Source organism: Botryllus schlosseri, chromosome 3 (genome assembly GCF_051294905.1).
Source record: "Botryllus schlosseri isolate E-star chromosome 3, Bs_hap1, whole genome shotgun sequence".
In the NCBI taxonomy this organism is placed as follows: domain Eukaryota; kingdom Metazoa; phylum Chordata; class Ascidiacea; order Stolidobranchia; family Styelidae; genus Botryllus; species Botryllus schlosseri.
In genome coordinates, this window is record NC_137238.1 from 16,947,541 (window position 1) to 17,091,719 (window position 144,179).

The following is a 144,179-nucleotide window of genomic DNA, read 5'->3' on the forward strand; positions in this document are numbered from 1 at the left end:
CTTCTAATACAAATACAACAAAAAAGACCATGGTCATCACTTTCACTTTATAAGCGCCCGATACGTGACAACACTTTGCATCGACTACGGAAGCGATATTGGGCTTAAGTATAGACACGGTACTTGCTGGAAAACTATCTCTTCGTAAAGCTTGATCATGTGGGGGAGCACCAAGTCGTTTTTTCCAAGCGTCTAGGTCAGTGGTTCCCAAACTTTTTCGACTCATCGCCCCCTTTTCAAACTCCAAACGGATCATCGCCCCCCAAATATTGGGAACCAAAAAATGGGAATACATACTGAAATCACCGGCGAGTTGACTAAGAAAAAACGTCAACTTTTCGACCGGACCTCGAAATTACACTTTTCCAGCTAAATGTTGGTGAGTTCTCTAAATAAAAAAAAGTGTTTTCTCCGACTTGATTCCAAAATAACCGTAACAGAGCTTCGTCACCCCCCCCCCAATACGTTGGTCTTGACCCCCTCCATAGGGTGATAAAGCAAACTTCTGCACCCCTCAGACCCAACTCCACCGATACCTCTTTACCGCTACTTCTTAGCACAAATTGTTGGACTCTTTAGTTAGTCGGCTTATTTCGCGAAAAATTTCAATCATTCATGATTGGATCGGTGACTAAATGACCGGGAATTACATGGATATTGCTTTCAATTTTTTATCTCTCTCTGCTCATGTATTCAGATATACCGGTAAAGCTGAGTGAAGTGTCTTGGAAAATGTAGGGCCCGTAAATAATAATTGAACATATTCGGGCGGACCCGTGGGTATAATGACTTCGTTACGTAATGCTGTTTCGTGGCCTGACTGCTATGTTAAAAGATATTCAAATCGCCCATGCGTACTAAACTAAAAGATGCACACGATTTCAAATTGATATTTCTGTACTGGCAATTGATTTTTCACTGCAAGATGACATTTTTTGTGGGATTCTGATTGCCAGGACCGGAATTATAAATATATGTATATCGTATATATATCGAAGTCGATCAGCCTAAAGACAATCCTTTTCCGCCCAGGTTTTCTCGTTCTGGCACTCTTCTCGGAGTCGCATGTTACATGGCCTGAAACTTCATATGTCTTGGTGCGTCATGGTGTGATAATGGTTGACGCCGAGATGCCCATTTCTATAACTCATGCGTATTATTTCTTGAAGGAAGGGTATCCAATAAGCAAGAAATAAGTGACCAGGAAATGGCGCGCAGCGCGAAAATTTTTTGGAAAATTTGCCTGAATTTCCAAAATATTACTCTATAATTAATGTTAATTCACGAAAAATTTATGAGCTCCCTTCGAGCTCGGGCCCCCCATCCCAATTGGGGGTTTGGGTGTGTCAGTTCCGGTCATGAACGCCAATATAGCCATTTCAATGCGCCATCGCCCCCCTATCGCCCCCTTCGTCCATTTTCGCCCCCCTATCGCCCCCTTGGCTATTTTCGCCCCCCTGGACCGACAAATCGCCCCATGGGGGGCGATATCGCCCACGTTGGGAACCACTGGTCTAGGTCTTGGCAGTGTCCGGGCCGTTGCAGGACAACGCAGTAGCCTCATTCCAGTGTTGGGATGACTCGAGTCATGACTTGACTCGAGTCAGACTCGAGTCACCTTTTCCGCATGACTTGACTTGACTCGAGTCACTTTGCCAAAATGACTTGACTTGACTTGACTCGGCGAATCAGAAATGTGGATTGACTCGTGACTCGGAGCAAAATTCACGAGTCAATTTCAAGTCATAAAGTAATCGGTGTCGATAAAAATCACTGTATCTTGGATATGCTCGGATTGTTCGCGAAACGCTTGCGTAACCCGTGAGACTGAGAGCGACCAATCATTCATTCAATAAGCGTGCATTTCACCGAGCCTCGGTTGTTCTCTCACAAATAGATTGACTGCAAACGAAGTGATTGAAGCTTAAAGCTTACGTTGTCGTAACTCTAGTGGTAAAGTAATAGAATAGCAAAATGTCTATTTCTGTTCTCATCTTACCTTAACCAAACCGATTGTTTTATTGAAATTGAAGTCGAATATAGTTTATATAGTCCTCAACCATTGGCGCAGGCTCGAATGGTATCATATCTATTTGTAAATGGGTAACGTATTGCCTTATCAATTCGTTTCCCTATTCTCTATTTTGGCTGGTAACTATAAACTGAGGCTATGCAATTACGTAGTGTAACAGTTCTACGTATATGTGAGCGATAAAGCGCCTTCTTGCGTGTATATTTAACTCTATATTCGTTCATCGGTTCGGAATCAATGACCAATGACCACTCAAACTGTATTTCAGACAGCTAGCAAATTGCAATGACGTAATCATGCCTCATACATACATCGAAAAGGCAACTTGACTTGAAATTTGACTTGACTCGTGACTTGACTTGACTTGACTCGACTTGACTCGAGTCACCTCCAAAAATCGAGTGACTTGACTTGACTCGAGTCACCTCCAAAAATCGATTGACTTGACTTGACTCGAGTCAAAATGTGCAATGACTCGAAATGACTCGTGACTCGAAGGTAGTGACTTGATCCCAACACTGCCTCATTCATATCACAACATTGTTTTCCCCGTTTACTAAGCAGCGACAATTACATTTTAGTGTGTATTACATTTCTACGACTTATTGCTGTTAAATTAAAGGGGCACTGCACGCCAAAAATGATGTGGTCTCAAATTGAAGGACAAAACAAAAAATAAATTTTGGCCGCAGCAGTTTTCTTCAGAACGCCACCGCAATGGAGCTGCAATTTATTGCGATTCCCACAAGAACTTCACGCTCCAGCAGTCACGCAGAGATCAAACTGTATATAGTTGCCAGCCGATGTTAGTGTCCGATATGATGTCGACACACGCAAATCTCACGGCTCATGGAAATTGGTGTACGTCACATTTTCCATTTGACTGAAGGCAATTTGACGGTAATTTTGACCGGCTTCGGGAGCATCAAATTTGATAACACGGGTATCAATCGAAGGCTGCCGCTGTACTGATTACGAAAATATAAATTTTATTTCGGTCCTGGAACCCCCGTAATCAGCCTCGAATTTTTCATTGTTATGGAGAGTGAGATTGTGACGCAACAACGCTGTCTGGCGAAACGAGAGCGTAGGTCAGGAGTAAATGATGGCTGCGCGGCGAGAGTGAGAGTTAAGCTGGCGTCGCGGCAATGACACCTCTGTATTACTTCTGACGTAAAAGGCTCCGGCATTCAGAGAATCCTGAAAGGTGATTGAAAAATAATAAACCAAATTCCAACGTCCCCGTTTAGTTAAATCTCCTATATTCCCGACAAGGACCATATAGGCCTAAGCTTGGTAATAGAGCATTCCGATGGAAAACAAAGGCAAGTATTTGGTGGTAACATTTTGGAATCATTTGACTGGTCCGGCCCGCAAGCTATCTAATAAATGATTGGATCTGGACCGCGACCCCAGTTTAGTTCGACATTCCTGCTGCAAACCTTTATTCAACATTTCACCTGTTGCATTCGCGGACCAAGTCCTACCCTTACATGTCAAGGAAAGGCTACATGGTAATGTGTGCTCACACTTAACCAAAGCGACTATAGAAAGTATCGTCACCCTCCATCAACAGCGTAACTTGTCTCTGGAGCCCTATACAACAAGCGGGCTAAGTCAATCGACATCATAATCATCCGACCTATCAATGTATAGGCCTTCAGCTACCGCGACCAGGGGTGTCAAACATACGACCCTCCAGGTATAATTTCATCTGACCCGCGAAGGAATTCTGAGTAGATTCAAAAATACTATTCAGAATATTTCTAAGATTATTAGTTCGAAACACTCCCATTAAATAATCTTGCAAGACAGCAAATGTCGAGTATGATCATTGTTGTTCAATGTTCATGTTCAGAGGCCACATTATAAACATCCGGCAGCGGACTTGTTCTTTCACTCTAGTCGCTATTAGGAATTATAGTCGGCGACATTGAAACCACATTCCTAGAAGGCACAAAAGTTATATGCAGGATACATAGATAATATAATATAATAGTTACACAAAAGTATAAATCAAATATATGTGGTTGCCGTGCTGTATCACTTCTGACTCAAAAGATCGCCGGCCCCCAGAGAAACCCGAATCGCGATTTAATAATATATGACGGAATTCAAATGTCCAATCACCGTATTTCTTATGGCAATTCGGCTGTTTGAGATACAGGTGTTGCTGTAATTGAACCGTGTTCGTAATATTAAGTAATATTCTAATACATGCTTGATTGTAAAGTATTCAATGAGAATCAAGGGTATGAATTTTGAGGTAACATTTTGGTCCGGCCCGTGAGTGATCTGTAGGTTTGAATCCGTCCCACGACGCATGTTGAGTTTGACATCCCTGAGGGAAAGATATCCAAGTTGAATGACAATGCGCGAAAATACGTATGGCCCTAATGCATTCTATGGACCCAGTTCTACCCTTAAAAGTCAAGGAAAGGCTGGTCTGCTCGCTACTACCGAAGCACCTATAGAAAGTATTAACAGCGCCACGTTTCTCTGTGACGCGATTGCACTTCGAAACAAAAGATCATTGCCCAATGCCCATTGCCGCGACGCCAGCTGAGCACTCACTGTCGCCGCGCAGCAATCATTTGCTCCTGACCGACTATAGAAGTATAGATAACTAACCTCCGTAGGTTAGTTATCTATAGACCGACGCTCTCGTTTCGCCAGACAGCATTGTTGCGTCACTATGCCACTCTCCATAACAATGAAAATTTCGAGGCTGATTATGGGGGTTCCAGGACCGAACTGAAATCTATATTTTCGGAATCAGTACAGCGGCAGCCTTCGATTAGGGCTGGGCATAATGATTCGAGTACTCGAATCTGAATCGAGTATTAATGGTAATGATTCGAGTCGAGTAGTAAAAGAAGATTTTTTCGAGTACTAGAATTATACGCTCCTCGCCACTGGAAGTTAATTTATCAATGAGAAGTATAGTTTCGACAGTAATTTTCACTGTTGAAGCCTTGAACCTTGATTGACCGTATCGTAGCATACGAAACATATAGTACAAAGCTGCGAAGTTGCTGGAACTAGCAGATTTCCAACGTCAGCATCGTCCCGCAACATTATCACCAAGTGCAATAAAATCGGTTTGATCGAAAAAATACCAAAATATCTTTTATGTGATGGAAAACAAACATTATATTCTTCGTGGTGGCATAAAAGATACATATTTAAACCTTCACACATCACGTTCTGTTATGACGTCATAATGAGTGATACTCGATTACTCGACTCGACTCGAAGCATATTACGTGATTCAGAATCGAATCACTCAGATACTCGATTTTGCCCAGCCCTACCTTCGATTGATACCGCCGTGTTATCAAATTTGATGCTCGGCAAGTCGGTCTAAAATCACCGTTAAATTGCTTTCAGCCAAATGGAAAATGTGACGTAGACCAATTTATTGAGCCGTGAGATTTGCTTTTGTCGACACCATGTATGACACTATGATGTTATGAAGGAAATATGTCGTACACGACACAAATAAAGGTCCGATTTTGACATAAATCTCCTGCATTCTCGAATTTCTTACCCCTTCACAGTCACGTTTTGTACGGATGTCATTATTTATATATCATCATAATATACCGACCAACCTCCTTCATTCAACTTGACCAATTCCAGGAGACGTTTGTCCTTCACCTTTTCTAAACAAAATAACGTCAATGCAGAGATGAGTTTGAGTATGCACTGAATTAATGGGATTGATCTAAAAACCAAATTTGAATAAATCGCGAGGGAAAGGGACTCAACGTGCCTTGTTGATCGGATTGTATTGAAGAAGCACTGCACTGAAATACGCTCTTATATAAAATTTAGGGGGAAGGTGTGAAAAACATATTGACAGCAATCATCTTCTTCAGAAATCTAATGTCTTCAAACTTTGGCTAAAATATGTTTACGAAAGGTGTCATTGTACTTCATCGTTGTAGTATGGAGTATGGAGGTCGAGCACCATCGCTTGAGAATTTTCTGGCCTGCATTTCATCGTTGCGGCGCTTCATCGACGCAATCAAGGCGAGTATGCAATATGATGTATTAAGTAATATCAGGGGTTACCATATTTTGGAATTCCAAAAAGAGGACACTTTTCAGAATTTTCAGGACTTGCAAAACCGGAGTAGAATTCTCAAAAAAATGGTAAATTTGTCCCATTTCGTGGTCTGTTGACTAAAAAAAGGTCAACTTTCCCGCTCGGTGCCCAAAATACAGTTTATTTCTTCACATTGTCGGGTGGTTGACTAAAAAAAGGTCATCTTTCCACTCGGCTCCCGAAATACCCGCCGGAGCGTCACTTCGGTGCTCATTTACGGCATCTCAGTCGAACTTTGCTATAAATATGACCAAAATTCTCAAAAAAGAGGACAAAAAGGCGTCCTCCGAGGACACTTTCAAAAAAGTCAAAAAAGAGGACAAATCATCTTAAAAGTGGCCGTATGGTAACCCTAAGTAATATTTCAATAAGACAGAATAGTCGTGTGAACTCACTTGCGAGGAACACAGATCCTACAGTCGCTGCGGTCAACGCAAGAGTCGAAGCACTACCTATCAATATCCCGGTAACTAACGGCATGCTGATAATACATAGTTTGTTATTTGTAGTTAGTGTATGGTAATTGATTAGATTATAAACAAAAACAGTATAGTCATTATCATTACGAGATGAAAAGTTGACGCCACTATATTTTCAATATGAGCTTGGTTCACATCACTTGACTATGGATATACGTACAATGTTGTTCAAAAATCACTATATTCTACAATATTGTTAGGCTTTTTAAAAAAAACACTGCGCAGCAAATTTGCTTCAATTTCAACCTGTAAAAGCAAATCTCATGGTGTTGGAAAACTTCAAATTTATTGAAAAATCGCAATTTTTACTCAAATATTACTGTGAATCCCATGAAATTGTTGGGTTGTCTAAAAACGATACATAATAAATTTGCCCTAATTCCAATCGGTGGAAGCTGATTTATTGGAGTGCGAAATTTTGGACTCGAAAGCAATGGTATTTACGGTGAGAAATCCAGTAATTATTGATTGTAGAACTAACCACCGTGAATACTATTATTGTAAATTGATAGCTACCTGGAGGTAAAGAGCTTCGATATATGATCCAATATTATATTCATATTGAACCAAACCCGGGGGAAGCGAGTGTCGCAGTGTGTAAATAAGCGACACCATCACGACATCAATGGTCGTTGATTTGAATCTGTGCCCGAATTTTATCTGGGCTCCTCATCGCCGATCCTGCTTTGCGAATGTTCTTTCCAATTCTCTACTAGTTGATGACGATTACCCTGGCGAGTGTCAGCCGAAACTATTCGGGCTCAATTCAGCATGAATATACTATTCAATTATTTTTAATAAAAAATTGTGAAAAACAATAACCTTGCTTTTACCGGTTGGAACTAAGCCAATAGTGTTATGTATCGTTTTTTAGGAAACTCAACAATTCCCAAAGAGAATTTTTTTAAGTAATTGAAAATCTTCTAATTGTAACACCTTCGCTTCTGGTATTGAGCAAAGTCTGGTGTGCAGTGTTATTTCAGGCTACCTAACAATATTATGGAATAACCAGCCTAATCGCCCGAAGTGGGCGATTTTCAGAGGCAGGGGCGAAAAATATGCGAATAGAAGGCGAAAACGTACGTTGAGGGCGAAGATACGTGGGCATGATGCGATGAGACAAAAATCTTAGGAAACACTACTATACTGTTATTGCCAAACTGGTTACAATAAAGTAGAGCCAAGCTTCACAATAAGATTTCGACGTCTGGTATAAGTCTATTGATTAATATTTACTCCTGTTATATTTTGCTCATATTTTACAAGAGAATAATAGTCTTTCCTTCTATCTTTCTTTCTTACTTTCGAATTTTGGTCGAAGGGTTCAAATTCGAAATTCTAGGAGAGAAATATGGCTAATAAAGGTTTGGCACCCCTGATATGAAACCTCTAATCATAAACCTGCTATAGATGCATAAGTCAACGCCGATTTCATTGGAATTTCCATAGCGATATCGATATAGGCCCTTGGAACTTTTTCTGCAATGTTTATCGGCAATGTTTGTCCTACACCCTTGAAATAAGTTGTATTTCTCAGTGCTCAATCGACAGCCGTAAGACTGACTGTGAACACTCACACGATAATACAAATAAAATGTAGAGCAGAGTGTACATGATGCGTATCACCATTATTGTTTTGTTGTACCTGGCTCAATAAATGGAGTGACACAGCGACATTAAGTAAACAATATGAGCTCTTCAGAGTAAATTTCAAAGTAACACATTGCATCATGGGGCAAAGTCTACAGCCGGCGAGAAAGACCCAAATGTTTCAAGTGGATTTTAGATCTCCAAGACAACATACGTTACCATATTGGAATATTCAATTGCTTATCTTATTGAAGCTACATTGACATCAGGTGACACCATTTTTTCAAGCTTCTCAAGCCGGGCCCACTAAGAAGACACGATTTATCTAAATCAGTGGTTCCGAAAGTGGGCTCCAGCGCTAAGGGGTGCCACTCATGAAATGCACGATTGAGAGGCGCTTGCTTTAAAATTGGGCGGTGAGGGGGCGCTGAGAGCAAATGGGGCGGTGCAGGCTTAGTGGGCAACATGCTGTCAACTATTAAAACGATTGATGAATAAAGCAACTTAGTACGCAGAAAAGTGCAAAATCGATTCATTCACTGCAATTTAGGGTAGGGATGTCACAAGTCCGGAATTTCAACGTTGAAACTGCGCCCGGGAGGAAATTTTAAAATATACCCAAATGTCCGGAATTTTGATGCCTTGAAAGAGAATCAATTTTAGTCGAAAATTAACATAAACGATATTATTTTAGAAAGATTTATGCCCCTTGAAATTTTTCTTCGCGCTGCGTGCGATTTAGTGTCACATTCATACTTTTTGATCTGTGTACCACCCAGAGTTGGATCAATTGTAATTTGTAATTGAGCTGAATGTAATTATTTACATTTTTTCATATAATTGTAATTGTAATTGTAATTAAAGCATTTCTATCAAAATTTTGCTCTAATACAATCTCAATTACATTTTCATGGAAACCTGACAATCGCAACATTAAATGATCATTTACTCAATCATTTATTCGTCGCACCATTGAAAATCCGTTACGAACCAGGATGACGACGAGGGGCCTTAAAACCTTAGTAAACAGTCACCACATGTAATAATTAGCCAATTTACATCGGTGTTCTATGCGTGCTGCACTATAACTAGATAATTCAGTCACGCTAAACTGTTTCACATACTTCAGTAGCAACAGTAAACTTTGTGAATTACAATATAGGCTAAACCAGTGGTTCTCAAACTGGGGGCGTGCTCCATTGGGCGGCATGAAAGCATCTGAACGGGGCGCCACGCTCCAGTGAACTGAAATCTTTTCCGCGCTTGGCCCGATTCACCTCCGTTTTATGGTTATTGCTCGGTGTATAGTCTGAATTTCGTATTGGAGAATTCTCTCATCAACAGTCATAACCTTCCATACCATCAAGCTATATGTAAGGATTGCTAACTTGCTAGTTTCATTGTGTGCTATGACGATAAGGGGGGCACGAAATATTCACTGTCATAAAGGGGGGCGTGTCTAAAAAAGTTAGAGAACCAATGGACTAAACTAAATCTTAATATTTCAAAAAATGGATGAACAGCAAATAAACTCTTCTGAAACCTGTGCTGAACCATTTCCTACACCACGGTCAAAGTTTTTTTTAACCTCTGACCAGTTCCGAGGCTTGTTGCAACAATGGCGAAAAAAAAGTTTCCAAGCAAGGCCCCATCAAACTTGATCACGCAATTGTAGAGATGTTATCCCAATCTTACCTCCAATCTTGGCCAAATTTACTGGGGCCAGAAACTTTTCGCACTCTAATGTTCATCAAATGCAATCTAACAGTTTCCGAGCAAGTGAAAATGTAAATGCGAACCAAAATATTGTAATTCTAAGTTATCAGGAGGTTATTTTCTTTTGCATTTATTTTAATTTTACGGACCTTATCGGTATCATCCTCGTCGCTGACGCCTTACCAATTACATTCCATTATCCTCACGCAGCTCTGAGTAGCCTAATCGTTTGATTACATTTCATTGACTGTCCTGTAGCCCAGTGCTATTCAACCGGGGTTTTCGTACACCCCATAGGGTGTACCAGAATTTTCAAAGGGTGTACCACTTGGATGGGGTGTACAGGGGTGTACCAGATCCGAATTACAATGAGCCGATGGCTAGCTATCACAAATACAGGTTTATGCGTCAGTACAGGTTGACGCACAGCTTAATGAATAATATGGCAGTGCGCTTCAACCAGGTTTTTCGTACACCCCAGCGTATATCATAATTTTTAAAGGGTGTAACACTCGGATTGTGTGTACAGTGTACCGGGGTGTACCAGATCCACATTATGATGAACCGATGATACGATGACTATAGCTATCACAATAAATACGCCAGTTTATGCTTCAAACAGTTTGACTGGATGTGTAATATCGTACAATGTGATATCATAAGCAAATGTTTCTCATCATCTAACCTTTGGTAATGGACTTATTACTTCCTTTTCGAGTAAAGCAGGGTGGAGTTAGCATGTATTCAGCATGCGATATCTGTCTGATGATTCTCGAGGAAACCTCCGCTACAGCTCGGACATTTTGAATTGGTGCTTACTGCGGCAAGCTTATGAATAGCGCAGAATGCATGCTTGCGAAGCCAGGGGGTCGAGTTTGCGAACCACAGCGTTATATGGTGGTCCAGTAACCTCGAGCCCTGATTCGTATTTAGCATTTACTATACGTTGCATCCTTGCTCGAATGTTCATCCTTATTTCGGCTAGGCAAGGGGTGCTCAGTGCTCAACTTGCGGACGTACGGCCTCATGCAGCCGCAAACCCATAATTTGCGACATTTCACACATATTTAAATTCGCGTGTGTTGGCGGCCGTCATTATGCAACCAATTGTTGCTGGTTCGAGTTTCGGATCTGCCATGTTTCTATGTGTCGGAGGTTTATCTAGCCTCCTCGTCGCCGACCCCCTGTTATCGTAGCGTCTTGAAAAGCCTAGAAGAAGAGTGAGCCGAGCTCCAAAGTCAGCAGCAGAGTCCTGAAAGTGGACGCACGTTAGCGAGAGGGAATGAAGAATGGGAGTGCGCGAGCAAGCGAAAGTCGTCCTCATTACCCAAAGTAAAGACACTAAACTTTAAGGAATGCACTGTCGTGGCGCACAAACTCTAAAGAGAAGATTATCACCACTGTCATTGATGTGCAATAAAAATATTATTAATAGCAATACAAACAATCCCGGTGGGAGGCCAAGAAATAACAACATGCAACTAAGTGATTAATAAGAACCGAAAGATGTACCCAATATTTTCGAAGTCACCCTCCATCAGCTCTACGGGTTAATCTGACCACGTGAGCTGAAAATGAATAAATTTTTGACAATAATATGCGAAACTATCAACATTTTCGATGAAATCGATCCAAGGGGCTAAATTTTCGCGCACCGCGCGACTACACACATAATTCTAGTGTCTTTCCCTTGACATTTATACTCGCGATTTTGGTACATAAATTATATATTGTAAGCCTGCTGGGATGTTTTGCTTCTACAATAAAAGAAATTTGCGCATTGCATATCTCAAGATATAAGTGAAGGCACAAAGCACCACAAGGGGTCTCCGCGGTGTTGAGTTCCCAGTATCAAATTTCATATGAGTATTTGTCGTTCATGCGCCATGGCGACTCCCCGCTGGAATTCGGACGTAATGTATATGTAATCAAAATGATGACATTCCGCATTATCGGTGTATTATACGGTCAGGGGTGTACGAGTTTTGAGAAAATGTTAAAAGGGTGTACCACGACGAAAAAGGTTGAAGAGCACTGCTGTAGCCTATTCGCTGTTAGTCGCTCAAACCTCTGGTTCTTAACAGTCGCTTGAAACAATTTTCTGTGCTTGTAGTTTTCAGTAGTACTCATGATTAGGAATACTTCGAATACGTTCGAGTTTTTTTTAACTAAAGGGTATTCTACATATCAGGAATGAAACATGAATAGCTTGAGATTGTTGCTAATTGCGTCGCTACGGTTGTCAAAGAACACCTCTTTACTGAATCAATTACCTGCTTAAAATTAATTGTAATTGTAATTATAATTGTAATTAATTACATATTTAACAGTAATTGTCATTGTAATTTGATATTTTTAGCATTGGGTAATTGTAATTGTAATGTAATTGAAACATGCTGGAAAGTAATTGTAATTGTAATTGAATTAAAATATTGTAATTGATCCAACTCTGGTACCACCACCCTCGCAAAACATGCGATCAAAAATAAATAAAAATACCCATCATTTACTAATATAAGTCTAATTGTAATAGCAATTATAGGAGAACGGTATATTCCATTTATAGATGCTTTAATCAAAGATAGTGGCTCTAAATCTGGGGGTCGTTTGCCTTTATTCTGGGGTTCGCGTAGATGTTGAAAGTAATCAACTTTCGAAATAGGCCGTCTGGTCTGGGAAAAGTACTGACCCTTTTTTCAGTAGACAGCTTGTCATATCTTGAGCTGGGCAACAGAACATTTTCAAATTAGAAATGGAGTCGCGACCATGAAAGATTGAAAACCAGTCGACGTGCAGCCTGATGATGTGGAACGGCATTTGGGCCCATAAATAGTCATATCCGTGGGACATGACATGACTTCACGATGCTTAATTACGTTCCCTGCATTTTTGAAGTCATCTTCCTCACCGGATCTACCGCTAACTATGATCATTTGACGGAGAGAGGATCAAAATTTTAGAGCAATTAATAAATGGAAGAATCGATATTATGGACGGAATTCATTCACAAAATTTATCGATCAAATGCATATAGAAACCAGATGTATATAGTAACCCCCATGAAGCTACATCAATTACCCTATGGTGGGCTCGAGACCAGTGTTAATTTGGAGGGGAATGGGCTGAAAAATATTGGTTCGGCCCTGGTTACAATACACTACCACATAAATACACTGACCTAACATTGTAGCGGCTCTTGATCTGGATCGTGACCACCTCTGGTCGATAGGCAAGCATTTGCTAGTGTGACGTCATATTGACAAACAATGTGTCATAGCTAATTTTAAAATCCGCTAGTGGGCGCTGAGGAGTGTCCAGATTTTGCTCCACAAAAATATGGTAACCCGGAAAACATAAATCTCGGAAAACTGCGCCAGGTTGTGATGATTCGAATCCAGGATGTCTTCTTAGTAGATATTCCTTGCTTGATAAAAGTTTACGAACATGAAATTATTGAGTAGATTACTACATCGTTGAACTATTTTGAGTTCCAACCAAAATTCAAAATCTCCGATCAATCGTTATGGCTACACAATTAAATCAAATAGAATTACTTTTACTGAAGTCGGGTTGACTTTCTCGTCTAGCTCATATTGGATAAAACGTGTTTTCAGTGCTGTGACACATTTTCTGACTCACAACAGAAACCGGCTTGGCAGTATATGAGACGTGCAAACGGGATAATTTAAAAAGATATTTTGTTCTTATGACAACTCAAGCCCGATAGGACGAGGATGATGTTAATAATACAACAGGACCGTCTGTCTCATTTTTAGCTGTAATAAATGCAGCACAACTTTAGTTTTATCTTTTAGGCGTAGTGAGGGAGTGTCGGGGGGGGGGGGGGGGCTGGCACACTGTTCCTTGTCCAGGGGGCGCTCACTCAAAAAAGTTTGGTAAACACAGATCCAAATGTTTGGTAATATTGCTAGCGTGCTACATGTAGATTGTAGCAACCTGGCATCTTGCAATGTTGAAAAACATAGTGAAATGTCGAATTAAAGAAACACCACCTTGCCCGGGACCTGGCGTTGGTTTGTTGTGATCGAATGCTCTCGACAAATTTCATAGTGTTGAACATATCTATTACAAAGGATTCACCAGTGCGACTGGGAAATTAAGATATAAATGAAGTACGTGAGTGCGCCATGCAAGCTTGGAGCTTTCGAAAAGCCACTGACAATGAGTGAAACACAAATTTTCAACCCGCAGTCATCTCAGTATCATTTGCTATTAAGGTTAGGGCTAGGCATAAGGATTCGAGTACTTGAATCTGAATCGATTAGTAATTTTAATGATTCGAGTCGAGTTGGTTGAAATTTATTGCATTTCGACTGCGGGCAACTCTATGCGTGGTGTGTAACTTTTGTGTAACTTTTGTAGTAGCGACGCAATTGTAACTTGTTTAACCTACCACACACCACTAATCGTATATAGCTCTCACAATCCGTAGTGAATTAATATTTTCGCCCTATAATTTTTACGTAACCAGAAGCCTGGTTTGGAAGCTGCAGATACACACATCATGGTCTAGTGGTAGACATACAGTATATCAGCCCGTCTGAGCCTGTGAAAGGCTGAAAAATTGCGTCAAATTGACTTTCTTCTTTCTTTCGCTAAACAATCATCATATTTTCGTAACACCTGTTCGATTAGTGGGAAGCTCGAGGACAGCAGTAAATACCATCATGACAGACTCATATTTTCAAGTTACTGTAACGCAAATTTGTACCACTTCCAGAGTTAATAAAGTATGGACCACAAAGGGTATATAAGTTTGGGTCGACACGGTGCCAGAGATATATGTTAATATGTATATGTAATATTTGTTGAATTTGTTGCAAAAAATCCAGTAGCCAGTAAGCGAGACACGCAGAAATATGACTTGATCATTATAAACTGACGACCTTTAGTTCGAATTCATGATAAGATTTTTCCGAATGTGTTTTTGGAAAACATGGATGAAGACCGTTGGGATGAACTAGTGTTGGGGTTTGCAACGAGCGAGTTTAGGCCTGTGAAACTCATTCATTTCGAGGCCAACCCCTTATATGCGTCGGGGCACATGACATGGCCATAATGCCGCTCATAAAATGCGGTGCCAAAAGCATAAGCGGTGTCAAAACCTTGGCGAAAAAAATTTCCAATGCTGGACACAGCTGAACCTTTCAATACGGATATGATCCGTTTTTGGCACATAATAGCCCCGTTCTTGCAATCTGAGGAGACAGAAGTACATCGCGAAACGCAGAGAAATTTAATCACCATAATTTGAAATCGCGTGCGTCAGACATGTTTTGAGAGCTATGTTGGGTAGAATTTTGGTGTGAGCGTTCTGTATGTCATACATGTCCGCAAAGACGTAGCATACTACTGTAATATTAAACATTAATTCCTTTATGGGTGAGGCTCGGGTCGCGAGATGCCATAAAAACTCAGATTTTGGTGGTAGTCTAAAAGCTGATTTAACGTCATTAAACTGTTATGAATTCTCAAGTTAGATTGAGCTAAAGAGCTGAACACACACTATCGTGAGTTTATTTGCTCTTCTCATATACTCGCGAAACAGAAAATGGAAAATCGAAAGAAAAAAAAAGAAAAGAAAAAAACACAAGTTAGAGCAACGTATCATAAGGTAGCGAGCTCTATGTGCTTACTCTATTTGAAATATTTGACCTTATTTTCCAAGACATAATGCAAAAGCCTCTACACCAGTGGTTCTCAACCTTTTTGTCTTCGCGGACCCCTTTTGGACCGTCACGGAACCTCGTGGACCCCTCGAAGCTTTAATTCAAATTTAGGTCAATTATCGTGCAATCGTGATCTGTCTTGTACAAATGATATCTGTATGCTAGTGATAAACAGCAACAAAATGACTTTTATTGAAAATAACATCATACTATAGTTATGTAGAAATTGGGCTGACTTTTACTATTTGAAAGTGAATTTTGTAACGGCATTTCTTGAAACACTTGGTCGCATCTTGAAAATCTGCGCCTTCGATTTGATACTAACTAAAATTCATTGGCGGAGAATGTAATATTAACGCGTAACGCTGCCGAAGACACATTTAGGTATGATCGCAACAAATATGGCATTAAAATTCACAAACATTTTTTTTAATGAACAAGGAACATAGGGCCTATTACGTCAAGCCTCGTCATTTCTATCCAGCAGCTCATCTTGAAGTTATTACAGAAAGTGGTTATCTCATCCGCGTCAGCGGTGTCTTACAAAAGCCTAAAGGTGGGCCGTGCTATAAGTCGGCAGTTACGGAAAATAAGAAGAATATCGGCCTGGTGTAGATGACCATAGTAGTCGACAAACACAATGAATACCCCAAAACAAACAAACCAACAGAAAGTGGTTATGAATATCACAGGAGAAAATGGATCTTTGTAAACATTTCAAAGTCTAGTAATATATGAAAAAGGTGCACAGTGCAGAACTTATCAAGGTTCGTTTGTGAACGTGAACCTATAAATTCCGGCGGTTCACACACAGAATGCGAACGTGAACCTCCCGTTCACACCTAGGGTTATGATTAAAATCAGGCTGATTTAAATCCGGGTGATTTACATCCGGTTTTTCGGTTGATTTTTTATTTTAATTTCACAATTTTGATTTTAGCGAATATTTTGGTTTTTTCAAATTTTCCGACGATATGCGTGAATGTGGCTTATTACCGGACGATCATGTGCATTTTATATAAACCGGAGGTAGCATTATGTCACCGGCATCGGTATAGTTCAGCTGTTTGACATACAGACGGGAAAAGACCAAAAAGCGATAGTCAATCAATATGTTAGTGATTTTGCTGTGATAGTTAGTTATCTGCGACTTGCTGCTGCTATTTCCAAGCTACTGGTGGGATAACGGAAACGAAGCAAACAATCCGGAGTCTCTATCGAACGATTTCCTCATCTCCGATGACTAAGCGTTGCAAAACTATTACGGATGATCCCAATGTGACTGGAAACGTTTACTCGCTACTATAAAACAGATTCTAATGATCCATCATTAGCACATAGGTTAAACCTTTTAAGCTATTACACTGGTCAACAAAATGAAAAAAACTATTTTTAGGCAGAACATCTGAGAGTCGTTTCTGGGGTTTTTGAGGCTGCTGATTACGAATATCACATTAGTTTTGTCAGATTGGCTCTTTGTCAGAAGATGTTAATACCCCTAAAAAGGCCCAAAATTACTGTATTTACCCTTAAATATTTCGCTTGGTAGGAAGAAAAACGAAGTTTTTTTCTAATTCCATACTGCGCATAAATAGCTAATTCACTATTAACAACCCTCATGTCATTCTCGGTCATTCTATCAATATTAACATGACAGGATGCGAAATATTTGTTTGTGAAAAAAGCAGTGTGTCAAGCCTAAAAATTGTACTTTTGCACAACGGAAATACATATTCTCCTGTATCAATTGCTCATTCTACCAAGATTGAAGAGGAGTATAAAACTATAAAATTTGTCGTTGAAAGGCCTGACTACAATACTCATATGCGTCTCATTTCTTTTGACTGGTAAATGGATAATTTTCCGCTGAGGCAACAAAGTAGGTATACCTAGTAACCCTCTGAAACGAAAAGCTTAAATCTGATATCTGGTATATTCGAATACCGATGAAAGATTCCAATTTCACATTAGGAAGGAGTTCACTGCATGTAATTTTCCCTAAAATGTAGGAAATAAAACTTTTTAGATGATCACAAAGCACCCAACTACAAACAGTAGGTCCGAAAATTCGTATCTGCATATCGATAACTTGAGCACAAACATGACCACGAAAGGTGACTTCCTGTTCAGTCATCTTGATATAGTTACTGATTATCTTGTTGATTAGCGAGGGGAGAGGTTCTATCAAGACATCAGAACAACAAAATAAAGATATCAGCGGAGATGAGAAGAACAACTGAACATATTGCGCCAGACCATTGCCGGAACTTTTCGAGAAACTGCACTAAATAGCTTACAGGCGAAAATCGAACAAAAAACAATTATGATTCAAAACATATCAATAATATTATATTCCATCTGATTATTTCAAATTTACAATAGGTGGTTGACGTAAAACTGATTGAATTAATGCCACGGTATTTGAGTATATAGCTAAATACTTATAAGCATGACTGGAGTTTATGTATGTGCATGATATCCGCGAAAGTCTGTTACTATGATAAATCAATTACCCTAAATATAGTGTTGTTGCAGTATTTTGATTTAAAAGAGTCTTCTGTGTGTAAAAATAACAAGCAGATTGAATTTATAAACTTTATAGTACGACTGAGCCGATTTTATGTATAGTCATTACCGCGAAAATGGGAGATTTTGGTCAAAATAGCCCCATGGGTTATCTCCGCAACAAAGGCCAATTCGAAAAAAACTAAGGTCATATTCGGAATCCGTGCCCTTCAGAACCCCCAAAACCAATCTTACTTTGTCTGCCTAAAAATATGTGTTGACCAGTGTTATTGCCACGAAGGTTAAACGATTTCCGCTATGTGTTAAAGCCTTATCCTCCATCACATTGATTGACATGGTCTTCACTCATCCCATTTTCTTTTGTTCGTGCTGTTGTTGTTTATGAGTAAGAAAAAAAACTGAAAAAAATAATGATTTGAATTACACTGGTCTGCACATATTTCTAGGCAGACAAAGTAAGAGTGGTTTTGGGGGTTCTGAAAGGCACTGATTCCGAATTATTACCTTATTTTTTTCAAATTGGCTCTATTTTCGGAGATAATCCATGGGGCTATTTTCACTAAAATCTCATATTTTCGCTGTACGGGCTGGATAAATAAACGGCTCAGTCGTACTATAAAGTTCAGATATTCAATCTACTTGTTCATTTAACACACTGAAGACTGTTTTAGATCAAAATACATCAACAGAATCATATTTCGGGGTATTATATTTATCATAATTGGAGACTGTCACGGATATTATGTACATAAATAAACTTCAATCATGTATATAAGTATTTACCTAAATACTCAAATATTGTTGCATCAATTAAATCAGTTTTATGTCAACCACCTATTTTAAATTCAAAATAATCAATTGGAATATAATATTAATAACTTATCTTTAAACAAAATTGGTTCTTGTACTATTTTCGGTTGTAAGCAATTTAGTGCAGTTTTTTGAAAGGTTCCAGCAATAGTCTGCCATAATAGGTTCGTCTCATCTGCGCTGATATCTTTCTTTTGTTGTTTTGATGTATTGCTGGAACCTTTCCCGCCCTTTCTATTCCCTCTAAACAACAATATTATTAGAAAATATATCAAGATGACTAAACAGGAAGTGAGATTTAATGCTCATGTTTGCTCCAAGGTTTCCATATGCAGATGCCAATTCTCGGACCAACTGTTTGTATAGCTGTATGTTTTGTGATCTTCCAAATAGTTTTCTTTACTACATCCTAGAAGGGATTCCATACAGTGAGCACCTTTCTTAATAAGAAATTGTAATCCTTAGTTAGTATTCGAATCTGAGATCCATCAAAGACTCCAGATTTAAGCTTCTGGTTTGTATAGGGATACTAGGTGTACCCACTTTGTTCCTCTTTCATCTTCGTATGAATGAATTGAACAGGAGAAACTATATTTATATTGTGCAAAAGTACAATTTTTAGGCTTGATGAACTGCTTTTGTAAGAAACAAAGTTCTCGCATCAGGTCATGTTAATATCGATTGAATAACTGCGAACGACATTAGTGTTCATCATAGTCAATTATCTATTTATGAGCAGTATAAAAGTTAAAAAAAATCTAAGATTTACTCCCAACCAAGTGAAATATTCAAGGGTCAATACAGTGATTTTGAGCTTTTTGGGGTATAAATATATTCTTTTCTAGAGCCAATCTGGCAATACTTACGTGATATTCGTAATCAGCAACCTCGAAAACCCCGGACACGGCTCTCAGATGTTCTGCCAAAAACATTTTGTTCATATTGTTGACCAGCGGTATTTATTACATTAAAATAAATTTTAATCGGGGCAGAATGATTTTAACCGGAACCCTATTCACACCATCCCTAACGGTATCTCTGCGTCGTACCACCTGAATTGCTTATTTAAACCCCTAGAGGCGGTATAAGTACTCAAAATATTGAGACCCGAGTTCGACACCACTCGAGTCACCACTACCCTGCAGCCAACCGCCGTTCAAACTTTCTCGCATCCACTCATCCAACGAAGTCAAATTCATTTCCTACTTCTATTGTATAAGACTTCCCCTTAATGAAGTATGTTTATTGATACAGGAAGCTATTGTCATCGCAATTTGTAAAAGATAGAATACTGTTATACGCGTACAAGTTTCGAATTAGAAATTGAATTTTAAGGTCATATGGGAAATTGAATTCCGATTTAATATCGTGGATCTCTCATCATGAGCTCGTTCAATCCCATTTTGCGTGGCTTTGACGGTCAGCAGAGCACTCGTCGTGTTCACGACTGTAATGAGCATCAGCCGCGCTCCACGGGTTTATGTAGAGACGAATGGACTCCCCTGTATCGTCTAAAAGTAAATCAGTATTCATGAGTAATAAAAAACCTTCATAAGATGGCTCATAGATTAGAATGATTTTGAAATGTTCATGATTGCCGTCAATTATACCCACGAGCGAGACCGTGTCCCATCGTGAAAAGCAACATTGACCAGCATTTTATGCAGAAAATACTCTACTATACACCTTTAACATGATTGTTTCAATTATGCTAATCTTATTGATGGTGCAAGTTTGATGATATGTTGATATGTATATGTATATATGATATGTGATCGTCATTGTTGACGATACCATTTGCTGAAGAACTCATCGAATGTTAATTTTAAATAAAATGTTATTGACGCCAAAATGGAATCGCCTGGATGAAAGTTCCACCTACAGGGAAAGTCACCGAAAAGTCTCGTTACAATTATAAACTTAGTGGTGAAGTTGTTATGATCAATGGTCACTCTAACTTTTCACGAGTCTGCCCGCACTGACCAACTCACTGCGTGGTCACTTGGACAACACTGCGTAACTACTAAAAGAATAAAGATAATCTGTTCTGATGTTTTTTGCTCAGCTTAGATTTTCTGTGCGCAGAGACCTTGTCAGCAATGCGCAATTGCTCACGTGCTCTGCTTAAAGGGAACATTGATTACGATATTTCGTCATGGCTATGAGGGTTACCTATATTTACGTAACTATTAGATATAGGGTTGCATTTAAAACAAAAATCAATTGAAGAAAAACATGTTTAGAATAAAGCTCTTGTTAAAAACATGTTTTTAATATGTTTTTAAAGCCATGGCGTCAAGAATGTTCAATTGTGGCGTCATACTTGATTGGCATTTACAATTGAAAATGTAGGGTAAATATAGCTCCTTTGGCGAAATCTCTGTACTATCGCAGTTGAACCGAATATTTTGAGGGTTCCAACCATCCCAAATCGATTATACGTTGGCAATATCGGGTGGTAATTGTCCGTATAGGCTCTTACAACATTTGTTCGGAAAGTATTTACACAATTATGGCCTGATTTTTTGACTTGATAAAAACACAATTTTTTCAAAAGGCACCTGTTTAAAACACTGTTTAAAACATGTTTGAAATAAACTGTTTAAAAACACCATTTGTTTCAAATGCCACCCTAATCAGGTCATAATATAAGGGAGTTATTTCGTCATGATATACAATGCTATCGGTTTCATCACAGATAATCAGATTTCGTTGTTACCTTGCGCACCGCACCACGCTTAACACGCTGGAATTCATGATATATTTTAAGGCTATCTTTCGTCATTTGGTCTCCCCATTTATCCACTGAGTTGTATTACAGGAGTTATGTGTAACATTGTAGGATAGATGAAATCATCGCGTAATACATATTACTACACGCATTACTTACCAGGAGTTGGAATAAATAACTCTTGTTTTCGAACATAGGCAACAGATGGTCGATTGTCAGGATTCCATGAGAGCATCGTGGTAAGTTGTGAGATCAGAATATCTCTTTCTGGAGTCGGAAAATCGACGTGCGAAAAATCGAGGTTCTTGTCTTTTCTGATAAGATAACCCCAGTCGTCGGGATCGGCTCCAAATGGATGCTCACCTCGGCTAATAAGCTGTGCCAGGACGATACCCAAGGAAAAGATATCTGCCTCTGTTGTCCACTGGACTGGTCGTTTATACGACTCTTGTGGGCGATAGCCATCTGATCCAGTGTTGCGATTCGTTTGTGTAGCATGAGGGAACTCCTTGGCAATTCCAAAATCGGAAAACTTGAATTCTCTGTCCTTCCTTACAAGAATATTACTTGGTTTAATATCTCTGTGAATGATCCCCTTTTCGTGAATGTAACTCAGCCCTGATAGCAGCTGTGATGATATAGAGCGGAAGATTGGAGTTGGCATGGCCACGTGTTTCCGATCGTCCATGTACGTACTGAGATTATAATCACAGAACTCCATAATGATATACGAATTCGGACCTACTGTACCCGAAATCTCGTCGCAATCAATATATTTCACAATATTTTCATGATTCAAAGCTTTCAGAATAGCGAGCTCTTTATCAGCATTCTCCGATTTCACAATGATTTTCACAGCTACTTTCCGTGATTCCTTTTTGGGGAGAAGCTCTCTTCCTTCTCTTACTGTTTTTCTATCATTTAGTTCTTCATCCTTGTGCAAAGACATCATAAACTTATTATCCTTCAGCCACGCGACATCTGTAAATTAAAATTAACGAGTGCATTATTTTTGACCAAATAATAATGGTGGAGTCGTATTTGCAGCCATATAGGCGAAGAAGCGTCAACCTTCGTTTTGAAACAATGATAAATCTATCCAAGTCAATCATTAGCTATTAACCTAACAAAGATTTGCTCAATAGCAGCGGTTCCCAAACTGGAGTCCGCCTGCCAACTGGGGTCCGTACAATTGTGAGACATGTTAAGGTGAGAAGAGAATCTGTTTTCTAATGTTGTCATGTGGTAATAAAGCTTGGGTAGGGTAGCCCTTGCTTCGTTAATAGTGTAATACATTGCTTCCCAGCCCCTTTCAGCTCCCGACCCTCTTTCCATCCACAGTTTATTGTGCGAATCCATAATAAGATCCAGACAAACTAATGAGAACGTAAGTCAACACACAATTCGTAAGTAACGAGTAACGAGTTAAACTAGATGCCAATAAGGGACTTTGCGCGATGATTCGGGGACACGAGTGTATCAAGCATAGAAGAGTTCGTACAAGTAACAGACAATTACAAACGAGATATCAGTAATTCGTCTTTTAGGTCGAACACAAAGACGTTCAGAGTAGTTTGCGTCGTGGCAACTGTTGTCGATTAAAACCTAAAACCACGCTGGATTGCTGCAATTCAACGTTCTCAAAGCCTTGAAAGGGTGAAGAGTGAATTCAAATGGCCATGCAGACACAATAACATAATGCTAAATTTCGCGCTCAAATCAAAATGACTGTCCCGTAAATCTGGCTCACGAGTTATTGTCGACAGGAGGAAAGCCTCTCCGATGTTGCAATATTTCACTAATGTTCTCCGATGTGATGGAAGTCAAACCCACTTCATAAGGTATACTAGTCTTCAGGAGTAAGGAATGTGTGTAATGATTAGTGAAAGTTTTGCAAATTTTTTAACAACTTCCGGCAGCTTTCTAAATACTCAGAATTATGTAGTAGCTCAGTCGTTCTCAACTTTTTTGTTTTCGCAGACCCCTTTGGGACCGTCACGGTCCCTGCGGACCCCCACGAAATTTTGGTTCAAATTTAGCTCAATTATCGTGCAGTCGTCATCTGTCTCGTGCAAATGATAACTGCAGGCTTAGTTATATACAGCAACAAAATGACTTTTCTTGAAAATAAGATCATACTATTCATTAGGGATGGCATGATCTTGGGGTTCACGTTCTCGTTTTGTGTGTGAACCTCTTAAATTTAGAAGTTCACGTTCGTGAACGAACCTTGGTAGGTTCTGAGCTCCGAACTTTTTTGATATATTACATTTTTCACATCTTTATAACATCTTTGGTCAAAATTCTTCGTATTTCACCTTCGGACCACCCTATGCATGGCGCTGGCAGCATTAAAAAAAATCAACACTGAGCGAGCATGCACCTTGCCAATCTCAAAAACTTTACTTGCTTTGTTACAAAAGTTTCCTCGAAGTAACCAGCTTTCCGTTTGGGAATATTTTGTGACTCTCTACTGTGAGCTTTACCCGCAATCACACACCATCAAGAACGAAATACAGTACATGTAGCTGTAGGTATAAGTCAGCGAATGATGCTCATTACACCAATCAATAAAATTCATACATCGTCTTCTAATGTAAAAATCGAGCAGGAGTACGGGATCCCTCTTGATTTGAGGTTTATTGAATCATAAAAAAAATCCGTGCGATTGGGGTGTTGGCTACTGTGTAACTTGGTGATGTATAGTGATATCGGTAGAAAGTATAGAAACCTTTTTCACACTCTGCTCAATATCAATGTAGCAATAGTCAGACGCTGAATACATTGTCCGGTCTTGCCTAGACCGTTAAGGTGTAAGCAGGCCCGTAACAGAACTTCGTCTGCCCCCCCCAAAAAACGATGGTCTTGGGCTCCGCATGGGGGTGATAAACGGTACTTCTGGGGGCGTCATAGGTTAACGTTCGCGTTAACACAGAATCTTTCAAAAAGGTTCGCGTTCACACGAACCTGAACCTTTCAGGGTTCGCAATCCCTTTATTCATGTAGAAATTTTGTTGACTCCTTTTACTTTAAAGTGAATCCTGCAACTGCATTTCTCGAAACACGTGGTCGTTTCCTAAAAATCCGCTCATTCGATTTGATATTGACGAGTGCCGAAAATACATCTCCACAGATATAGGTGGTGGCGAATGTAATAATAACGCGTAACGCTTCAGACGACACAGTTGGGTATGATCGCTACAAATGTGGAACTAAAATTGACAAATAAATTTATTTAATGAACATATAACGTCAAGCTTGGACATTTCTATCTAGCAGCTTATCTTGAAGTTATTAGGGAAAAAATGGTTATTTATATCACAGGAGAAAATGGATTTTTGTAAACATTAAGACCTTACTCATACAACCTTTTTTCCACAATCGCCAACAAACATCTCGAAACAGCAAAATGTTTTATCAGTAGGCTATTGACAATTTGGCAATTAAAATGACTCTGCGCAGTAGGATATTTCAACTCAGATGGTTATACTGTCGATGTGAGCTCTGGAGTTTTACTGGTAATGAAGCAAAACTTCCTCGTGATTTCCCGAATTAAAAAAAAATACAAATTAGGTTATCAACTATTATGAGGCTTTGCGGGGTCCGCAGACCCCCGGTTAAGAACTACTGTAGTAGCTGTTTGGAAGAATTATATATTGCAACTTTTTCATATTTTCCATGCAACTTGTTACTTCAACTTTTTTGAGGTATTGCGCACAATGTAATGACTGATTGGACAAACATGCTATAAACTATTTTCAATGGTTCTATTCTCTGTGATTTGCACAAGAAAGAGCAATGTGACGGATTAGCTATACATCTGGATATTCTCTATGACACAACAATTGCCTTGAATACCTGGCGTTCAGCAACCCCTGCCAATCACGACAGTGGCCGAACTGAATTAGAAGATTGAACTTTTGGTCACAGGTTGTGTCTAGGCGCAGTGGCGTAGCAGCATGTGTTGCCCCCCGTGGCTTTCGTTGAAAATGCCACCGCCCCTCCCATAAGTGGAACACAGAAAATTTCGACATAGTTTCATGTTCAACCAATCTTTTGAATAAAAATAATTACAAATAATATGCCGCGTCTCAGAAGTTCTATATTGCTTGAGAAAGAATCCTCCAGTGGTGAACCAGTGGTTCTCTCTCTCCCCTGGGGGTCCGCAAAGCAATTTTAGGGGGTCCGCGAGACCTCTAAATTTGCAAAATGATTATAAACCTAACTTGTAATATTTTAAGTTAGTGAAAGCATGAGGCAGTTTTCTTCCAAAACTGGTAAAAACTCACATCATCAGAATAATCGTCCGACATGAAATATCCCAATGTGCAAATTCGTTTTCTTTGTCAAATTGCCAATAACCTACTGATACAATCACATTGCTCTTTCGGGACGTTTTGTTGGGGTTTGTGTAAAAAATAAAAATATAGAGATAGTAAGATCAATCATGGTGACTTCGTAGTCAGTGTCATCAAATTAGTTAAGTCGTTTGAAATGAAAACTCCTGAAACATTTTTTCTAATTTTTCCCAATGAAGGGAATGATTCCACGCCACGAAATTCATTTCATCCTGTGATATACACAACCACTATTCCGGAATAACTTCCAAAATGAGATGCTAGAAAAAATGACGAGGCTGGACGTGATATGTTCATTAAACATATGTTTTTTCATTATGGGGCCATAAATGTTGTGATCACTTCGAAAGTGTCGTCGGAAGCGTTACGAATTAATGTTACATATGCTTTCATCTATCTTTGTGGAATTGGATTTTCGGCACTCTTTCATATCAAATCGAAGACGAAGATTTTTAAGACCACGTACTCCAAGAAATACAGCTGGAAAGTTAGCTTTGGAATAATAAAAGTCTACCTAATGTCTACATGAATAATAGGGTGTTATTATCAAGTGAAGTCATTTTGTTGCTGTTTATTACTAGCCTGCAGTTCATATTTGCACAGGACAGATGACGGTCGCACTATAATTGAGCTAAATTTGAACTAAAACTTGAGTGGGTCCGCGAGGGTTCGTGACGGTCAAAAAGGGGTCCGTGAAGCCAAAAAGGTTGAGAATCACGGGTCTAAACGTTTATGAGGTCAAACATAATGAAGACAAGAAAGAAATCGTGAGCGAAGGTTTTAAGCAAAAAAATCAATAACCGTCCCCAAACTGAACTTTTCGGGATTTTGCCGAAGCGATATCAGCGACAATATCCTCAAAATCAAGTTTTCAAACGTATAGTCTCTTTCCACAGAAAGAATGGATGGAGCTGATTGCCGATCATCATTCATGGTAGAATGTATATATAACACCTTATCAGTTTGAGCTTAGAGAAGCTCCTCTCACAGCTCGCAATTGAAACACCAATCGTCAGACAAAGTTTCAGACACGACCATAGATATAAGTATAGGTTTGATTTAACTATAACCAATGTAAAACATCAAACGCTGTTGCATTACGAGCAAACGTGGTTTCACTGCTCCGCACCAGCCTTTTATCAATATCAATAATCGTCAGATTATATTTTCATCTGAACAAGACACACACAATGTGCAATGCGATAAGACACAATGCGAGGTAATGAACAGATAGGATGATGCCAAATGATCAGTTGCGTTTGCAGCAGCGGTCTCTTGAACTTGCATCCACCTCGACATCACGGCTCTAGCCCGATTTCACAGTTCCTTTTGCGATGTTAGTCTCTATTCCGCGGTCTTTTGGTATTTCTCCAGTCCTTGTGAGTGCGCTCTTTCATCGGGTCTTTTTCTGGTCTTTTTTGTCGCCGTAAGCACGGCGACGCGGGGGAAGAGGAGCCCAGAGTAACCTCAGACCCAGAATTACCCAGGACCACCTGGGCGGTAGGCGCTTATCGTCACCACTACGTTATCTCCCCCGCTAACTCCAATTTAACAATACTGATCTTAATCGAAAGCTATTGTTGCCCTGATTCCGGAAATAGCTTTTTGAAAGCTGGTCAGGTCAACGGAACCAACCCGAAATAGCCATCAAAGTCTAAAAATCGGCATTGTTCCGAATAATCACACGATACAATTTCCATTACCATTGGTCATTAGTGTCGCGGCGCTCTGATTGTTCGGAACAATCGGCCTTGACGGCTATTTTAGAGTGGTTCCATTGCCCTACTCTCATTTTAATTTGTGTTTTCGGAATCGGTGCGACACTAACTCTCGATAAAGACTAGTTTGAATAATTTTAATCTCTCTGATCGCCAGCTACAGGACTACCCATCACATTGCTTTATGCCGGCTGTGTATAGTCATCTGTACACTAGGGTTCTTCTAAAAACAACTTTTTCCCCAAAATTTCACTCGCTTCGTGATAAAATTGTCAGGTTGCCCAAAAATAAAAAAACGCTTCACACCAAATTTGGGTCAATTCCGACCAGTAAAGTCCGTGCTCTCTTAAATTGAAATTTCGACCATTTATGAATTTATGGCAGCCTATTTACGGTGAAAAATTTCGACACTTCGATATGACGAAATATCGTGTTCCAGGCATGCCTGAAGAGAAAGTGATGCTTTTTACACGCGTTTACATCTTTATACTGTGCTGTGATAAATTTGAGATGATGAAATTGCTAATTAATGAAAAATTAATTTGATACTGATTTGCTGGAAATGAGTCAACGAAATTGAAGGAGTCTCGTTGAAACGATGGTGATATATATTAGCAAATAAAGTACTTTAAAGGCTGGAATCAGGCACCATAAATAGAAAATGAATTGACGCACAGGCAAAATACAGCAAAATATATTTCCCTGTATAATATCGATACCCGAAAGTATCTTTTGACGTACCGATGTAGATTTGACGACATTTTGGCTGATTCTTCGCGATGCGTTATGCTATTTGCTTTGCTTTTCGCGACTCCTATATACCTCCATAAGGCGAGTTACGAATGTTGAGGCATTATTTTCGGATTTTAGCAGATCTGCATCATCATAGGCCAGGGGTCGGCAACCTTTTGCTAGTCGCGGGCCAAATTTCAGGTGCACAACATTTTGGCGGGCCGGACCGGAATTTTTCTTAACACTATAGTTAACAGTCACGTCGGTATATTACCCTACAATGCTGCAATCTCAATCATACAAATCACAAAACACATGTATTTACACTTCAACAACGCAGGATAAATGTGACACTTGGCGCAGCTTGCTTTGTGATAGATTTTCAACTTCTGGCAACAAGTCAGATGAAGCTAGAATCAGGCCATATTCAGAATGTGCGTTGTGATCTTAGCTTGCTCTGCGTGAATTTCATTGTTGAAAACTATTGTTCACATGCGCACGTGCTACCAAAAAATCGATGCTATTTCTTTTGCATTGTTGGTCAAGCTGGGCTGAAGACCCATTTCAAGAACGTACTCTTTGTCAAAGTCAATCAGCGATATGCTCTTTGTATGAAATTTGTCATTCAATTCAACTGCATGGCATTTCAAATGGGCCCATTTGAAATTTTCTGGCAATGGTATTGGTGCCCACATTAACCGGAGTACTGGGTAGTCAGAATTTATTTTGTACAGAACGAATGTCGGAAAAGTGGATGGAAATTCATTAATTAAATTTGGTATATCACAGTTACAAATGTATAGTGCTGGTAGGTTTACTCTCCTCCAGTATAGGAAAGTTGTTTCCCCCTGAAGTTGGAAATTCAATTTGTTTAGATGTGACGTTAAATGTTCTACGAAAGCAAGATTAGATACCCATTTTCGATGACAAGATTATGAGTCGGCGCTGTTTGTATTTTCAAGGAAAGTTGCTATTTCATTTCTCAGTTCATACACTCGTGCAAGCATCTCGACGTAACAAAGCATGTACCCGTTTTGCCAGTGACACTTGCAACCGACGGGTTTGCCCAAGACACAGAAAACTTTTGAAGAACGTATATTGCTTGGAATGCCGAACAGCTTCTTGTAGTTGAAGTGCTATATGTTTCGTTGTTCTTGTGTTTGAAATATACGTGACAAAGCAATGCTTATTGGGGTAGGCCTATCTTTACTATTGCTTTTGGGTCTGCATTTATTACAGTGGAACATATTGACTCAAAGGCTTTTCGCGTGCGCCTTGTCAGGAGTTAGCGACACAAGAGGAGCTTACTGAAATATAGACATACGAAAACCAAATTGGCAAAATATGACGTAACAATGCAATAATAAAAAAGGATCGCTAACAGCTGTACCGGTACTCCGGTAGTCATAACAAATTGACAAGAGAAAATCAAATCATACAAAACACAGACAATTAGCGGTATTTTATTTAATATTTTAGGATTGCATATATAGGCCTACTCTTTGTGCTTGTTATTGTGCCGTTAACTCATTGATGGGGGCACACGGGGGATCTTTGAGGTGATGGATTCTGCTGTGGTGAATGTGGTTCTGAGAGCAATATTCAAGTTCAGTACCGCCAGTAACATTTGAGGTATCTCTGCGTTTCTCTGAGAGCTATTAAGGTGATTAACATTTAAAAAGTGGCATTCTGCGACTCACGCAGCAGCCTGATTCTAAAATCGGAATATGACGAACAGTGGTGGCTTTTGGGGTGGGCGAGGTGGGCGGTCGCCCAGGGCCCCCCCTGTTTGAGGAGGGCCCCCCTCCTCGGTTAACGCGCTTTTTTCCAACTATTTCTCCGGTTTACGCGCTTTTTACCAACTATTTCTCCGGTTTACGCGCTTTTTACCAACTATTTCTCCGGTTTACGCGCTTTTTACCAACATTTCTCCGGTTTATGCGCTTTTTTCCAACTATTACCATTTTCTAAATAACCGTGGAAATCCTTGTATCCATGTAGAATACGGTAGGAGTACCGTAAAAAGGCGTGAATCATAATTCTCATTTTTTAAGTTATCATTTTTTGAATAACCATGAAAATCCATGCACCCATGTAGAATATGGTCTCGTGAACAGTTGTCGATCATCAAATTTCTGCGCGCGTTAAAAGAACTTACTTTGATTTTATGAGGGAAGGCCCCCCTACATTTATGCGATTTTTGGTTATCATTTTGCGAATAACCGTGAAAATACATGCAGGCCTACCCATGTAGAATATGGTAGGTCAACCGTAAACAGTGGTCGATCATTAAATTTCTGCACCGGTTAAAAGAGCTTACTTTTTTTATGGGAGACCCCTCATTTACTCAATTTATAGTTATCGTTTTACGAATAACCGTGGCAACACATGTAGGCCTACCCATGTAGTACCGTAAACAGTTTTCGATCATCAAATTTCTGTGCGCGATAGAAGAGCTTGCTTTGATTTTATAAGGGGGGCTTCTACATTTACGCGATTTCTGGTTATCATTTTGAAAATAACTGAAAATACGCGCAGGCCAACTCATGTGGAATACGGTACTGTAAACAGTTGTCGATCATTAAAATTCGGCACGCGTTCAGCGTGCGAGCTCACTTCGATTTATGAGGGGCCCCTCCTACATTTACGCAATTTCTGGTTATCATTTTGCGAATGACCGTGAAATATATGTACACATGTAGAATATGGTACCGTAAACAGTTGTTGATCATTAAATCCTGCACGCGTTGTAGGAGATTACTTCGATTTATGAGGGGGGCCCCTACATTTACGCAATTTTTGGTTATCATTTTGTGAATAACTGAAAATACATGCAGGCCTACCCATGTAGAATATGGTACTGTAAACAGTTGTCGATAATTAAATTTCTGCACGCGTTATAAGAGCTTACATATATTTTAGGAGGGGGCCCCTGCTACATTTATGAAATTTATAGTTATCGTTTTGCGAATAACCATGAAAATATATGTACCCATGTAAAATATGGTACCGTAAACGGTTGTCGATCATCAAATTGGTGATTTGTGTGAGAGACGCGATCGCATCCGCTAACATAAAATTTTGTCGTGAATGATTATCACTTCCAGTATATTTTTGAATAATATTCAACACCTTTTTCTCATTGCTACAAAATTACAATAACATTCACAAGAAACTACTACAGTGTATACAGGAAGTATACATTTTCAGTGACTGGTGCATCTCATTCATTTTCAGTAATAGGCTAACTCCATGTCAGTAGCCCTAAAACAATTAAATGGTTTATTTCAATTTTTAGATTTGACAGAAATTTGGATTAGGTGATTTTGAAATATATCCGAGTAGCCTACATCACAATTTCAAGTTTTTAAATTCACTATCCAGCTTTTCAAGCCAGCGCATGATAAAAAACAAGCTTTTCCGGCTCATTCAATCGTAAAATTTATAGAATTTTTGGTAGGTCTGTACATGAGCTATCTTGTATATAAGTTGATCTAATATATCATTCAAGTTACAATTTAGCTTTTTTGTGTACTGCACTCAAGTTTAAAGTCATTTCTAATGAAAATCATTGCAGTATCCATCTCATTTAACTGTCAACTTGAAAATTTTCATGACTAGTCATCATATGGAGGCTATTATAAGAATGCTGAAAAATGAGTTTTTATTGACCATATAATTTTTAAGTTGTGACAGCAATGTATGTTGTAGGCAGAAGTAGGCGATTTGGATAATGTTTAGTTCCTCTTAAAACTAGCCTTCGAAGTTTTCGTGTGGACAATGTTGCGCCAACAATATTTGAATTTGACGCTGTGTATGACTTGATTTTGAAAATTATTATGAGCCTAGTTTTGACCCCTTACCTCATTTTATTGTCAGGTTCAAGAGCTTCTTCTATTCTATCTTTAGGCGTTTAGACGAGGTTGTCTGGTTAAGCTGTTTTATGACCGGCACCATTGCAAGGATTCATTGTAAAATTTACCATAAACATGCAGCTGTCTTCGTTGGGTAACTTCTGGGACAAGTGGTGATTTGTAATATACCGGTATTTGTTCTTTTCTGCAGGTACTTTTGCTGTGTTAGCTGTTAGGAATAAATCATTTTTCTTTCACTGTACAAATATAGTCCTTGTTGAATGATCCAGTAATAATTCTTGATGACCATAAACTCCTCTTGGTTGAGTCATCTTGTCAAAGAAGGGAAGTCATTGTTGTTTGTTGTTGTTTTGAGTATTCATGAATCATGATGTCTCGACTGCTTCGGTAAGTTTACACCAAGCCAATATCATTTTGTACCCGTATGATAGTTTCCATTTAGTTGTTCTTTTTTACTTTTGGTGTCATATTTGCTATCATCATTTTGATTTCTACTTTTTTGAAGAACTAAATGCATCAATTCAATTGTCCGGTCATAGTAGTTCATTCATTGGAAGTTTCAATTCTATGGATGTGTTCTATAAACTTCATTGTTTGGTCACCTTCGTAATCGATTAGCTCTTGGTCCGCATTCTTCTTATATATTTTGAGCTGAGTCAAGTCAAGTCACCAAAATATCACGATTCGAGTCATTGGAATCCTGCCATCGTTTCCTTGAAAAAGTATGAACTTTTTCTTTTTTAGTTTCTATTGCCACTGTATTTGTGATTACTTTCACGCATGAAAATCTCATCTTGAACTTGAATGACACAGTTGCCTTTTATAGTAAATAGTTACACACAGCATCGACATTCCGTATAGTATCACAGAAACTGTAGACATGCAATATATAATTATTGTATGGAGAGGCGAGGGGGGTCTGGGGGGCGGAGCCCCCCAGAAGCTGCGTTTATGGATATATGGGGCCCCCCCTGGAAGTTTCGCCCAGGGCCCCCCCAATCCTAGGGCCACCACTGATGACGAACCCGGGGCTCGTTCACTTTCGGACCAAAAACCCTTTTTCTCCGTAACGCTGTACCGAGTTTGTTCCGAAAGTGAACGAGCCCCGTAGGTGCGTGAATTGCATGTTCCGGAATCATCATCAGTAAGTGGAAGAAAACATTATAAATTTTGACATTTTTCGAAGCAGTGCTGCATTGCAGATTGGAACTCATTACGAAACGGCGGGCCGTATTCTTGTGGTAACTAATCATTTCGTCGCGGGCCGGACGATTTCGCTTGGCGGGCCGGATCCGGCCCGCGGGCCGTAGGTTGCCGACCCTTGTCATAGGCCATTGATATTTACCGTAGTGAACTCGCACCAACTAGCAATGGGATGCTTGAGGTATGTCATGTTACCAGTTGGTTGATAATAATGATGACATATCTTCCTCATATCAATAATTCTCCTGAACCACTTCATATCATCGTAGGGATTTGGTGGTGAAAAAAGACCCGATGAAAGAAAGCATTGGCGAGGCATAGGAAGAGCTAAAACAGGGGTTCTCAGCCCTTTCTTGGCCGTGGCTGAGGCCCACCTCTTATCTTGGATTCAAAATCCTGTTCAAGGCGTGGTAATCGACTGCACAGATATGCCTATTTCTCTGAAATATATGCGCATTTTTCTCTTAATTTACTGCTGATATTTAAATGTAGACCTTTCGGCCCATTCAATCGCGCTAAGCGCGACGAAAATTTTCAAATATCGAATAAATATCGAATCGAATAAATATCGAAATTCGAATAAATATCCTCCAACAAACGACCAACGAAATAATCTTGGACCCTCCAAGGCCCCGCAATCGGGGGTATGGGTGCAGCAGTTACGGCCTTGGTAGATCATAGGCTGAAACTCCTGTGTATATTATGATCGACCACTGCTCCATTCGCATCGCGAAACACAATGATCAAATCCACGCATCCATTGTGTGATTGGGATTTTAGCTCCACTATTATGGGGAATAATAAAATCATTCTGGCAACCATTCATTGGTGAACGGGGTACTACAGAGAAGTGGAGAAAGATTTTTTTAATATGCATGCAATAACACATCTTGTACCAAACCAACTGAAGTTGCGATGTCAGAATATTCAATCCAATGATACAATCAATTCATGTGACTCTCACATTATGTACATTGTACAATGATATCAGGGCGGCATTTTAAACCGACTCCAAATATTAATGAGCTCCGCTAAATCCTCAATTCATTACGATTCGTTGCGGTGGTGCGGTATACCTTCACCATAAGTTGCTAATAATTTGCAATCATGGCTATTTTTATCATACAATAATACGACTTGCCTCAGTAGCCTACAGTAAATCTATATATCAAGTATACTTCATTCCGAGTTTATTGCACACCCCTTTCAACTGCATACGAATTACGACATATGCCCCAGCCCCTGCCGGATTACTTGATTACTTTAGCATTACGTTCCAGTTATTATAAACTCGAAATTATTTTAGTTGCTGTTAGCAGTAAGTTGTCATAGCCAATGGAAAAAGCCGCTGTTTCTCCCTCCCGTCTTAGACTTGCACATGCAGACTCCATACGTGCCACTACGTCTCATCAGAGTCGGGTGAAAAGCTATACGCAGCCTATGTATCATTCGATAATATGAATAATTTTTAGCGATTAACGTAACAAATATAACTAAACTTTCATGAATTCTAAAATTTTCTAAATAGCTTTGTGGCCCACCTCAAATGCTCCTGTGACCCACCAGTGGGCCATGGCCCACCCTTTGAGAACCTCTGAGCTATAGAACGAGCCCCGGCATAAAGATCAACTTTGAAAATGAACTGTGACATTGGACACTAGGCCGAGGTGGATGTCAGTTTAAGAGACCGTCACTGCGCGTCGTTCGGCACCCCCCTGCGTGACCATTACATAGAATGGTGTCTCATCGCATTGTGTGTGTCTTAATTGGATGAAAATGCAATCTCCAGATGATTACTCATTCATTGCCTTTCCATACAATTGTCTTCACTTAGCCTAGTAATGCGACAATGCGCTTTATGGCGGAGTGCTGTTATCCACAACCTCATTTGCTCTGATAACGTGAAATTCACACTGGTGTGACAGAAGATATCGCCTCTATAGTCTGGGAAATATGTATTACTCTATTTTATCTGCTTGGCAATTCATTTTCAGTGCTGGAAGTATTCATATGCGATGTATATCACTGTCGTTTTCACTGGGCTCTTTCAATGCGGTTCCAGTTTATCAGTGCCATATTCATTTTTCATATATACGTCACTGTCTAGGTGTTGCGAGGTCAAGTTTTGTTGAGATAGCTTAGTTAGTTAAACTGTGTGTTTACAAAAGGGCATTTGCTATCTTGCAAGTAAAAACCTTAACCTTGATATCTAACTCAGAGGTCTCAAACACGCGGCCCGCGATAGCGTTTTGTGCGGCCCGCGACGGCATTTTGGAATTTCAAGTATTTAACAACATATTCAAGTGTCATATATCTCTTTTAGATATAAGAACTTGGAGTTATCATAAAGCTAATATAAAATCACTGACATCTCAACAAACTTCACCATCACATCACTTTAAAAGCTACCATGTGGTAGAAGATCAGCTATTACGTCACATGTCTAGTTCATGACGATAAAACATGACCCGTTGATGAATCTTGACTGAAAATTGTGATTTGGTTTGGTGCGACCTTTTCGTAAAATGACTCGATTACGTATTGGCTGGGTGATTAAATAAAAATGACTCGAGTTGAGTCGGGTGAAACGTTAAAATCAGAGAAGGATTTCGATTCGGAACGGTGACTTAGTAATCCTACGGACGCAACAATCTATGAAACTGTCATGGGAAATAGTAATATAATAAAAGGTTGTAGCTTGCGCTGCGTAGGGTATATAGCAATTCAATCAGGTCAGTATGGCAATCACTGGCATTCTATGACCCCCGTGACGTATATAGTTGGTTACATGCTGGGTGTTGTTTGTTCTCTTAATCGATGTTATTATCGGTGGCGAGGAGGATAGTAGTATGCTCATTGCTCTACAGCTGTAACACCAATGAAATATTCGCCGAGTGGACATTTCTATTCCAGGAGTTCTTAACCAGGGTCCGTAGACCCATCATGGTACGAAGCACCACATCAGAGTGTGCGAGATGCATTGTGGAATTAGGCCTATATGCTGTGGAATATTTTATTGGCCAATTTATTAAACTGGAAAATAGTCTTCGCGCTACATGCAATTTTATGTGAATGGGCTTTCTGATTTTAATATAGGTACTAGGTTAGGGTTGCCATACGTCCGGAATTTCCTGGACATGTCCGGAATTTCATTGAAAAATCTTCGTCCGGGAGGAATTTCTAAAATATGCTTAAATGTCCGGAATTTCGAGGGCTTGAAGCAGGCTCAAAAATATTTCGTAATTCGACATAAACAATGTTATTTTTGTAGCGTACCGCTCCATGAATGACCTATAATTACCCTCGCTGATTACTGATTATGTTACTGCTACGTCTCTAGTGTTGTACTCTTTTAACCCTAGAATGCATACCCGAGAAAACCTACGCTAATGCATAACAGGGGTCATTTTGACCCGTACTGATATTACTTGCAATTCTATTATGGAGACATTGAATATTTACTTCTTGGCCTTTCCACGGATCTTCCATTGGCGTGAAGATGACATATCTACAGTTTTGATTCATTATAATGAAACAACCGACGAAAAATAGTATAAAGAAGCCAATGGTGAAATGAAAGGAAAGTCCAGAACAGCTCACAGTACGAAGAATAGCCTGATTCATTCACTGCATTTGTTTCCTGTAGTCATGGTCACGCTGTATTCCGAGCACACGAATCTGCAACATCTAGAGCCACAGTTTGCAACTTTCTTATCCTTTGGGTCTGGTTAGGAACACCGCTTCCTCTTCAGCAACGTGTTTGCTGTTTGCAGGGATCAACTGCGAAAAGCTAAGCCACATCTCACCATAGCCTCTCTAGTGGTTCTGCGGCATTGTCTCGTCTGTCTTGTCATCATGTGCCAAGGCTCAGTATTTGGACCAGTCCTCTTCAACTTATATGTCAACGACATTTTTAAAACCTCCTCATTGAACACCGCACTGTCCGCTGATGATACTAACCTCCTCTCTTCCGCATCTTCGACGGCAGAGCTGGATGCTTTGACTAGTGACCAAATGCCTGAAGTGCATGAGTGGACGGCCCAAAATAACCTTTGCATAAACGCCTCGGAATCCTAATTGCTGACAGTAAATTAAAAAAATAACCTAACCGTTGACATCGCTGGTCAGCCCGTCTTCAAAACAGAAAATTCCAAATATATCAGAGTTTACTGGATTCGGAAATGTCCTGGAAAAGTCATATTCAGTCCCTAGACATTAAATTATCACCGAAGTGCGGCCGTTCTATAGCCTTAGACGCTTCGTGCCAGCCTGGGTTCTTCTGATACTCTTTAAATCCTTAATCCAATCGAAGCTACAATATGTCATCCTCTGTTGAGGGGCTGCCAGTAAAACTGCACTCGAGCCACTGCAAAAACTACAACATAACGTACTCCATATCGTAGCTAGGGCCCCAAAGGGGCCTGGTTGTCCATCCAACAATTCGCTGCTGTGTCCTAAACATAGAAGATATGAGGAAACTAGAAATCGCCAAGTTTATGTTTCAGTTCCACTGCGGCCATTGCCCCGAATATTTCAATGACTTCTTTACCTCGGAATCAAAAGCGCACACGCGCGTCAAATATCACATGATCGACCGAAAAGTTCATCACACTATCAAATATGCCGAACCTGTTGTGTGGAACAGTATCCCGCCGGCCATCCGACAGACGACGAGCATGTCCACATGGAAGTTGAAATACAAGCAATTACTACTAAATTAATACTAGACCATCCTCAAGATTACCGGACCACGACCTGAGCCATCAGTCTCGCCATCCATGACATGTCGCCCTATTTCTAGAGGCCATCTGCAGGTTTGTTGTTTGCAAGTATATGTCTGAATCATTTGGTCAATCAAGACAACACAATCCTTGTCTGGTTATAAAATCTGATGATCTCAGGCCCCATTTGTCGTCTATTTTTCTATTTCAATATGCTGCGGGTCAAAATGACCCCTATTATGCATTCTTGGGGTACTTGATGAAAAGTGCATTTTTCTTGTCACATGTAAAATTTTACAGAAAAATTCTTTCCCCATCATGTACAAGTATAAAAGACTAACAAAGTCAAGAAATTGCAGGACTTAATTCCCAATATGTGTTGAGCAGTTATGATGAATAGCACCGTCTGGGTCATTTTGACCCCTGTTATGCATTCTAGGGTTAAGCAGTCGCTTTTAGTCACCGTCCGAGCCAGTCGTCTTTTAGTCTACGTCGGATGAGCATCGTCATGTTTTGGTTGTTTTATTAAAAGAGCAATGCTGACTTGTCTACTTTGATTTATCGAGCCGCGGACCAAGAAGAACGCGCGCCCACGACAGAGCATGCCATATTTTGGTGACCCCGACGTGATTTCGCTAGCCTTCCTAGCCGACGTGATATCGCCAGCCATCCTAGCCGACGTGATTTTGCTAGCCTTCCTAGCCGACGTGATTTCGCTAGCCATCCTAGCTGACGTGATTCGCCAGCCGACTCGAACCCAACGTGCACTCGCCGACTCGAATCCCTTGCTCACTCTCTGCTGTATTTGAAATGTCTTCTCGACGACAACGACGACAACAATCGATGGAAGATATTGCCAGCTCGGACAATTTCACTGGTGTCCCGAGGATGCCGCCACCGGTAGTCAATTTCTGGTCCCATTCGCCAGAATCGTGGTTTGTTTCGGTGGAAGCCGGATTTGTCAGTTATGGGGTTACGGACTCTGCGTCGAAGTATTTCCATGTCCTGAGATGTTTAGACGGCAACCAGCTCGAATCGATTCGTTTGAAGTTACCGGCCCCAGAAGACGACGACTGCTACGAAGTATTGCGAGATCTTCTGATGCGTGAGTACGCTATTCCCTTACGAGACCGTGTTAAGGAGCTTCATAGTGATCGCTGTAGAGATTTAAAACCCTCTGACCTTCTGAAAAAATTGCGAAATGCAATGGGGGCTCTATCAAACACACCAAGTTCTGACTGTTATTTGAAAGAAACGTTCCTTCATCATTTGCCAGATCATATTGCTGGGATATTGTCGTCACATGTAGACGATACCGTGGAACAGCTTGCCCGACGAGCTGATAGTATATACACTCGCGCTTCTCCTCGTGTAGTTTCAAATCATTACAGTTATCCTCCCGCAAATCAATTAGATGAATTGCAACGAACTGTTCAATCGATAGCTCGAAAGGTCAGTGAATGGAAGGCGATACCTTCGACACGACATTTACCTGCATCGGGCGGACAAAGCTTGCACAATTTCAATCGTAGTTCCGTTCCTCGCCATGAACCCTTTAGAGGTGATCGACCAGCTTTTCGGACACAGTCAAACCGTTCAGAGACACGTGGTGAGGTAACTCGATTTGCTCATCTGCGTGGTACGAATCAGTTGTGCTTTTATCATGATAAATTCGGTGATCGAGCTCGAAATTGCCGTCCACCCTGTTCCTACTCCTCAAATCGCCCTTTTTTAGACGGAGGCCTCGTGAGGGATCGCAACAATTTTCAACAGTGAATGCTAACTCTGAATGTCAAAACCCTTTATTGCATGTACGAGATTCGACTTCAGCGCAGATTTTCCTCGTCGATACAGGAGCATCCGTTTCTGTTCCACCGACTTCAAGTAACGTTTTCAAGAATAAACCAGGACCAAATCTGTACGCTACAAATGGATCGAAAATTGCGACGTTTGGAACGAGATATTTGCGGATCGAGTTCTCTGATAGACACAAGTATGGATTTCGATTCTATATTGCCGATACACACATTGCCATGTTGGGGGGTGATTGTATTGAGCGATTTTCTCTCGTCGTTGATTTGAGGAGAAATTGTCTGATTGATACTGTTTCAGGAGGTTCCATTCCTGGCTGGAAGTGTAATCCAGTAGTTCGCGGGTTGAACTTTATAGCGCATGATCACAATAGGCCATATGCAGATCTTTTGTCGAGCTTCAACGACATTACCATTCCACGGAATGCAGCAGTACGAGCTAATCACGGTACTGTACATCGTATTATTACTACTGGATGTCCCACTCGTTCTCGCTGTCGCCCATTGCCGCTCCATTTGACACAGAAGGTGAAGAATCGATTGCAAGAGATGTTGAAGTCCGGTGTAATCATTCGCTCAAAATCGCCTTTCGCCTCTCCCATCACTGTCGTACCGAAGGGGTTAGACGATATTAGAATATGTGTCGACTATAGGAAATTAAACAATCAAACGGTCAAGGATCGCTGGTCTGTCCCATTTCTGCGTGATTTTACCAATGCACTGTCGAAGTGTAATGTTTTTAGCAAAGTTGACTTAGCGAAGGCGTACCATCAAATCCCTCTTCATCCGGACGATCAAGAGAAGGCTGCTTTTATTTGTCCCGAAGGACTATTCCAACCAACGACAATGATGTTCGGCTTGACCAACGCTTGTAGTACTTTTAGCCGTTTTATATCCGAAGTAACCGAAGGACTCGAGAATATTTTCGTGTTTTTAGACGACATTTTAATTGCGACTCGGACTGAAGAAGAGCACATGGCAACATTGTCGAAATTGTTTTCAAGGTTTCGTAAGTTCGGACTGGTCATAAATGTTGATAAGTGCAGTTTCGGTAAGGAAGAAATCGAATTTTTAGGTCACCTTGTTAATGCAAGAGGAATTAGTCCCTTACCATCAAAAGTTGAAGCAATCTCTAACTATCCTCGTCCCGAAAATGTGAAACAACTACGTTCATTCCTTGGACTAGTCTGCTATTACCACCGTTTTGTCAAAAACTGTGCCGAGATTTTGAAGCCACTTTATGACGTGGCCAATGCAGCATCGAATAAACGTGATAGTGTCAAATGGACAGATAGTGCTAACACAGCTTTCGAACGCATTAAGACCGAACTGTCCGATAATGTCATATTGTCCCACCCGATTCACGATGCCGAACTGTCACTTGTGGTAGACGCTAGTCAAGTCGGAATTGGAGCTGTTTTGCAACAGAAATGTGATGATTCGTGGTCCCCCTTAGCATTTTACTCGAAAAACCTTGAATCCGACACAGCGCAAGTACTCCGCATTTGATCGCGAGCTTTTAGCGGCTTATTCAGCAATCAAGCATTTTCATGTCCAACTAAAGGGTAGGAAATTTCAACTGATTACCGATAATGACGGGCTTGTAAAATCGTTAAGGAATCCAACTGACAGACTTCTGGATCGTCAAGCAAGACATTTGGAATTCATCTCGGAATATACCGACGACGTTAGACACATCAAAGGGACTCTGAACACGGCTGCGGATACTCTCTCTAGACTCGAGGTGAACGCAATTTTTCCGAGCACTGTTCTGTTCCCATCACAGCGGAAGCATTACTACAAGCCCAGAAAGACGATGATGAGCTCAAAGAACTCCTCGCTAACACCGGTGACCATTCGCTGCATCTCGCGGAAGTACATTTCGAAGAGTTGAACGATCCTATCATCTTCGACAAATCGTTACCTGGTAGAGAACGTCCCTATACGTTCCTGCGGCGTTTCGAGATACTGTAATGCACAGTGTGCATGATATTTCGGACCCCGGTATACGCGCGACCACTAAATTAATCGCTGAACGTTATGTATGGCCTGGTATGAAACGTCATGTGAACGATTTCGACCGTCATTGTCAGCAGTGTCAACGATCGAAGATTCATACATTCCGAACGCTTTCATACGGTTAACGTCGACATATGGTCACTCCCGAATAGTTGCGGTTACTCGTATATTTTGATGTGTGTTGATCGCTATACTCGCTGGCCTGTATGTGTTCCCATGATGGACATTCGTGCCCAAACTGTTATTGATGCGTTTAGTTTTGGCTGGGTGTCGAATTTCGGCTCACCCCGTAAAGTAATAACCGACAGAGGAAGTCAGTTTACCTCGCTTGAATGGACTCGGTATATGCAATTCTTGGGTATTTTCCATATCACAACCTTGGCGTTATAAGCCGGAACAAAATTCTATTGTCGAACGCTATAACAGAACTTTGAAAGCCTCCCTCCGCGCATTAGAAAGTCCTCATAATTGGTATCATCATTTAGGCTCAATTGTTTTAGGGCTGCGATGTTCTGTCAAGGAAGATCTCGGTTATTCACCAGCAGAGCTTGTGTATGGCACTTCCCTTCGATTACCCGGTCAATTAGTCGATCCCTCTCCCAGTGGCAATAACGCTAATGATTTCAACTACGTTGGTGAATTGAAACGCTTTTTCTCAGCCGTGGGTGAGATGCCGACTAAGTTTCATTCGAATCAAAAATCTTATGTCATGAACGATTTGAATAATTGCACGCACGTTTTCTTGCGGATAGATGGTCATCGTAGATCACTCGATCCGGTTTATTCTGGTCCACACCAAGTTTTAAAACGCACTCATAAATGTTTCACAATTCAAACGAATAAGGGTCCGTATGACGCCTCAACCGACAGGCTTATACCTGGCAGACTTCCCATCGAGCGTCTCGACGAACTGACGCCACCGCAAGTTGATATTTCGCGAACAAATACTGTGTCGGCCAGCGGCCGTAATATTCGTACTCCACATCACTTGAATGATTTCGTTTTGTCACCAGTATTTAAAATGGATATTTAGTGTGTTACTCATTTACTTTTCCGCCATCACTTGTATTTTTTCTCAACAGGCTCCTTCATCTCATGTATGTTCTATAAATCGTATCTTGAGCCTTTCACATTGTAAAGTGCATCGATATCGCTAAACGAATAATTGTGTCGTTTATAGCTTTACCACCACGGCCATCTCACTTTCATTAGTCGTTAGAACATTTAGAAGTGAACTCGTATTTGAAACCTAGTCTATAATCATTGCCGTGTCATGCTGGTAGCGTCCTTCATTCGTAGTTATATCGTTGACTGATGTAGTGTCTATTGTACCCTAAAGCTTTTACCAACCAGGGGGCCCTTGTAGCGTACCGCTCCATGAATGACCTATAATTACCCTCGCTGATTACTGATTATGTTACTGCTACGTCTCTTGTGTTGTACTCTTTTATGCAGTCGCTTTTAGTCACCGTCCGAGCAAGTCGTCTTTTAGTCTACGTCGGATGAGCATCGTCATGTTTTGGTTGTTTTATTAAAAGAGCAATGCTGACTTGTCTACTTTGATTTATCGAGCCGCGGACCAAGAAGAACGCGCGCCCACGACAGAGCACGCCATATTTTCAAGCAGATTTATGCTTTACAAAATTGTTATTCGCGCCGTGCGCGAGTTAATGCAACGTATAATGATATTAGTATGGGCATCAGGCACCACCCTCTCCAAAAATGCAATCAAAAGTAATATAAATAACCATCATTTGCTGACATAAGTCCCATTGTAATTGCAATTATAAGCTAACGGTATATTCCTAGAGTTGGTTAGGGCCGATTGGATGCTTTAATCACAGACAGTGGTTCCAAATCTTGGGGTCGTTCGCCTTTTATCTGGGGATCGCGATGGAGTTGAACGTAATCAGCTTCCTAGGCCGTAAGTAAGTTTGTGCAAGCTGAAGTTTTGAACTTTACCACGGAACATTTTCAAGTGGGAAATGAGGTCGCGACCATGAATGGTTGGAAATCACCCGATGTGCAACCAGCTGGTGCAGTTTATAGTAGCCTAATATATGGAAGAATCAATATTATTGACAGAATTCACACATAAAATTTAACAGTCAAATGCATATAGTAAGTGCCCAACAAGTTACAGCGACTACCCTATGGTGGACCCAAGATCTGTGCTTTTTTGGGCGGAAGAGGGGGATATGTTTTTTCGGACCTGAATAAAACACATATACAAATAGTCCACCGACCTAACAGTATAGCAGGGCTGCCAAACACAATCCTGACAGACCAGACACGGCCCGCTCGATGATTTCATCCGGCCCGTGGAGGAATCTATTGCAGACCCTAGCAAGTAGCAATCATCAGAGCTCACCTTCCAGATGGCCCAATTCATGACCTATATGTTCCACTCCATTCCTGTATAGTGTATAGAGTCGATGGGCAATGCTTTGCTAGTGTGACGTCATATTGACAGTCAATGAGTTACACCTCATTTTAAAATCCGCTAGTGGGCGCTAAAGAGTGTCCGTATTTTGCATCACAGAAATATGGTAACCCTACGCTAGGTACCAGGGCTTTGGAGCAGCCGTAAATTTTAACTGCTCCAGCTCCGGCTCCGGAGCTTTCTTCTATCAGACATTAGCTCTGGCTTCAGCTCCGGAGCCGCATTGTTACCACTGGTCCGGCTCCAGCTCCGGCTCTGAAAATTATCGAATGGGTCTGTTTATATCAGGGGTGGCCAACCCGCGGGTCAAATGTGGCCCGCGAGAGGGTTTTGAGTGACCCGCGAGGTAATTTCCTACTATATTATCGAAATCCTGTTATATTATCGAAAATGAATTGCTCAGATTGTAAACTTGCAAGGCCAATCAAAAATTACAAGTCTGGCGATGCGACACTTGGGATGTTGATGACTAAAATATCAGTTCCGACGCATTGGCAGATCTAGGGTCGAGTCACATTTTTAGTAAATCGTCGTACATTACAATAAACTAAAATAGTAGTGAAATTTTTCTTCACGCTTCGCGTAATTAATCGACGCACGATTTCTTGCTTGGTAGCCTACCCCCTCATGAAAATGAAAAAAACGCCTAATTTACCCGTTTGAGTCCAACTGTATTCGCAATTACGGAAGAACGTCTTTCCGCGCTTGCGCTCGCAGAAAGATCGTCGACGATGAAACATAGGCACAAAATGATTGTCGCATATTACGGAAACCTTCGATATCGATGTGTCCAGACGCCGAATAGTCGTGTCCTTGCAAACTGAGCCCAGCGGGCGGTAAACAGTGGACCCAAAATATACTAAAGTAATAATGTTATTGACCTAGTTCATTTATAAACTTTGAAAATTTTACCCGCTTGGCGCGGCTGGTGGAATGCGCACTCGTTCGTCAATTGCATGTGCCCCTTTAGCCGAAAAAAGTTGGCCATCCCTGGTCTATATAGATTACTAATCTACCCATAGGTTAGTTATCTATAGTAATCTAGAGTCTGTTAGCCGTCAGTAACATCGGATGCAGCAACGAAGACATAGGTGCTACCGTGCCGGCCTGTGACGTCATAATGAATACTTGTCAATTGTCGATAACATCATAGTTGCTCTTGAACGCACTTTACTCCATGCCATTGCTGTGCAGAGCATTAGAGTTCAGGCCTGCTGTTAAATTATGTGAAAATAGCAGATATGGTTGTTGCATATATAATAGCATCTTATGAAATACGTCGGAGCCGGAGCTACTCCTCAAATAACGGCTCCAGCTCCGGCTCCTGCTGAATTTTATGTTGAGCTCCGGCTCGGGCTCCAGCTCCGGTGAAAATGCACGGCTCTGGGGCTCCGGCTCTGGGGCTCCGGCTCCTTGCTCCGCCTCCGGCTCCAAAGCCCTGCTAGCTACCATCAGAAATTGTGTTGAAAATGGACAGGGGCTACTAGAAATCTCATTTGAAGCACAAGGGGAACGATCGCTAAAAAGATTAAGAAGCAATGCTATTACTATGGCTCAATTATGATTATATTTATGTTTTTATTAATATGTTCCAATAACAATCGAAGGCAAAATCTTACGCTGATTTTATTTGACGTTGGCAATGACAATAACAATAGCCCATACTTATCACTTTCTCAAAACCAGGATTAGGCTACATCGCTCAAATGCTCTGATATCAGATCAATCTTCAGTAGATTTTAAACTATTCTACATAAAATGGTGGCACGTCAAAAGTCCATTAGCTACAATAATATAACCCGACAGTTTTACGATGTCATAATGTATCCTCTCGTATGATGTCCACAACTCATTAATAAGAAAAATCATGCCCGCCACTACAATTTTATTCAAATGTTTGAAAATGTGATTTTTTCCGTGTCAAGCGTGAATAATGGAATCGTAAATTACATTTCCACGATGGTTGTGGAATGCCTGTCTGCAAGGTCCCGTAAAATAAGGCCTAGTTGGAAATTATACATTGAATATCCCTATTATTGATGCTGCGGCCCGCGGCGTTATCAGAAACTAGGAAATGGCCTGCGAGCACAACTGAGTTTGAGACCTCTGCCCTAACTAATACTTAAACAAGCAAATGCACAAATGCAACTTTTGTAAAAATTATATGCTATTTTTTACGCTTTTAGTGCAACAAAAACTTGCCCTTTAATTAGAATATATGATTCTAAAAATTCCTCTTGCTCGATAAGTTCCCATTGGATTGCCAATTTGTTGATGGTTATTGTAAAAGTAAACGAACCCACCTTTTCCTGTTAAACCCACTCTCTTTAGAAGCCTTTCATCGTTTACTTTCTCTGAAAAAATGAATACAATGTCAAAAACATTACACTGTTCACGATTAATAGAATTTCGAAGTAGTCGCACCGAAATGCCGTACGAATTTACTCTATGTCACCATTGCTTTCAAGTCACATTGCTTCAGTCGAAGAATAAGGCAAATCTGGTCCAAGATTTGAACAATGAGCATGTATGTGCCTCGCTGTAAAAGTTCCACTTTAGGAAAAAATAGCATAAAGAAAACAAACTCTGTCCTAGTATATCGGCTTAAAAATGATATTTTGCAATTCACTAACGAATGCGAACAACGAATTTTATAGATTGACCCATTAGATTTGTGTATACCAGACCTGGGCGAAGTGCGGCCCGCGGGCCAAATGCGGCCCGCGAAGCTATTCTGTGCGGCCCGCGAAAGGTTGCTTGGAATTCAAAACATAAAACTTGCTTTTTGAATGATAAAAACCATAGGCTGTATCATCTGAACAGGACATTCCTTTGCTTTGAAGCCTATTCATTAATATGCCGCGATTACGCTGTCTACGTACCTGGAATGCGTAATCCAGATACAAAATAAAGGCAATGTGGCTAAGTGTGAGTAGCAATTAAAGTCACAAGAAATCACTCTTTCCATATAGTTTATTTCGAATCTTCTTTGTTACCATTGTAACATTACGCATTATACGGTATGCATTTTAAATTGTTACGTGATACGTTTACAAATCCCTAATTTCTTAAACAAGTCAATGAGTGTTCACGATCACCATGTGTCTCATCATATCTATCACCCATATGGATGAAAGGGCATGTCTAAAAATGAAGCCGAAACTGAAATTTAAACGTTTCGAGCACTAAGTATTTGTATACTGGAGTCAGGGGTAATCCCGTCATTTCAGTTTTTGCCGAGCATGTTGCCGAGATTTAGGATATTAATTAAAGTCGGTGTTATGACCAAAACACGAAACAGTCGTTTGGGGAGGCGAATTCCAGAAAAACTACAATATAGATAGATAGTCTTTTATTCGTCACATCAATAAATAAAGAAGTGTTCAAAACAAATTGCGTTATAAGTAGTAAGGGTTGAATCGTTATACGCCGGCCCTCAGGCTATTTAGAATGTAAACTCTCTCATAATATAATTTGCGTCGGACTATGCCCGGTTTATGATGTCATCACAGAGGAATTAGGCGACTGCAGTAGGTTATAGGTTCGACTCCGACTTATTCTATTATGTGTATTTTCCTGGATATTCTACTATGTATATTTGTATTAGTGAAATGCGTCTTGATAATATTAGTGCGTTAACTTTCGAGAAATAATTTTTGTATATTTCGGACTATGTATGTTCGCAAAGACTGTAATTAATTAATATAAAATGGGATTTCGCCTATTCCTACTTCCAAACTTTTATTTTACACTCGCGGTTTTATTGTTAGATATTAAAATTATACGTACATTTCGCACGATCAACTACGCATGATTTTATGTGAATTTCATCGATAGTGTCCGAGTTCTATGTGACATAAGTACAATTCCAACATCGGTATTTGCAATAAAGCCGAAAAATTAGAGTCGCACCTTTTCGCAATTTATGCACTTATTCGCGCAGACTTTGCCGCATTTGCTGTATCTGAAGTAGAGTTTCAGCGTCGTTATTCGCTATAAGCCGAGAAATGCACCTTCGCGCAATTTATATAGCCAAACGCATTAACTTTACTGCATCTGAAGTAGAATTTCAGCGTCGTTATTTGTTATAAGCCGAGAAATTTACCTTCGCGCAATTTTTACAGGCGGTCTCACACACTTTGCTGCGTCTGAAGTAAAATTTCAGCGTCGTTGTTTGCTATAAGCCGGGAAATTAGAGTCGCTGCTTCGCACCATTTTACAGGCAGTCTCACACACTTTGCTGCATCTGAGATTCATACTAATACATGCATAATTTTTGCATGACGAGAATACGGGTAATACGGTCAATAAACGCCGGAGGCGACTCATTTAAACCTTGTTGCTAGATAATACCGCTTTCAGCTTCAACAAAGTTGCCCTGCAACAAAAAATAGAAGCCCTAATGATCATGCAGAGGAAAGTTCAATTATACATCGAATTATTCGAATAGACTATCTACATTGTGTAGGTATGAAGTGAATTAGAACGGAGTTTACGCAAAAGTCGCTATTGATCATAGACCAAGCTTGCTTTCAGAGCCGGAAACTAAATGCATATGAAAATTTACCTAGGTTTTCCCCACACGCATCAAATGTAGGCCTACTCAAGTGTTTATGAGGTGGCGAATAGTTCGAAGGCTGTTGTCATGCAAGGACGTCACATAGAATTGTGGAGTTTTCTGTAAACTATAATCCAGTGATCTATTTTCAATCACTATATTTTTCATTAATCTGAACTAAGTACTGTTAGTAGGCAAACCCTAGGAAAGTATCCTCTGATAAAAGCAGGAGTAATTTGTTATCCGTGAAATAAATAGATGGTGCGCAATATGAGCGGTGCTGCGATGACTGACAAATACTTTGAATTAATGTATAGAAGTAGCGATTTCGAACTATGTAAAAAGTTAGTCCAGCTCACGCATTTTCCAGCTCTGCGATAATTTTGATCACTATGTTTTGATAATGACTTGCTTCCGAGAAAGAAATAACATTCATTATACGTTAGATGATACTTTTCCTTGATATTCTATCATGTATATTTAGGACTAATGCGACATCACTATGTGTACGACAGGTCTGATTCGAACACACTAATTTGGCGTATCACACCACAAACTGCGCAAGCCTTCAAAGTTGATAAGTAAACAAGTATTTGCATTCCATCAGAATACTAAAGTAGCTTTTCGCGTATATGTACCTAATACTAAAGTGTTTATGATTTCAGATTGCTTCAACTTCATGACATTTTCAGTATTAACAGAAATATAGACCTAGAATACTAACTTTTATTCGTAAATAGCTACTTCTACCTCAATTTAATGGATTTATCTGAGATCACTGCTTTACTTAATCTCTCCAAAATGTGCATTATACAGGTACGTCACCCTCGAAACCCTCTGGCTATAACTATCTGGCAGTATAATTGCAGCAAATACTCGGGTATTAATTTTGAAGTAACTTAGGTATCTAAATGAGCTCTGAGTCGCTGTTATCTCGCATCTGACCACGGATTTAACACCAGTATTACCTTCGCTCACTGATGAAAAAGATGACAGTTATTAAAGAAAGCAGATTTGTATGAAAACTCGTTAAATAGAAGTAAAAGTAGCCTAGAAACATAACTACTTACTGAAAAATCGTTACGTAGAAGTGGGGTTAGTCTACGAACATAACCACTTACTTACTTTGAAATCTCAACTTGTACTTGTAGTCGTACTTTACCTTTACACGGCGTTTTTGTATAATGGATACTAATTTTATTAAAAATAAACAAAAAGCGCGAAAAATTACATTTTATCCCGGAACGCATCAAGAAAAATCGAAGTAGATAGAAAACTACACTATTCCGATGCCCTGAAGACTCTTACACTCTGGATTTTGTGCAGTATATACTAATTTTACATTGCGGAGTATTCCATAAACGTTAATCCAGTGATCCTCCATCTATTTGCAATCACGATCCTCTTATTTGTCTAGGCTTCGAACCCCACATCCAGTACGTTTTCTGGGGATTAATATTTTCAGAGTCAAGTATAGCGTATCGAGACTTCATGAAACTTACTTGGAAATAGCTACTTCTACCCTAATTTAAAAAGTTTCTCAGATGTCGTTACAATGGAACTGGGTTGAGCGAGCGGTTAAGGCGTTGGACTTAAGTTTCAATGAACAGGTTTTCACGTGGGTTCGAACCCCACACCCAGTACGTTTTAAGGGGATTAATATTTTTAGATTCAAATATAGCGTATCGAGTACTTTTTCTCAACTGTAATAAAAACTTTTAGACTCCGGATTTTGTGTTATATATACTAATTTACAATACCGCATTTGTAATTCGTGCAAGTACAGGAATATCATAGTTCTTGTAACAAAGTTGTCTGCGCACAATAATTATATGTTATTCATAAGTCCTACACATTCATGATTTCGTCCTAGTTTGAGTTTTAGAAAATATTATACCGACATCGCGACATCTTTCAAAAACAAAACCATGATCAATGCTTGAGAGATCATTTTTGCTATTTGTCATTGACATAAGTCATTCTGGAGTGCGAAAACGCATTGTACGATATAGATGAAACTTGAGCAAATCCTAGGATCCTCATTTTCAAAGTAGCTTAGATCTCGAAATAAGCTCTGACTCGCTATTCTCCTCAAACCATGGAATTATCACGAGTATCAGCACCTTCGATCACTGAAGAAAAGGATGAAATTATATCCGAAGCATATTCCTTGACCAGGAATTTTATCATGTACGAACTCGATGGCTCATGCGTTAAGGTAAATACGAAAGCAGAGAAAACCTTAGGTCGAGTTAGGGATGAAATGTTCGAGCGACATCGAGCAGTCCTAAACGCAGTCTCCAAACGTCTCCGCTATAGTGATGTTGAAGTCAATAAAAAATATAAAGAATATTTACCCGATGAGCGAATGTTCCTGATGATAGCTGAGGAAATTTTCAAAGATACCAAAGAAAATTGAGAGAGGATTGTCTCCCTTTTTGTGCTCGGTAGCATTCTTGCTCGCAAGAACGAGAATAAACATCACGGGGAGCATATAGAAGCTATCATACAGACAGTTGGGAATTACATTGCTAGCAAAAGACGAAAGTGGATAGTGCGAGATGGAGGATGGGTGGGTGATTTACATGCCTAGCTTAGGATTTACAAATCATCTTTAGCATGAGATATATAGTGTATCTGCTCTCCAGAGCCCACATCACCTCTCGATGATGAAATTCAGCTTTACCTTCTAATTCGGTTCCCAATTTATATTCTACGACACGATAACTTTCCTCCGTATGATCGTTAAGGCTTCTATTTTTATTGCAGGACGGCTTTGTAGAATTCTTTGATAATACCGCTTTCGACTACAATAAAGTTTGGAAGGGACTCGTGTTTGTCGGAATCGGACTGACATCTATTGCAATAGCATTATCAAGATAATGGATGTTCGCATGTTTTATCTCATGTAATATTTTAAGAATATAAATCTTCATCGTTTCATCGCGGTCATTTTTCTGTAGGATGTATACAGTTTTTCTGAGAATACTCGAAAGATTGCCCCATAAGAAAACCTTCTTTATACTTTTAATTTTTCAAATTTCTACAGCTACGTAAGGGAATTGTTAGGGTTACCCAGAATACGCTGCAGGTCAAATTTGATTCGAATACGAGCAGTATTGTGACAGAGATTTACGATAATGTAAAATAACCTACCTTATACGACATCAAATTTCGTCTTCTCTCCAAGTGGAAATATCAAGTTCTATAATATTGTTTATACCGAACAAATATAAAATTGCCTATGCTGTTGCTTTGCAAGAATACTTCGATCAGTAACCAATTTCTGGTGGATTCCAAATCGATATAGATAGAAATGCGGCATACTTTACGCTCCAATTCGCTTCCCACACATTCCATATAATTACTAACAGAACCATTGAGTACCAGCTTTGAAATTTTCCGTAGTACTAGATGGCATGTATACAATTTCATGACATCCGACAGTACGACGGAGACTATCAAAATATCGAAAGGACCTAGAGTACTAACGTTTTACTTACTCGGAAATGACTACTTCTACCTTATTTTAAAGGATTCCTCGCTCGGAGCGAAATTTTATGTGGTTTTGGATACTATCCAAGATGTAGGCTCACTTTGATGGGTACTTCGTAAAACTCGAATATTGCGCAGTGAGAGTTCTCAAATTCTCGAAGTATTTTTGTTATTTTTATTGCGAAAAGTCATTCTGCAGCGCGAAAATGCGTCGTAGGATATAGATGAAACTAGCCCCACTCATCAAGACCACTAAAAAATTGTACATTTCAACATTTAGTTGCAGTAAATTACTAGTAAAGTACAAGAAGGTATGATTTCCGAGTGAGTTAAAAAGTAAGTATTGAAGGGATAGTTTACCTGAAAACCGAAAACTCTGAAATAGAAGTAGATGCAGTGTTAATAGTTAATCACTTGATTAAGTATAGTGCAAGCAGATAAAACCTATACTTGAGTATTACAAAATGCACGAGTAATTCGCTATCAACTCCCTCCACGTAAAAAGTGACTACGGTTTAAGACTACTTTTACCGATACTCGACAGTTTCAGTTTTAGATAAAATTCGGAAACCAAGTAATTTCATAAACATAAGCTAATTAAATGAATTTAACCGAATGTACTATGCCGCGCTGATAAGATTAATTATAATCTACTTATCATGTTACAGTGATTTTTCTAGCGGAGAAAATCTTTAAAATGTAGTAAGCAGGCCAATATGAAGATATTCGTTGAGCTGAATAAACATAAAAAAATACTTTAGACTACTTTATGGGTACTTGACAGTTTCAGTTTTAGATAAAAAAAATTCTCTTTCGCCTGTAATTACAACTCCTCGCTATCTAAACATGTTTAGAATATATTATTTGCGATGATACGAGCTCGTAAAATACTCATGTAGCTTTTCGTAGGATATATATGAAACTGACACCACTCACCAAGACCACATGGCCCACTGAAAAAAGTATCATTTCAACATTTTAGTAGCAGTAAAGTCCTGCTAAAGTACAAGAAGTGATGATTTCCGAGTGAGTTAAAAAGTAAGTATTGAAGGTATAGTTTGCTCGAAAACCGAAAAACTCTGAAATAGAAGTAGATGCAGTGTAAATAGTTAATCACTTCATTAACTATAGCGCAAGCAGGCCAGACCTATACTTGAGTACTCCAAAATGTACAAGTAATTCGCTATGTACTCCCTCCACGTAAAAAGTGACTAGGTTTTAGAGTACTTTATCGGTACTTGACAGTTTCAGTTTTAGATAAAATTTGGTAAGACTTTAAATTTTAAAGTAGTTTGAGCTTACGTTTGTATCACCTTAACAAGTAACATTATCGGACATGAAAATGATATTATCACCTAATACATAAGTTAACACGCGTCAATGTGCTTCGGAATTCACGAGAAATTGCTTATTAAGAGAAGTATATTCTTGTATACACAATAGTGGAGAGAATCTTTAAAATGTAGTAAGCAGGCCGATGGGTATTCGTTGAGTTGTATAAGCATAAAAAACATTCCCGCGCGCTCCTAAACCTAACTTTTCTTAACCCTACCACCTAATACTAAGACGCGCGCAGGAATGTTTTTTATGCTTATACAACTCAAAGAATACCCATCGGCCTGCTTACTACATTTTAAAGATTCTCTCCACTATTGTGTATACAAGAATATACTTCTCTTAATAAGCAATTTCTCGTGAATTCCGAAGCACATTGACGCGTGTTAACTTATGTATTAGGTGATAATATCATTTTCATGTCTGATAATGTTACTTGTTAAGGTGATACAAACGTAAGCTCAAACTACTTTAAAATTTAAAGTCTTACCAAATTTTATCTAAAACTGAAACTGTCAAGTACCGATAAAGTACTCTAAAACCTAGTCACTTTTTACGTTGAGGGAGTACATAGCGAAGTACTTGTACATTTTGGAGTACTCAAGTATAGGTCTGGCCTGCTTGCGCTATAGTGAATGAAGTGATTAACTATTTACACTGCATCTACTTCTATTTCAGAGTTTTTCGGTTTTCGAACAAACTATACCTTCAATACTTACTTTTTAACTCACTCGGAAATCATCACTTCTTGTACTTTAGCAGAACTTTACTGCTACTAAAATGTTGAAATGTTACTTTTTTCAGTGGGCCAGTGGTCTTGGTGAGTGGTGTCAGTTTCATATATATCCTACGAAAAGCTACATGAGTACTTTACGGGCTCGTATCATCGAAAATAATATATTCTAAACATGTTTAGATAGCGAGGAGTTGTAATTACAGGCGAAGGAGAAATTTTTTTATCTAAAACTGAAACTGTCAAGTACCCATAAAGTAGTCTACAGTATTTTTTATGTTTATTCAGCTCAACGAATATCTTCATATTGGCCTGCTTACTACATTTTAAAGATTTTCTCCGCTAGAAAAATCACTGTAACATGATAAGTAGATTATAATTAATCTTATCAGCGCGGCATAGTACATTCGGGTAAATTCATTTAATTAGTTTATGTTTATGAAATTACTTGGTTTCCGAATTTTATCTAAAACTGAAACTGTCGAGTATCGGTAAAAGTAGTCTTAAACCGTAGTTACTTTTTACGTGGAGGGAGTTGATAGCGAATTACTCGTGCATTTTGTAATACTCAAGTATAGGTTTTATCTGCTTGCACTATACTTAATCAAGTGATTAACTATTAACACTGCATCTACTTCTATTTCAGAGTTTTCGGTTTTCAGGTAAACTATCCCTTCAATACTTACTTTTTAACTCACTCGGAAATCATACCTTCTTGTACTTTACTAGTAATTTACTGCTACTAAATGTTGAAATGTACTGTTTTTAGTGGTCTTGATGAGTGGGGCTAGTTTCATCTATATCCTACGACGCATTTTCGCGCTGCAGAATGACTTTTCGCAATAAAAATAACAAAAATACTTCGAGAATTTGAGAACTCTCACTGCGCAATATTCGAGTTTTACAAAGTACCCATCAAAGTGAGCCTACATCTTGGATAGTATCCAAAACCACATAAAATTTCGCTCCGAGCGAGGAATCCTTTAAAATAAGGTAGAAGTAGTCATTTCCGAGTAAGTAAAACGTTAGTACTCTAGGTCCTTTCGATATTTTGATAGTCTCCGTCGTACTGTCGGATGTCATGAAATTGTATACATGCCATCTAGTACTACGGAAAATTTCAAGGCTGGTACTCAATGGTTCTGTTAGTAATTATATGGAATGTGTGGGAAGCGAATTGGAGCGTAAAGTATGCCGCATTTCTATCTATATCGATTTGGAATCCACCAGAAATTGGTTACTGATCGAAGTATTCTTGCAAAGCAACAGCATAGGCAATTTTATATTTGTTCGGTATAAACAATATTATAGAACTTGATATTTCCACTTGGAGAGAAGACGAAATTTGATGTCGTATAAGGTAGGTTATTTTACATTATCGTAAATCTCTGTCACAATACTGCTCGTATTCGAATCAAATTTGACCTGCAGCGTATTCTGGGTAACCCTATCAATTCCCTTACGTAGCTGTAGAAATTTGAAAAATTAAAAGTATAAAGAAGGTTTTCTTATGGGGCAATCTTTCGAGTATTCTCAGAAAAACTGTATACATCCTACAGAAAAATGACCGCGATGAAACGATGAAGATTTATATTCTTAAAATATTACATGAGATAAAACATGCGAACATCCATTATCTTGATAATGCTATTGCAATAGATGTCAGTCCGATTCCGACAAACACGAGTCCCTTCCAAACTTTATTGTAGTCGAAAGCGGTATTATCAAAGAATTCTACAAAGCCGTCCTGCAATAAAAATAGAAGCCTTAACGATCATACGGAGGAAAGTTATCGTGTCGTAGAATATAAATTGGGAACCGAATTAGAAGGTAAAGCTGAATTTCATCATCGAGAGGTGATGTGGGCTCTGGAGAGCAGATACACTATATATCTCATGCTAAAGATGATTTGTAAATCCTAAGCTAGGCATGTAAATCACCCACCCATCCTCCATCTCGCACTATCCACTTTCGTCTTTTGCTAGCAATGTAATTCCCAACTGTCTGTATGATAGCTTCTATATGCTCCCCGTGATGTTTATTCTCGTTCTTGCGAGCAAGAATGCTACTGAGCACAAAAAGGGAGACAATCCTCCCTCAATTTTCTTTGGTATCTTTGAAAATTTCCTCAGCTATCATCAGGAACATTCGCTCATCGGGTAAATATTCTTTATATTTTTCATTGACTTCAACATCACTATAGCGGAGACGTTTGGAGACTGCGTTTAGGACTGCTCGATGTCGCTCGAACATTTCATCCCTAACTCGACGTAAGGTTTTCTCTGCTTTCGTATTTACCTTAACGCATGAGCCATCGAGTTCGTACATGATAAAATTCCTGGTCAAGGAATATGCTTCGGATATAATTTCATCCTTTTCTTCAGTGATCGAAGGTGCTGATACTCGTGATAATTCCATGGTTTGAGGAGAATAGCGAGTCAGAGCTTATTTCGAGATCTAAGCTACTTTGAAAATGAGGATCCTAGGATTTGCTCAAGTTTCATCTATATCGTACAATGCGTTTTCGCACTCCTGAATGACTTATGTCAATGACAAATAGCAAAAATGATCTCTCAAGCATTGATCATGGTTTTGTTTTTGAAAGATGTCGCGATGTCGGTATAATATTTTCTAAAACTCAAACTAGGACGAAATCATGAATGTGTAGGACTTATGAATAACATATAATTATTGTGCGCAGACAACTTTGTTACAAGAACTATGATATTCCTGTACTTGCACGAATTACAAATGCGGTATTGTAAATTAGTATATATAACACAAAATCCGGAGTCTAAAAGTTTTTATTACAGTTGAGAAAAAGTACTCGATACGCTATATTTGAATCTAAAAATATTAATCCCCTTAAAACGTACTGGGTGTGGGGTTCGAACCCACGTGAAAACCTGTTCATTGAAACTTAAGTCCAACGCCTTAACCGCTCGCTCAACCCAGTTCCATTGTAACGATATCTGAGAAACTTTTTAAATTAGGGTAGAAGTAGCTATTTCCAAGTAAGTTTCATGAAGTCTCGATACGCTATACTTGACTCTGAAAATATTAATCCCCAGAAAACGTACTGGATGTGGGGTTCGAAGCCTAGACAAATAAGAGGATCGTGATTGAAAATAGATGGAGGATCACTGGATTAACGTTTATGGAATACTCCGCAATGTAAAATTAGTATATACTGCACAAAATCCAGAGTGTAAGAGTCTTCAGGGCATCGGAATAGTGTAGTTTTCTATCTACTTCGATTTTTCTTGATGCGTTCCGGGATAAAATGTAATTTTTCGCGCTTTTTGTTTATTTTTAATAAAATTAGTATCCATTATACAAAAACGCCGTGTAAAGGTAAAGTACGACTACAATTACAAGTTGAGATTTCAAAGTAAGTAAGTGGTTATGTTCGTAGACTAACCCCACTTCTACGTAACGATTTTTCAGTAAGTAGTTATGTTTCTAGGCTACTTTTACTTCTATTTAACGAGTTTTCATACAAATCTGCTTTCTTTAATAACTGTCATCTTTTTCATCAGTGAGCGAAGGTAATACTGGTGTTAAATCCGTGGTCAGATGCGAGATAACAGCGACTCAGAGCTCATTTAGATACCTAAGTTACTTCAAAATTAATACCCGAGTATTTGCTGCAATTATACTGCCAGATAGTTATAGCCAGAGGGTTTCGAGGGTGACGTACCTGTATAATGCACATTTTGGAGAGATTAAGTAAAGCAATGATCTCAGATAAATCCATTAAATTGAGGTAGAAGTAGCTATTTACGAATAAAAGTTAGTATTCTAGGTCTATATTTCTGTTAATACTGAAAATGTCATGAAGTTGAAGCAATCTGAAATCATAAACACTTTAGTATTAGGTACATATACGCGAAAAGCTACTTTAGTATTCTGATGGAGTGCAAATACTTGTTTACTTATCAACTTTGAAGGCTTGCGCAGTTTGTGGTGTGATACGCAAAATTAGTGTGTTCGAATCAGACCTGTCGTACACATAGTGATGTCGCATTAGTCCTAAATATACATGATAGAATATCAAGGAAAAGTATCATCTAACGTATAATGAATGTTATTTCTTTCTCGGAAGCAAGTCATTATCAAAACATAGTGATCAAAATTATCGCAGAGCTGGAAAATGCGTGAGCTGGACTAACTTTTTACATAGTTCGAAATCGCTACTTCTATACATTAATTCAAAGTATTTGTCAGTCATCGCAGCACCGCTCATATTGCGCACCATCTATTTATTTCACGGATAACAAATTACTCCTGCTTTTATCAGAGGATACTTTCCTAGGGTTTGCCTACTAACAGTACTTAGTTCAGATTAATGAAAAATATAGTGATTGAAAATAGATCACTGGATTATAGTTTACAGAAAACTCCACAATTCTATGTGACGTCCTTGCATGACAACAGCCTTCGAACTATTCGCCACCTCATAAACACTTGAGTAGGCCTACATTTGATGCGTGTGGGGAAAACCTAGGTAAATTTTCATATGCATTTAGTTTCCGGCTCTGAAAGCAAGCTTGGTCTATGATCAATAGCGACTTTTGCGTAAACTCCGTTCTAATTCACTTCATACCTACACAATGTAGATAGTCTATTCGAATAATTCGATGTATAATTGAACTTTCCTCTGCATGATCATTAGGGCTTCTATTTTTTGTTGCAGGGCAACTTTGTTGAAGCTGAAAGCGGTATTATCTAGCAACAAGGTTTAAATGAGTCGCCTCCGGCGTTTATTGACCGTATTACCCGTATTCTCGTCATGCAAAAATTATGCATGTATTAGTATGAATCTCAGATGCAGCAAAGTGTGTGAGACTGCCTGTAAAATGGTGCGAAGCAGCGACTCTAATTTCCCGGCTTATAGCAAACAACGACGCTGAAATTTTACTTCAGACGCAGCAAAGTGTGTGAGACCGCCTGTAAAAATTGCGCGAAGGTAAATGTCTCGGCTTATAACAAATAACGACGCTGAAATTCTACTTCAGATGCAGTAAAGTTAATGCGTTTGGCTATATAAATTGCGCGAAGGTGCATTTCTCGGCTTATAGCGAATAACGACGCTGAAACTCTACTTCAGATACAGCAAATGCGGCAAAGTCTGCGCGAATAAGTGCATAAATTGCGAAAAGGTGCGACTCTAATTTTTCGGCTTTATTGCAAATACCGATGTTGGAATTGTACTTATGTCACATAGAACTCGGACACTATCGATGAAATTCACATAAAATCATGCGTAGTTGATCGTGCGAAATGTACGTATAATTTTAATATCTAACAATAAAACCGCGAGTGTAAAATAAAAGTTTGGAAGTAGGAATAGGCGAAATCCCATTTTATATTAATTAATTACAGTCTTTGCGAACATACATAGTCCGAAATATACAAAAATTATTTCTCGAAAGTTAACGCACTAATATTATCAAGACGCATTTCACTAATACAAATATACATAGTAGAATATCCAGGAAAATACACATAATAGAATAAGTCGGAGTCGAACCTATAACCTACTGCAGTCGCCTAATTCCTCTGTGATGACATCATAAACCGGGCATAGTCCGACGCAAATTATATTATGAGAGAGTTTACATTCTAAATAGCCTGAGGGCCAGCGTATAACGATTCAACCCTTACTACTGTTACAGACTGGGAGACGACGAGGGGCCGTTAGGCCTTCAGAGCTTCGCTTAACATCAAAGCTATGTAAGCTGCACACTGCTCGGAATGCGGCGACCAAGACAATAAGCTTTGTACTATAGCATATGTATTTCAGCGCAGTGGTTCTCGAACAGGGGGGCATGAAGGCATCTGATGAAATAATTTTTCGCGCTCCGCGCGATTTACCCCCAGCTCATAGTTGTTGCTCTGTGCATTGTCCGACTTTGATATTTCAGAATTATCCAATCAACAGCCTTCCATGCCACCAAACTAGCCGTTGGGATTGCTAGCATTCTGGTTGCACTTTGTAATATTTTGTGATGACATGATAAGGGAGGGGGGGGCGTGAAATATTTCACTATCATAAAAGGAGGCATGCTTAAAAAAGTTTGAGAACCACTGTTTAAGAGTCTTAATAGAAGAACGCGGATAGGGGTTTAAGGAGATTTAAAAGATATATCATTTTAACATTGTTTCGAATCATGACGGTAAATAGATATTTTTTAATTTACCGTCAGTTTTTCATTACCTAACATCAACAACGTCATTGAGCAGCATTTATTAACAAGATTAAAATACGCTGATAATATCGTTAAAATTTTTCATTCGGCCCGCCAACGTATTTTCAACTTCTCATTTGGCCCGCGGACAAAAACAATTGCCCACCCCTGGTGTATACCGACAGAATTCATCAATTTTATGGATCAAACTATTATTTTTATAGTTAAATCCCCTGTCAAGAATTAAAAGAAACTCGTTTGATCTATAACGGGACGTCACTATAGTTATGGGCATCTTCTACTTTCCAGTCTACTCACTTAATTTAATAACTCCGATGATTGTGCCGCCCGCCAACGATACAATCCCACCGACAATTCCAACGATAACGAGGACCGACGTCACAGCAGGCATACTGACATTTATAGTTAAGTATACGGTAACTTCTGTAAAACAAATCCTTTAACGAAATTATAGCCGGCTCCTCACTTCGTAGAAGACAATAGGTGCATTATTGTCATGGATTAACTCTTGTGGCGCTCACCATCTATCATGGTCATGTACCCCACGACAATGACTGGCGTAATAATCCATCTGATTACCATTTGGAATCGGGAAAAGAGGACACTTTGTCAAAATAAGGTCAACTTTCCGGCTCACCTCCAGAAATACCACACTTTACGTTGGTTGACTAAAAAGAAAGAAGGTCGTCACTTTCGTTTGAACCACGAATTTCCTATTTTGCGTCATTCATGCCCATTTTCTCCCAAATCTACCAACTATCTTAGCTCTAAAAGCTGTAAAGGAGGACGAATTGCCAAAAAGCAGGACATTTATGCGTCCTCGGTAGACATTTTCAAAAACCTGAAAAAGGAGGACAAATCCTCCTAAATGAGGACGTATGGTAACCCTAGTATACAGTATACAGCTAGGTTACAAAGATTTAAGGAATTCAATGAGAATTCGCTAGTTGAAAAAGAGAGAGCAATTACTGAGAAAAATGGTCTCCATAAGTAGTGTTATGAAGCAATTTTGGTACCGTCCAATCAGAGATCGCCACGTCATCCTAATTGCCACGCCTACAAGACGCCCATTGTCACGTCACAATAATTGCCACGCCTATATCAGGTCAATTGCCACGCCGAGATATTCTAATGTTTTGTGAATTTCAATATTGATTTTCCATGTGTATTTAGCAATCTGTATTGAATAACTTGCTTCCATGAAAAAAATAACATTCATTATACGTTAGATGATTAAATTCCGAGTCTATATAATAACTTGCTTTCGAAAAATAAATATAATTCAGATTATACATAAGTTTCGAAAATATAAATAAATTCGAAAACTGTGATAATTATGCAAGGCTATATTCTCCGGATAATATTATTATGTGTATTTGGGACTTTGTATTTTCACGGATAATATGAGCAACACTGAACTAGGTGTGATTTTATGATGATATATCAAAAGTCTTCACATCATCACTAATTAATTAATATAAATTGCGATTTTGAGCGCTGCGAGTTGGTAATATTAATCCCTACGCTTCTGATGCATGATTTTTTGTGATAAGGACCTTGGTAACATTCAGAGTCTGCAACGATTGTTTGGATATACATTATAGCAATACCCCACTGAACTGTAGGCATTTATATTACTCTATTGGTCAGAGATAGCTCATTCGTCCATATATTTAAACTTAATTTTATGTATACTAGTTACGGTCTCTGCAGGCTCCACATTTTACGACTTATTTTCATTAGACGCAGGCAAGCGATTCTCAAGTTCGGAGCTACGGAAACAATTCACTCGCATGTGCGATCCGAGGTCTCTGCATCTCAGGTTCGAAGCTATGGAAACAAATCACTCGCATGTGCGCGTTCCGAAGTCGTAACAGCTTCAGTAGCATATACGCAAATCCCAAGCTGACAATAATCGAACGAAGTATAGCCGCAGGCACGAGATTCGCAGGGCTCTAATTATACAAACACTCTCTCTGTCTGTACGCGAACCCTAGCGGTATAACGACAGAGTCTAATTAGCGCATTCTGAAGCCATAAATTTATTCAACTTCATTGAGATAGTCATGATTTAAAGATGGTAATCGAGTTTGACAACAGCACTCGTCAAGGTTATACAAACATAACCTTAAACTAATCATTACTTCACAAAATATAAAGTTATAAAAATAAGCAGATTTGTATGAAAACCCGCTTCATAACTACTTACTGAAAAATCGTTACTTAGAAGTGGGGTTAGTCCACGAACATAACCACTTACTTACTTTGAAATCTCTACTTGTACTTGTATTGGAGAAGAATTGTGACCGATGCATTAATGACTTTAATACGCTGTATTTTAAATTACCAACACCTATGAGTCGAAATGTTCTTAAGTAACTCATGTTTTCAATATCACCTAAACGAAAAGTTTCAAAATTTCCATGTTGATCAAATACCACAAACTTTGCTTGCTTTCAGAGTTAGTAACAAAGCGCATAACAGAATTCACCCAAAAACGTCGGTACTCCGAAAATTTTGTAAAATAGAGCTTTTTGGTGATGGACTTAAGTTCCAATGAACATGTGTTCACGTAGGTTCGAATCCCAAACCCAGTACGTTTTACGAGAATTAACATTTTTAGATTTAAATATAGCGTATTGAGTACTTTTTCAGCGCATTAGAAACGTTTACACTATGGAGTTCGTAAGCTTTACTTGAGTTTTTAAATTAAGGTAGAAGTAGCCATTTCCGAGTAAGTAAAACGTTAGTATTTTAGGTCCATTTCTGCTTAATACTATAATTATCATGGTGTTGAAGCAGTCCAATATCATGAACACTTGAAAGAATTTGTTGCATGCAGCTAAAAATCTAATTGAGTACTCTGAAGAAGTACAAGTAGCACAGTTTATGGTGTTTGTATGACATCAAAATTTACGTACTTTACGCTTACCTTATGTTAATAGTTTCCCTCGTCTATCTACTTTACAAGATTCAGTGTAGAAATTCAGTAGAAATGTAAACATGCTTGAATATGACTAAAACTCACATAAGCATTACACTATGATTGATTATTTCAATTAGCAAGCATAACAGATGATCACCTAATGAGTGCAAGCGCGAGTTCGCAAGTGGAAAATAAGTCAGATCGCTCGAAATAATAGTCTCAAGCTGCGTAAAGCTAATGTTCTCCCCGTAGCTGATATCAAGGTTTGCAATTTCGCTTATGGGAATGAGGTATTAGAAAATACCAATTCGAGAGGTTCGTTACTAGATAGTGCTTAGCTTTCTCCATCGCCAATACCTGATGCTGTCGGATAAGTTTATGAAACTGACACCTCTCATCCAGAGCAATGAAAAAAGTACATTACAACATTTTATTATCACTAAATTTCTACTAAAGTACAGGAAGTGCAGATCTCCAACAAGTGAAAAAGTACGTATCCAAGGTATAGTTTGCCAAATAACTGAAAATAATGAATAAAATTAAAAATTTAAAAAGCGCGAAATATTACATTTTATCCCGGAACGCAACAAGAAAAATCGTATGACTTTTGTAAAGTAGAAAGAAAATTACACTTTTCCGATGCACTAAAGACTTTTACACTCCGGATTTTGTATAGTATATAATAATTTACATTGCGGGGTATTCAGTAAACTTTAATCCAGTGATCCTCCGTCTATTTTCAATCACGCTCCTCTTATTAGTCTAGGCTTCGAACCATGCATCCAGTACGTTTTATGGGGATTAATATTTTTGGACTCAAATACTTTTCCAATGTAGTAAAGTCTTACAGTACGGATTTTGTAGAGTAGTTAGAAAACTACCTTTTGAGTCGATAGCGAAGTACTTGTTCATTTTTGAGTACTCAAGTATTGGTTTTGCCTTGGTAGCAATATACTCAATCAAGTGATTACTTATTTACAGCGCATCTACTTCTATTTCAGAGTTTTCGGTTTTCAGACAAACTACACCTTCAATACTTACTGATTTACTCGTTCAGAAATCATCACTTCTTGCACTTTACTAAAATTTACTGATACTAAAATGTTAAAATGTACTTTTTTCAATGCCCTCAATGAGCAGTGCCAGTTTCAACTATATCGTATCATGCATTTTCGCGCTGCAGAATGACTTATCGCAACGAAAAATAACACAAATACATCGAGAATTTGCGAATTCTCACTATACGATAATTGAGTTTTACAAATTACCCTTCAAAGTGAACCTACATGTTGGGTATTATCCAAAACCTCGTAGAATTTTGCTCCGAGCGACAAATCCTTTGAATTAAGGTGGAAGTACCTATTTCCGACTAAGTAAAACGCCAGTATTCTTGGTCTTTTTCTGCTTAATTCTGAAACTATAACGGATTTGAAGCAGTACAATATCATAAACACTTGAGAGTATTTGGTGCATGTAGGCAAAAAACGTACTTGAGTACTCGGAAGAAGTCAATACTTACTTGTTTAGCCGCTCGGACATCGACACTTCTTGCACTTTAATAGAAATTTACTGCTGGTAAATGAGTAATCGACTTTACCCGATATTCGCGTACTATGAAACTGAAGAATGAATAGACGCGTTTTCAAACTATAGAATGATATAGTCTCTACAAAATGTTTTTTGATATCAAGATAACTTTTTTACATGAATGGTCACGTATCCTAATATTCAAATAACCCAACACATAGGTAGTAGTTTAAGGTAAGTCGTACATATTCATGATTTCGTCCAACTTTGTATTTTAGAAAATATTATACAACAATTTACTTTACTAACGAGAAGTGTCGAGTTATCGAATGATTTTCCCTTCCGTCAAAACAAATAGAATGTGAAACTATATTTCTAACGTTTCTAACCCTTTGCACACCAGTGTAAATCACACAAGCAACAAGATTCGAGAATCGAGTTATTGAATAACGTGAAAGCGTTTTTCCAGTGTCAAGTCGTTATGTTGATTAAAGCGTATATTTTAATACCCCGAAGTGAGACTTCGAAACTATCGTCAGTTCTCGAAGAGCAAATATCGTGTTCTACAAGTGTTAAGTTGTTGTATTATGTAGCTGGTAATTGGTGCACGTAAGCCAAGGATCGAACCAACTTGTGTTAACTTGCGGTATTATGTACCTAGTAATTCATGCGAGTAATCCCGCAACTGCTGCTGTTCAGTGGCTTTACCGTGTTCTTACCAAGCACCTTAATAAGGATAGACAGCCCCAAGCAGATAATGCAAGCATGTATGAATGAATGATGGGTCTTATGGTGCTTGATGATAGAAGCTTGTCTTCTATTCTATATTCCGAAATAATCAGGCAGGTGGTTTTACCAGTACCGCGCCCCATAGAAACTTTAGTAGAATCACTTATTATAACTCCTCACGTTCACTCATGTAAATCTAATTTGATACTCGAGTACTGAACCTTAATTTTCCAGCAGTGTGATAAACGCCCTCAGATGGTACTCAACATCGCGCAATTCCGCTCGAATACAAGTAAAAGTACAGATTTCAAAGTAAGTAAGTAAGTGAGTAACTGGTTATGTTCGTAGACTATATCCCCACTTCTATCGTTCAGAGATGTTGAGCAGAGAAGTACATGTATTTCTTCAAAGTACTCAAGTGTTTTTTTTTTGCCTACATGCACCAACTACTCAAGTGTTTATGATATAGGCCTGTTTCAAATTCAAGACAGTTTCAGTATTAAACAAAAATGGACCTTGAATACTAACTTTTACGATGTGAAATTTTATATGCATAAACTAAGAAACGTCACTTTTACAATGGTTCGGTATGATTTCTATATTATTCCACTCTCGTTATTAGACCGCGGTGTGACGCCGAGCTATATATCTCGATGCCTAGGCTTCTGCATTTATTTTTTTCGATTTATTCTGCCCTATGTAGATTTAACATAAGGAAGGTTATTTCACTCATAAAATTCGGAATACGTATTTGCTCGAGTTAAGCCATAACGCTTGGAGTGAAATTTTACGTGGTTTTCGTTGATATCCAACTGGGCTAATTTCGAAATGTAAATTGAAAAACTCAAATATCGCATACTAGGATTTCCCAAATTTTCGGTATATTTTTGCTATTTTTTCACGGTGATGATAAGTCATTCAGGACAGCGAAATGCATTGTAGGAAATGGATGAAACTGGTACAATTCATCAAGACCCGTGAAAAAGGGTACATTACATTTCAACATTTTATTAGCAGGTAATCGAAATAGCCTACCACAAACTGTGCTAACCTTTGGAGTTATTATGTAAAGAAGTACTCGTACTTTTTCAGAGTGTACCTAGTAGGTTTTTTTGCCTACATGCACCAAATACTCTCAAGTCCTTATGATATCGGAGTGCTTCAACTCACGATAGTTATAGTATTAGGCAGAAATATATCTGGAGTACTAACGTTTTACTTACTCGGAAATGACTACTTCCATCTTATTTTAAAGGATTCCTCGCTCGACGCGTAATTTTATGAGGTTTTGAATAATATCCAACATATAGGCCCACTTTGAAGGGTACTTCGTAAAACTCAAATATTGCACAGTGAGAGTTCGCAAATTCTCGATGTATTTTTGGTATTTTTATTGCGGTAAGTCATTCTGCGGCGCGATAATGCATCGTAGGATATAGATGAAACTGACACCGCTCACCAAGGCCACTGAAAAGAAGTACATTTCAACATTTTAGTAGCAGTAAATTCCTAGTAAAGGACAAGAAGTGATGATTTCCGAGTGAGTTAAAAAGTAAGTATTGAAGGTATAGTTTGCTCGAAAAACCGACAACTCTGAAATAGAAGTAGATGCAGTGTAAATAGTTGATCACTTGATTAAGTATAGCGCAAGCAGGCCAAACCTATACTTGAGTACTCCAAAATGTGCAAGAACTTCGCTATCGACTCACTCCACGTAAAAAGTGACTAGGTTTTAGAGTACTTTATCAGTTCTTGACAATTTCAGTTTTAGACAAAATTTGGAATAAAAACTAGCTCATTCACCCATTCGGAAATTTTTTATTTAACCTGTACTTGAGTGCAGCAAGTAAATCTCATTTATTATTAATTCTACATGTACTTGTACACTTGATCATGTGTTGGGACTTACATAATTACTTTTCGCTATATTTGAAGTCTGTCAAATAGCAGTATACGTTGCGGTGAGCTTCTATTCGTTCTGTTTGATAATCTTGACTAACGATATTCATTCGACGAACTCTTCAGTGATAGTCCTGGGACTTGGAACAGTGTTATATGATATCATAGCGATACGAAGTTACGACAGTTTAAAATTATCTACCTTACGACACCAAATTTCGTTAGTTCATCTCCACCTTCAAATATCGTGTTATACAAATATTGTGTATACGGGATAAATACATATATGGCTATGCTGTTGCAATCTTCAAAAAAGTACCTCCCTCAGTAAGCAATTTCTCGTAGGCTATGCATACAAATGAGGACAGTTACATCAACGAGTGGTAACTTGTTGCATTATGTAGGTATAGTAATTAGTGCAAGTAAGTCCGCAACTACTGTTCAAGGCCTTTTCCTCGTTTTTACCAAGCATCCTCGTAAGGATAGACAGCCCCAATCAACTAATGTACGTGTGTACTGTGTGTGTATGTATGTATGAGGGGTCTTATGCCGCTTGACGAATGAAGTTGATCGTCTATTCCATTCCGAAATCATCAAGTTAGTGGTTTTAACAGGACCTCAACCCGTAGAAACTTCAGTAAAATAACTTATAACTCCTCACGTTTACTCAAGTAAATCTAATTCAACTTCATTCGTCAAGCGGCATAAGACCCCTCATACATACATACACACACAGTACACACGTACATTAGTTGATTGGGGCTGTCTATCCTTACGAGGATGCTTGGTAAAAACGAGGAAAAGGCCTTGAACAGTAGTTGCGGACTTACTTGCACTAATTACTATACCTACATAATGCAACAAGTTACCACTCGTTGATGTAATTGTCCTCATTTGTATGCATAGCCTACGAGAAATTGCTTACTGAGGGAGGTACTTTTTTGAAGATTGCAACAGGATAGCAGTAGTGAGGGTACCTGAAATTGGCGCCGTCCAATCAAATTTCGCCACGTCATCCTAATTGCCACGCTCATTTTCATACCCTAAGGCTATCATCTGCTACGTCATCTGTGCCACATCATCAAGCGCCACGCCTATCATCCATCGTCCATCCATTGCTATATCATCGCTGCATTGATTGCCGCATCTTGATACTTTTCTCAGATATTCTATTATGTGTATTTAGGACTAATGTCACCGTCCATATTTTTTAGAGTTGATTTTATGTGTACAAGTTACGGTTTCTGCAGTCTCCACATTTTACGACTTAGGATTTCCACATCAAAACTTTCCTTGGTTAGAATCGACAGATATTCTATTATGTGTATTTAGGACTATGTATTTAAATTCCGATTCAGATTATACATAACTGCGAAAACTATGATATCTATGCAAGGCTATATTCTCCGGATGATATTAATGTGCGTATTTTGGACTTTATATTTTCGCGGATAATATGAGCTCCCAGATAACACATTTCTGTGAATGTGAATTTGAATTCAATTGATTTATGTGCGTATTTATATCTGCAATAACACTTCGATAACGGAAACCAGTTATTGTCATGATAACCAAAAAGTATGATGTATATGCAAGGCTATATTCACCAGATATTATTATTATGTGTATTTAGGACTTTGTATTTTCACGGATAATATGAGCAACGCTGATCTAGGTGTGGTTTTATATGATGATATATCAAAATTATACACATCATCACTAATTACTTAATATAAAATGCGGCAGTTATATTACTCTATTGGTCAGAGATAACTCATCCGTCCATATTTTTAAACTTGAATTTATGTATACAAGTTACGGTCTCTGCAGCCTCCACATTTTGCGACTTATTTTCATTAGACGCGGGCAAGCGATTCTCAAGTTCGGAGCTACGGAAACAAATCACTAGCATGTGCGCGTTCCGAATAGCCTTGTATAATTTTCTAAAGTCGTAACAGCTCAGTAGCATATACGCGAATCCCAAGCGAAAATAATCGAACGAACTATAGCCGCAGGCGTGCGATTCGCGGGACTTTAATTATACAAACACTTCCGATGCCTGTACACCAGGGCCGGCCAACCCGTGGCCCGCGGGCCACATGTGGCCCGCGAGAAGGTTTTGAGTGGCCCGCGAGGTAATTTCCGAAATTTCTAATATCATCAAAAATGGATTGCACAGATTTTGAGCTTGCAAGGCCAATCAAAAATTTGATTAGTCTGGCCGCAATACTTGAGATGTGATGACTAAAACATCAGTTCCAACGCATTGACAGATCCATCAGCCATTCACATCTTGGTATATCTTCGTACACTACAATAGAGCAGAATAATTTGCGATAGATTTATCAAAGGTAAAAATTTTCTACAAGCTTAGCGCAATATGCTGTCACTCGATTTCTTGTTTTTAATATTGTTGCCCTTTTGTGAAAATGGAAGAACACCTAATGTATCAGATTGAGTCTAATTATACTAGCGATTATACGAGACAAAGTGTCGTTCAACATATGCGACTTTGCGTTTGCGCTCGCAGTAAGACCGTCGACCATGAAACCTAGGCACGAAATGATTGACGCATGTTGGTCGCAGCTTTCGATATCGATCTGTCCATGCGCCGATTAGCCCAGTCCTCGCAAACTCAGCCCAGCGATATACAGCAGGTCCGCAATATAGTCAAGTGACAATATTATTGACCTATGAACTTCAAAAAATTTTCGCGCCTCGCGCGGATAGTGGCCCGCGCAAATGTTCGTCAATCGAATGTGGCCCTTTGGCCGAAAAGGTTGGCCAGCCCTGCTGTACACGAACCCCAGCGTTATAACGATTAGATCTAATTAGCGCGTTCTGAAGCCGTAAATTTAGTCAACATCATTGAGATAACCCTGATTTAAAGATGATGATCGAGTGTGAGAATAGCACTCGTCGAGATTATACTAACATACCCTTAAACTACTCTCTACTTCACAAAATATAAAGTTAACGATTCCTAACTCGCAGTTACGAAGCAAAAGTCGATATTGCTTTGTGATGATTTTGATGTTGCTCCATACCGATTGGGAAGATAGCACACCTAATTTCGTAACTAACTACATAATCCCTAGTAACGTAGTAAGACGCATAACGGAATTTACGCAAAATCGGTTTTGCTCTGCGATAATTTTGATCACTATGTTTTGATAATGACTTGCTTCCGAGAAATAAATCACATTCATTATACGTTAGATCAGGGGTGGGCAAACTACGGCCCGCGGGCCGCATGCGGCCCGCAACACCGTTCTGTGCGGCCCGCGAGAGTCTAAAGAAACGTTTTAAAAATATTGCTAAAATGGGTACTCAAAATCGAAATAATGCACGGACTTGATTAAACCATTTCTTAGTATATTTCACCATGATAATTCTAAGACCGTGGTTCTCAAACTGACGGGCGTGAAAGCAGCAGAAGTGGGGCGCGAAGCTGAGCTCGACTGATAAAATTTTTCGCGCCCCGCGCGATTTACCAACGATTTCATAATTGTTTCTCTGTATTTAGTTTGAATTTCACATTTCAAAATCTCTCATCCATAGTCGCAACCTTCCATGCCATCAAACTATTAAGAACCACTGTTTAAAGGTAAATACTTCCTATATTATTTTTTATGTTTAATTTCTGGCGCGACAGCCCGATCTCAAGGCCCACACAGTTTAAAATGTTTCAACTGCTAAACATCACAGAAATCCTATACAAGATTGACATAATTCGGATCACGAGTGGGATTTCAGATTGGCCACTCCAGTTTCACCTATTTCAGTAAAGTGCTTATAAAAACCGATTCGCGCGTGTCTTAGGTAGATTCGTTCTATATATGCGTAGAATTGGGGCATTTATATTTTATCCACACATAGTAGAAGCGTGTTTGAAGCTAACATGGTTATGATTCTGTGAGAATTATTTGTCCTGGAACTGAACCAAAAGTGAAATTAGTAAATCTATGAGCAGATTGCTGCTCACAGATTTAAATTTCAATCCTGTTCTAAGAATCGGGACAACCGACTTTCATCTCTATAGATTTGAAAAATTGGTTATTGATGTCGACCAGCCTATGAAATCTCGCCACTATCTTTCTGACGCGTGTACGATATCATCAAAGCAATGTCTGGTTTGTTTTAAATATTATCTCCATGTCCTCACTATATAATCAGATACCAATATTGCGTTTTGGTTTATAATCCCATTTTATATAGTGCGGCCCCCGAATGGATTCAGATGTTGAATGCGGCCCGCGAGCTCAAAAGTTTGCCCACCCCTGCGTTAGATGATACTTTTCCTTGATATTCTATCATGTGTATTTAGGACTAATGCGACATCACTATGTTTACGGCAGGTCTGATTTGAACACACTAATTTTGCGTATCACACCACAAACTGCGCAAGCCTTCAAAGTTGATAAGTAAACAAGTATTTGCACTCCATCAGAATACTAAAGTAGCTTTTCGCGTATATGTACCTAATACTAAAGTGTTTATGATTTCAAATTGCTTCAACTTCATGACATTTTCAGTATTAAACAGAAATATAGACCTAGAATACTAACTTTTATTCGTAAATAGCTACTTCCTATACCTTAATTTAATGGATTTATCTGAGATCATTCCTTTACTTAATCTCTCCAAAATGTGCATTATACAAGTACTTCACCATCGAAACCCTCTCGCTATAACTATCTGGCAGTATAATTGCATTTAAGACATTATGGCAATGTACCATGTCAAATTTTGTTACGCATTTCATGATTAAACAACTTTAAAACCAACGTAGTTCTATACCGACATTTGCGTGAATCTGTTTTGCGGGAGCGTAGCACATACCTATGCGTAGTCAACTTTAATGACGGAATTACAGATGCAATTAAGTTTCAACACTTTTACAACGATTCTTGCTTCCTATAACTTCCCACTCGAGGCCCTCGTTATTAGGCTATGATCTCAGCCTGAGCTATGTCTTGAAGCCTACGGGACTCTGCTAATTGTTTCGATTTATTCTGCCCGTTTTAATTTAAGATTAGCGACAGGCCTGATTTGAACACACTAACTTTGTAAATTAAACTTATCACCCACCACGAACACTCAATGAAGAGCACCCTGGAGCACCCCCATAAATGCTCCACAATTCGTGACGTATAATATACTGAGCATATAATAAGCTAACAAAACTGATACTTGAGTACTCCGAAATGTACAAGTACTTTACCTTTACACGGCGTTTTTTGTAAAATGAATACTAATGGTACGCGAATGATCATAGACTAAGCTTGCTTTCAGAGTTGGAAACTAAATGCATACGAAAATTTAACTATGTTTTCCCCTCACGCATCAAATGTATTGCAGCAATTTTAGTAGTACTTAAATGAAATTCGGAATATAAACTAATCGAAAAATTCGGTAACCAATTTCGCATAGGCTATGCATACAAATGAGGAAAGTTACATCAACGCGTGTTAACTAATTGAATTATGTAGCTTGTAATTCATGCAAGTTTCGAAACTTCTACACTGAATCCTTTAAAGTAGATAGAATCGAAAAAACTAATCGAAAATATTCACGAAGTTTGGATGCGACATATTTGGGTTTTTTAAAATCATTCATACCCATGATTCGAAATACTTTAACTAACTTATGTTTTCGACATAAGATAAGCGTGAAATGTACAAATTTCTATGTTGCGCAAATACCACAAACTTTGCTTGCTTTCAGAGCCGGCAACTAAATGCAAGACAGAATTTACGCAAAAGTTGCTATTCTGAAAATGTTGTCAAGGTAATAGTTTAAAAACTTACACTTGAGCACTACGAAATGTTCAAGTACTTTATCTTTACACGACGTTTTTGTAAAATGAATACTAATATTATTGAAAAAATTAAAAATAAAAAGAGCGAAAAATTACATTTTATCCCGGAACGCAACAATAAAAATCGTATGAATTTGTAAACTACTTATTCATGACATAATAATAATTCTACTTGTACACAGTGTTGGGATCAAGTCACTACCTTCGAGTCACGAGTCATTTCGAGTCATTGCACATTTTGACTCGAGTCAAGTCAAGTCAATCGATTTTTGGAGGTGACTCGAGTCAAGTCAAGTCACTCGATTTTTGGAGGTGACTCGAGTCAAGTCGAGTCAAGTCAAGTCAAGTCACGAGTCAAGTCAAATTTCAAGTCAAGTTGCCTTTTCGATGTATGTATGAGGCATGATTACGTCATTGCAATTTGCTAGCTGTCTGAAATACAGTTTGAGTGGTCATTGGTCATTGATTCCGAACCGATGAACGAATATAGAGTTAAATATACACGCAAGAAGGCGCTTTATCGCTCACATATACGTAGAACTGTTACACTACGTAATTGCATAGCCTCAGTTTATAGTTACCAGCCAAAATAGAGAATAGGGAAACGAATTGATAAGGCAATACGTTACCCATTTACAAATAGATATGATACCATTCGAGCCTGCGCCAATGGTTGAGGACTATATAAACTATATTCGACTTCAATTTCAATAAAACAATCGGTTTGGTTAAGGTAAGATGAGAACAGAAATAGACATTTTGCTATTCTATTACTTTACCACTAGAGTTACGACAACGTAAGCTTTAAGCTTCAATCACTTCGTTTGCAGTCAATCTATTTGTGAGAGAACAACCGAGGCTCGGTGAAATGCACGCTTATTGAATGAATGATTGGTCGCTCTCAGTCTCACGGGTTACGCAAGCGTTTCGCGAACAATCCGAGCATATCCAAGATACAGTGATTTTTATCGACACCGATTACTTTATGACTTGAAATTGACTCGTGAATTTTGCTCCGAGTCACGAGTCAATCCACATTTCTGATTCGCCGAGTCAAGTCAAGTCAAGTCATTTTGGCAAAGTGACTCGAGTCAAGTCAAGTCATGCGGAAAAGGTGACTCGAGTCTGACTCGAGTCAAGTCATGACTCGAGTCATCCCAACACTGCTTGTACACTTTATCACACTTTATAACACTTTAAGTAGTACTTAACAGTTTCAATTTTAAATAAAATACGGAATATAAACTAATCGAAAAATTCGGTTACCAATTTCGCGTAGGCTATGCATACAAATGAGGAAAGTTACATCAACGCGTGTTAACTAGTTGTATCGAGTTATCGAATGATTTTTTTCTTTACATCAAAATAACTAGAGTGTGTAACTACATTAAAAACGTATCTAAATGAGCTCCAGGTCATTGTGATTATGCAGCATACCAAATTTCATCACACATTTCATGATGGAACAACTTTAAAACTAACGCAGTTCTATAGCAACTTTTGCCTAAATCTGTTTTCGGTATTATGTACATATCCATAGTCAGCTTTAATAACAGAATTACCATGCTAATATGTGACTCCTCACCTTGAAACTTGGTACGTAGTTGTAGGACATTGTGATTATGCAGCATACCAAATTTCTTCACGCATTTCATAATGGAACAACTTTAAAACTAACGCGGCTCTACATCGACTTTTTTGCGTACATCTGTTTTGCGGGAGCGTATAGCACGTACCTATATATAGTCAACTTTAATAACGGAATTACCATGCTTAACATTGAATCCCAACTCTAAACTTGATTCGTAGTTGTAGGACATTGTGGCAATGCACCATGCTAAATTTCATCGCACATCTAATGATGGATCACCTTTAAAACTAACGCAGTCGAATACCGACTTTTAAGCATATCTGTTTTGCGTGAACATAGCATATACCTATGCATAGTCAATTTTAATAGCAGAATTACCGTGTTAAACATTGAATTCCCACCCTGAAAGTTGGTACGCGATTATAGGACACTATAACAATGCACCATACCAAATCCAATCACGCATTTCATGATGGAACAACTTTAAAACTAACGCGGCTCTACATCGACTTTTTGCGTATATCTGTTTTGCGGGGGCGTATAGCACGTACTCATACATAGCTAACTTTAATAACGGAATTACCATGCTTAACATTGAATCCCAACTCTAAACTTGATACGTAGTTGTAGGACATTATGGCAATGAACCATGCTAAATTTCATCACACATCTAATGATGGAACACCTTTGAAACTATCGCAGTCGAATACCGACTTTTACACATATCTGTTTTTCGTGAACATAGCATATACCCATACATAGTCAATTTTAATAACAGAATTAGCATGCTAAACCTTAAATTCTCACCTTGAACGTTGGTACCCAGTTGTAGGACATAATAACAATGCACCATACCAAATTTCGTCAGGCATTTCATGATGTAACACTTTCAAAACCAACGCAGTTCTATACAGGCTTTTGGCTAAATCTGTTTTTCCGTAGCGTAGCACGTACCTATACATAGTCAACTTTAATATCAATACATGTTTATCGTAAGTCCTACACAGTCATGATATCCGGCCGAGTTTGACTTTTAGAAAACATTATACCGACAACGCGACATCTTACAAAATTGAAACCGCGGTGACTGCTTGAGAGACCTACCAGTGATATTGCGGTAATCTAGTTACTTCCACAAAATAGTATGTATTCAACTTACTTTCCACAAATCTAACGCGCAAAACAATTTACTTTGCTAACGAAAAGTGCTGAGTCATCATATCATTATCCACGCAACAATACACCTAAAACATACTATCGTACAAAATGGTCGCTAACCTCTTTGTGCACCAGCTGTAAATCTCACAAGCAACAAGTTTCAAGATTCCAGTTATTGAAAAAATGTTAAAGTGTTTCTCCTGCGCCAAGTCGTTATGTTGACGAAAGCGTATATTGTAATATCATGATCGATTTGCATTCGTTGCTCACAAACTGTCACTACTCTAAATAATTATTTTTCACTCAAACACAACAGCATACTTGTCGCCATTCGTTTTCATCAAGCACGAGTTCAATAAACTTACTTACTACGACATGAATTGGTATTTTTATGTTGTGTAAATAGGTAATAATTAATTTTAGTAACACTATACCAACATCATCGAGTTGTGCGAATAGATTTACATGTGGTGTTATGGTTTTAATCGAAGTACACTGCACGATCTAATGTAGAGTCATCTCTATTGTATAGCAACTCGGTAATCGAAATGCATGCATTAACATTTAAACAGCGATCGTGTTTCGTCACGCGAAAAATATGTTCACTACTGCGATACTCTGCACAGGGCATGCAAATCCTTTTCACACTCGTAATAGTATACCAACGGCTACCGGCGACAACGTTTAACAATACCAACGACACTAAACATACGATACCTACCCAATCTGCAAATTGTTTCGATTTATTCTGTCTGTTTCAATTTAAGATAAGGAAGCCCATTTCACTCAATGTATCGATGCCTACGGTACTCTACAAAATTTTCTGATTAATTCTCCCTATGCTTATTTATCACAAGAAAGATGATTTGATACCTAAAGTACGAAATACTTTTTCGCTTGAGCTAAGCCGCAGCGCCTGGAGTGGAATTTTACGGGGTATGTGGGCTCATTTCGTAGGGCTCTATGCCATAGGAGCATACTTTACGCTCCAATTCGATTCCCACACATTCCATATAATTACTAACAGAACCATTGAGTACCAGCCTTGACATTTTCCGTAGTACTAGATGGCATGTATACAATTTCACGACATCCGACATTACGACGAAGACTATCAAAATATCGAAAGAAGCCCTCTATTCTTTTCTGAAATAATCAAGGTTTTATCAGGACTTCCCTTCATATAAACTCCAGCAGAATCACTAATAACCTCTCAAGTGTACTCAATTTACTCTAATTTGATACTCGTGTACCAAATCCCTATTTTCCGCAAGTATGATAGAGGCTATCGCTCGATACTCAACGATTCGTAATTTTGCTGGAATACAAGTACAATTAGTTTAAAGTAGTTTGAGGTTACGTTTGTATCACTTCGACAAGTGCTATTATCAAAAAATGCTTTTGCTAAACTCTTACACTTTCACTAAACTTCTACACTGAATCTTGTAAAGTAGATAGAAAAGGAAAACTATTAACATAAGGTAAGTGAGAAGCACGCAAATTTCGATTGCATACAAATGCCACAAACTGCGCTAACTTCCAGAGTTGTTAAGTATAGAAGTACTCGTACGTCTTGAGAATACCCAAGTAGGTTTTTTGCCTACATGTACCAAATACTCTCAAGTCCTTATGATATTGGAGTACATCAACTTCATGATAGCTACAGTATTAAACAGGAATATACCTAGAGTACTAACGTTTTTGTGCAGTGAGAGTTCGCAAATTATCGAAGTATTTTTGTTATTTTTATTGCGATAAGTCATTCTGCAGCGCAAAAATGCGTCGTAGGATATAGATGAAACTAGCACCACTCATCAAGACCGCTGATAACAGTACATTTCAACATTTAGTTGCAGTAAATTTCGAGTAAAGTACAAGAAGTGATGATTTCCGAGTGAGTTAAAAAGTAAGTATTGCAGGTATAGTTTACCTGAAAACCGAATACTCTGAAATAGAAGTAGATGCAGTGTAAATAGTTAATCACTTGATTAAGTATAGCGCAAGCAGATAAAACCTATACTTAAGTACTACAAAATACACGAGTACTTCGCTATCGACTCCCTCCACGTAATAAGTGACTACGGTTTAAGACTGCTTTTACCGATACTCGTCAGTTTCCGTTTAGATAGAATTCGGAAACCAAATAATTTCATAAACATAAGCTAATTAAATGAATTTACTCGAATGTACTATGCCGCGCTGATAAGATTAATTATAATATACTTGTCATGTTAGAGCGATTTTTCTAGCGTAGAAAATCTTTAAAATGTAGTAAGCAGGCCAATATGAAGATATTCGTTGAGCTGAATAAACATAAAAAATACTCTAGACTACTTTATCGGTACTTTACAGTTTCAGTTTTAGATAAAATTTGTCCCTTTCACTCCTCGCTATCTAAACATGTTTAGAATATATTATTTGCGATGATACGAACCCGTAAAGTACTCAAGTAGCTTTTCGTTGGATATAGATGAAACTGACACCACTCACCAAGACCACTGGCCCACTGACAAAAAGTACATTTCAACATTTTAGTAACAGTAAAGTCCTACTAAAGTACAAGAAGTCATGATTTCCGAGTGAGTTAAAAAGTAAGTATTGAAGGTATAGTTTGCTCAAATACCGAAAAAACTCTGAAATAGAAGTAGATGCAGTGTAAATAGTCAATCACTTCATTTAGTATAGCGCAAGCAGGCCAAACCTATACTTGAGTACTCCAAAATATACAAGTAATCCCTCCACGTAAAAAGCGACTAGGGTTTAGACTACTTTATCGGTACTTGACAGTTTTAGATAAAATTTGGTGAGACTTTAAATTTTAAAGTAGTTTGAGCTTACGTTTGTATCACCTTGACAAGTATCATTATCAGACATGAAAATGATACTATCACCTAATACAGAAGTTAACACACGTCAATGTGCTTCGGAATTCACGAGAAATTGCTTACTAAGAGAAGTATATTCTTGTATACACAATAGTGGAGAGAATCTTTAAAATGTAGTAAGCAGGCCGATGGGTATTCATTGAGTTGTATAAACATAAAAAACATTCCCGCGCGCTCCTAAACCTAACACTTCCTACCCTACCACCTAATACTAAGACGCGCGCGGGAATGTTTTTTATGTTTATACAACTCAATGAATACCCATCGGCCTGCTTACTACATTTTAAAGATTCTCTCCACTATTGTGTATACAAGAATATACTTCTCTTAGTAAGCAATTTCTCGTGAATTCCGAAGCACATTGACGTGTGTTAACTTCTGTATTAGGTGATAGTATCATTTTCATGTCTGATAATGATACTTGTCAAGGTGATACAAACGTAAGCTCAAACTACTTTAAAATTTAAAGTCTCACCAAATTTTATCTAAAACTGTCAAGTACCGATAAAGTAGTCTAAACCCTAGTCGCTTTTTACGTGGAGGGATTACTTGTATATTTTGGAGTACTCAAGTATAGGTTTGGCCTGCTTGCGCTATACTAAATGAAGTGATTGACTATTTACACTGCATCTACTTCTATTTCAGAGTTTTTTCGGTATTTGAGCAAACTATACCTTCAATACTTACTTTTTAACTCACTCGGAAATCATGACTTCTTGTACTTTAGTAGGACTTTACTGTTACTAAAATGTTGAAATGTACTTTTTGTCAGTGGGCCAGTGGTCTTGGTGAGTGGTGTCAGTTTCATCTATATCCAACGAAAAGCTACTTGAGTACTTTACGGGTTCGTATCATCGCAAATAATATATTCTAAACATGTTTAGATAGCGAGGAGTGAAAGGGACAAATTTTATCTAAAACTGAAACTGTAAAGTACCGATAAAGTAGTCTAGAGTATTTTTTATGTTTATTCAGCTCAACGAATATCTTCATATTGGCCTGCTTACTACATTTTAAAGATTTTCTACGCTAGAAAAATCGCTCTAACATGACAAGTATATTATAATTAATCTTATCAGCGCGGCATAGTACATTCGAGTAAATTCATTTAATTAGCTTATGTTTATGAAATTATTTGGTTTCCGAATTCTATCTAAACGGAAACTGACGAGTATCGGTAAAAGCAGTCTTAAACCGTAGTCACTTATTACGTGGAGGGAGTCGATAGCGAAGTACTCGTGTATTTTGTAGTACTTAAGTATAGGTTTTATCTGCTTGCGCTATACTTAATCAAGTGATTAACTATTTACACTGCATCTACTTCTATTTCAGAGTATTCGGTTTTCAGGTAAACTATACCTGCAATACTTACTTTTTAACTCACTCGGAAATCATCACTTCTTGTACTTTACTCGAAATTTACTGCAACTAAATGTTGAAATGTACTGTTATCAGCGGTCTTGATGAGTGGTGCTAGTTTCATCTATATCCTACGACGCATTTTTGCGCTGCAGAATGACTTATCGCAATAAAAATAACAAAAATACTTCGATAATTTGTGAACTCTCACTGCACAAAAACGTTAGTACTCTAGGTATATTCCTGTTTAATACTGTAGCTATCATGAAGTTGATGTACTCCAATATCATAAGGACTTGAGAGTATTTGGTACATGTAGGCAAAAAACCTACTTGGGTATTCTCAAGACGTACGAGTACTTCTATACTTAACAACTCTGGAAGTTAGCGCAGTTTGTGGCATTTGTATGCAATCGAAATTTGCGTGCTTCTCACTTACCTTATGTTAATAGTTTTCCTTTTCTATCTACTTTACAAGATTCAGTGTAGAAGTTTAGTGAAAGTGTAAGAGTTTAGCAAAAGCATTTTTTGATAATAGCACTTGTCGAAGTGATACAAACGTAACCTCAAACTACTTTAAACTAATTGTACTTGTATTCCAGCAAAATTACGAATCGTTGAGTATCGAGCGATAGCCTCTATCATACTTGCGGAAAATAGGGATTTGGTACACGAGTATCAAATTAGAGTAAATTGAGTACACTTGAGAGGTTATTAGTGATTCTGCTGGAGTTTATATGAAGGGAAGTCCTGATAAAACCTTGATTATTTCAGAAAAGAATAGAGGGCTTCTTTCGATATTTTGATAGTCTTCGTCGTAATGTCGGATGTCGTGAAATTGTATACATGCCATCTAGTACTACGGAAAATGTCAAGGCTGGTACTCAATGGTTCTGTTAGTAATTATATGGAATGTGTGGGAATCGAATTGGAGCGTAAAGTATGCTCCTATGGCATAGAGCCCTACGAAATGAGCCCACATACCCCGTAAAATTCCACTCCAGGCGCTGCGGCTTAGCTCAAGCGAAAAAGTATTTCGTACTTTAGGTATCAAATCATCTTTCTTGTGATAAATAAGCATAGGGAGAATTAATCAGAAAATTTTGTAGAGTACCGTAGGCATCGATACATTGAGTGAAATGGGCTTCCTTATCTTAAATTGAAACAGACAGAATAAATCGAAACAATTTGCAGATTGGGTAGGTATCGTATGTTTAGTGTCGTTGGTATTGTTAAACGTTGTCGCCGGTAGCCGTTGGTATACTATTACGAGTGTGAAAAGGATTTGCATGCCCTGTGCAGAGTATCGCAGTAGTGAACATATTTTTCGCGTGACGAAACACGATCGCTGTTTAAATGTTAATGCATGCATTTCGATTACCGAGTTGCTATACAATAGAGATGACTCTACATTAGATCGTGCAGTGTACTTCGATTAAAACCATAACACCACATGTAAATCTATTCGCACAACTCGATGATGTTGGTATAGTGTTACTAAAATTAATTATTACCTATTTACACAACATAAAAATACCAATTCATGTCGTAGTAAGTAAGTTTATTGAACTCGTGCTTGATGAAAACGAATGGCGACAAGTATGCTGTTGTGTTTGAGTGAAAAATAATTATTTAGAGTAGTGACAGTTTGTGAGCAACGTATGCAAATCGATCATGATATTACAATATACGCTTTCGTCAACATAACGACTTGGCGCAGGAGAAACACTTTAACATTTTTTCAATAACTGGAATCTTGAAACTTGTTGCTTGTGAGATTTACAGCTGGTGCACAAAGAGGTTAGCGACCATTTTGTACGATAGTATGTTTTAGGTGTATTGTTGCGTGGATAATGATATGATGACTCAGCACTTTTCGTTAGCAAAGTAAATTGTTTTGCGCGTTAGATTTGTGGAAAGTAAGTTGAATACATACTATTTTGTGGAAGTAACTAGATTACCGCAATATCACTGGTAGGTCTCTCAAGCAGTCACCGCGGTTTCAATTTTGTAAGATGTCGCGTTGTCGGTATAATGTTTTCTAAAAGTCAAACTCGGCCGGATATCATGACTGTGTAGGACTTACGATAAACATGTATTGATATTAAAGTTGACTATGTATAGGTACGTGCTACGCTACGGAAAAACAGATTTAGCCAAAAGCCTGTATAGAACTGCGTTGGTTTTGAAAGTGTTACATCATGAAATGCCTGACGAAATTTGGTATGGTGCATTGTTATTATGTCCTACAACTGGGTACCAACGTTCAAGGTGAGAATTTAAGGTTTAGCATGCTAATTCTGTTATTAAAATTGACTATGTATGGGTATATGCTATGTTCACGAAAAACAGATATGTGTAAAAGTCGGTATTCGACTGCGATAGTTTCAAAGGTGTTCCATCATTAGATGTGTGATGAAATTTAGCATGGTTCATTGCCATAATGTCCTACAACTACGTATCAAGTTTAGAGTTGGGATTCAATGTTAAGCATGGTAATTCCGTTATTAAAGTTAGCTATGTATGAGTACGTGCTATACGCCCCCGCAAAACAGATATACGCAAAAAGTCGATGTAGAGCCGCGTTAGTTTTAAAGTTGTTCCATCATGAAATGCGTGATTGGATTTGGTATGGTGCATTGTTATAGTGTCCTATAATCGCGTACCAACTTTCAGGGTGGGAATTCAATGTTTAACACGGTAATTCTGCTATTAAAATTGACTATGCATAGGTATATGCTATGTTCACGCAAAACAGATATGCTTAAAAGTCGGTATTCGACTGCGTTAGTTTTAAAGGTGATCCATCATTAGATGTGCGATGAAATTTAGCATGGTGCATTGCCACAATGTCCTACAACTACGAATCAAGTTTAGAGTTGGGATTCAATGTTAAGCATGGTAATTCCGTTATTAAAGTTGACTATATATAGGTACGTGCTATACGCTCCCGCAAAACAGATGTACGCAAAAAAGTCGATGTAGAGCCGCGTTAGTTTTAAAGTTGTTCCATTATGAAATGCGTGAAGAAATTTGGTATGCTGCATAATCACAATGTCCTACAACTACGTACCAAGTTTCAAGGTGAGGAGTCACATATTAGCATGGTAATTCTGTTATTAAAGCTGACTATGGATATGTACATAATACCGAAAACAGATTTAGGCAAAAGTTGCTATAGAACTGCGTTAGTTTTAAAGTTGTTCCATCATGAAATGTGTGATGAAATTTGGTATGCTGCATAATCACAATGACCTGGAGCTCATTTAGATACGTTTTTAATGTAGTTACACACTCTAGTTATTTTGATGTAAAGAAAAAAATCATTCGATAACTCGATACAACTAGTTAACACGCGTTGATGTAACTTTCCTCATTTGTATGCATAGCCTACGCGAAATTGGTAACCGAATTTTTCGATTAGTTTATATTCCGTATTTTATTTAAAATTGAAACTGTTAAGTACTACTTAAAGTGTTATAAAGTGTGATAAAGTGTACAAGCAGTGTTGGGATGACTCGAGTCATGACTTGACTCGAGTCAGACTCGAGTCACCTTTTCCGCATGACTTGACTTGACTCGAGTCACTTTGCCAAAATGACTTGACTTGACTTGACTCGGCGAATCAGAAATGTGGATTGACTCGTGACTCGGAGCAAAATTCACGAGTCAATTTCAAGTCATAAAGTAATCGGTGTCGATAAAAATCACTGTATCTTGGATATGCTCGGATTGTTCGCGAAACGCTTGCGTAACCCGTGAGACTGAGAGCGACCAATCATTCATTCAATAAGCGTGCATTTCACCGAGCCTCGGTTGTTCTCTCACAAATAGATTGACTGCAAACGAAGTGATTGAAGCTTAAAGCTTACGTTGTCGTAACTCTAGTGGTAAAGTAATAGAATAGCAAAATGTCTATTTCTGTTCTCATCTTACCTTAACCAAACCGATTGTTTTATTGAAATTGAAGTCGAATATAGTTTATATAGTCCTCAACCATTGGCGCAGGCTCGAATGGTATCATATCTATTTGTAAATGGGTAACGTATTGCCTTATCAATTCGTTTCCCTATTCTCTATTTTGGCTGGTAACTATAAACTGAGGCTATGCAATTACGTAGTGTAACAGTTCTACGTATATGTGAGCGATAAAGCGCCTTCTTGCGTGTATATTTAACTCTATATTCGTTCATCGGTTCGGAATCAATGACCAATGACCACTCAAACTGTATTTCAGACAGCTAGCAAATTGCAATGACGTAATCATGCCTCATACATACATCGAAAAGGCAACTTGACTTGAAATTTGACTTGACTCGTGACTTGACTTGACTTGACTCGACTTGACTCGAGTCACCTCCAAAAATCGAGTGACTTGACTTGACTCGAGTCACCTCCAAAAATCGATTGACTTGACTTGACTCGAGTCAAAATGTGCAATGACTCGAAATGACTCGTGACTCGAAGGTAGTGACTTGATCCCAACACTGTGTACAAGTAGAATTATTATTATGTCATGAATAAGTAGTTTACAAATTCATACGATTTTTATTGTTGCGTTCCGGGATAAAATGTAATTTTTCGCTCTTTTTATTTTTTATTTTTTCAATAATATTAGTATTCATTTTACAAAAACGTCGTGTAAAGATAAAGTACTTGAACATTTCGTAGTGCTCAAGTGTAAGTTTTTAAACTATTACCTTGACAACATTTTCAGAATAGCAACTTTTGCGTAAATTCTGTCTTGCATTTAGTTGCCGGCTCTGAAAGCAAGCAAAGTTTGTGGTATTTGCGCAACATAGAAATTTGTACATTTCACGCTTATCTTATGTCGAAAACATAAGTTAGTTAAAGTATTTCGAATCATGGGTATGAATGATTTTAAAAAACCCAAATATGTCGCATCCAAACTTCGTGAATATTTTCGATTAGTTTTTTCGATTCTATCTACTTTAAAGGATTCAGTGTAGAAGTTTCGAAACTTGCATGAATTACAAGCTACATAATTCAATTAGTTAACACGCGTTGATGTAACTTTCCTCATTTGTATGCATAGCCTATGCGAAATTGGTTACCGAATTTTTCGATTAGTTTATATTCCGAATTTTATTTAAGTACTACTAAAATTGCTGCAATACATTTGATGCGTGAGGGGAAAACATAGTTAAATTTTCGTATGCATTTAGTTTCCAACTCTGAAAGCAAGCTTAGTCTATGATCATTCGCGTACCATTAGTATTCATTTTACAAAAAACGCCGTGTAAAGGTAAAGTACTTGTACATTTCGGAGTACTCAAGTATCAGTTTTGTTAGCTTATTATATGCTCAGTATATTATACGTCACGAATTGTGGAGCATTTATGGGGGTGCTCCAGGGTGCTCTTCATTGAGTGTTCGTGGTGGGTGATAAGTTTAATTTACAAAGTTAGTGTGTTCAAATCAGGCCTGTCGCTAATCTTAAATTAAAACGGGCAGAATAAATCGAAACAATTAGCAGAGTCCCGTAGGCTTCAAGACATAGCTCAGGCTGAGATCATAGCCTAATAACGAGGGCCTCGAGTGGGAAGTTATAGGAAGCAAGAATCGTTGTAAAAGTGTTGAAACTTAATTGCATCTGTAATTCCGTCATTAAAGTTGACTACGCATAGGTATGTGCTACGCTCCCGCAAAACAGATTCACGCAAATGTCGGTATAGAACTACGTTGGTTTTAAAGTTGTTTAATCATGAAATGCGTAACAAAATTTGACATGGTACATTGCCATAATGTCTTAAATGCAATTATACTGCCAGATAGTTATAGCGAGAGGGTTTCGATGGTGAAGTACTTGTATAATGCACATTTTGGAGAGATTAAGTAAAGGAATGATCTCAGATAAATCCATTAAATTAAGGTATAGGAAGTAGCTATTTACGAATAAAAGTTAGTATTCTAGGTCTATATTTCTGTTTAATACTGAAAATGTCATGAAGTTGAAGCAATTTGAAATCATAAACACTTTAGTATTAGGTACATATACGCGAAAAGCTACTTTAGTATTCTGATGGAGTGCAAATACTTGTTTACTTATCAACTTTGAAGGCTTGCGCAGTTTGTGGTGTGATACGCAAAATTAGTGTGTTCAAATCAGACCTGCCGTAAACATAGTGATGTCGCATTAGTCCTAAATACACATGATAGAATATCAAGGAAAAGTATCATCTAACGCAGGGGTGGGCAAACTTTTGAGCTCGCGGGCCGCATTCAACATCTGAATCCATTCGGGGGCCGCACTATATAAAATGGGATTATAAACCAAAACGCAATATTGGTATCTGATTATATAGTGAGGACATGGAGATAATATTTAAAACAAACCAGACATTGCTTTGATGATATCGTACACGCGTCAGAAAGATAGTGGCGAGATTTCATAGGCTGGTCGACATCAATAACCAATTTTTCAAATCTATAGAGATGAAAGTCGGTTGTCCCGATTCTTAGAACAGGATTGAAATTTAAATCTGTGAGCAGCAATCTGCTCATAGATTTACTAATTTCACTTTTGGTTCAGTTCCAGGACAAATAATTCTCACAGAATCATAACCATGTTAGCTTCAAACACGCTTCTACTATGTGTGGATAAAATATAAATGCCCCAATTCTACGCATATATAGAACGAATCTACCTAAGACACGCGCGAATCGGTTTTTATAAGCACTTTACTGAAATAGGTGAAACTGGAGTGGCCAATCTGAAATCCCACTCGTGATCCGAATTATGTCAATCTTGTATAGGATTTCTGTGATGTTTAGCAGTTGAAACATTTTAAACTGTGTGGGCCTTGAGATCGGGCTGTCGCGCCAGAAATTAAACATAAAAAATAATATAGGAAGTATTTACCTTTAAACAGTGGTTCTTAATAGTTTGATGGCATGGAAGGTTGCGACTATGGATGAGAGATTTTGAAATGTGAAATTCAAACTAAATACAGAGAAACAATTATGAAATCGTTGGTAAATCGCGCGGGGCGCGAAAAATTTTATCAGTCGAGCTCAGCTTCGCGCCCCACTTCTGCTGCTTTCACGCCCGTCAGTTTGAGAACCACGGTCTTAGAATTATCATGGTGAAATATACTAAGAAATGGTTTAATCAAGTCCGTGCATTATTTCGATTTTGAGTACCCATTTTAGCAATATTTTTAAAACGTTTCTTTAGACTCTCGCGGGCCGCACAGAACGGTGTTGCGGGCCGCATGCGGCCCGCGGGCCGTAGTTTGCCCACCCCTGATCTAACGTATAATGAATGTGATTTATTTCTCGGAAGCAAGTCATTATCAAAACATAGTGATCAAAATTATCGCAGAGCAAAACCGATTTTGCGTAAATTCCGTTATGCGTCTTACTACGTTACTAGGGATTATGTAGTTAGTTACGAAATTAGGTGTGCTATCTTCCCAATCGGTATGGAGCAACATCAAAATCATCACAAAGCAATATCGACTTTTGCTTCGTAACTGCGAGTTAGGAATCGTTAACTTTATATTTTGTGAAGTAGAGAGTAGTTTAAGGGTATGTTAGTATAATCTCGACGAGTGCTATTCTCACACTCGATCATCATCTTTAAATCAGGGTTATCTCAATGATGTTGACTAAATTTACGGCTTCAGAACGCGCTAATTAGATCTAATCGTTATAACGCTGGGGTTCGTGTACAGGCATCGGAAGTGTTTGTATAATTAAAGTCCCGCGAATCGCACGCCTGCGGCTATAGTTCGTTCGATTATTTTCGCTTGGGATTCGCGTATATGCTACTGAGCTGTTACGACTTTAGAAAATTATACAAGGCTATTCGGAACGCGCACATGCTAGTGATTTGTTTCCGTAGCTCCGAACTTGAGAATCGCTTGCCCGCGTCTAATGAAAATAAGTCGCAAAATGTGGAGGCTGCAGAGACCGTAACTTGTATACATAAATTCAAGTTTAAAAATATGGACGGATGAGTTATCTCTGACCAATAGAGTAATATAACTGCCGCATTTTATATTAAGTAATTAGTGATGATGTGTATAATTTTGATATATCATCATATAAAACCACACCTAGATCAGCGTTGCTCATATTATCCGTGAAAATACAAAGTCCTAAATACACATAATAATAATATCTGGTGAATATAGCCTTGCATATACATCATACTTTTTGGTTATCATGACAATAACTGGTTTCCGTTATCGAAGTGTTATTGCAGATATAAATACGCACATAAATCAATTGAATTCAAATTCACATTCACAGAAATGTGTTATCTGGGAGCTCATATTATCCGCGAAAATATAAAGTCCAAAATACGCATATTAATATCATCCGGAGAATATAGCCTTGCATAGATATCATAGTTTTCGCAGTTATGTATAATCTGAATCGGAATTTAAATACATAGTCCTAAATACACATAATAGAATATCTGTCGATTCTAACCAAGGAAAGTTTTGATGTGGAAATCCTAAGTCGTAAAATGTGGAGACTGCAGAAACCGTAACTTGTACACATAAAATCAACTCTAAAAAATATGGACGGTGACATTAGTCCTAAATACACATAATAGAATATCTGAGAAAAGTATCAAGATGCGGCAATCAATGCAGCGATGATATAGCAATGGATGGACGATGGATGATAGGCGTGGCGCTTGATGATGTGGCACAGATGACGTAGCAGATGATAGCCTTAGGGTATGAAAATGAGCGTGGCAATTAGGATGACGTGGCGAAATTTGATTGGACGGCGCCAATTTCAGGTACCCTCACTACTGCTATGCTGTTGCAATCTTCAAAAAAGTACCTCCCTCAGTAAGCAATTTCTCGTAGGCTATGCATACAAATGAGGACAATTACATCAACGAGTGGTAACTTGTTGCATTATGTAGGTATAGTAATTAGTGCAAGTAAGTCCGCAACTACTGTTCAAGGCCTTTTCCTCGTTTTTACCAAGCATCCTCGTAAGGATAGACAGCCCCAATCAACTAATGTACGTGTGTACTGTGTGTGTATGTATGTATGAGGGGTCTTATGCCGCTTGACGAATGAAGTTGATCGTCTATGCCATTCCGAAATCATCAAGTTAGTGGTTTTAACAGGACCTCACCCCGTAGAAACTTCAGTAGAATAACTTATAACTCCTCACGTTTACTCAAGTAAATTAGATTCGCCATTCGTCAAGCGGCATAAGACCCCTCATACATACCCAGCAAACACTAGATGTCTTTTGAACCTGTCAGGATATCTTTTTCTTGTCCAGCCAGGTTCAAATGATATCTTGTGCATGCTTTGTGCTGAAGCACGACTTAAATATATCTTTTTCATCTCCAGTCATGTTCAAATCATATCTTTGTGCAAACCTTGTGCTGAAGCACGACTTAAATATATCTTGTTCTTGTCCAGTCAAGTCCAAATCGTATCTTGTCCATACCTTGTGCTGAAGCACGAATTAACTATATCTTTTCCTGGTCCAGTCAAGTCCAAATCATATCTTGTCCATACCTTGTGTGCTGAAGCACGACATCAATATATCTTGTTCTTGTCCAGTCAAGTCCAAATTATATCTTGTCCATACCTTGTGCTGAAGCACGGCTTAAATATATCTTGTTCTTGTCCAGTCAAGTCCAAATCATATCTTGTCCATACCTTGTGCTGAAGCACGACTTAAATATATCTTGTTCTTGTCCAGTCAAGTCCAAATCATATCCTGTGCATACCATAGCAATTTGTAACGTAGCTACGTTGTAAATTGCTATGTGCATACCTTGTGCTGAACCACAACTTTTCTTGGCCAAATTTTGTCGAATGCTGAAAATATATTTGTTAGGAATATCAAATTCGATTAGTGCTTCCTACTATGGTAGAGTGGTGTTTATAAATGTACAGTAGATTATATTGAACTTTTACTCTCATGGGGCGATTAATCACCTGTGTCACTACCGTATGTTCCACCTAGTGTCACGCTCTTTCTTGCAATTTTGCAGACTAAAATTAAATATCATATTAGCCCGCATCCTCGCGCTCCGCCACCTCCGCTGCTTTCGGTGGTTGGGTTGTATTTGATTGGAATTGGTCGGTTCCCAAATTTTGGAAGGAAATTTGAAAGTCCGCAGAATCCGACTGGAGAATTTCCGGTTCTGCGTCCAAAAAAATTCTGCCAAAATCATGATGTCGTATTTAAGATTATAATTAAGAATGTTGCCAAAATCCGACCGTCGAAATAAATTCAGAATCCGCATCCAGTCCGGCTGAAATCCTGCTACGACTCCGGCTTCTGATCCGGAGTGTAAACGAGAGGCCATTTCTCCCTTGCGAGTTCACATAAGTTTCGGCGCGAAATACTGTCAGACAAAGCGCTCTCGTAATGGAGGCTTACAGCTACGCAGTCGTATGTTAGGTTTTGTTGCGTTCTGGAATTAATCGTGGTAAATTAAGGCTCAACCAACCATATTCCTTCAGAGGATTACTGAAAACTGAACTGTAGATGGTAATTTATATATGCTTGATACGAAACATAGGTATATAGTGAATGTATAATGAAACAAAGTATAGAACCTGGTTTGCACTTTTGCGAATATCGTATAAGTTATTGTGACAGTGCTGGATTATATAATATCATCAGATGGTGGTCGCTAAAATCATTCATTGTGATCGAATGTTCTTGTACTTTTGTCTATAATAGTGTAGTGGGAGCTCAGCTACAACGTGGTAATGCCCATTAGATATAAAATAAGACGGGGGAAGCACAGACGTAGGCAATACCAGAAAGAGTGGCTACGGTTCAAGCGAGCTAGAACCGCCGATTTGACGGGACGGATCGTTTCATCATCGTCAAGTGAAATATGACACGGGCAATTGGACTCTGTACAAAATACGTATCAAATGCTCATCCGGTAAGTCAACTCATAATTTGTGAAGGTTTACCGTTACTCAGTACCAGTGTTGGGATGACTTGAATCATGACAAAAATGAGACTGTAGCATGTAGCTATACCAGTGATTCCCAACCGCGGCCTCGACTCGAGCTAGCCGTCTTGCGTCCCCCACAAAAATTTAAAGAAATCGATTTATGATATAAAATTTATATTTATAAAATTCTCTTGCTTAGCTTGGAGTCTGGAGTTGTTAATTAGGATTGCAGAAAAGTTCTGAGTAGAGTGCTAACGTTATGTCACTACTGTATATAGGTATTGATAACTAATCTACGAATAGATGTACAACACGTGACTCACGGTTGAATACGCTGAGGCAAAACCCAGCAGCAGTTCTCCTCGATTTTACTCTATTTTGTGAACTTTTTATTGATCTAAAGCAGTCACGAATTCGTGCGGCCCCAACTATATACTCTGAAATTCTAAATTTGGCCCTGACACCGAAAAAGGTTGGGAACCACTAAGCTATATATACAGTTACTTGCATACAGTATTTCATTAGCAGTTCTATGTTTGCGTGTGCGATACAATATCGTTTTTTCAAGTTTGTGCGAGTTTTCAAATTTGAGTAATTCTAGATCTAGTTGCGCTGTTTACAAATCCAGTAGTTTGATAAATCTGGAAACTTACCATCTATATTATCCATCTGTTTTAGATTTATGGGTCAAGGCCTTTCGTGATGTGAGGGCAGTTGCAGACAATAGTAGCTTGCCCTCCGCTTCATAAGGACCTACAACGGCCTAACCGAAAACGTCAGCCGCCAAAAGATTTTTTGACAAGTCCATGTCATCTGATAATCAAGGTATAGCCTACACTGTTATTCTGCCTAATATGTTATACGCAGAAGTGACATATGTATAACTTTCATACTTTGTAGATGATGCTGTTCCTTCAAAGAAAATACGTAACCCAAGTATTCAGACACAAGGCATGCCTATACCAACTCCAAGAGTGCGGTCACCTCCTGATTCTGGCGATGAAAGTGTGACAAGCAAAAGTGCTCTTGTTAATGATGCTTCAAATGCAAGTTTGCCATCATCAAGTGAGGAGAGTGTTCAAGAACAGCATGATCCCAACATTGAATGTAGCGGCCAGTTGCAGGGAATCAACCAATGCAGTAAGCTCCTAACACTTTGATTCATTCTCGAATTTAAGCAATAGAGTCGCTCTATTTTCCAGACGATCCTTCATTTGTAAGCAATGTTGAACTGCAAAATTCTGACTGTCAACAACAAGGCCTATCACAAAGTAATGGTAAGTTTATCGCATATGATCAATCCAGTTTTCTTGAATTCAAATAATTTTTTAGCTCCTCCATGTTCTTCATCAACTCCAACATCTGCACACAGTGACCACTCTATATATTTCTCTGATGCGTAAAGACATCAAAGACATCAAGTTGCAGATGAACCAGATGATGGACCTCTGCTCCAAGCAGATGAACCAGATGATGGATCTAAGTAAAGGTCACATCATCGACGACTCAAAAAATAAACACAGTACAACAGCCCCAATCTTGCTTGAAGATCTTATTGAAAACCCCTGTCAAACCGTATCTCAGCTGGAACAACTGGAAAAGAACTTGACTGACGGCGATTGCAAGAAATCTGAACTGGTATGATTTTGTCGATTAGAGCAAACTTAGCCGGAGTATCTAACCCAGGGGCAGGCAGCATACGGCCCGTGAAGTGATTTTGTCCGGCCCGCCGACAGTTTTCTGTCCTACATGATAATGCCCCGCCCCAGTTTGCCGAGATTCCCCACTAATTCCTTACTACGTCAAATTTTAGTGACTATGTTATTATATTATACGTGTATGCGCAGCGTTGCGAGAGTGGAGCTTACGCGTAAGTTCGTTGAAGCGAGAAGACTTGCATTATCGGCATTGACGATGCAATCAAACCTAATGTGGTCTGGTAATCATGATTTTTGTCGACTTCAATGGTCAGCAGGCTGATATTTCCTATTTTTGATTCCGTAACCGCCGACTTGTAGCACGGCACACTTCTAGGTTTTTGTAAGGCACCGCTTATGCCAGGGGCGCCAACTCAAAATGGGTTGTAGGCCACTTTACGAATTTGGTAGAGGACGCAGGCCGCATGAATTCAGTATCGAGATTGCCTACATGACAATGTTATTCTCAAATCCACATTGTATTCTCCATTATCGGCGAGAAATGGCTTTGAAGTGACATTGCTGTCGTTAAAATACATTCATTAGATACGATATATTCCTTGTGGATAAATGGACGAATAATGCATCGATTCAGCAATCCGGTGCCCAAGTACTTAATTTTCCTATATCCGGCCTGCCGACTGGAGAAGTTGCCCACCCTGATCTAACCTCTCGTCAAGATCAACGTTCCATCAAGTTATTTGATGTTTATGCAGGCGCGTAGCCAGAGGGGGGTTTGGGGGTATAATCGTCATTTATGCATGTACTTTGCCATGATGAATTGATGCTATATTAGTGAATTCGAAAAATATCGAAACCCTACTTATTTTTTGGGCTGATCTAGTTATTTTTCATTCTGGTACACACCACTATCGTAAGGCAGAGCCATTTGTATTTTGTACTACAGGTATCTGCTTTGAAAGGACTTCACGGTGAACAATTGGCTTCAACGGTCAGAAATATCATGACAAGCATAGCTGTAAAAGATGTGTGGCAATTGTTGAGCCTAAAAGGTCAAAGAAGCAAAAATGGACCAAAAAGAAGTTTTCAAAATTTAATTTTTACAAGACTATTACACGTAAGTTGTTACTGATATTACAATCGAGATTACAAAACCCTCGATAACAATGCCTTCGAGAGCATTTTTACAGAGTTAGGGTATTTTGCTTTCCCTTTTTGTGAAAGATCATCGCAGCTAAATTGCAAATCGTTGCTGACCACACAGCCTTATAAGCCCTCGTTTGAAGTCATCTTCTACTGACATTGCCGACATGGCAAAATCACAAACAAGTGCGTTGATTGCGCATCTCCGTGTTGAGTCTAGAATGTTTTGAAATACCAATTTTGACACTATGGGGTGATCACATTCGAGAGAGATTGTTACCGCTGGCGGAGATTCCGATTTGCTGCATTGTTTTGTAATGCCCCTGATCTACTTATATTATCTTTGAAGGAGCATGTAAAGTGGCTCATCCTACGGCCGAGAGTACAACAATTACAACCAAAGTGGGACGATTTCTAACTGTTATTGGAGCTTGCAAGGTAATTTTGTTTATGAATCTGACGTCTGTGTGACAGCTGCGTTCTTTATCATATCATTTGACAGTAAGTGAATCGTTGCTACCTCCAGGGCCGCTACCATTCATCTTCAGAACACTATACCAGTGGTTCCCAAACTTTGATGTGATGTAATTTAAAAAAAATTTATAGTTATTTAATTTTGTCAAAATTATTGGTCTTGCTTGCATAAATTTTTAATCATCTCGTTACACTTGCTCAGATTTAGCAGTGGAACCAATGTCTCCAAAACTTTTGTGCCAATAATCCGACACTCATTTCAAACTCCTTTCAATTCACATTTCTACACGGAAAGCAAGTTCATCATCAACTGGTCGCATTCGTACCGCGTGGGGGGGCTCAGATTGCTATTGCCTGACCCATGTCCCCTCTAAGCTGCACTGCGCATGTGCGCAATTGCACAGTGCTTAGTTGGTCTCTGCGCACAGAAAAAATCTGAAGTGATGTCATTTTTTTAGTCGTTATGCACTACTGTGAGTTGGTGAGTGTGTGCAGACTCGTCAAAAATTAGATCTAGCATTGGGTCGGCTATTTCGGTGGCGAACAAGATGCATGGCAAATATGGCTCAATTCCAACGTGTAGAAGTCAAATCATTGAGATACAAAATTAGGGATTTGAAAATTCGCTGGTATATATATTAGGTACATTTTACAGCTAGCTATAGTATCCCGTTCACCAAAGAAATGTTTGAAGCTGGCCCAGAACGATAACGATGAGTTAGACGATCTTCCTGGGCCATCACACTCCAAACACCCAATTAGGGGAGCTCGACTGAACCCAAAATTACTTTGTTGGTCGTTTGTTGAAGTAGATTTTTGTCGTGCTTTGCTTTGCGATTTTTTGTCCCTGTAGGTCTACATTTAAATATGATTAGTAAGATAAAAAGCTGCTTATAATAGAGAAATATGCAAATTGGTGGTGGCGATCACCATACATTGAAAAGGACTACGACTCTACTCAGTGGTAAGAGATGGGTCTCAAGAACATTTTCAAACCCGACAATGGGCCACGGCCAAAAGATGGCGGAGAACCCCTGGTTTATTAGCTTCTATATGTGGGAATTAAGCCAAATTTGGCGCGCAGAGTTAAATCGACAATTTCGTCGAAGTAGATGGTAAAGTTTGACTTGGCTGTCACACTCCACCAAGTTCGTCGTGACTTCCTAAAGACGGTTCGGAATCCTTGGATGAATGTGACTTGTCATGACCCTCCCACATTACTCACAACCAAACACATATAATGTAATCAATCAAAGTAATCAATTCATTTATGTTATAGGACGACGATAAAGGAGAAAACAGGAGTAAGACTGTTATCGAGGAGGCAGAAGTTTTGGCTGAAGTGATTGCACAGATCTGTATCAAGGCCCAATTCTTGCTAACGTATTTTCTTCATCCATGTTTGTTTTCGTGTTCTGTACTGATTTCATACAGAACAGAAAGCCATATACATGCTGATTTTTAAAATTGGCAATTAGTTTTCCTTCTGAACAAAAAGGCCTACCTCTTGCTGCCTACTTCTTGCTAACGTATGTTATGTCAGGGACTGTTATTTTACCTTCATTCTTCAGCCATTTTTATTCCAATTTTTCGTCGAGGTCTAGTCAAGTGCATTTTTTTGTATTTTGAACTGGTACAATACAGAACAAAAAGCCATACATGATTTGTAAAACTGACGATTCGTATTCGTTCATGTGTGAAGTGCAGCATATAGCAGGTTTAGCCAACCAGGGTTCAGGGTCACACAGGGTCGAATTGTACAAAAAATATCTTATAGGATATCGTTGAGGATGTTTATCAGGATATCTTTGAGGATCTCCATCAGGATATCTTTGAGGATGTTTATCAGGATATCTTTGGGGATGTCTATCAGAATATCTTTGATGATGTCCTACAGGACATCTTATATATATCCATTTCTGTCGACAAATGTATATATTTTGCACTTCATTGAAGGACATCTTTTGAACTCATGGAAGATGTTTAAAAAATATCTTTAATAAGTTTTGTGTTTGCTGGGTACATACACACACAGTACACACGTACATTAGTTGATTGGGGCTGTCTATCCTTACGAGGATGCTTGGTAAAAACGAGGAAAAGGCCTTGAACAGTAGTTGCGGACTTACTTGCACTAATTACTATACCTACATAATGCAACAAGTTACCACTCGTTGATGTAACTGTCCTCATTTGTATGCATAGCCTACGAGAAATTGCTTACTGAGGGAGGTACTTTTTTGAAGATTGCAACAGCATAGCCATATACGTATTTATCCCGTATACACAATATTTGTATAACACGATATTTGAAGGTGGAGATGAACTAACGAAATTTGGTGTCGTAAAGTAGATAATTTTAAACTGTCGTAACTTCGTATCGCTATGATATCATATAACACTGTTCCAAGTCCCAGGACTATCACTGAAGAGTTCGTCGAATGAATATCGTTAGTCAAGATTATCAAACAGAACGAATAGAAGCTCACCGCAACGTATACTGCTATTTGACAGACTTCAAATATAGCGAAAAGTAATTATGTAAGTCCCAACACATGATCAAGTGTACAAGTACATGTAGAATTAATAATAAATGAGATTTACTTGCTGCACTCAAGTACAGGTTAAATAAAAAATTTCCGAATGGGTGAATGAGCTAGTTTTTATTCCAAATTTTGTCTGAAACTGAAATTGTCAAGAACTGATAAAGTACTCTAAAACCTAGTCACTTTTTACGTGGAGTGAGTCGATAGCGATGTTCTTGCACATTTCGGAGTACTCAAGTATAGGTTTGGCCTGCTTGCGCTATACTTAATCAAGTGATCAACTATTTACACTGCATCTACTTCTATTTCAGAGTTGTCGGTTTTTCGAGCAAACTATACCTTCAATACTTACTTTTTAACTCACTCGGAAATCATCACTTCTTGTCCTTTACTAGGAATTTACTGCTACTAAAATGTTGAAATGTACTTCTTTTCAGTGGCCTTGGTGAGCGGTGTCAGTTTCATCTATATCCTACGATGCATTATCGCGCCGCAGAATGACTTACCGCAATAAAAATACCAAAAATACATCGAGAATTTGCGAACTCTCACTGTGCAATATTTGAGTTTTACGAAGTACCCTTCAAAGTGGGCCTATATGTTGGATATTATTCAAAACCTCATAAAATTACGCGTCGAGCGAGGAATCCCTTAAAATAAGATGGAAGTAGTCATTTCCGAGTAAGTAAAACGTTAGTACTCCAGATATATTTCTGCCTAATACTATAACTATCGTGAGTTGAAGCACTCCGATATCATAAGGACTTGAGAGTATTTGGTGCATGTAGGGAAAAAAACCTACTAGGTACACTCTGAAAAAGTACGAGTACTTCTTTACATAATAACTCCAAAGGTTAGCACAGTTTGTGGTAGGCTATTTCGATTACCTGCTAATAAAATGTTGAAATGTAATGTACCCTTTTTCACGGGTCTTGATGAATTGTACCAGTTTCATCCATTTCCTACAATGCATTTCGCTGTCCTGAATGACTTATCATCACCGTGAAAAAATAGCAAAAATATACCGAAAATTTGGAAAGTCCTACTATGCGATATTTGAGTTTTTCAATTTACATTTCGAAATTAGCCCAGTTGGATATCAACGAAAACCACGTAAAATTTCACTCCAAGCGTTATGGCTTTAACTCGAGCAAATACGTATTCCGAATTTTATGAGTGAAATAACCTTCCTTATGTTAAATCTACATAGGGCAGAATAAATCGAAAAAAATAAATGCAGAAGCCTAGGCATCGAGATATAGCTCGGCGTCACACCGCGGTCTAATAACGAGAGTGGAATAATATAGAAATCATACCGAACCATTGTAAAAGTGACGTTTCTTAGTTTATGCATATAAAATTTCACATCGTAAAAGTTTGTATTCAAGGTCCATTTTTGTTTAATACTGAAACTGTCTTGAATTTGAAACAGGCCTATATCATAAACACTTGAGTAGTTGGTGCATGTAGGCAAAAAAAAACACTTGAGTACTTTGAAGAAATACATGTACTTCTCTGCTCAACATCTCTGAACGATAGAAGTGGAGATATAGTCTACGAACATAACCAGTTACTCACTTACTTACTTACTTACTTTGAAATCTGTACTTTTACTTGTATTCGAGCGGAATTGCGCGATGTTGAGTACCATCTGAGGGCGTTTATCACACTGCTGGAAAATTAAGGTTCAGTACTCGAGTATCAAATTAGATTTACATGAGTGAACGTGAGGAGTTATAATAAGTGATTCTACTAAAGTTTCTATGGGGCGCGGTACTGGTAAAACCACCAACCTGATTATTTCGGAATATAGAATAGAAGACAAGCTTCTATCATCAAGCACCATAAGACCCATCATTCATTCATACATGCTTGCATTATCTGCTTGGGGCTGTCTATCCTTATTAAGGTGCTTGGTAAGAACACGGTAAAGCCACTGAACAGCAGCAGTTGCGGGATTACTCGCATGAATTACTAGGTACATAATACCGCAAGTTAACACAAGTTGGTTCGATCCTTGGCTTACGTGCACCAATTACCAGCTACATAATACAACAACTTAACACTTGTAGAACACGATATTTGCTCTTCGAGAACTGACGATAGTTTCGAAGTCTCACTTCGGGGTATTAAAATATACGCTTTAATCAACATAACGACTTGACACTGGAAAAACGCTTTCACGTTATTCAATAACTCGATTCTCGAATCTTGTTGCTTGTGTGATTTACACTGGTGTGCAAAGGGTTAGAAACGTTAGAAATATAGTTTCACATTCTATTTGTTTTGACGGAAGGGAAAATCATTCGATAACTCGACACTTCTCGTTAGTAAAGTAAATTGTTGTATAATATTTTCTAAAATACAAAGTTGGACGAAATCATGAATATGTACGACTTACCTTAAACTACTACCTATGTGTTGGGTTATTTGAATATTAGGATACGTGACCATTCATGTAAAAAAGTTATCTTGATATCAAAAAACATTTTGTAGAGACTATATCATTCTATAGTTTGAAAACGCGTCTATTCATTCTTCAGTTTCATAGTACGCGAATATCGGGTAAAGTCGATTACTCATTTATCAGCAGTAAATTTCTATTAAAGTGCAAGAAGTGTCGATGTCCGAGCGGCTAAACAAGTAAGTATTGACTTCTTCCGAGTACTCAAGTACGTTTTTTGCCTACATGCACCAAATACTCTCAAGTGTTTATGATATTGTACTGCTTCAAATCCGTTATAGTTTCAGAATTAAGCAGAAAAAGACCAAGAATACTGGCGTTTTACTTAGTCGGAAATAGGTACTTCCACCTTAATTCAAAGGATTTGTCGCTCGGAGCAAAATTCTACGAGGTTTTGGATAATACCCAACATGTAGGTTCACTTTGAAGGGTAATTTGTAAAACTCAATTATCGTATAGTGAGAATTCGCAAATTCTCGATGTATTTGTGTTATTTTTCGTTGCGATAAGTCATTCTGCAGCGCGAAAATGTATGATACGATATAGTTGAAACTGGCACTGCTCATTGAGGGCATTGAAAAAAGTACATTTTAACATTTTAGTATCAGTAAATTTTAGTAAAGTGCAAGAAGTGATGATTTCTGAACGAGTAAATCAGTAAGTATTGAAGGTGTAGTTTGTCTGAAAACCGAAAACTCTGAAATAGAAGTAGATGCGCTGTAAATAAGTAATCACTTGATTGAGTATATTGCTACCATGGCAAAACCAATACTTGAGTACTCAAAAATGAACAAGTACTTCGCTAGCGACTCAAAAGGTAGTTTTCTAACTACTCTACAAAATCCGTACTGTAAGACTTTACTACATTGGAAAAGTATTTGAGTCCAAAAATATTAATCCCCATAAAACGTACTGGATGCATGGTTCGAAGCCTAGACTAATAAGAGGAACGTGATTGAAAATAGACGGAGGATCACTGGATTAAAGTTTACTGAATACCCCGCAATGTAAATTATTATATACTATACAAAATCCGGAGTGTAAAAGTCTTTAGTGCATCGGAAAAGTGTAATTTTCTTTCTACTTTACAAAAGTCATACGATTTTTCGTGTTGCGTTCCGGGATAAAATGTAATTTTCGCGCTTTTTAATTTTTTAATTTAATTTTTTATTATTTTCAGTTATCAGGCATAGTTTTCTATCTACTTTACAGAACTCATACGATTTTTCTTGTTGCGTTCCGGGATAAAATGTAATATTTCGCGCTTTTTAAATTTTTAATTTTATTCATTATTTTCAGTTATTTGGCAAACTATACCTTGGATACGTACTTTTTCACTTGTTGGAGATCTGCACTTCCTGTACTTTAGTAGAAATTTAGTGATAATAAAATGTTGTAATGTACTTTTTTCATTGCTCTGGATGAGAGGTGTCAGTTTCATAAACTTATCCGACAGCATCAGGTATTGGCGATGGAGAAAGCTAAGCACTATCTAGTAACGAACCTCTCGAATTGGTATTTTCTAATACCTCATTCCCATAAGCGAAATTGCAAACCTTGATATCAGCTACGGGGAGAACATTAGCTTTACGCAGCTTGAGACTATTATTTCGAGCGATCTGACTTATTTTCCACTTGCGAACTCGCGCTTGCACTCATTAGGTGATCATCTGTTATGCTTGCTAATTGAAATAATCAATCATAGTGTAATGCTTATGTGAGTTTTAGTCATATTCAAGCATGTTTACATTTCTACTGAATTTCTACACTGAATCTTGTAAAGTAGATAGACGAGGGAAACTATTAACATAAGGTAAGCGTAAAGTACGTAAATTTTGATGTCATACAAACACCATAAACTGTGCTACTTGTACTTCTTCAGAGTACTCAATTAGGTTTTTAGCTGCATGCAACAAATTCTTTCAAGTATTCATGATATTGGACTGCTTCAACACCATGATAATTATAGTATTAAGCAGAAATGGACCTAAAATACTAACGTTTTACTTACTCGGAAATGGCTACTTCTACCTTAATTTAAAAACTCAAGTAAAGCTTACGAACTCCATAGTGTGAACGTTTCTAATGCGCTGAAAAAGTACTCAATACGCTATATTTGAATCTAAAAATGTTAATTCTCGTAAAACGTACTGGGTTTGGGATTCGAACCTACGTGAACACATGTTCATTGGAACTTAAGTCCATCACCAAAAAGCTCTATTTTACAAAATTTTCGGAGTACCGAAGTTTTTGGGTGAATTCTGTTATGCGCTTTGTTACTAACTCTGAAAGCAAGCAAAGTTTGTGGTATTTGATCAACATGGAAATTTTGAAACTTTTCGTTTAGGTGATATTGAAAACATGAGTTACTTAAGAACATTTCGACTCATAGGTGTGGGTAATTTAAATGACAGAGTATTAAAGTCATTAATGCATCGATCACAATTCTGCTCCAATACAAGTACAAGTAGAGATTTCAAAATAAGTAAGTGGTTATGTTCGTAGACTAATCCCACTTCTACGTAACGATTTTTCAGTAAGTAGTTATGTAGCGGGTTTTCAGACAAATCTGCTTATTTTTATAACTTTATATTTTGTGAAGTAATGATTAGTTTAAGGTTATGTTTGTATAACCTTGACGAGTGCTGTTGTCAAACTCGATTACCATCTTTAAATCATGACTATCTCAATGAAGTTGAATAAAAATTATGGCTTCAAAATGCGCTAATTAGACTCTGTCGTTATAACGCTAGGGTTCGCGTACAGACAGAGAGAGTGTTTGTATAATTAGAGCCCTGCGAATCTCGTGCCTGCGGCTATACTTCGTTCGATTATTTTCGGCTTGGGATTTGCGTATATGCTACTGAAGCTGTTACGACTTCGGAACGCGCACATGCGAGTGATTTGTTTCCATAGCTCCGAACCTGAGATGCAGAGACCTCGGATCGCACATGCGAGTGATTTGTTTCCGTAGCTCCGAACTTGAGAATCGCTTGCCTGCGTCTAATGAAAATAAGTCGTAAAATGTGGAGCCTGCAGAGACCGTAACTAGTATACATAAAATTAAGTTTAAATATATGGACGAATGAGCTATCTCTGACCAATAGAGTAATATAAATGCCTACAGTTCAGTGGGGTATTGCTATAATGTATATCCAAACAATCGTTGCAGACTCTGAATGTTACCAAGGTCCTTATCACAAAAAATCATGCATCAGAAGCGTAGGGATTAATATTACCAACTCGCAGCGCTCAAAATCGCAATTTAAATTAATTAATTAGTGATGATGTGAAGAATTTTGATATATCATCATAAAATCACACCTAGTTCAGTGTTGCTCATATTATCCGTGAAAATACAAAGTCCCAAATACACATAATAATATTATCCGGAGAATATAGCCTTGCATAGTTATCATAGTTTTCGAATTTATTTATATTTTCGAAACTTATGTATAATCTGAATTATATTTATTTTTCGAAAGCAAGTTATTACAAAGACTCGGAATTTAATCATCTAACGTATAATGAATGTTATTTTTTTCATGGAAGCAAGTTATGCAATACATATTGCTAAATACACATGGAAAATCAATATTGAAATTCACAAAACATTAGAATATCTAGGCGTGGCAATTGACCTGATATAGGCGTGGCAATTATGGTGACGTGACAATGGGCGTCTTGTAGGCGTGGCAATTAGGATGACGTGGCGCTCTCTGATTGGACGGTACCAAAATTGCTTCATAACACTACTTCCATATTTCCAATGTTCTATATTTCAAGGGTATATAGCATTATTTTGAGACGGTAGTACTGTAATATGAGACTCAATAAGCAAATCAGTAGGGCTGGGCACAATGATTCGAGTACTCGAATCTGAATCGAGTATTAATTTTAATGATTCGAGTCGAGTAGTAAAAGACGATTATTTCGAGTACTGAAATTATACGCTCCTCGCAACTGAAAGTTAATTTACCAACGAGTATTATAGTTTTGATACTATTTTCCACCGAGGAAGCCTTGAAACCTTGATTGGCCGTATCCCAGCATACGAGGCACAGCACAAAACTGCGAACGTTACTGGAAATAACACATTTCCGAAGTCATGGTCATACCACAACATTGTCAATAAGTGCAATGAAATCGATATGGTCGAAAAAATACCAAAGTATCTTTATTGTGACGGATAAAAGGCATTATGTTCTTGGTTGGTGGCTTAAAAGGTTCATATTTGAAGATTGACATGGCACATTCTGTTGTGACGTCATAATGTTTGATACTCGAATACTCGACTCGACTCGAAGTGTTATACGTGATTCAGAATCGAATCACTCAGGTACTCGATTTTGCCCAGCCCTACAAATCACCTCCACAATATCGAATCTAGAAGCGGCTAACTATTCATACTCATGATATCACTATCACCGTGTCTTTCTCTAATATTTTCCAGACATCGTAATTGCTATGAAATGTAGGCCTACACAATTTGACTGTTCGTATCTGTCATTCGGCTGATACCATAATCCAGAACCCTTTGCTTCAACTGTACTTGGCAGCATATAGGGACATGATTGGTGGCATACAATTAATGCGTTGCAGCATGCAAATTGCGACATAATCCAGAGTCGTTTGCTTGAACCGCAACGTTTACCGTGGTATCATATGCTCATAGGATTAGTGGTACAAATAATTGCATTACAGCGATATAATGCATTGTGGGGGAAGAGTGAAATATTACGTAAATATACCTTATAATAATATGATAGGACAAGTCAGAAAACGTCGGAAAAGTGCAAATATTGTCTCATGATTAATCATGTTATCGCACACTGTTTATTGCGAAGTTTGTTTATCACTTCAATCGAACATTTTGTTTGCACAGTGGGACATGAACGACCTATAATGAGGCTATTTGTAATTATTGTTTTGAGAGCATACGATAATTGCTTTATACGTAGCTCAAATTTTCAACAGTTGTAAGGAAATGATCGAACATTTGAGAAACATGACGATGTTCATATCTTTTTGATGCAGCACCAATCCAGCTAGGATGCGGCATCTCCAATTGACATGGTTGTGATCACAGCCGTATAAACCAAACCCTACCTGACTGCTGAATTACACTAATTTGATAGAACAGCTTAATCCTGGACGTTGGAATGCCTTCGCCCAGGAAACTGCATCCAGTGGGCTGCAGGAATATTCAGCACCAACATTTCGGCATCAGCCATTACCGTGTTAAACCAGATTTTGAGACGTGACCAAATTTGATTTGGAAAAAAATTCAATTCCGCATCAAGAGCTTCTTTTATTCGAATATTGGACTCTATAACTCGGTCACGTTATTTCATGGCCGTTACGTCCTCATGCAATTTCAAAGTAATTGAACTTCACACACTTTCCATTTTGGTAAAATGCGATAACACGCTCTTCGATCGGGTCTCAATTTTAATTGAATTAACTGTGCAGCAGTATGCTAGCATGCATTCGATTTGACATGTAATCACCTGTAAAAAACATTCTAATCTTTCCAATAAGTTGTGAACCTTTTTCGTTGAAAGAGTCATATAATTCCTAATAAGCAAACGTGGGCACAGCTAAATTGCACGTCTCACTGAGATTGCATTCTCGCTATTTGACCAAATGCAATTCACGGCACTGTTTTGACTGCCTTGTCGATCGCTAAATTCGATGAAAATGGTATCAATCGAAAGATAATGCGGTATTGATTATAAGAATATAAATTATATTCGGCTCGTGGCCCTGCAACCACCGAAAATCAGCCTCAAATTTTACCCTTTCATGGAGTTTGATATTGTGACACAGCAATGCCGTCTGGAACAATGATGCCGCCGCTCAGGAGCAAGTGGAGCGGCAAAGTCGTTCTTCGTTCAAAAGAATCCGAACGATCGAAATATAGAAATGGTTTTAAACTTAGATAAACTTCAATAGAGCCACGGACGACACAGATCGCATAAAATGCGAATTAGTTATACCTTCAGGTTAGTTGTATTGTACTGTATTTTCGATACCAAGCCACCCAACAAATATACTGTATACTGTAATACAGTGTGACACATGCACATAGGGTTCGCCACCAACGCAACTAACTTCCAAACTGTCAAGGACGAGTCCTCACATTTTTCTGCGTTTACTTCTTTTTGTATTGTTATTGCATGGATGGTCATTTCTTCAACATAGTCGCTCGTCCTGTGTTAAAGCGAAGGCGGTACTCTTAATTTTGTCATAATCTAACGATATGGATTGCGAGCCCGCGTCCGAATTAAGAGGGTAATTGTCAGGAGATTTTTTACGTGCAAATTTTACTTTTGTTCCGCTACTTAGCAGTTCGGACTAATAAACCGGTTGTACGGTCTATCCGGCGTCCTACTTAAGCATAGTCAACTATATTTTATTTTGAGCACATATTTCATAATTCCATTTGGAGTTTATAGTCCACCGACCTGCACAACTAAAACTAATTGCACTGCAGCGAGAATATTGCATTGTAGAAGAATACTGCAGAACAATAATCGCATGATGGGGCAAGATCAACAGACGCCGAGAAAGTTCAAATATTGTTAGATGATGATCATTATCACACATTTATTATTGTGACGTTACGCCACCTCAACCGAACGTTTTCTTCGCTTGGTAGAGCACGAGCTACATGAATCCGTCAATATAAGTGCGTAGATGTCTGGGCTGTGTAGTCGACTCACTTTACAACCAACTCCAACTCTGGAATCCTTGAACACACTTCCTCCGATTCCAGCTATGACTGACTGGATTTTCTTCACAGAACTCCGACTCCAACATTCCAGTAAATCTGCTCACAAAATCAGACATTTGTTACATATTTAGGTGACTTCCATGTGAATGAACCTGTTTTTTTCTATAATTCAAGACCAATTTCACTCGCAGGATAAAATTACTATGGATGGAGCTAAGGTGAGGTTCACGTTTGCGTTCTATGTGTGAATCATTGAACTTTAGAGGTTCACGTTCACAAACGAACCTTGATGTAGGTTCTGTACTGTGAACCTTTTTCATATATTACTATTTTTCACGTCATTATAACATCTTTGGTTGAAATTCTTTGTATTCTAACTTCTATGCATGGTACTGTCAGCATAAAGAAATCAACATTAAACCAAAACTTTCCTTAATTTGATACAAAAGTTTACTCGAAATTTTAGTGATTTTCTGCAGTGAGCTTGACCCGCAATCACACAACACCAAGAGCGAAATACACTACATGTAGGTGGTCAGCGAATGATGCTTAATCGACCAATCAATGAAATTGATATAAAGAATATATTGTTGTCTAATGTAAAAATATCTAGCAGACGTACGGGATCCATCTTGATTTTATACGTTTATTTTATCGTAACAACAACTTCCGTACGATCGGAAGCAAAGTATGCGATCCCTTTTTATACTCTGCTCAATCTCTATGCAGCGATAGTCATAACTGCTCGGTATGTCATAGGAGTAAGGCAGGGGTGGGCAATTAACTTTATCCGCGGGCCAAATGAGAGGCAGACAAAAGGCATATTAATTATATTTCCAAATTGAAAGAATTGAATTACACTGTTACTAAATGATGCTCAGTGGATGTGTTGATATTAGGGAATGAGAAAGTTAATGTTAATTACCGAAAAATAATATTTATTTGCCGTCATATTTCGAAATAATGTTGAAATGATAAATTTTGAATTGTCTTTGAACCCCTATCCGCGCTTTCAAGACATTAATAAGTATTTGGGTTACTACGAAACTCATTGTCTTGGTCGCTGCCTTTCGAGCAGTGTGCAGCTTGGCGAAATAGCCTTGTGGTTGAGCAAAGCTTGCAGTTCTTCTGAAATTTACTCTCCCTTGAGTGAATGTATGCCTTCGCATTTTTTTGCCATAAGACAGACTTAAATTATACACTTTGAACACGGCGACCTGTTCGGTACTAACTATACTACTTTCATTCTTTTATGGGTGATTATGACTCATAGTAATCAGGGGAACTGATCCAATTGTTTTACTTAGGGATTTGGAAATGTATCATGCAACAATTCGAAGCACAGACCGTGTAATGCGTTATATGACAATGACAACAAAGGTTAGGTTATTTCTTGTGACTTTAATTGTCACGGCATAATTTGCTACTTTGATCTAATTTTGAATCTGGATTACGCATGCAATGCAAGGCACGTATTCTGAGTATAAGTCGTGATATAATAACGAACAGGCTTGAAATAAACGAACTTTCAATTCAGATTACGCAGCCAGAGGTTATAGCCCAAGCCGCAGCATTAAAAAGTAGGTTTTATGTTTTGAATTACTAGAAACTGTTCACGGGCCACTCAGAATAGCTCCGCCGGCCGCACTTTCCCAGGTCTGGCGTAAGGCGTAAGCTTATATTTCCTTGAAAGTCCTCGTCAAAATTGTGGTAATGTGACGGACCTTATTGATTTTATGGGATTACTATATCATTTGATTGCTCCAGTTGATACATTTGGTGACGTTTAAAAAGTCAGCATGTACTTCAGCGTTGTGGCATAATGTGCTTTTCAAGCTGTGTGATGGCACGCACTGTACTAAGTAATAAATTTGCAGTGCGGATGACAAAAATGGTGCGGATGAGTGCGGATAAAAATGCGGATAAGTTCGGATGAAAATCGCAAATAATTGTTACTTTTTCTGACGTGAAATAATTCAAATAAACCTATTAGGAAATTCAAACGCATTGACTTCCTAACTTTTGTCGTTGCGGCACAGTTGAAAAACTTGCTTGACTTACGACGCACCACGAAGCGCAGCTTTTATAATAATTAATACCTTAGTCTCGCACCAGCCGCGGTCAAATAGTATTTGCGCACTATAATTATTATGTAAACAAAAGTCTGGTTCGAAAGCGAGTGTAGTGGAGCCTAAAGCGCATCAGCACGCCTGAGCCTGCTGACACACAGAAAACATGACGGCAAATTATCTTTCTGCTTTCTTTATTTGAAAAATCATCATATCCTCGCAATGACGATTCGATTAGCACAAGGCACGAAGATAGTGGTAAATACAATCATTACAGACTCACACTTGCGAGTTACTATAAAGCACATTATTCGCCTTCTACGGCTTCTTAACGTATGCATCGCTAAGGGTATATATACTCTTGGGTCACCAGGGCACCCTAGCGATCTGTATGTATTTATATGTAATATCTGTAGAATGCCAAAGAAATTCTTCGCGCTTCCGTGGTTTGTTTCTAGTTATCCGAGGTCACTGTGTTGGGTATTAAAGGCAATTAGCGACACACCCTGAAAAAATCATTACTACAATATGGATTGATTACGAAAATGTGCCAACTTTTGTATTACACAAGTATAGTGAAGGGGTTTGCAACGAGCGGGTGCGGGCTAGGGTTAGTTCGGATATCAATAATTTTCACTATCCGGATAACGGATATATCCGGATATTTGAAATTTAGCTAACCGGATAATGAATGCTAAGTAAGATAATCCATTTCACGAGGTGTGCATGAAAAATGGATCGCAAAATCATTACACAGTGTTATGGCAGATTTATACGTACACGCGCAGTACGAGCGAATACGAGAAAAATAACGCAAATTTAATGTTCACTGCTTCTGCAACTCCCTCCTTATAAAGCACACTACATCAATAGTGGTATCCTGTAGCCGGAACCGGAGATTTGTAATAAAGAGTCCACACGTAATAAATGCCCTTTCTGCTTCCACAAAATGGGCTGAATATAGTAAGCAGCGCTTCCTTTTTGCCCATTCTTCTGTTTAGGTGTCCAGTACTGGAAGGACGAGTAGCTGATACTGGAATTGAGGCCGACATGATAGCTCGCTCGAACTCCTCCATGGAAAATTCACATGATCAGGCCCGTAGCCAGCCGAAAAATAAAGGGGGGGGGGGGGCTATTTGAAATTAAACGAGGGGGTTTCGATTTTTTTTCGAATGTAGTATCAGCGGAAATCAATTACGCTTGCACGCACGAACATGTTTGCGAAATGTGAAAATTCGATGTCATTCAGTTTCGCGATGTCACTCATTGATCACAATCGCGGATCATAATAGTCTTAGCGGCATTACCGGCATATATTGTCTCCAAGCCACCAAGAGATAGGAGCCAACGCATGCCAGGCCCGAGACTCGATGGTTACACCAGCGATGATATCATTCGTACCATGCCTATTGCAGATGAGATTGTGTAGGCCAGCGAAAATATCGTGAGCACCAAGCCATGAAGCCAATGCAGATGCGATTATGTGGACCAGTGATGGTATAAAGTCCACAGAGCCTATTGCAGATGTGATTCTGCCAGCGGAACTATGGGCTTGTTGAAGACTCGAAAAATCAGGCCAGCAACGAAAGCCGAGTTCGCAGCAATCAATGACCTAATTTGGCGATCTTCTCAGCGGGAGATTGCGTCGCGTTAAACGCTGCATTGACGTATCTCGCTAATTGGCGACACGCTTCTCGCTGATTGGCCGCGCGCAATACTGATAATACGACTTATTGAAGCCTCCTAAAAGTGTAAAACGCAATATTACCGATACTATTTTATCCGGTTAACCGGCAGATTTATATCCGGATATCGGATAATAAAAAAACCTGCGGTTGTCCGGTTAACCGTTATCCGGATAATCCAACCCTAGTGCGGGCCTATGATACACATTCATTTCAGGGTCCATTATTTCTGCGTCGGGACCAGGGTTGTAATGACTCGAGTCATGACTCGACGTTTTTCTGGTGACTGCACACGTGCACAGTGCACAATGCACCGTGTCAGTAACAAATTGACGCAGTTTGCAAATCATTACTGGAGTAAACGATCATACGCTGGAGTGAATTTCAATTCGTAGGCATATACAATAACACACTGTCGAAATTGCGCTATGATTAAAAAACGATCACCAAAGAACGTTCTTTTGGTCGCCGGGAATAGACGATCAGTACGGAGCGCATGCGTTAAGTGGTATTGGTGAGTTAGTGAGATTGCGTCATCGCAAGAGTAGTAAACACTATGCGCTCGGCCGTGACTGTCACATATCGATGATCATCTCCTGCACAGTTGGGATTGTTGGGAATATTCACAAATGTATATTGGGCCTTACGTTATCGTCGCTTTGGTGTTTGAGCTTGAGGGTTCATTGGTTTAGAAGTAAGGCCCGTTTTAAAAAAGTGGTTAAAATGTCAAGCCTTAAGAAAATAAATGTTAAACTTTTATGTGTTCTGGCCAGGGCTGTGGAGTCGGAGTCGGAGTCGGTGGAGTCGGAGTCGGAGTCGGGGTGATTTTCGCTTGATGGAGTCGGAGTCGGAGTAGGAGTCATGAAAACTATAATAGCTGGAGTCGGATTCGGAGTCGGAGTCGGTGGGAAAATACTGACTGGAGTCGGAGTCGGAGTTTGTGAGAATGACTATGACTTCGACTCCGACTCCGACTCAAACTTTTCTATCATGAAAACATTTGCTTTCAAAGAATTTTCAATAGAATTTTTATGTACCACCAATCACTGTTATTAATAACTATACAGATCAGGTGCGGCCAGCCCGTGGCACGCAGGCCAAATTTGGCACACGAGAAGGTTAGGTGTGGCCTGCGAGGTAATTCTCGAAATTATTTATGACATCAGGTACAATTGCAAGGCCAACCAAAATTTGATTAGCATGACCGCGAAATTTGATGATGACTAAAACAACAGTTCTGACGCATTGACGTATCCAGGGGTCAGCCACATTTATCCCAGATCTTCGTATATGACCATGAAGTAGAATATTTCATAGCATATTTATTTGACTTGAAATTTTTCTCGGTACTTCGCATGATTCATTGTCACTAGATTTCTTGCATTCAGTATTTGAGTCCCCTTCTGAAAATTATAAATACATATTATTCACAGAATTGAGTCTAACTATATTCGCAATTAGGAGATACGGCTTCGCTTGTGCACTCGCAGCGAGATCGTCGACAAAACATTTGCACAAAATGATAGAGGCATGTTCACTGATACCGTCGATTTTGCTATGTCTAAACGTCGAATCCTGTCCTTGCCAAATGAGCCCAGTGGTATACAGTAGGGATGGTGTGAACGTGAGGTTCACGTTCGTGTTCTGTGTGTGAACCTCGGAAAATTTGAGGTTCGCGTTCACAACAGAACCTTGGTAGGTTCTGCACTGTGAACCTTTTTCATATATTGCAATTTTCACTTCATTATAACATCTTTGGTTCAAATTTATTGACTTTTAACTGCGGGCCACTCTATGCATGGAGCTGGCAGCATAAACAATTAAACATTCAACACTAAACGAGCATGCCCTTGACAATCTCAAAAATTTACTTGTATTGTTACAAAAGTTTGCTCGAAATATCCAGCTTTCCGTTTGTGCATATTTAGTGTCTCTGTGCTGTGACCTTGGCCCGCAATCACATGACATCATGAGCGAAATACACCGTATTTTGTCAGCAAATGATCCTTATTCAACCAATCAATGAGATTGATATCGTCTTCTGATGGAAAAATCTACCAGGCGCACGGGGTCAATCTTGACTACATATGTTTACTGTATCATAAAAACCAAATCTGTGCGAATGGGGTGTTGGCTATACTGCTGTATAACTTGTTAATCGGTAGCAAGTATAGAAACCCATTTTAAAACTCTGCTCAATATCCATGTGGCAATACTCAGACGCCGAATACATTGTCCGATCAGGTCAAAATTGTTGGCAAAGCGACGCAAGATACTGATTTTGTGGGATTATTATATCATTTGATTGCCTCAGTTGATAAATTTGGCGACGTTTCAAACGTCAATATGTACTTAAGTACTGAGCTATTATGTGGCCCCGAGTCGTCGCTCGGCATCGTGTACAGTAGATTAATATAGGCAATCACCTAATTGAAATATGGGGTTTAAATTAGCAATATGACGTCACGTGACGTCATGAGGTTCACGTTCGTGTTCACACAGAACCTTTCAAAAAGGTTCACGTTCACACGAACCTGAACCTTCCAGAGGTTCACACCATCCCTAGACAGATGCGACCCCCACTGTATGTTAGCGACATATTTATTGATATAGCTATAGCCTAATTCAGTCGTTATCTTGCAAAAACATTTCGCGCTTCGCACGACCATGGCCTGATTGCGCACTGCACAGTTGCGTGACATATTGTTATCAATTTTAGAGCGTATTAATATTAGTCTTGTTTGCAATGTTACCTAATTCGGTTCGCTCCTATATCGACGACTAAAAAAAGGTTATCCACATTCCAGTTGCCCGTGCAATGGTTCGTAAATCTCAGGTGTCCCTTTCGCCGAAAAAGTTGCCCACCCCTGATATAGATAAAATGAAACATTACTTGCAAATTACAACTCATTTGCAGAGGGGAAGAAAATCGCAATATGCGTTTTCGCGATGCAGTCAAAATTGATGCAATTTTTGGAATTATACCATGATACTGTGACAGAGAAAATGCATCGGCTGGTTTTGTAAAATTGTAAAAATGATGTATACTTGAATACTTGATTAAGTACATGTAGACTAGACATAGGCTATGGTCTTTGACTACTTAACTAAATTCCATTTACGACCAATGTCTATTATTAGTAGTAAGAGTGTTTGTGCTTGTAATCAGGATAGTGTGCAATGACAAAATTAGTAAGTTCAATTTCTTTATTAGTTGCTGAGTCATACACAAGAGCTACACTTGGATTTTTTATCTACATTTTTATTATACAGGATTGGATATCTGCCATATTTGAATGATTCATACATTTCAGGATATTACAGTGTCATTCAACCGACAATGTGGCATATAATTTTCGAAGTAAATTGGTAATAATGCTGGAGTCGGAGTCGGGAGTCGGAGTCGGAGTCGGTACGTTTAAAGACCCAGGAGTCGGAGTCGGAGTCGGAGTCGGAGTCGGTACATTTAAAGACTCAGGAGTCGGAGTCGGAGTCGGAATCGGTATATTCAAAATGCGTGGAGTCGGAGTCGGAGTCGGAGCCGGAGTCGGTGGTAAAATTTACCGACTCCACAGCCCTGGTTCTGGCTGCTATTATGTCTTCTCCGTTGGATTCTGAATGTTAATGTGTACACTGTACACTGTACAATGCCGAGCACGCAAAGACTCCACATACTTTAGATATCTTCTAGTCCCAATCCCAGAACAATATCATGCCAAATTTCGTTCCTGGTAACCTTGTTATAGTAGTCTGGACTGGTGTGATTGTACAGTAGGGTTGTTCAGATTTGAAAAATTGTCCGGAAACTTCAGCCATTGTGATCCAAATGATGGTTTAGTACACAAAAACAATTTTATGAGCAATTTTGGTCATCTTCATCGTGATCTTCCTTTTCCTCAAAGCCCCCAAAGATCAGGGGCCAATTCTCCTAATTATTGGGGATTCCCCAGACTTTTTACCTAGCTCTTATTGTAAAGCAGTGCCCTGAGGTCATGATTGTACCTTTAGTGGAGTTTGCAGTTGAAAACGACCGTCTATAGGTGATAAATATCATGGTAATATATCTTTTTGGCAATCGTATTGAACTACATATGCCAGTGCGACCTTCTGGTACATGTGTTGTTATCTCTATAGGCCCACTGCTACAGCTAGTCAGGCTATATTAATGAGACAATTGCATGCATTTCCAGGTTGCTTTTATTTTGTTAACGTTGGTGAAAGATCTATTAAGTAGGAATATAATGTGCAATGCCAGTGCCTCCGGACAATTTCAGCTCATTTGTAAAATACTGAGTTGTCTAATTTGATGGAGGACCAGAATTTAGTTGAAGAATGTCTGAAACAAAGCGGAGAAGAGTTGTACCTGTCCTGGAAAGAACAAGCGACAAGTCCACTATTCAATATTTCCGTTCACTTATTGCCCGAAGACGACCAAAACGCAGGACTGTCCTGTTCAAACAGTCTAAGAGGTTGCCATAGTGTGGAATATGACAAGGGTACCTACTGAGCAACATTGTGAAAATCCAACAAGTTCATGATACAAGGCTTGCTCTTGTAACAACAAGAGAGTCAAGTGAAGGCAATGTATGTTTCTGAAACTCAATGAATTTATAGTGAGAACATTTTGAATAATCAAACTTTATGAAGCAGATTATGGCAAAAAATAATCAGCACGTTATAACATTTTCGTGGCTTGCGACAATTGGTATTATCACTGAAAAGATGTTGAGAATTCCAAGTAATTTTCCATCTGTATGCTGAGGATAAGAAGACAATATCACAGCCAATGTTTCATAGTTTGTTCCAAATCTGTCTTCTGTCAACTTTCCATCCCAGTGTATAGCAGCATGATTGGGTAGATCTTGTTGGAATGACTCAAATATATCATGTGGAACCTTACGGCGATTAGCCGTTATATGTCTCTTTTATACTTGATATGGATAGCACAAAGGCATCAATATTCCCTCCACATGCCTGCATGAAAGCACTAAGTAGCATAGTTGCTTGGTTATCAGTCAATTTTAGGCGGTCCAGCTCATCAGTAATATGTTTCTTTCTTAAGAAGTTTCTAGGAGCTTGAAGTTCAATAAATGAAGGATATTTGATTGCGGCATCATAATCAGAGGGTGGTGTACTGGTTTCCTTCCCAGGTGATGAGGACATTAATGTAACAAATTCATCACTAGAACTTATGCTCGCAGATGCTGAAACAGGTTCGTCACAGATCTCAGCCTGGCTTCTTTCAAAGGTCTCATGTTTTCCTGCGAGTCATGCACTGCGAGAATACTATTGGTCCTCAAAAAATGCGAGGTCTTCATTTTTCTGAGATGGCGACAACTGCGTCGCAATGTCCAAGGTCCCCCAACTTATCGAGTTCATCACAATTGACATGTTCTTTTGATAATAATAAAGTTCAAGCGCCATGAAGTTTGGCAACCTCTCCCAACAGTTTGAAGAAGAGATTCCTGCGTTTTGGTAGTCTTAGGGCAGTTTTCTTTCAGATATAGCAGATATTTTAGAACTGGGAGTGACTGATACAATCAGATGACTATCCGCTTGAATAGTAACCAGACTTCGATCTTGTTCTTGGTGAATCCGGCACTACCTTTCTCCGCTTTGTGTCAGGCATTCTTCTTCTACTAAATTGCACTCTACCATCAAATGGACTTACTCGTTATGTTACAGATAAACTAAAATTGAGGTAAATATTACTGACATTACATATCATACACCTTTCAATACATTTACTTCTTAAAAAGTAGCTGCAAATCTCTGCATTTGTTCACGACTTTGCAACCCAACGGCGCTCCTTCGAAGTACGATCCATAACAAACCAGTGTCACCCGTGCAACTAATAAATGCTTCCCATGAAGACAATAGACAGGTTTTGAACAGGAAAACGGAGATACATTTGATATTTATAAGACAACATTTAGGTACAATTTTGAAAACAAATATACTACCTTGCAATTCCTTATTTCTGCACAACCGTTTCCAACTGATAACATCACAAAAGCTACAAACTGGTTACACGGTCAACACTACAGTGCACTACGTCAACGTAAACACTCTGGTGTATCAGCTGTAGGAAGGAGAAATGACCTCGGGATCTTTGGGGGCTTTGAGGAAAAGGAAAATCACGATGAAGATGACCAAAATTGCTCATAAAAGTGTTTTTATGTACTAAACCATCATTTGGATCACAATGGTCGAAGTTTCCTGACAATTTTTCAAATCTGAACAACCCTATTGTACAGCTCTGGATGACTATACAAAGCGGTAATTAGATTCTCATCTTCAATATTACTCATTTTGTTTTACTACTGAAAACAGCATAAAATCGGATGATTAATCACTGCAGCTTCAGAAACTGCGATGTCCCGATCACTACAGACCAGTGATGAGCGGATAGTGCTTTTCGAGAATCCGAATCTCTCCGACAACTTAAGTCTCTGAGGAAATCTCCATCCGATTCCGAAGAGCTCAATCCCAGACTCCGAGATATTCCGAAGAATCTCGTCAAATATCCGAAACATCCATGTCGGTAGAGTTAGGCCATTCAATAACATTGTCGAAGAATACCAAATGTACAGCTCCGCTGAGAATAGTTATGCAATAGAATATCACTAGTTGTATCTCTGAAACAGAACGAAATAAAAATGAATCGAAAATTGTACTGACAAGCATTAGGAAGGAACTAGCAAGGGTTAATTTGAAGCAGTGTAAATGAAGTTCATCTCCCTTGGGAGGTATTGCATCTAAGATCGAAGGCAAATGACAAAAAAAATATTTTAGAACAACAATTACAAACCATAGGCATTATTAGAACAGCAATACAAATCACCGATATTATTATAACAGCAGATAGCTGATTTTTATTCACTTGGATCCTTGGCAAACATGTTTGCATGTTACCCGTCATAATACAAGGTGTCAACAGTGTCAACTGTCTGTGTTTTGGTTTGTAATCAATAGTCACTTCTGGTCAGAGCTATCCAAAGATATCCGAGGCCAAAGTAACGACATGCCGAGAATCTCCGAAAAAATATCTGTAGTAATCTCCGATTCCGCTCCAAATGTGACAAAATCGGCAAAAATCAGGTCCGAATGCTATCCGAGTCCCTCCGATGCTCATCACTGCTACAGACCAGCTGACGCAGCTGAGCGGATGGAAAATACGCGTGAAAGCGAACGCGTGCGAGTTATCACATTTTTGCTCTTTCTGCTCTTCGTTTTTTCCTTCTCTCTCGCACGCATCCGTTTGAGAATAGAAATAAGGAGAAAAAGAGACGGACGCGTTTACGGATCGTCTTTTCCCGGCTTAATTCAGAGAGGAGAAGGTGTTTCGCGGCGTGTGCGCCTCGAAATCGACATGTGCAGCAAGATCACGTTTTAATTCTCTTGCCTCGCCTATATATTCGTTTGATTACTATTTAGTTAAATTGCTAAGCTCACATAAGCATTAGTCCTTTTTTTGTGAAATGCATAGTGATCATTCTTTTCCTAACCGCACAATTGACCGCCGATGCTGCCCTGAAGTGAAAAATTGCGCGTATGACGAATACCCACAATACAGTAATTACGTAGTAAGCTGTGGCATATCTAGCCCACCCATGTTTGACGCCAATATGTATGAACAGAACTAACTAACGCGTAACTAAGGTTTAAGTTATGTGAAATTAAATAGCATTCACAAAAAAAGTGGCATGGAATTCATTTGCTGAAAGGGTACTGGATCATTTCATTAGTAATTGCATGGTTATTGTCGCAGTATAAACCACAATTCTTGCAGTAATAGGAGACTGGAATGTGACTTTAAGATATCCGCCATATCGAGTCTCACGATGAAGTAGGCCCACTGGTTGTGTCCGACTTCAGTATGTCACTATTTCGTGCGTTTATCAGCAATAATACGAGTACTCGTACAACGCAAGGCATTGCCATATACATGATCATTAGGGCGTTTTTTTTTGACCTGTCAAAATTTGTCAAAATTTTGTCAAAATTGTAGCGTTTAGTCAAAATTTGTCAAACTTTTTCATAAAGTCAAACGTTTTTTGACGACTATGCATTTCGTTTGTATCGTAGATTTTGCACTGTCGGTAAACTTATCATTTGATATTTTACAGCTTGTAGCCTACTTTATAGGCCTACCGTTGTAAACAGCTAATTGTCTGCTCATTGTGAATCATAAACGGTCAAATCAAACAAATAGGTAGACATGGTGTTGTGGTCAACGTACCGCAATATCTTAACTGAAGAAAGACTTCGTGGGCATTGCATCATTCTTATATTAAGAAGCGAATGATGACAAATTGTGATGCAGACAGCATTGTCAGAATGAAGCAACACGGTGTGTCACCAGCAGTGTACGCACAACTTTAGTGTTGTCAGCCAACAACTGCTGCAGTTAAACCTCCTTGTCAAGCTTCATAGTAAGGACATGCACTTTCTACCCAAGAATGTAGGAAAGTATCTCTCGTTGTACTTCAACAAATTTTGATTATTTCTACCATAATACATATTGTAACCACTGGAATTCTTCATTGGGCCAGATTTCGTAAAAATATTGTTTTATTTTCATGTAAAAAGTTGCCTGTCTGTTGCCCAAAACGTTTTTGTTTTCAGGCCAAACGACTTCGTTAGGACAGCCAGTTCCAACCAGAAATGAAGATAAGATGTACAAATTTAACATTATGTGGAAAAACCTAATTTGCATACGTTAGGTCAAAATTTTCCAAATTTTCAGGTAACAAACACGCCCTAATGATCACCCATCGTAATGTTATTCGATCACCTTTCAGTTTTCCGATGCTTGAAAAAATATCGGACCGATTGCCGTACTGGTGCGTAGTGCCGTACTTATACGCAATTTCACCGTCGGTCGCGTATTTTGGTAGTAGGCAGAACTGATTGTCGGGTATAGGCCTACCTTATAATGTATGTAATTTGATATGTAATTTGAAGCAATTTGTGTACATTGCGCAATCATCTACCTGTGACTTCTGAGTTTCAGAGATTATTTATTCATTTATTGCAACCTACGATGTGGATTTGCTAAGTCATGACAACTGGTTGATTGATGTTGGGTTCATAAAATTTCGAACCAGCTGGACTTCGAACCGGTGAATTGATATATTATGCTACGGCGCTGTATCGTCGTCTCAATGCCAATCTTACGACCTGCAAAATAACCTATCGTGGTTGACATTTGGCCTAAATAGAAACTCTGAGCTCTGCTCGCCAAACACTGCTATAAACCCTGCGCTAAGTAATTTAGAGTCTACTTGTAAGGAATATCCGATTATTGTTAGGAAAACATTCCTCCTAAGAGTGCGCTGTTATGATGTAATAAATATTGAATCCTCTCTCACGACCTTTCAAGCGTCCGTAGTGTTTCGGAATTCAGAAAGTTATAACCATACCGCATATACCAAATCAAATATAAATTCACTCGTAAAAATGAGGACATTCACTTCTCGAATCACTTCGAAAACCCTGAACTTTTAAACTCTCTTCAGCCTTTTGCAAGTCATCTATGAAACTAGACGTCTTGTTATTCCTTCCTATAATATAACACTCATCAAGTCAATGAAGTATAATAATTGTTATATATATATACTTTAGAGGCTAATATCAACGCATTTTATTAAAGATATATCACAGTTACACGGGTATAGGATGTGATAGTTTAGAATTAAATATTGAATTTTAAAATCATATACGTAGAATTGAATTCTGATTCAATATCGTTAATCTCTCATCTTTGGTGCATTCAATCCCATTTCACGTGGCTTTCGCGACCGGTAGAGTACTCGCCGTGTTCCCGGAAGTAACGATTACGACGAAAATGACCATCAGCCGTGTTCCGCGGGTTTATGTAGCCACAAATGGACTCCCCGGTGTATTCTAGAAGTAAATCACTACCCCATAAGTCACCGAAAACCTGAAAGAAGCACATCGATCATAAAGAAAAATAATGTCTATGATTGGCATCAATAACTCCCCAGACTATGCCGATTTGTGAAAACGGTATCGGCCAGCTTTGTTTTTACAGAACATGCACTACTATACAACTTTAACATAATTGTGTTATTTAGGCGTCATTTTGGCGATGTTAACAGCCAGAATAGTGAACTCGTCAAATGTTATTTCCATTCTCTGTGAACCTTTTGGCCATCGTCATGATAAGAATAGTGAAAGGTCAGGACATATGATTTTAGTGCATATCGCAGAACCGCACATCCGCGCCGTACCGCTAGTGTGATAAAGGGGGTAGCCATTAAAATGAATGTTTTCTTCCTGCTTTCCTCTTGCCGCTCCACTAAATTATATATTTGCATGGCATGTACACAGTGATGTGTTGGTAATTACGCAAAAGACCTCGGAGTCAAGCGAATTATATTACAGGAGTTTTGTATGAAATTGCTGGGTCTAATATCATCGCACAATTCATATTGATGCGCGCATTATATACCACGGTTTGGAATGATAACTTATGTTCGTTGAGATTGTATTACAAGTTTTATATAATATTGCCGCAGGTATTATTTATATCATCATGCATTTCGTGTTGCCGCACACATTACTCACCACAAGTTGCGTTGAATAACTCATCTTCTTGAATATAGTCAATGCATGGTCGATTATCAGGATTCCATGAGAGCATCTTGGTAAGTAGTGGGATCAGAATATCTCTTTCTGGAGTCGGAAAATCCACGTGTGAAAAATCGAGGTTTTTGTCCTTTCTGATATGATAACTCCAGTCGTCTGGATCGGCTCCGAATGGATGCTTGCCTCTGCTAATAATCTGTGTGAGGATGATACCCAATGAAAAGATATCTGCCGCTTTCTTCAATTCGACACCTGATTTATATGACTCTTGTGGACGATAGCCATCTGACACAGTGTCGCGACTCGTGTCTGTGGCATGAGGGAACTCTTTCGCTATTCCAAATTTGTGAAACTTGAATTCTTTGTCCTTCGTCACAAGAATATTATCTATCGGTTAATATCTCCGTGAATGAGCCCTTTTGCATGAATGTAACCAAGTCCAGTAAGTAGCTGCGCTGATATAGAGTGGAAAATTTCAATTGGCATTGCCATTTGTTCCCAATCTTTCATGTACCTTCTGAGACTATATTCACGCCGCTCCATAATGATATACAAATGCGGACCCAATCCATCCACCTCGATCTCCTCAAAATCAATGTATTCCACTATATTTTTGTGCCTATGGGTTTTCAGAATAGCGAGCTCTGCATCAGCACGATCCGATTTCCCAATGATTTTCACAGCTACTTTCCGGAACAAATTTTCTGGTAGAAGCTCTCTTCCTTCTCTAATTGATTTTTTTTCATTCAATACTTCATCCTCGTGCATTGACACCAGAAACCTTTTATGCTTAAGCCACAGGACAGCTGTAAAACAAAATCCACGAGTAGGCCTACATAGCTTTCAACCAAAGAAAATGGGAGGGGGGTTTATGTAAATGACTTGAAGGATCGTTTTGAAAGGTTGACAAATAATTCTGAGTCATTGTCAACTTACGAATTGTTTGTTCAGTAAATAAAGATTGAATCGCGTCACTTCTCTCTTTGAAAACATATCTTGTTAATATCACTTACTAACGTAATGATGTCGCCGACAGCCGAATAGCGGCTGTTCAGAACAATTCAAGGGGGTTTCTAGGTTGTTTATTCAATCTCGTGTAAGAGTACACAGTGTAGAAATATTATTATACTATTCTACCAGAATATAATACCTAATCGCATCTTCTCCGACCAGTGTGTTTGTTGCATTGCATTGGAGGTTCAGTAACACTAGGCTGCAAAATCGTCGAATGACATGTCGCTCTCACAGGTCACCCAAGCTTGTCGTGAAAATGGATATAGCGATTTAGTCGACAATGAATTCTTGATTGGAATTGAATTGGAATTACTCTTGGAGCTCAATCCATCTCATTTCATTGAAAGGCGAAATCCCATTACAGTCGAGTGACTCGCGTCAAGTCGTGAAAAAGTGTTATGGAGTCTTTCAAGTCAATTCGTGACTCGTCCCGACATAAAACTGCTTCAACGATGATATGAGCCATATTATATGAAATTAGAAAGTATGTTCAATCAGCTAATCCCTTAAGGCCAAGAGTGCTCGAGAATTAATAGCTGACGCAAAACGACGCAATAGGTATTCTCACATATATCATGCTTGACAATCTACCCATCTACATTAAGGACTTTATAAAGATGAAACACGTTTACGACAAACCGTAGAATAGATCTCAATTTGGGTTCATTGCTAACGTAAAACTGAACTTAATGATGTTACGACTTATGTTATGATTTATGGAAATATCACTGATACGGTCCATGAGAGACTAATTTATTTTCATGCTTTGTCGGAGTAAATCTATGCTTGGAATTGTTTCGAAAAGACACACTAAAAAATTATGACCAACCGAAAGTCCGGTATGAAATTAGTTTTTCATCATGCACATTGCACATGATTGAAAGACCTTGCTGCTCACGATTGAAGGAAAAGAGCTAAAGATCACACATTTTTGATAATGCTAGATACGACTTCACCATACCAGGTCAAATCTTTTACCAAGACAGTGACTCGGAACTGGCGTGGTGCAGAATCAGAAAATTCGCCACCGAGTAACGATCGACTGTTCCATAAACTATGGCCGGGTTTTTATGGTAGGCGTACATAAGTGAAACGCTGAAGATCAAAACGGCGTTAATCAAGTATCCTTCATAATAATCAAATAGCAATGGCTCTGGTAGAACTAATTCGAAATCTATAATTGGCTACGTAAAATGTCTCCTCGCCGCGGCAACAGAGAAACAGACATTCACAGCAACGTAAAACCATGCTGGTTTAAGGAAAGCCTTGACTGAGGCACATGTTAATATTAAATATTTCCGTCGGTTGTCGCATAAACGTTATAATCGCTGCTGTAGAAAATTGCCACAGTGTCAGAAAAATGAAGGTGCTCGTGAATCCGTGAAATTTCCTCGCGTATCCCCTACCGTACATATACACCGGTTTGAGAACCCCTGCTTTATGGTATTGCTTTACAGGATTGCTTGGTCTCTACTTGCTATTTATTTATTGTACCAATGAACGAACTCACGTTTTCCGGCCAAGCCCAATCTCTCCAGGAGACTGTTTTCTCTGACTATACCTGCAAGAAATGAAGAAAACGACAATAATAGTACACTACTGCCGCCGAAGGCAGCGAAACAGAAAATAAACTGCACATTTTAAGGCGCAATGATTTCTGAAGTGGATCCATTTGGAATTCTTGTGGTCAAATATATTAAAACGCAATTTGGTTAGGTAAGAATCCCAATGCTTTACGACTAGATCTCCTTACCGTATGCCATCATTGGTTGGTTGCCCTTATACCTACGACGACGACAGCTTCAACAAAACTCAAAATCAGCCCCAACTGAACTTATAACTTCTTTCGGTCGTAAAAAAATATTCTACTCGCGTGCCACTAGTGGTACGCGTACGACAAGTTGGGAACCACTGATCATATGTCCTCCTCTAAGAGGATTTCTCCTAATTTTTGAGGAATTCGAAAATGTCATCTGAGGACGCCTGAATGATGTCCTTTTTGGGAATATGTCCTCCTTTGAGAGCCAGGCTAACGGATAGGGACAATCAAGATACGGCATAAATGACATGAAAATTACGATGCGGATGTTTGGACGAGTCTTTCGCAAGTGGGACCGGAAAATGGTCTTTTTTAGTCAACACCACAGCAATATAGTTGTAAAGCACAGGTAATTCGGGATTCGAGTCGGAAAAATATGCATTTAACCGACTACGTTTGGTTAATCTGCAGTCTATAGCAATAACTTGTGAATTTCGAAAGTGAAAAATCGATGCAAAATTCATTTTGCCGGAAACTTCAGCCGAACATTTCATTGAGAAAAAATGCGAGTAGAATTTACCAAATTATTCGATCGATTTATCAAGTAACATAGCGATGATATGCGATATTTGAATCGCCAGTCTGCTTACTTGTTATAACAGCTCCAATTATACCCGCCGCCGCAGCAACCACACCGAGAGTCCCACCGATAATTGCTGCTAATAATGGCATACTAATTGCTAAACGTTCGAGGAAAGTGTATTCTAGAATCAGCAAACCAAAGATTTTGTAATGCTGTCAAATCTACCAATTCGGCAATATCAAATAGGTTCAATATTGACTTCGATGACCCATATTCACAATGTTGCATGTACTGCATAAGTACACACGCAGAGCTTCTACGTTCTTTGCTTCTTTATTAGTGCATAAAGGTGAGTAGAAATAAATGAATTCAATGGTAATTCACAGGTTGCACAATCAGCAACAGTAAACAAGAAACCGGGTTAGCAGCACACCAATGGGGAGCTTCAAGGTTGTGACTGGTAGCATTATATAGACCTAAATCAATTCGTAATCACCTATATCGGTCGGATTTAAACGTAGCAATGACTTATAAAAGATGTAGATTCAAGTGGTCCTGCGCATGCCATTGATGATAGAGACTAAATCTGATAACGTGAGACAGTATCAACCATCTATCAATCTATTGATTAGCAGTGACTATATCGTACATCCTATTGATTTGAATACGGTCCGCATTCATATCTCAGAAATAGTTAGTTATGCTGTAAAAAGCATAATACACCGGCTGCAAACCATTCCAAATCATGATACCACTACTACCCTGTATCTGTCTAATATTTTAAGGACAATGTACTTGTTATGAAAGAAAGGTGCACAATTTGGCTGAGCGTTTGCCATTCTGATGGCGCCAAAATCTAGATTCGTTTGCTTGAGCTGTAACTCTTCTTGGTATCATATACGCAAAGAAGTGGCGGTACAAACTTAATTGCGCCGCAGCGATTATTTACATTGTGGGAGAATAGTGCGGTAGCCTACTTCGTAAATACCTTATAATGACAAGATAAGGTAATGTGAAAAAACGTCGATAAAGAGCAAATATTGTCACATGATTAGTAGTATTATCACACAGTGCTTAGTGTGATGTTTGTCTGAAACCTTAGTCGAACTTTCTCTTTTAGCTCGGCGGGATTCGAACCAGGGGAGATGCCGTATATGAGACAGTTGGACCGAAAATACTTGAAAAAGTTTCATTGATAATCGCATGATTCCACTCTCTAATTTCGTTTATATTTGCGTGCTGGCAGTGTCTTTCGTCGCACGAAATTGACTCCGACTTGCACGAGATATGGAGTATGTGGCAGATATTTTGGCTATTTTTCTCTCTTTTTTCATCTAGAGTAAATATCGACCGACGTTCACAAGTTCATTTGCAGCATTCAACACAAACAAATCAGCAAGTTATCTTTTGATGTGAAGTGCGGGGATTGCATCATGCTATATGGCGGCACATATATATAATTATATATATGCACATATATAGAATTTCATTCAACATCATCCTTTAGTGCAGTTCTCGTCGTGTTACACCCTTCCAGTGAGGAGCGGATCGACAAATTCTCTGGTTCGACGCTGATCCGACTCCGAAGCCGGATTCTTAAAATTAGCACTATCCGATCCGAAAAACTCCGATTATAATTAACTGCGAGTACCTATTTTTATTCAACTATATGAACTGTGGATTATGCGATGCGGGTAAGGGTTATATAGCAAAGGAAAAAAACGTGACATTAAGAATCACAGTTTGTTATTGAAAATTTAAACTAAACAACATTTCCATGAACCGTTTAATGTAGCTATTTATTCCAGGGTGAAAGAGGAGGGCTGCCCTTTTATTTGTAACGGCATTGCCACCACGTGTACTAAAAAGTCAGTCACTGGCAGCATTAGATGCTGCTATTGAAGGAAAAGTCAATGGCGATTGGTGTAAGAAGCGAAATAATCTTTTGAATGACGGCAATCACCGAATTTTCAGTTCTTCGTTTTCTGGGGAAGGTATTACTGTATCTTTATTTTTCCTAACTTGATAGCTTACTTCTTTATGCAAGGTGATCAGAAAGCCGGTATACCCTGGTCCTTTCCCTTTCACTCAGTGATATCAGTCCACATCTCTGTGGTGAAAGCAATCATTCCATATTCATCGATAGCCTATTTCTAATTGCTGGAATTTCTTCTCTTCTCTACAGCAGCACTCCTCTCCTAACAGCATTATCTGGATGGCATGATGGTATAAAATCCTTCACAATGATTATCTGATTCGGCTGTTTTAGTGCAAGAAATTGGACCTTGACATATTACTTCGCAACTGACCAGATCCTTTTGTTTCTCAGAAAGTATGACATCGAACATTGCCCTGATGCTATCGCTTTGGATACAGTGCATATATCTCTGGGTGGGTGCAAAAATGTGATGTGCCACCACAATGCTGACATAAAACAAATCCAGATTATTTACCGCCGCAGAGGTGGTCAAAGTAGTCAAGAAAGCTACTCAAGTAGAAGTAGAAGTAGCGAAGAAAAAATCTACTCAAGTACAAGTAGAAGTACTTCTTTCACAGGCAACCTAAAACTACTTGAAGTAGAAGTATAATTGACTGACTTTAAAAGTACTCAAGTAAGTAAGTAGTTGGGAAAACGATCCTAATTCGTTCACATGGATTGTAAAAAGGTGCAAATTAAGCTATGCGAAAAAATGCTGAGCGCACTGTCGGTCAATATGATGTCACAACAGCAAAGCTTCGTCTATCGACTAGAGGTGGTCACGACCCGGTTCAGGAGTATGTGTTGTAAGTTGTAACCAGGACCGAAGTCACATTTTTTCAGCCCCCTCCCGCCAAAATAAACACGGATCTTGGGCCCACCGTAGGTTTATCGATGCAATTTCTGGGGGCAATTAATGCATCTGGTCGTTAAATGATTTGACTGACGTCATGTTCATTCCTAACCGATATGATTATTTATCAGCCTACTTCCGATGCGCACTACACCACTGAGCTATATAAACACCGCACACCAGGTGGTTTCCAACATTTTATGGTCGCGTCTCCATTTCCAATTTGAACATTTTCCGCGGCCCAGCTTAAAATTTGATCCGCTTATTACTAATTAAAGGGCGGCACATTTGCCCAGACTTACTCACGGCCTATTTTGGAAGGTGATTACGATCAACATCTTCGCTAACCCAAGAATATAGGCTACTTCAAGGTTTAGAACCACTATCTTAGAATAAAGCATCCAATAAAGCATTCAAACCGACTCAATGAATATTCCGTTATCTTGTATGTGCGATTACAATTAGACTTATTTCTGTAAATGAATGTTATTTTTATTTATTTTTGATCGCAGTTTTTTAGAGGGTGGTAGTCCCCATATTAAAACCAATATGCGTGTTACTAAATCGCGCGCAGCGCGAATAAAAATGTTATGTAGCATAAATCTGCCCAACAATAATATTGTTTATGTTGATTTAGGAAAAAAATTATGAGCTTACTTCAAGCCTTCAAAATTCCGGACATTTAGGCATATTTTAGAAATTCCTCCCGGACGCAGTTTTAACATTGAAATTCCGGACATGTCCGGGAAATTCCGGACGTATGGCAACCCTATATTAATTATAACTCAAAGTATATGATACTGGGGATTGAAAATGAAACATAAATACTACTTCCAAAAGCGGAACACGTATTTATGCCTTTGGTCCAGAAAGTTTCAAAGTTGGTATGCTAAAAGAGCTCCAAAACTAACAGAAAAAGTCAGACTCCACATTTCCAGGTTAGGACGCGCCATGGACATGCTAGATTACGATATGACCAGTGTTGGGATCAAGTCACTACCTTCGAGTCACGAGTCATCTCGAGTCATTGCAAATTTTGACTCGAGTCAAGTCAAGCCAATCGACTTTCAAAGGTGACTCGAGTCAAGTCAAGTCACTCATTTTTGGAGGTGACTCGAGTCATGTCGAGTCAAGTCAAGTCAAGTCACGAGTCAAGTCACAATTCAAGTCAAATTGAATTTTTTTTCAAGTATAGTGATGATTCAAAGTCATTGCATTTTGCTAGCTGTGTGAAAGACAGATTAATTGATCATTTATCTTGAATCAAATACCGAATATCAAGTTAAATATACATGCAAAAAGACGCTGTATCTCTCACGTATACGTACAACTGCTAATAAAATGCGTGAGTAACTGTACAGTGTACAGCCCCATGTTACAGTCAGTTATTATTAGCCAAAATATAGGACCTAATACGAAGCTTCGAGAAGTTGAAACAAATTGATATGGTACAATAGCCTACACAGTGGCGGCTCGTCCTATAGGGCAACTGGGGCATTGCCCCACCTAAAATTCTGTTCAATAACAATTTAACCATTTATAGACGCACAGCAATCAATATATACCGAGATCACAGCGAAACTCGCGTTCTTCTTGTGCTTTCGCTTGCAAACGCCCATACATAGCGAAGTCTCTGCGAAAATCGAATTCTCTTCTGTGTTTTCGCTTTGTGAATGCCTAGCCGGGGCTTGCCCCGGTAGCGCTCATAACAAGCTTTCACTATCTATTCTCTCAAAGCCGCGCACAATAAAGAAACGGTGATTTACTCTCTCCTATTCGTAAAATGGCCGAGCAACCGGGGCAAATATGCCTACTCGCCCCTAAGGTGTGATGTAACAATCGTATCTATATCTGAACTCGGTTACCGTAATATGCGTTGAGTCGACCTTTGCTGGTATAGGTCGATTTTGACGGTGTTTCGCACCATGATAATTCTTGAAACTTGGTATGATATGTCGTGAAGGTAGTATTTAACACTGCTCCAAGTTTTAGGCTTGCTACTTAAAGATAATGGTAGTAATTCCGTTTCCGAAGTTCAGTGTGTGCTGATCTATCATGTACATAGTACAGCAAACGGATTTTACTCAAAAGCCGGTATTGGTCTCCATTGATTTTGACGATGTTCTATACCGAGATCGGTCATGACATTTGGCACGGTAAGTGTTAGTATCGACCGATGTAACAAGTTTTAAGTTTGTCACTGAACTATGTGGGTGGTAATTTCGTTTCCAAAGTCGAGTAAGAGCTGACTCTTCATTTATCGCCAACAAATTTACGCAAAAGCCGTTATTGGTCTCTATTGATTTTAACGATGTTCCATACCTAGATCTGTCATGAGCTTTCACACGGTATGTCTTGATTTTAGTATCGAACGCGGTGCCAAGTCTTAAAGTTGACACTCAATGATTGAGGCAGTTATTTCGTTTTCGAGGTCGAGTATGGTAGAGATGCGCGCTGATCTGATACTTAGCCTACCTACGTCATTGCGGATCTCACGCAAAAGCCGGTGTCGGTCTGTGCTAATCTATAGTCTGCGTTCCATAACGAGATCGGTGATGATATTTCCAATGGTATATCTCGATGATCGCATGAAACAGCTAACCAAGATTCTCGGTTTGCATTCAAGTATTCGCATAATTTTATGTTCGCCAATGTCCATTTCACTGTGAAATTGTGGCCTTCAAATCATTTGCTTACAATCCCCTGTCAATTGCGATAGCTATTTCATTTTCGATGTCGGCTAACAGCTGATCATTCGATCAGCCTATTCCTCGATCTATTTTACTCAAAGTTCGGTGTTCGTCTGTTTGCATTGATTTTGACAGTGTACCATACCGGAATGGGTTATGAGATTACGTATGCTACTTCTCGATGATTTCTTGTAACAGTATACTAAGTTACGGCTTTTATTCATGTATTTATATATTAATATATTTTCCAACGGCGATTTCGCAGCAGACTTATAGACAGTGAGCCGTATGTGTTGTGTCACAGTCTCCAGTTTCAAGGCCAAAATGTCCTACGTTGTTCCGAGACCGAAGTTCCGAGGCTGCTGTCCTTAGTTCTTCAAAGACCATTCAAATTGATGTTCTGGATTCAATATGACAGGCCCAATCTATGAGATAACAATTGCGTATGTGTCCGAACTCGTTGACCTTTCCAGTTAGGCTTACGCAATCTCTCGAGTTCTAGTCATTGGAATTAGTCAGGTCAAGTCAAGTGCGAACATGAATCGTATTGAATCTTTATTCCGTACGTAGTTTACGCAGTTGCCTTTAGAGCGAAAATGAGAGGTCTAGAAGTTGTCCAGTCTATTGATCCAATCGTACGCCGGGTGCCTCCGCTTTGGTTGCCTATTATCACCTGGTCGTAACCAGAGATGGCCACAGTCCGGTTCAGGAGCAGGAGCAGGATTTCAATGTTTTTTTACCTGGCCGGACTGGATCCGGATTTCGAATTTGGGGTGACGGTCGGATTTTAGGGTCTATCGATTTGCGTAATCTATAACCCTACCATGAAATCAAAACGCATGCTACTAAGGATGACCTGATACTTGATTCGTGGCATAGGGACGATTCTTAGTTCACGTACATTTTGTAAAATAATCCTTTGATTAAAAATAAATGAATAAAACATTTGTTACCACACTTCAAGTCACGGCTCACCGGCAAACCTCTCGCGGCACCTACGTTAAAATCACTGTTGTCGGGAAATTCATGTGACCATCATAAAGTTACTTTTTTACGTTGGAAAACGCCATTGTGACGTCATGTTGATAAAAGTCGCACGCAGCCCTTGCCCCACCACCCGATATTGTCACGAGCCGCCACTGAGCCTACACTATACCCATCTACTATTCCGTGAGATATAAACGCACAAACTATATTTGTTCGATTTAAATCATGCAAGAGGGTTGGTAAATGTGAGCACTGCGCAACGTAGGCCTAAGTATTTAGCCGTCTATGAAACAGAGACACATTTGCTAGTTAGTTGAATCTTCTACAACTACTGCGACAGCCGGACAGCGTAAGCTGTGATCGTTTAGTTTGTGGTCAATTTATTTGTGATCTAACAATGGAGGATCAGTGCAACGTGTGTGCAACAATGTGGTGTGGACGAAGGTATATCCCTGTGTGAACGGAACCACGCCAACCCGCTACCTAAATTATATTCATCGATACTTTCATGAAATCATATTGGTAACTTCGTATCCACTGCGCGCGAAGCGCATCGAAAATTCTGGGCTTTAATCAACTTTTATGAAAATTGAATGTTGATACTCCATGAAAACAGCCCCGAAATTCCTCAGGCTATCTTCAGATTGGAGGATTGAACTACTTCTACTTGACAAACTGAAAATAGCGAAAAGTAAGTAAGTAGATCACAAAATATTACGAAGTAGAAGTAGCGAAAATCAGATCTACTTGAGTAAGTAGCAGAAGTAGAGGGAAACTACTTGAGTACTTCGAAAAAGTAGAAGTACTTCGTTACTGACCACCTCTGTTTACCGGTACCCAAACAAGTGCGATTGAGCATGGTAAAATTGTTCCATATTACCATTTCATTGCCCTTGATATCCTCGACTTTCTGTTTCTCTTCTGCATAAAGAGCTTTAATTGCTTTCTTTGATAACATACAACGAGACTACAGACAACGAGATTAGAATATTGGAGGGAAAATGCCTGGTCAGAAAATGACTGTTGTGATGACTAGGCTACATAAATTGGGTACGGTACGCTGATTCCGTGAATTTATAAATATGGCTCGTTTATATTCGCACTGGCTTGGCGGTTGCCGGTTACTGACGTGTGTTTGGTAGAGTTATTCAGTTACAAAAGTCATGCTTATTAATAAAGATTCTGTGCTCCGGCTCCGGTCAAAATTGAAAGAATCCGGCCGGATATCCAATCTGGCTCCGGTTAATGTCCCGCACTACCTTTTAACGTTTACTCAAAACTCGTACACCCCTGACCACATATTACACCGATCAGACATGGGGTGATTGCTTCATGAATGTAATCGATTTCGATTACGTTTACTTCTGAATCACGCGATTACGATTACGATTACGATTACAGCAAAATCAGGCAGTAGTAGTCACCGTCGCTACTCAAGTAGAAGTAGAAGTAGCGCCGTAATTTCTACTCAAGTAGAAGTAGGAGTGGTAGTTCACAAGTAAGTAAGTAAGTAGGTATTCTACGCTTATTTTAGCCTACAAAACTGAAAACTGTCAAGTAGAAGTAGAAGTAGTCTAAAATCATAACTACTTAAAAAGTAGTGTGAGTAGGAAAAATCTACTTCAAGAACCTCAAAAAGTAGAAGTACTTCGTTACTGACCACCTCTGGTTACAACCCTGGCTGACGCCTTACTAATTACATCTCATTTGCCTTACTCAGATCTGAGTAGCCTATTCGTTCGATTACATTTCATTGACTGTCCTGTAGCCTATCTGCTGTTAGTCGCTCAAACTTTTGGTTGCACCATGTAACAAAATTTTGCAGAAGTTTCAGTTGGCTAAAAATTTCCATGTATTATGTTTTAGTATTCCAATCTAATTACCAAAATACCAAAATTTTTCCAGAAGAAATGTCAATTTCTCTAATTTTTGATTTTACTCATAATTGCTCCGTATTAATCACAATAATTCTTTATTGGAGGTAAGAAAACGATAATGAAAAGGTTAATATGAACAAACATAGCTTTCTCATGCATCAAGTAACAAATCAACAGCTTAAAAATCCTCAAAAGTGGTTTTGTTCCGTGACTTGCGTCTGTAAAATGAGAAATCTTCTCGTATTATGGACCAAAAATAACAACATGTTACAAAAATTTGCAAAATTTTATTTGAGTAAAATTTTTTATGTATTGTGTTTTGCTATCCCAAACCAATCACTAAAATACAAACATTTCTTTTGAAGTGTCCCTAGTCTTTGAGAAATTTTACTTTTTGGTATTTCTCGTTTTACTAAAAATTGCCCTGTAATAATACAAATAATTCCTTATTGGACGTACAAATCCGCTAACAAAACGAAGGAATAGGCACAATAGTGGCTACCATAGATCAGAAAAATCAAATTCGGAATAACGATAAAAATGTTATTTCACAGTCGAATGAAAATCGTCAATTATTGGAAATTATGTCATTCCAAAATTCTCAAGTGACGCAATAAAGAAACTTAAAGAAATGTCCTCAAATATATTATTTCATTACTTAGAATAATTGAAATAAAGATGAAACATGCTGTCGCGATACATACTAGCTGTGGCTGCAACTACTAAAAAAAATTCATTACTGGCCACCTCTGGCTGTAGTACCTGACTGTGCATTTCTTGGTACTTCTACGATGACCGCAAATAATAGTTATATCGAATCTATTTAACACGTGACTATAGTTAAATGAGCTCGACGGGATTTATCAAGAATCGGCGGCGATAGCTGATCCCATTGCCTCCAGCAGTTTAATCGTCATATGGGTAAGGAAACGAAATCAGTATGTGGCGTTCATGTGAATAAATAGACTGAACTCTCTTCGAAGAAGCATGGTTTTATTCGGAAGACAGTCATATTTACAGCGCCTGCTGCAGTTCGTCGTCTTCTGGTATTTCAAAGTAAATGGAAGTCATCAACAACAAATCAGAAATATTTGATAAATCAACGACCGTTGTAGTTCTAACGTTCTGCAATTTATGGCTACTAATATCATGATCCACCCTGCTGCTCCTTGATTTTTTACGACAGAAATCCCAATCATGCTTGTTTATTCGTAAAGAATCTGCACCACGTTGCTACAGAAATATTTCATTTATATACCCTTACACAGTTGCACTTTATATAAACCATAAATTGCACTTCGAAATCTTATCGGAATCCATTATTACTCGACATGGTAGGTTACTCAGAGCTGGAACACAGGCATAGGACGTTCGATCTGCTGACGGCATGTAGGGCAGCTATCCAGTTGCTGAGCGCAGACACGACAGACATGCATATGGCCGCACGGAACGAAAGCGATGTCCGGTTCGTTTTCATAGCACACAATGCACTTTCGGGGCTCGTCTAAAATGGACAAAGGTATGTTAGCATAGGATAGATTTTGAAATTAATATTTTTGCCGTGGGTATAAATGCGCATTTCGTCTTGTAAAAATGTCTCGCGATTGTTCTACTATGCAATTTTGTGACACGGTGTTGGTGATCCGTGCTAAACGCGTGTTATGAGCTACATTTTTTCTGAGAGATTTCAAGTGATTAATGACCTTGACTGTCAGCCGATAGCGGAATGATTTCTGCATTTCTAGGAGATTGATTTACGCTAACCAATTATTAAATATGCGTTCCTGGGCTGCACCTTCGCGACCCATGGAAAAAGCGAACAACCAGGGTTACATTTAAAACAACACTTTGTTTAAAAGATTGTTTAAAAAGTGATTTAAACAACGGCCTACTTAAAAATAATGTGTTTTTCAAGTTGTAAAATTATGCCATAATTGTGTGAATACTTTCCAGAAAATAAGTTGTATGAGCCTACCGAAAATTACCACCTGGTATAGCCGACGTGTATCAATATGGGATGGTTGGAACCCGCAAAATATCCGCTTCCACCGTTATAGTACAGATATTTCATCAAAAGAGCTGTATTTACCCTATATTTTCAATTGTCAATGTCACTCCACTAGGACGTCAGAATTTAATATTCGTAACGTCATGGCTTCATAAAAAACAAAAAATATAAGAACATGTTTCAAACAAGGGCCTTGTTTAAACATGTTTGTTTTAAATTGATTTTCGTTTCAAATGCAATGCTAAAAACGACCCACAGGTTGAAAAACTACTATGTTTGCTCATGGGCATTAAAGACATACCTGGATATGTCGCTACAGGAATCTCAGTGTAGAAAAACGCATCTTCTTTAATATCCTCAACCGATGGTCGATCATGAGGTTTTGGTGATAACATCAAGGTCAGCAGACTGGTCAGTTGTTGTCTTTTTTCGCGCATCCGAATACAGACGTTCGAAAGATCGAGGTTTTTGCCCTTTCGAATGTTATATTTCCAATCGTGTTGTTGAGGACCGTAAGGGTGTTTGCTTTTACTGGCAAGTTGTGCCAGGACGATAGCCAAAGAAAATATATCCAGGCCCTTGGTCAATCTAGCATTTTCTTCATATGTTTCTGGCGCACGGTTGCCGTCTGATCCTATGCCTTCTCTTGTCTGTGTAACATCCGATACATCAGGATTCATCTGTTTGGTTATTCCAAAATCAGAGTATTTAAATGTTACGTTATTGATTACAAGAACGTTATCTGGTTTTATATCTCTGTGGATGATATTATTTCTGTGTATGTATTCAAGTCCAGCGAGTAATTGATTACCGATGGACTTGAATTCTTGAATTTGCATAAATTCGTCTTTGCGAAGCTCCATAAACCTTTTCAAATCATAATCACACAGCGCGGTGATAATGTACAGATACGGCCCAAGCCCCTTCGTCGGTATTTCATCAAAGTCAATGAATTTTACGATATTTTGATGATCCATGTTTTTTAGGACTGTAAGCTCCTCTTCTGCTCGGTCAGTTTTCGGTATCATTTTTACCGCCACAGCCCTTACTTCGTTTCACGGAAAGATTTCCATTCCTCGTCTGACTGTGTTTCGTTGATTTAATTTCGAGCTGTCACGCATGTCCAGGACATACATTTTCTTTTTTAGCCAATGTGCATCTGAAAGTCGAATAATTTTAGTTAACTTTCGTTCTATACTCATGGCATGCAAGTCATTCTCGTATTCATACTGAAGGAATAGTCTAATCCGGTATTTTCGGAATGTCGTTCAGCAACATCCTACATCATGTCCGACCGTCCGTGTGTCAACCAGTGTTGGGATCAATTAAGGTACTACCTTCGATTCACGAGTCATCTCTAGTCATTGTACATTTCGATTCAAGTAAAGTCAAGTTAAATATACATGCAAATATGCACATGCACAGTGCAAACATGGAATTACTGATAAAATACGTCAGCAACTGTATAGCTATATCAGGGGTGTCAAACATACGGCCCGCGAAATGATTTCAGTTGTGACTTCTAGTCATCGTCAGGGACAAGTTGCTGACATTGACACCCAATGCCCAGAAGGCGAAAAAGTGCATACATTGAGTAAAGAGCTCTAAGGAAAAATAGACCAACTCACAGAAGCGGAAACGCCAATGCTTGAATAAGGAACTGAGGTCAGCAAACTTAAGAACCACTTTTTCATAGCAACACTATAATTTGAAATCCATGATGAGGTCGAATTCTTATGCTGTGGAATATTGATGCCTGCTGAGGTGGGTGTAGTAGAGCAGTACGAACCCAGCTCCCAACACTTTCCGCATTGCTTAGTTTCGAAATTTTGGCAGTACATGAGAGCTCATTTATGACTGCTTGTCATAACAACTCACTTCCTTGAGTAGACTTAAAGCCTGTCAAACATACTTCTACTTGAGGTAGTTTTATTTTGCTATTAAAAACACTACTTTGTCTTTTGTTAGGATTTCATTATTATGCTGAGCTGAATTGATTGATCCCAACCAATTGCATCCAAATTTATGACAGACTTTTCGTCGCAGATAAAACTAAGCCTCCATTTATGTAATGGTATACCGTCGCTATGTCGGCGACACCTTCGTTATATGTCAAAATGAGACGAAGTTCGATGGCTTTTTTGATAACTTGAATTCTCTACACTCGTCTTTTGAATTCACATTTGAAAAAGAGCGTGCTAACTCGTTACCATTCTTAGACGTTCTAGTGGAAGAACGGGGTTCGATTTACCGGTGACGGACTTTCAGCATTCCCGTGGCCACTTACTGGCCACGGATAATTTCGTGGCCGGCCACAGATATTCCGTGGCCGGCCATGAAAAGTGCTATTCTGTGGCCGGCCATGGTGATTTTCATGGCCGGCCATGAAATTTCAGTATGGCCGGCCATGAAATTTCAGTGGCCGGCCATAGCCAAATTTCATGGCCGGCTGCAATTTATCCAGTTAGTATTGATGATGTACGTTGCCCAATCGTGGTCAAATGCATGATCAATTATGTTCTATTATGGGCGTACAGTAAATAGAACTAGGTGAGAGCGAGAATTTAGCTCAGCTTATATGCATTTTCACCCGAAATACCAGTAGGATATAGCGATACAATGAAACGATAGGAAGAAGATGAAATGATCTGGAATAGTCTCTATATAACATTTAAAAACACACAAAATGATGTGGAGAATGCATTAAAAAGGGGGGTATCCGCTAAATCAGCGGTTCTTAACCTTTTTTCCTCCAGCGCCCCCTTTCTTAAATTATCGTGCTCCAGCGCCCCCCAACTTCATATTGTAAGGAATGTAATAAAGACAATGAGTAAGAGGGACGGCCGTAACAGCTCTTCGTCAAACCCCCTAAAATCGATTGCCTTGCGCACCCATAGCGTGATAAACCGAACTTCTGAGGGCTTCGCCCCCACGAACCCCATATCGTGATTTCGATGGTCAGCAAAGTTTGTGTGGCCTGGTCGCCCTAGGTACCAAAATTTTCTATAATGCATGAATGAATAGGTGGTAATTACATCTATAAGTCGCTATAAACTTTTTATCCTCTCAGCCCACGTAATCTGATTTACCAGTAGCACTGAGTGAGCTGCTGTATAGGAAAACAAAGGACACGTAATTAATAATTAAACATATTCGGGCGTGCCCGCAGGTACAATTATTCGTTATCAGGGCCGTAACAGCACTTCGTCAGCCCCCCCAAAAAAAGTTGGTCCTGGGACCCCATCGGATGATAAACCAAACTTACGGGGGACTTCATTCCCAGACTCCCATTAGGCTGTCCGCTATTTGCTGATAGCCTATTAGGTATATGTACATTGGGTGTCCATTTACTGAGGCAGTTGTTCTCGCTTAGTCGCGCGAAGCGCGAAAAATTTCACTAATTAATGATTGAATTGGTCAATATCATCGGGAATTGCATGTAAATTGAGATTAATTTTTATCCTCTCTCTGCTCACGTAAACACATTTACCGGTAGACCTGAGTGAGGTGCAATGTTCCCTCTAAGCTGTGCACGTGCGCAGTGCTGACATGGTCTCTGCGCACAGAAAATCTACGTTGCGCACAACAAATCCGAAGTTATTACCTTTTTTTAGTCGTTACGCACTGTTGTCCAAGGGTCAGCGCAGTGAGTTGTTGAGTGTGCGCAGGCCGCAGACTCATCAAAATTAAAGCGAACATTTTGAGGTTTCTTGGAAACTGTAGGGCCCGTTATTAATAATTAAACATATTCGGGCGGGCGAACCCGTTGGTATGACTTTGTTGCATGATGTTATTTCGTGACCCCCCGTCTGCAATAGAAAAAAATATAGAATCGCTCAACGGGGATATCGCCCAACAGGAATATCCCTGTCGCCCAATCCTACCAAACTAAAAGACGCACACGATTTCAGATTGGTATTTCTTCACTGACATATAATTTTTTCCTGCCAGATGGAATTCGTCTTCTGGGGTTCATATTGCCAAGACATGAACATTCGGTGTCAGTCATTTAGGCGCCCATGGACAATTAAACCTATATGTATTTTGAAGGCTATATGTAACGAAGTTTTCGGTGTTAATTTGCTCTGAACACTCATTAAGGATATGTCCTATCACCACATCATCTACTGCGAAGCCATTTTTCTCCAGCGCCCACCATACCGCCCCCCTGAGCCCAGCGCCCCCCATATCGCCCCCTGAGCGTTTCCGCCCCCCTTCAAAATCGCCAGCGCCCCCTGGTGGGCGCTGGGGGCAAGGTTAAGAACCAATGCGCTAAATGAAACAGGAAATAGTGGTATAGAAAGCTAGAAGCGATGACGACATTATCAATACTAGTAACTGGTAAGTGTTGATTTGTATCTTTTTTATAGAAATAGACCTAAATATTCGGCTGACACTCGTCACAGCTAATCGTATGCAACTGCATAGAATTGGAAAAAACAATGTATACCAGATATCTGTCAGAAAATATCTATAAGTTCCCCAAAAGCTGTGAGATTCACATGGCATTCTGTGGCCTGTCACAGAACCGATCAGAGCTCGCTGTGGCCGGTGCTTCCCCCGTTCGATATTGATTTTCAACTGTAGGATGTGCAATGTGCATTGTGCAGTTGTAATCGATTGTATAGTTAGTATTATTTTGTAAATATGCAAACCTACGATTAAACAATATGATGCTGATAATGTCCTTCATTTTTCAACCATGTTTATCGTTTATAATGAGTCTGCGATGCGAAGTAATACACATATTTGATCATGTAGTTTAAGGATGTAGGAGCAGTTTAAAATCTTTCGTGGATTGCCCTGATGAATTTATGAATAATACAATACTGTACTGTAATTTGTCCAATTAATTGCAGGTTTTGTCGATTTACGCCTAAGTAGACTCGACTATATACCTTCTTGAATACATAATCTATGTTTCATCGAGATACTGGATCGGTCAATATGCGGTCATTTTACCTGTTTTTATGTTTTCAATACTAAATACCGTAATCAGAGAACCCGAACGAAATAATTAGTGAATCAAAGAACCCCCGGTTTGATATGTCTTTCCAACGGTATAGGTCAAAATGGTTCCCAACCTTGTTCGGTGTCAGGGCCAAATTTAAAATTTCAGAGTACGGTCGGGGCCGAACGAATACCAGGGGAATGAAAAAGACCCAAAATAGTCATCAAAATATGAAAATGGGCATTGTTCCGATCAATTGCTTGACGCCATTGGCCATTGTTATGGTCATTGTGTTGCTGCGCTCGATCGTTCAGAACAATCGACCTTTGGTGGCTATTTCGGAGTAGTTTTATTGCCCTGGCGAGATTTCAATTGGTTTTTGGAAATGGTACGACACTATAGCTTTCGATAAAGACCGGACCTATCGAATTATTCGGGCGCTTCGGTCGTGAGCTATAGGACTACCGATTATGCTGCTTTCAGGGCGATTTAGTAAGTCAGCTTCTATCGCCAATAGACGCGCAATGCGCGAAAAATTTTTGTAATTCATCATTGAATCGGTCAATAAGATCGGGAATTATGCATATATATTGCCATTAATTTTTATCCTCTCTCTGCTCACGTAATCAATTTAACAGGTAGAGCCGAGGGAGGTGTGTTTGAAAAGGTAGGGCACTTCAAAAATAATTAAACATCTTCGGGCGTATATCCGTTGGTAGGAACGAAACAGCACTTTGTGAGCCCCCGCCCCCCCCCCCCAAAAAAAACAAAACTTTGGTCTTGGACTCCCATAGGGTGATAAACCTACCCCTATCACCTTGTTCGCTTTTGCCACGAAACTAGTTGTACTGTTTAGTGAGGCAGTCGACGCGCGAAAATTTTTGATAAAATCGGTCAATAAGATCGGGAATTGCATATATATATATTGCTATCAATTTCTTGTCATCTCTGCTCACGTAACCAGGTTTACCGGTAGACCTGAGTGAGGTGTCTTGGAAACTATAGGGCCCCTTAGTATGATTCCGTAACATGTTATTTCGTGACCTCCTGTCTGCTATATCAAATATATATATAGAATCGCCCAAACGCAGGCTTCTAAACTGAAAGACGCACACGATTTCAAATTTGCATTTTTTCACTGAAATATATTTTTTCCCTGCGGAATTATACTTGTCTCGTGTGGTTCAGATTGCCAAGACAGTATTTTGTATATATAACGACGTTTTCGTTCTGCATAAGGGCAGACCTGTTCGGCCAAGGTTTTCTCGCTGCCAATCTTTATGACACACTTCTTGGAGTCGCATACATGGCCGAAAACTTAATATGTCTTGGTGCGTTGTGGCGCGGCAATGGCAAACGCCGATATGCCCAATGCCCATTTCCATAAATCTTGCGCATTTTTTCTTGAGGATGAGTACCCAAAAATCAAGATATTTGACAGCATGAAATCACGGCTAGACCAAAAAAAAATGAAAAAGATGAATTAATTTTCAAAAAAATACTCTATAATTTATGCTAATACACGAAATAATTCTGGGCCCCGTTCGAGGTCGCCCTACCCCCATTGGGGGTTTGGCGTGTGGCAGTTATGGCCCTGTCTTTACCTATATCTACACTGCTCGTTCAACGGGAAAGTTATTGCACATTACATTGACACAACAGTGACGTAACCATAGCAGTCTAGTCACAACTTTTCTGCAATCCTAATTAAAAACTCCAGACTCCAAGCCAAGCAAGTGTATTTCATGAATATAAATTTTATTTTTTGTCATAACTCGATTGCATTAATATTTTTTGGGGGCCGCAAGAAGGCTAACTGGGGGCCGCGGTTGGGAATCACTGGTATATGACATGTAGTTGCAAACAATTTCATAGTTTGTTATCGTTCGTATATAGCTCAGGGGCTGGGAACTTCTCCAGTCGGCGGGCCGGATATAGGAAAATTAAGAACTTGGCGGGCCGGATTGCTGAATCGATACGTTATTCGCCCATTTATCCACATATACAAGGAATAAATCGTATTTAATGAATGTATTTTAACGACGGCAATGTAACTTCAGAGCCATTTCTCGCCAATAATGACGAAGACAATGTGGATTTGAGAACAGCATTGTCACACAGGCACCGCCATGTCTGCTTCTCTCTGATCAATTAACATACGGTGCAACTCTTAATTAAGAGTTCAAGGCGTTCGATAAGCCCGGTAACCCAAGTTTACCAAGATATCAATTCATTAGGGTTTAGTAGGTGACGAGATAGCGTGGTTGCTGGTTGTTCATGTTCAACTATGTGACCTATTTTATCTCGATATTGAATTCATGCGGCCCGCGGCCTCCACGAAATTTGAAAGTGCCCCCGACTCGTTGTGAGGTGGCGACCCCAGGCATAAGCGGTGTCTTACAGAAGCCCAGAAGTGTGCCGTGCTACAAGTCGACGGTTACGGAATCAAAAATAAGAAATATCCGCCTGGTGTAAATGACCATGGTAGTCGACAAACACCATCATGATTACCCCAAATGACATTAGGGTTGAGTACATCGTAAATGCCGATAAATCAATAAGCCTTCTCGCTTCGACGAGTTTACGCGTAAGCTCCACCCTCGCACGCTGCGCAAGTGCGCACTATACGCATACGCATACGTGTATAATTACATGCAGTCATTAAAATTTGACGTATGTAAGTAAGTAGTGGGGAATCTCGGAAGACTGGGTCCGCGGGCCACACTATCATGTAAGACGGAAAACTGTCCCCGGGCCGGACAAAATCCCTTCGCGGGCCGTATGTTGACCGCCCCTGGTATAGCTGAATAGCTGTGAATTGGATAGTGCCAGGCTGATACAATCCTTCTTTTCTGTATCAGGTCTATGATGAGTCCGCGATATACGGTTATATACATATTTGATTATCGTACCGTTATACAATACATACGACGTTCGAGATCCTCAACATCAATGGAGCTTGCACTCATATTGTTGCACGATGAGAATTGTGTCGATGAATCTATGAATATTTCTATGCTGTAGCAGCAGTTGAACTTGACACACTGCAGATGTGATGTAGATGTAGAATAAAGGCAACGATGTAGCCTAACCTACCGGTAATATTGGTAAAATGTGAGGCTTTGTTCCAAGAAATTTGATTTTGGTCACGTTTCCGATCCCATATAATTTGTATGTATATCCACTTAGGTGCCGTTCTCCCAGGTTGAAACAAATAATATACGAATGAGATGCATGTCGCAGTCACTAACGATGCCGTGTATGCCAGAGGATACTTGATTACTTGGGTGCAAGGATCGTTTTGTATCGTATGTCGTCGTTAGCTGCTAACCGATATGGTGGGCATAGGACGTAAATGTGCGTGCTATATAATTAAATTACTGTTATAATAATAGATAACTCCAGATACTTTGCATCATCTAATGCAGCACCATCGATCGATGCGACATCAAATGCAGCGCCATCGATCGATGAAAAAATGCCTATGCCAAGCCTGCGAATTGACCAATTAGGCATGATATATTTGTGGTTTATGCAGGGAACAATGGAATGTTTCCCCAATCAATGTTCAGGGAACAATCTTGATGACACAGACAAGTCCCAATCGTTCATTATAATTCGGCATTTGAATGCAGTGCAAATACTTATCGCCGTGTAAAGTGCATCTGATCTCTCGTGCCCCTGGGTGTTTTCTGTGAAAAGCATGTATTGGACACGTTGCATTCAACTACTTGTCTATGAATTGTGAATGATTGTAATCATATCTTTAATTGCTTCAGATTTAGAGAAATTGGTACGGAATAAACAAACTTTTTGTAGCAAAATATGACGGTTTCTTTATGTAGAAAAGGAAGGAGAGGCAGGGAGTGAGATTGTCTACGTTTGCATCACTAATGGACTTGGGCGATGGAGATGCGAAGAAACTGCAAGGCTATCGAGTCTGCACCATGGTTTTATCTTTCCACGCAATCCCATTGTGTTGATCGCCTGGCGTGGAAGCTGTGTGGACACCAGTTTTAATGTAAAGACGTTTGTCTTACCGAGCAATAAGATGTACGCTCATACATTACTCTATCAAATATTTATCTAGATTCTAGGAAGTTCAAGGAACATATGTTTCGGTGTTAGTTTACAACCCACCGCCCCAGAGCACCTTTTCAATAGTCAGTGGGAATTAAATTCATTTCTACAGCGAACACCCCATCCCTAAACTACTCAATAAAGTGGTAATGTAACTTAAGTACGTGCGATAATAGTGGAAGTCGTCTATGCAAACCTTGCCGCCAGCAAGTTCGTATTGCAAATGAAGAAGATCTACTTGAGTATTGTCAAATTGGATGTAAATGGCGGATTTTGATCCAACCAGATGTG

At 39.0% G+C, this 144,179-nt stretch overlaps 4 protein-coding genes across 6 annotated transcripts in view; 1 reads left to right on the forward strand and 3 right to left on the reverse strand.

Moving 5' to 3' along the window:
* LOC145434945 (uncharacterized) overlaps nt 1–7,361 on the reverse strand; it is a 16,786-nt gene extending 9,425 nt beyond the window's left edge. The window contains exons 1-2 of the mRNA XM_080312172.1: nt 6,539–7,361; nt 5,647–5,697 (exon numbers count right to left, since the gene is read on the reverse strand). Of these exons, the coding sequence (XP_080168298.1) occupies nt 5,647–5,697; nt 6,539–6,623 (136 nt within the window). The 5' untranslated portion in view covers nt 6,624–7,361. The remainder of the gene's footprint in view (nt 1–5,646; nt 5,698–6,538) is intronic.
* A 12,820-nt stretch (nt 7,362–20,181) lies between these two features.
* Nucleotides 20,182–61,347, reverse strand: LOC145435885 (cyclin-dependent kinase 2-like). The gene is made up of 4 exons (XM_080313148.1): nt 61,196–61,347; nt 46,869–46,919; nt 21,845–22,666; nt 20,182–20,465 (listed from the first exon to the last, which is right to left on the reverse strand). The coding sequence occupies exons 1-4, from the start codon at nt 61,287–61,289 to the stop codon at nt 20,347–20,349; spliced, it is 1,086 nt and encodes a 361-aa protein (XP_080169274.1). The 5' UTR covers nt 61,290–61,347; the 3' UTR covers nt 20,182–20,346.
* A 30,034-nt stretch (nt 61,348–91,381) lies between these two features.
* On the forward strand, nt 91,382–96,650 carry LOC145435886 (uncharacterized). 3 transcript variants are annotated; one of them, XM_080313149.1, is made up of 8 exons: nt 91,385–91,704; nt 92,398–92,544; nt 92,620–92,859; nt 92,922–92,996; nt 93,052–93,357; nt 94,324–94,494; nt 94,870–94,958; nt 96,274–96,650. In XM_080313149.1, exons 4-7 carry the CDS (start codon nt 92,943–92,945, stop codon nt 94,936–94,938), a joined length of 600 nt encoding a protein of 199 aa, XP_080169275.1. In that variant the 5' UTR covers nt 91,385–91,704; nt 92,398–92,544; nt 92,620–92,859; nt 92,922–92,942; the 3' UTR covers nt 94,939–94,958; nt 96,274–96,650. The 3 variants fall into 3 exon arrangements, with proteins under 3 accessions (XP_080169276.1, XP_080169275.1, XP_080169277.1); XM_080313150.1 differs by lacking the exon at nt 96,274–96,650 and having other exon boundaries at nt 91,382–91,704; nt 92,922–92,990; nt 94,870–95,118; XM_080313151.1 differs by lacking the exon at nt 94,324–94,494 and having other exon boundaries at nt 91,386–91,704.
* A 24,714-nt stretch (nt 96,651–121,364) lies between these two features.
* On the reverse strand, nt 121,365–125,056 carry LOC145435887 (serine/threonine-protein kinase STK11-like). Its single transcript, XM_080313152.1, has 3 exons — nt 124,532–125,056; nt 123,633–123,683; nt 121,365–121,914 (listed from the first exon to the last, which is right to left on the reverse strand). The coding sequence occupies exons 1-3, from the start codon at nt 124,611–124,613 to the stop codon at nt 121,496–121,498; spliced, it is 552 nt and encodes a 183-aa protein (XP_080169278.1). The 5' UTR covers nt 124,614–125,056; the 3' UTR covers nt 121,365–121,495.
* Nucleotides 125,057–144,179: the final 19,123 nt, after the last annotated feature.

What these genes read in the sequence shown, in the direction of transcription:
- LOC145435885 (XM_080313148.1), bottom strand. Translation starts at nt 61,289, where the DNA reads ATGCCTGCTGTGACGTCGGTCCTCGTTATCGTTGGAATTGTCGGTGGG. An exon ending in CATCGGAGTTATTAAATTAA is followed by an intron (nt 46,920 to 61,195) that starts GTGAGTAGACTG and finishes TCATTTTTTCAG; the next exon opens with AGAAAGTAAACGATGAAAGG. An exon ending in AGTGGGTTTAACAGGAAAAG is followed by an intron (nt 22,667 to 46,868) that starts GTGGGTTCGTTT and finishes TTTAATTTACAG; the next exon opens with ATGTCGCGTGGCTGAAGGAT.
- LOC145435886 (XM_080313149.1), top strand. Translation starts at nt 92,943, where the DNA reads ATGTTGAACTGCAAAATTCTGACTGTCAACAACAAGGCCTATCACAAA. An exon ending in AGGCCTATCACAAAGTAATG is followed by an intron (nt 92,997 to 93,051) that starts GTAAGTTTATCG and finishes ATAATTTTTTAG; the next exon opens with CTCCTCCATGTTCTTCATCA. An exon ending in TTTTTACAAGACTATTACAC is followed by an intron (nt 94,495 to 94,869) that starts GTAAGTTGTTAC and finishes TTATCTTTGAAG; the next exon opens with GAGCATGTAAAGTGGCTCAT.
- LOC145435887 (XM_080313152.1), bottom strand. Translation starts at nt 124,613, where the DNA reads ATGCCATTATTAGCAGCAATTATCGGTGGGACTCTCGGTGTGGTTGCT. An exon ending in AATTGGAGCTGTTATAACAA is followed by an intron (nt 123,684 to 124,531) that starts GTAAGCAGACTG and finishes CATTTCTTGCAG; the next exon opens with GTATAGTCAGAGAAAACAGT. An exon ending in ATTGGGCTTGGCCGGAAAAC is followed by an intron (nt 121,915 to 123,632) that starts GTGAGTTCGTTC and finishes TTTGTTTTACAG; the next exon opens with CTGTCCTGTGGCTTAAGCAT.